The sequence below is a fragment of the Neofelis nebulosa genome, chromosome 1 (assembly GCF_028018385.1).
Source record: "Neofelis nebulosa isolate mNeoNeb1 chromosome 1, mNeoNeb1.pri, whole genome shotgun sequence".
Classification (NCBI taxonomy): Eukaryota; Metazoa; Chordata; class Mammalia; order Carnivora; family Felidae; genus Neofelis; species Neofelis nebulosa.
Genome location: NC_080782.1, coordinates 21,428,097 through 21,572,275, shown reverse-complemented (window position 1 = coordinate 21,572,275; position 144,179 = coordinate 21,428,097). Strand labels below are relative to the sequence as shown.

General features: G+C 34.5%; 1 long non-coding RNA gene across 1 annotated transcript; it reads right to left on the bottom strand.

Annotated features, from left to right (window-relative positions):
- Window positions 1–23,673: 23,673 nt before the first annotated feature.
- Window positions 23,674–137,933, bottom strand: LOC131504269 (uncharacterized). The gene is made up of 4 exons (XR_009257894.1): window positions 137,785–137,933; window positions 73,300–73,372; window positions 41,153–41,255; window positions 23,674–24,148 (listed from the first exon to the last, which is right to left on the bottom strand). It is a non-coding gene; the product is annotated as an uncharacterized LOC131504269 (long non-coding RNA).
- Window positions 137,934–144,179: the final 6,246 nt, after the last annotated feature.

Here is a 144,179-nt window from a genome sequence, read left to right as displayed (position 1 = left end):
TTCTTCAGAATTACCCTAGTAAATAGCTGAAGGTCGCTCTGTGAAAAAATCTTGTTGTTGTTTTATTTGCTAGTTTCTTTATTACATTTAAGTGGTATTAAGTTGTCCTTCTTCAAGAAAACAGTTCTTCTATTCAAACAACAGCCTCTGGATCTCTGACCAAAGTTCTCATAATGTCATACTAGATCTGGTGTACTTATGACCCCTTCAATATGGACTACTGCCTCCCTGGCCAACTCTCCTCCAGCCACACTATGCCCAGTAGCTTATTGAGGGAGCCCAGGCAAACTTCTATCTAAAGACAATTATATATTTCTTCTCCCTTGAATTTTTTCCCAAAGGTGTGCACATGCCTCTTATTTTTGTCCATTCAGGACTCAAATGTTATCTTCAAATAAAGCCAACTCTAATCATTCTACATAAAACTGAAAACTTATCTCCACACCAACAATCCTTGATCCTCATTACCTCGTTTATTAATTTCCATAGCATGTATCACCTACTTATATATTATTAACTGACTTATTAGGTTTAATTTTATGTACTCATTCACTATTCTACAAATTCCATGAAAGAAGATGTCTTTGTTTCTTTTGTCTATGTCTATACACCAAATTCACTGATACAATAATACACAACACTGTATCCCAAGCACTGCTAAAAAGAGCTTGGAACAAATAGATGCTCAATATATAGTCGTTAAATCAAATATTTGTATTTTATTGAACTTTTGTAGTGGTTTAGTCTACTGTTTTAATTAATTTGTGCTTTTAAGTCAGAATTTCCATCGTCTATTTTATCATGACTACAGCTGGGTGTTTTCTTCACTCAAAACAGATGTTATTTTACCTGATTGGTTGTTGTAATAATCTAAATACATAAAACCTAACATAACATCTTTATTGCAAACACACAGTCATTTGTTTTCCTGAAATTTAAATACTTTTAAGGATATAAGATACTGGATATTTGGTATTTCAAGTAGGTAAGGGAATTTTTTGGATAATATAACTATAAACAGAAAGGGTCAAATTTCGAGCCCAGAAATTTTGCATCAAAATGGTCTGTATTTGTTATCTGTAAATACCAAGTGCATGAATCAGAAATCTGGGTCCTTCCAATTGTACAATATTCACAGATATATGGAAGCTATTTTTATTTTACATGAAGGTTTCCGTTTATATGATCCATAAGGTACTCCCCAATCCTAGATCACTTTTCAGTACATCAATGCATCTATGATGATGTTTCGCATAAAATTCTTTTCCCACCTCCAAGGTGATGACAGTAATCTTGGGTTTAGAGACATCCCATAATACCCACAGACATTATTCCTGACTTAGTGATAAGAAGGCAAAAAATTCTACTGAACATTCCAAGCTCATTTCAAATGCCATCTCCCTCACTAGAACAACTGAATTTTTGAGCTCTTTGAAGGTGAGACTTATTCGTTCGTGTAATTGTGTACTCATAACAAACAATTGGTATATATTTGTTTCATGATTTAATAAGGCATTCTTGAATTTCTGTCATAAGTAATTTTTATGGCCCACCTACTGCCACAGAAATATTCTGGTAACAAAGGGAAAAACTTGATTCTCTTTTATATATATATATATATTAGATTAAGACTTGTCTTTTTCTCCTCTTTATCCCAATCACTTTGATAAAAAAAAAATAATTGTGTCAATGCTTCCTATGTCTTTAAAATCATTTCTTTGTGTAAACACTGTGGATATTGAATACACACACAAGTGCAAACACAAATATGCTTCCTATTACCAATGTCTACTTCATCCTAGTTAAGCTCCTCTTAAAAGCTAATGGGTCTAATAGGCTGGGTGGTCTAACCCTAAAGTTAAGCTTTTGTTTCATAATGTTGCCTCTCTGCCTACATTTTTTTTCCTGTAGGATACCACCCATAAAATTTTTAGGATGAGAACACAGAAATCTATGTGATTAACTCATAGAAAACCTTGATTCTCTCATTTTCCCTCCACCCAAGGAAATCTATTTGCTTCCGCATTTTCAAAGGCAGGGCATGACAGAAAACTTCATAGTTGTTCTACAAGATTTCTGTAAAACAATAAGAAGATTAAAAAAAAAACCCTGAAAACTATTTGCTTAAGCATTACTTATGATAAGAAAAATACTCAGAACTATACGAACACACATTTTTAAAGTAACTTAGAAGAACTAATGTTCAAAGCAGGTTTTTATACCCTTCCATGTATCTATTTCTAAACCACTAATACCTAATCCACCTGGAAAGGTATGCTCCATGAGGTTCCAATTCTTTAAGACCACAAGAATGTCAACAAACTTTGCATGGTAGAATACTGTCACTTATTATCTATGTGAACTTGAATAAGTTAGTTGATGTCTTTAAATTCTGGTTCCCTTAATTTCCTAAGAGGAGACTAATAATTGCCTAGTCTGCTTGGATATAGTTATTATTAAATAAATTTTCTGAAACATTTGAAACAGAAAAAAATCATAGCCAATTTATTTAAATAATATTAAAATATTTCATACAGTATTAAATTAAAATAGACAAACTGAATGCTCCCTATGTGTTTGGGTCCCTTTACATCAGCATCAGCATCAGCATCAGCATCAGCATCAGGCGTGATAAATTAGTAATGACTATGTCTCTGAAATTAGATCACACTAACAAGAAAATATCTGAATGTGTCATATGTCAAATAATGCAGTCCAAAGCTTTGTCTCATTCTTAAATGTTATTTCCAATAGGAAATCCAATTTTTGAAATGATTCATAGGAGACCATATAGTTTCAAAGACACATTCTCTACCTCTGTCTCCATTGAGAGAGAATGACAGGGAAATTTGAGTGTGTTTTTCTCTGGGTTTGGAGAGGTTATCTTTCAGGTTGATTTTAGGTTCTGTAACATGTTGATAACAGCCTGTCTGAGTTGATGTGTCTACATTGATTTTCCTTTGGGTGAGCCACACACATATTGTGTGAAGTGAGGTCCTTCGAGCACCTTACTGCACTTTTGAACAAATTACTGTTATTTTGGAAAAGAAAAATGAGTCGTAAGACTTCTATCACCAATACCCTGAAAACATTGCCACTTTTTAAAATTTTGGCTTTGATTAGGTACTTTTACAATGAATATCCAGAAATTTCAGAGTTAAATGTTGACATATTTAGATTCTTTAATATTCTATATATGTGGGTTTTTCAGTGGAAGAACGAATGTTCTACAAACATAAAGAGAAAGTAAAAATTATTATCAGCCTTTAAGATGAACGAAAAACTTGAATTTAAAATATTCCTTACTAGTAGAACATAAATTTTGAAATATGAGGACAAAATATATTCTTACCTATTTGGTATACCTGGTTTTATTTTTACTGTTGATTTCCCCTAAAAAAACTAAGTGAGAGGAGGGATAGTTATCGACATCTACTTAGAAACAAAGAAAAGCCCTGTAAACCCTGGTCACAAGGTGCAGGTACCATTGTTCAACAATCAAGAAAACTAAAAGGAAATAGTAGGGATAGAAATGCCTACACCATTGAGGCCCATAATTTGGAGCTTGTAAGAACAGGCTTCTCAGAACACACAAAGAGTCAAAGCTTTTGTTCGAAAAGAGCTAAAGCACTCAATCTTTTCCTGCGGCCAGCACTTTCTCTGTACGGTGTAAGAGTACATAACATTTTAGAATCATTAAGGCAAAGGAAATGTGAAAACGTCCTTTTGGAATTCTAGGAAAGTATTCTTCCTGCACTATAAAATCACCTATTCATTATCATTCAAGGACTATATTTAGATTTCACACATAATCTTCCTGGGGATGTTAAACTGAAAAGCATTTTTGTAATATCATGTGAGTTCATTAACATCAGAGAAATCTGTGCTGATATATTTTATTTTCCTTTTTTCCATCTATCTCTTCAGTAATATTCTTTCTCCTATGACTTACTTACAACTGGAGCTATGGGACTTTGTGATTTTTTTTTTGGTAATTCTCTAATATACCTGTAAATTGTGATTATCGACACCACAATTATGATTTTTAAGATAAACTCTGCACTGTGCCTATGGACTTTGAAATAACATTTCCACCTGAAAAAGCATTTTGTCTAAGTTAACATACAGCTGATATTTGTTTTTTATTGATATTCTCAAGCTTTCATTTACTTAAGGTAAGCTATTCAAGAGTATCTTCTTTTGAATTCTGCTTGTGCCCTTATTTAAAGTACTAAGCTTAGTACTTTAAAGTACTAAGCTTAGTTATCAGTGTATTTTCATTAAAGATCATGAAGAGTGGGAAAAAAAGGTCAAGTGAAGGAAAAAAAAATAACAAAAAAGAAAATTAACAAAATTTTCCTAAGTGAAGCCCACTTTTTTACCCTTTTATTAATATTTTTCTATAAACTCTGTATCTTATTTGATATTACAAATGCAATAATTATTTACACTATCTTCATAATTAAAATATTACCATAAAGTTTCCATATTTTTATTTGTTAATAATTAATTTTACAAACTACCATTTTTATCTAACTCTAAGAAACCTTTTTTAAAAATTTAGCTTATTTATTCAATTAGTGATTGCTGACATGTTATAAAATACTGGTAACAAAGGGAATAAACAAAAGGAGACCTTCAACCTTCAGGAGTATCCAAGCACAGTACATCCCAAACATACATATACTTTAAAAAAAATCATCTTTGAAGATGAAAGAAAAACAAATCTAGACAATCAGGAAAAACAAATTCAGAAGAACTAATAAACCAAAACAGTTTCTCTCAGCCAATTAAACACAGAAAGTAAAACAAAAGGATGTTTATGCTAGTTACACCATTATTGATAAGAACAGATATAATTTATTAAACACCTAGTGTATCAGAGTTCTGGGGACTTAGATCAGTTCAAAGTTCTTTGGATATAGTTCACTTTTAATAGATAGTATGTTAGATGTCACCTATGAAACTAAAACAAACATATAATTTCCAACTTGATGCTAACAAAAATATAACTGGTAATACAGATCACAATCTACCACAATAAACTCTAGTACACAATAGTCAAATGCTCTATGAGCATATAAGTGGTCATTTAGCCCATACATAAGGTGTCAGATGAGGTCTGAAGGGTAAGTATCAGGTAAAGTGAGTTTATGGTGTTGCCAGGGATAGAGACAAAAACCAAAAGTTTCCAGATAAAGGAAAACACATAAATGGAAAGTACTATGAAGGGTTTGAGATTTTGCTCCATTTGCAAGCTAACAAATTAGCCTACTATGGTATAAATGCTACAAAGAAGGGCACACAACTCCTGGATCAGACGAAAAGAACCCTGCTACAGCAGAGCAAACAGCATGAGCCCCATGGTCATGTTCTTTCATATTACCTCCTGAAGTCCATGGTTGGGGTGGGGGTGGGGGGGACAGAGGGATGTTGCTCACACAAGGGGTTTGCATGGCAGCTGAGGAACCCAAGCTTAGGACACTTCAGTCTTTTACTAGGGGATACATACCATCTACCCAACCTTTGCCTCAGAGACATATCATCTTGATCGTACTGGACAGCAAATAGAATCACCCAGTCCTGGAGGTAGACACTGCGGCTTCCCAGGCTATTCTCTACACAATCTTGAGAAGTTAGTCTTACACAAAATGTTGGGAGCACCTCTGTTTGCAAGACGTGCACAAGAAGAAGACTATGTTTTGGTATAGTTTATATAAATATCAGAAATGTTTTTCCTTTTCCTGGGAGATTGATATACTTTATCCATGAATATAGCTGAATGTATCACTTTGGATGAAGGCCTGGAAAAAGTACTTTGATTTTGTCCCAAATTCTTCCACCACTAAGATCCGTTGATATTTTGGATCCCTCCTGAGATATGTTTTTATGATTTACCTTTTTGCAGAAAATCATCTCTTTCAATGAGATTAAAATTAACTTGCATAAGAATTTGTAAAGTGCTTTTATAGTACTTTTAATTTCCTCTTTCAGGGAGTATAATTCCCCTTTCATGTCTAATTTTGAGTGTTTGTACCTATTCTTGTTTTCCCCTTAGGCTCTGGATTTTTTTTTTTTTATAAACAGCTTTTGAAGTTTTAAAGCCATTATAATCTTCCTTATTTTTTATTTTGCAAACAATGATTTTTGATTTGATTTTTTATAATTTCATCACTTTGCTCACTGTGTGATTTAGATGCCCCCAAAATTTATTTAACTATTGACTATTGGTGATCCTTTCTGTTTCCTGTATCCATAAATGCTCCCATTGTGGTGTGTGTGTGTGTGTGTGTGTGTGTGTGTGTGTGTGTGTGTGTAATTTACCTCTCCTGCTGCCATTTTATTTTTCCTTTACAAGCAACTTTCATGAAACAGGGGTCTATACACTTAGTGTCTACTTCTCCTAAGCTGTCTTTTAGTGTTCAAATATTTGCCTCTTAATATGACTTCTGTCTATATTAGTCCCCTGCACTTAGTGAAAACTCCTCCTATTTATACTATTTGTCACTTCTTATTCGGATCATCTTTCTTTACTTGGCATCTGAATGTTGGATTTTATTGAGGTTCAGCTGTGAAACATTTCCACTTGATGTCCTAAGAAACCTCAGGACATTCCAAGTCCAAATTCCAACTGCAAATTTCCATCATTCCATCACTCCATCATTCCAACTCCAAATTTACTTCCTCTTCTGTATATTCTATCTAAAAAGATACCAACAAACATCCATCAAGTTTCCAAGTTATAAACATAGGAGTTAATATTATTTAATTCAACTTGCAATCCCCACTATATTCTGTCAATATTATTTACTAATTCTGTCAATTTTAGATAGATTTTAAACAAGATTTCTATATCTTAATCACTTAGAAGATTAAGATTAAGATTAAGATTCACTTAATCTTCTAAGTGAATTTATTGTAATTCTTTCCTTATCTTTCTATTTTCATACATTTCATGTATCCTTACATTCAACAAAGTATGTAAGGAACAAAAAGACTGGACTTGATCTCTTCTATCCTGGTTTCCAATGGTTGGTAAACTGACACCTCTTCCACATGGACACCATTCATACATCTTTTTTTTTTAATGGGTTTCTAGTTGTAGGTCTATACATATTGCTGAGGCAGCCAAATCTCTAAGTCAGTGGTTCTCAAACTTTAGAGGGTATCAGAATCACCGGGTGAGCCTGCTAACACATAGATTACTAGTCTCTACCACAATATTCCTGCTTTAGTTGGTTGGGGGAGTGAGTATTAATTTGTATTTCTAAAAAGGCCCCAGATGATGCAGGGACACTCTTTGAGAAACACTGGTATAAATCATATAAACAAAAATTTTAGACCTGTAGGAAGGTATTATATTTTCCAAACCTTTCATTTTGGTATGAAAGGCATGCTGACATTCGTTAGGATTTTTTCAGCTTTGTCATTGTTACAGCTCTCATCTAATATTCTCAACCTAAGGCTCCAATCACCTAATGGGACAGGAAGCACATGAAGGGTGTCTAATTCCCTAGAACTTCAGAGAAAATAACGAAACATTCTTTTCATTTTAGACTCTCTAAAATGCATTACTAGACTCTATTGGTCAGCCTAATACTACCCAACTCATTTTTTCTAAAACATATACATGCACATTCACACACAAACACACACACACACACACACACACACACACACACACACACACACACACAGAGTCACAAACTTTAATGCAATGTTGGCAGGATAGAAAGATCAGAATTGTAGTCTTTTTTGTACCCAAACTAATAATTCAAAGTGGAATAATAAAATATAATCAACTGAATTGCATGCACAGATGGAGAAATATGAGATCATATAACTAGAGGGCCAAATAAAAACAACAACAAGCCATAAGATGCTATATTTAAACCATAGATAATAAATATTCAGTCATAAACTGTTCAAGATATGAACAAAGATTGTCAGATTGATAAAAAATAAGCCTATATACATGTAGCTTAAAATATTTCTTTTATATAAGAATCCAAAAAGTTTGAGATAAAAAATGATGTGAAAAGAAATACCATGTAAACACTAATAAAATTTGTGTAGTTACATCAATACTTGACAGACAGAAAATAATACCATTAAAAAGGAGGCCATTTCAGAAACATAATTGAGATTTATAATCCTGGAAGATTAATTGTACAAACTTGTTTGCCCCTAATAGCATATCCTTAAAATATATGAAGCAAAGGCTGATGGAGTTATAACAATAGACAAATGCATAATCATGATAAAGTTTCACAGACATCTTAGAAATTAATGGTATAGGCAGATAGGAAGGATAGTGGATATTTTGCCAACATATGCAACAAATCAAGATATATTCCACTAAAACCCATCGACTGAACAATACTCATTCAAGTGGAACAATAACTAAATTGGCCACCTGCAGGGGATAAAGCAAATCTCAATAGTTTTCAAAGAAATGAAGTTCGAGTTAATAAGATCTCTATTCATAATAAGATTATATTAGAACAATAATATAAGTAGAAAATAAAAATATATTCCAAAATTAAAGCATTTCTTTCAAATCATACATGGTTCAAAGATGACATAATAAAAATTAGAAATAAATGCATAAAGGGCACCTGGGTGGCTCAGTAGGTTGATTTCAGCTCAGGTCATGATCCCAGGGTCAAGGGATCGAGTCCATATGAGGGTCTGCACTGAGCATAGAGCCTGCTTGGAACTCACTCTCTCTCTCTCTCTCTCTCTCTCTCTCTCTCTTTCTCTCTCTCTCTCTCTCCCCTTCTGCTTCTCCCCTGCTCATGCATGCGCTCTATCTCTCTCTCTCTCTAAAAGTAAAATACATAAAAAAGAAATGCATAGGGTAGATCTACTTTTAATTTTTTGAGGAACCTCCACACTGTTCTCCAGAGCGGCTGCACCAGTTTGCATTCCCACCAACAGTGCAAGAGGGTTCCCGTTTCTCCACATCCTCTACAGCATCTATAGGGAGCCAAACCATAATAGACTCTTAAAAACTGAGAATAAACTGAGGGTTGATGGGGGGTGGGAGGGAGGGGAGGGTGGATGATGCGCATTGAGGAGGGGACCTGTTGGGATGAGCACTGGGTGTTGTTGGAAACCAATTTGACAATAAATTTCATATTAAAAAAAAAACAGTGCGGTCTTACAGCATGTAAAAAAATGCATAAAATTGAAAAAAGAACAGTATCAGGAAAAAAAGAAAAATAATATTTTCTTTAGGGAATAAAAAAATAAAAATAACAAATTGTTAATTAAACAGATTAACATTTAAAGTAATTAACAAGTGGCACCAAGGATCAATGTCATAAATTAAGAGAACAGCTCTTACATATTTTTAACATTGAAAATAAAATGAGTTCAGTTTGACAAACATTGGGAAATATATTTGAAAAAAATAGTTGGAATGAAACATTTTCTGGAAAAATGAAATTTTTTAAACAGATCAAAAAAAAGAAAATTTAAATTGCTTATCTATTAAGTAAATTGAAATCTTCTCCGCAAAGAAATTGACAGCTCAGTGGTTTCAGTGGTAGATTCTAAACATTTAAGAAAAAGAAATACTGTCTTATAAAAATTCTTGGAGATTAGAAAATGAGAAAACACTCTTCATCACAAATTATAAGGTCATCTTGACATAAATGTTACAGGCCTTTTCTACTCTGAGGCATTGAAACAAAAATCATTAACAAAACATTGACGAAGTGAATCAAGCATGTTCAAAGATAATACACCACCATCTAGCTGTAGAGGAATTGATATTGATTAATCAGTTAATATCCACCATGATAACACAAGGAGATAAATCACATGACTATCTCAAGAGATATACAAAAAGTAACTTACAAAAATCAAGTCTACTTATCATAAGTTTTTTCAAGCAAATGAGAAATATAAGTTACTTTATTTCCTTTAAGTTTATTTATTTATTTTGAGAGAGAAAGAGCACAAGCAGGGGAGGGGCAGAGGCACTGACAGTACAGAGGTGGGTCTAGAACCTACCTACCTACAAACCATGAACTGAGAGATCATGACCTACACCCAAATCAAGAGTTGGATTCTTAACCGACTGAGCCATCCAGGCACCCCAAAATATAAGGGTATTTTAATATGATAACCCATGGCAAACTATATTTAATGTTAAAATAATGAATTTTTTTCTCTTTGATAGAGGAAAAATATGTTACCTATAATGATTTATGTTCAGCACTGTTGTGGATATTCCACCTGTCTCAATAAAGCAAGAAAAACAATTAAATGTTTTAAGAATTTGAAAGGAACAACATAATTATTTTCACAGATTATAATATTTACTTAGAAAACGTAAAAGATTCTTACTGATTTTAATAAATTTTCAGCTCTTTAGCAATGATGCCAGATGAAAAGTTTCTATCAGTAAGCCATGCATGTAAATGTGTTGTATATATATACATATTAATGTGTGTATACATATTATACTCCATATAGTAAATATAGCATACATATAATAAACATGTAATTATTCTATCTAAGAAAAATTATAAGTGCTCTATCACACTGTGGGCTCATTTTTGAAATTAGATCCAGTAATATTTTTTTTTACAAATTGTTGCAAAACAATTCTGTTTTTTCCAAATTCAACTCAGCAGGTCTTTCTTAGCCCTCAAAATATCACAAGTAAGTTATTACCTTCTTAGCAAAGTCAAAACATCATAGCAATAATAGGTGTCAGGTAACATGAAGACAATTAATGTTGAGGGGCTTTAACCAGGAACTAGGACATACGAAAAATGTACATGTTCATTATATTGACAAGGTATTAAAAGCTAAGTTAGTTCAAAGTAATCATTTAAAGTGATTATCAACTCACATATGTCAAAGTACCATTATAGGTAAATTCTGATATGAGCTACAACTCATAAGAATAGGTATGTGAATATCATTAGGCCCGCTATTTTAAAAAAAGTCAAATATACAGGTCAACTGAACTCTAAATGGTAAGATTGTTCAAGAGCATGTTACTTTAACCTGTTAACTTTGCAAGTTAGTGCAGAAAATGGATCAATGAAAACATAAAACAGTGGAGGAGGGCAAGACTAGCTTCTGGGATTTTGGCCAAAATTTAGGCCAATTTTAGGCAAGATGTGGGATGTGGGTTAGTTTATCAAGAAAGATATAGGGAGAGCCAGGCTATGCGGGAAAACAGGCAGTGTCACGTCCAAGAACATAGATCTTGCATCAAAGTTTATGTTGAACATGAAAGATCCAAAATTTCTTTGAATATGTATAAAGCCAATCATCAAAGATAGATTCCTATACTTTGATATTTTGCCAAAGGCAAAATAATAATCACATACTGAATAGCCTAATATCAGTTTAAACAAATACAACATTACGAGTGTATCTAAAAGTTCCTTGAATTTACTTTTAAAAACTGGAGACACACTGGAAACATTTATTGAATATTAACATACAATTGAATATTAAAATACAACTGCACTTACTAAAAACATCCAGTCTGGAATAGAACTATCTGGTCTGAATGACCAAATGACTCCAATGACTAATGTTAGTGCCTATGGCACAGTTTTCCTATTTGTAGAATGGAGATAAGAATAGTCCTACCTCCTAGAGAGGTAAAAGGAACTAAAGAACTTAATAAATGAAAGCACGAAGAACAATGCCTGGAGCAGAGTCAATGATCCTCAAGTGTTAGACAGAACTTCCCAATGTCAAAAGAAATTGCAATGAATGTACTCATTTTTCACTGATATGGGAAAGCTGGATACTATTTCATTATCTGTCAAATTAAAGATATACAATTAATCTATTTACTGTTTTTGGCAATAAAATGTTTTTTTTATTTTTAATTTATTTTTGAATGTACATGTTTTATTTCCAATTATTGTAAAAACATCAAAGTAAATGGTGTCTGTGCTGAAGTTAGAAAAAACAAATTATCACCTCGCAATATTCACGTTAGAATGTACATTATTTAAATCAATCAATTTGGATTCAAAACAATACAGGCAATGTAAGGTAATACAAAACATTAATTCATCTATAAAAAATCTACTTTTTAGTAATTGTAAACTTTCTTAAATAGTTTAATTCTGAACATTGCAATGCACAATATGGACATCTTTTATTCAATGTAACTAATGTGTGTGTGTGCGTGCGCGCGCACATGCTTCAGTAAAAATATTAACACTGTCTCAGTCGGTTAAGCATTTGAATCTGGGTTTACACTCAGGTCAGAATCTCACAGTTTGTGAGTGTGAGCCCCGCTTGGGACTCTGTGCTCACAGCATGGAGCCTGCTTGGGATTCCCCCCCCCTCTCTCTCTCCCTCTCTCACTCCATTTCTCTGCATGACCACACCCCCAACGCTTGCACGCACGCTTGCTCTCTCTCAAAAATAAATAAACATTTAAAAAAATATTAACACTGATATGGAAATACTCTTCACTAGCACGATTTTTAAAATTTGCCTTTATTAGTTGAATCTTCAGTTTTATACCGCTACAATAACACAAGAGTAAGATTAAAAGATTTCACATCACTCTAACTGTAAATAAAAATATTCAGATATTGTGTATAAATATATATGAAAAGATATGCAAACACATCCAAAGTTATTAAATATACAATTATGAAAGTGACAAATATTCAGTATAATAAACTTGAAGGCAAATAGAAAGAAACATTTGGAAAAAATAGTTGTAATCTTACTATCCAAAGATGATTTATATTAAAATTTCATTTATCTTTCTATTTAATGAAATATATACAACATATATATCTATATCTATATCTATCTATAATTATCTGAAACAAAATATTATTAGTGCTGAGACTGAAACTGAGAAATTGTGTGTGTGTGTGTGTGTGTGTGTGTGTGTGTGTGTGAGTTTATTTACCTTACCCAAATTAAGTTGGATTTGTTAGTCATGTTGGACTATAAGGATTAAGAAAACATTCAGTATGCTAGTCCTGGGAATTCTGAACTCAGTTCCCTTCTTCATGCTCTCCTTTCTGCTAACTATACTTCTAAGGCTCCCATACAAGCCCTACTGAATATCAGTCTATTAAAATAATATTTATAATATACACATATAAGTACTACATAATATACATTTATAATATTACATAAATACACACACACACACACACACACCTCTAACCCTAAACATAAAGTTGTAATACTAGAGAAAGAATAGACTAATCATAATGGAAATTTTATTTTTCTACCATCATATTTTCTTAATGACCTCAAATGTGAGTTCATGAACCTTATTATTCTTAAGCTACAGTTTTTCTAAATATTGTTTATTTATCTTTTAAGATATTTGGGTAATAACTTTAGTTTCATTCAATTTCCATTCGTCATCATTTTTATTTCAGCCATATAAATTGGTATAGGTGTCACTCATAAGAAAATTATTAAAATATAATAATGCATGTACGACAATCACTATTTTAATGCTTTTATTTTTGTAGTTGTGCTAACATGCACTTATGTATGGACTGTTGAATTTTGGAGAAAGGCACACAGGCTTGATGAGTAGGAGCAGAAAGCCCGTCAGTTCTTAAATACACACGTGCACACACACACACACACACACACACACACACACACACACACAATTCAAAAAACCTTCCTTTTCTAGAGGCCTTGAGCCAAAAACAATGCATTTCTTTAGTCAAATATAACAATTGTTACCTATTACATAATCTCACTTGATTTCTTCTTCTCAAAACAGAATTTAAAACTCTCTTCTTATAAAAACACTGAATGATGACTTGTTTCATTGTTAAAGAGACCTCTAAAATAGCAATTGCTTTAAAGAAATTAATAGCACTTATATTTTAATTGTTATTATGCCCAGAATCAGATTTGATTAAGGGATAACGGACTTATCATTGATCATCCAAACCATAGCAGATTTTGAGATTTATTAAATCATTTGAATTGTTAACAGTTACTAACACTGTAAATAACACACATCCAAGTGACTATTTAATCACTGAAATTCCCACAATAAGCAAAACACTGCCACTCAATGCAAAGATGCTTTAATGAAGATAAAGCCATCTTTCAAAATTTTTATTGGGCACATTTGTTTTTAATCAGAATTATCATTATGTATCTTTAATAGTGACTTATTTTTCATTATCTCAATGATGTCATCACCCTATAATTGGGATTACAGATAAAGCTTTTTCATGATCATGAAGGACTCAGTGAACTCCTACTCTCAGTTCAATTATTGCGACAATTTTAAACCCATGTACAAGCTAATTATAAGACAGCATGAATAGCCAGAATGAATATAAATAATATCAATGGTTCATGTTCTCACAGCAGGATTCTGTTAAACACTTACTATAAATAACCAATTTTTTTAAGTGTTACACTGGGAAAATGTGCTTATAAAATGATTTCCTGTATTATAATATTGCAAGCCAACCATTCTACATTTCTATACCATTCTGCTACATATTTTCTTCTGAATTAAAGTTTTCTCCATCTATTGTTGCAACACTGAAGTTTATGGATTTCGTGTGTATTGTGCTATAAATTCAGAGTATCTGGGTAACTACACTTAGAGTAGCCATCAAATAGGTACCCTCATTATGGATTGGATGATATAAAAATACATATTTAGAAGCTTTAACATCTAAAATGACTTCACCATAATTACAGAATTAAAATTCTAAATTATTGGGCACCTGGCTGGCTCAATCAGCTAAGCCTCCAACTTTTGATTTCAGCTCAGGTCATGATCTCACAGTTTGTGTGTTCAAGCCCCATGTCGGGCTCTGTGCTAACAGCTGGAGCCTGCTTGAGATTCTCTCTCCCCCTCTCTCTCTGTCTTTACCCCACTTGTGAGTGTGAATTCTTTCTCTCTCTCTCTCTCAAAATAAACACTAAAAAAATAAAATAAAATGCTAAATTACAGCAACATGATGCTGCAGAAAAAAGATGACTGTGAGCAAGAAATGTAGACTCATTTGCTGACCAGCTATATAATAAAGGGCAAACCACTTTATTATTTTGGTTTCTATTTTTCATTTTCTGCACAATGAAAGAGTTGAGCTAAATTATATTAATAGTTAAAACTACATAGCATCAAAGATTTTTGCTTACAAATTAACAACATATCAATGAAGCAAATGAAGATAAATAGTAAGATACATAAAAAAAAACAGTAAATTCAAAGATCAATTTCCCAGAGAAATTTTTTTGCAAAATAATTTAATGCATTAAAACTTAAAAGAAATTCTAACATTAACTCCAGAGAAGTAAATACACAAGAAAAGGATTTCTTTCTAAAACAATATTTGAAATGTATATTATAATGAAAGGGAAATATTAATTTAGAATTTATATACTATAAAGATGCTTGTAAAATCCATAGGCAAATAAATTAAATAATCAACTGTCCTTCTTTTCTACTTTTGGCATTTAGGAAAGATAATTTCATGTCTCAATCATATTTTTATCTTGCTAAAGCTGATTACTTTATAGTATTTATAGATAGTCTAAATACTTGGGGTTGAGTATATTGACATTACAATAAAATTTTGGAAATAAATCCAAGATTATTTCAATATGAGCAATGATGTGGAGAGATTGAATTTCAACATTAAAAATCATTTTAACTCAATAAAGAAAAGAGGACAGAGAGATTTTGTTTACTAAGCTTGTCTCCTGAATAATATTTATTGCTTACTAGATGAAAGGAACTGCAACCCAACAGTCATGCTCCCAGTCCAGGGATGTTTACACATGCAAAGATGTAGGAATCATAATACCCATGAACTTCCTGTTGTTACCTAATGGTTAGTGTGGAGCCTGGGGGGCTGGTGTTTTACTTAGTGTTCTCCAGCTTCAACTCTTACCAGTCTCTGAAATACTTCTGTCACAAAAAGTCTACTCCCTACTAGTCTTGTGATGGGGCAGGTGAGGTTTCTTGGCTCTCCTCTTCCTCCTCCTCCTCCTCCTCCTCCTCCTCCTCCTCCTCCTCCTCCCCCCCCCTCCTCCTCCTCCTCCCCCATCCTTCTTCTTCTCCTCCTCCTCCTCCTTCTTCTTCTTCTCTTCAGTTTATTTTGAGAGAGAGAGAGAGAGAGAGAGAGAGAGAGAAGGGGAGGGGCAAAGAGAGAGGGAGAGAGACAGAATCCCAGCGAGCTCTGTGTTGTCAGTGCAGAGCCTGATGCGGCGTTCAATCTCAGGAACCATGAGATCATGACCTGAGCTGAAACCAAGAGTTGGATGCTTAAATGACTGAGCCACCAAGGAGCCCCTGGGATCTTCTGCTCCAACTCCGTTTTAGTTTCCTATGTTGATATAACACATTATACTAAGCTTAGTGCCCCCCAAACATTGCACATTTTTTTATTGCAATTCTGGAGTTTCAGAGTCTAAACTTCATATTGCTGAGCTGAAGTAAGGGGTCAGTGGGGCCGGCTCTTTCTGGAGTCTTTAGGGAAGAATTCATTTGCTTGTATTTGCTAGCATTTGGAGACCTCTGCATTCCTTGGCTTGTAGGCCCTTCCTTGGTTCTACTTCCATCAAAATATCACCTGTCCTACTTCAACCCTCCTGTCTCCCTCCTCCAGACTTTTGTCATTTCATTGGACTCAACTGGGATAATCCAGAATAATCTTGCCATCAAAAGGTCTCTTTTGCCAGTAAGATATTCACAGGTTCCTGGAATTAGGATGTGGATACCTTTGTGGGGCTATTATACAGCTTACCACAAACCTCAATCTTAGATCCCCTGAACTTGGGCAGTGGACCATGTCTTCCACATCTTCCTCTCAAGCAACTGCCTGTTTTCTGTGATGGCTTCTGGGCAGGAGAGAGTTTTTTGTTCCTTCCTGGTATTAAAAGATTTCGCCTTTGAATTGGGGCAGAATCTGGAGCCCGAGGATTGTGTACCCACCTCTCTCATTGTAAGCCTCTCCCATGAGCAGTGCCTGAGTCCTGGGGGAAGGCATATTTTCTGTATCTCTCATATATTTTTGTTTTTGTCCCTCTCCCTGAAGCAGAGAATTTTTTATGGCCAAAGGCTAGTAAGGGTTTGCTGCCCCTTCCCCGTCAGTTTAAGGTTTTTGATTCAAAATGAAGGGTATAGGGAAAGCAGCTGTCATCTGTTCCATTCTTGTAGCTCCTCACTACAAGGAAGCATCTGTAAGGCAGAGGTGGTGCTTTGGGAGTGGATTTTGTCCTGGTCCACATTTTTTAAATCTTGGCATTATTGACACATGGAGCCAGATAATTCTTTGTTGTAGTGGGCAATCCTGTGCATTTTAGGATGTTTAACAAAGTCCCTGATCTCTACCCACTAGATGCCAGTAGTACTCTATATTACTTTTCTATTACTGCATAACAAATCATGATAAATGTTGGAGCTTAAACTAATACATAAGTTTACTGTCTCAGTTTCTGTGGGTCAGAAATCTAGGTATGCTTAGCTGCTCTGCTCAGAGTCTCAGAAGGAAGCAGTCAAGATGTTGGCTGGTGCTCAGGATTCTCTTCCAAGCTCACATAGCTATTGACAGATTTAGTCCCTTACAGTTTGTGAGACCCTCAGGTTTCAGAGACCACCTACAGTTCCCACCTACGTGGCCCCATTGATATGCTGTTTACATCACAGAGGCTTGCTTCTTTAAAGCCAGCAAGGTAGAGAAAAAGACCTTCACTCCATGGATAATATTCAGTCTTATGGGATGAAACACAATCAGGGGAGTGACATCAGATCACCTTTGCCATAGTTTTTGTTTGAAACTAGTCAAAGGTCCCACCCACACTCAAGGGGGAGTGCGAAGTGATTACACAAGGGTGTGCCCTCACACCCCACAACAGTTGTGATAACTAAAGATGTGTTCAGACATTGCCCAATGTCCCTTGAAGGGCACAATTCCCCTGAATTGAGAATCCTTGCCCTAAATTGATCACATTTGACCTTTTGGACTTTATTTAAACATTAGCTGTTTTTGCCTTAACTGATTTTATTCTCCCTCTCACTCTCTGCCAAAGATGAAGCAGTCTGTATGTTCTAACTCTCCTCTGAGTAATTTGTCCCTTTGGGATTTAGTTTACTTGATTTTCTTGTGACTTCATTTGGCTGAAGTTCAATGTAATTTATGATATTGTAGATTATCTGGATTTTCTTATTGGTTAGAAAGGAGCAATAATTCACAGTGGCTTTCTATATCCTATAGAGTAGGAGTGAAACTTCCTCAAAGTATGAAGTTTTTATATTTTATCACATAAAAGTTAAAAAATCCAGTCTATTTCTTTGGATACTGGGAATATCCATTATTTTGTTTCGACAGTTACCAATAACTAATAGGATTTACTGTGCTAGGCAGCAGGGGTTAAGCATAAGAAAAAGCTTCTTCCCTAAAGTAACTAATGATATGAGACTTTGTGATCATGGTTTCGTGTAATATATTCAGAAGGGTAACATAATATGGAAGGTTACTTTTCCCTAGGCTTTCTATAGAAGTATGAAAATTGAATTGTAATTTTCCTGTGTCCCTGTTGATAAACACTGTTTTACATTTTAAAACTTTATAATTCAGAAATATCATTTTAATTAAGGATATGGTCTTATTTTCATGGAAGATAGGGCATTTAAATATATAGTGAAAAATATTATTAATCCATATAATATTTTTACTGTAATAACTTTTTATAAATACTCTGACTTTTTTCTCAGAAAATATAACATGTTTTATCATTTCTTTGAAACAGCAAATCTTTTTATGTTTTTCAGGCAGGTGAACATATAGTTTTAGATCAAGGCAAATATTTATCAATATGTGTATCTAAGAAGTTTCTAAGATTTCTCTAGGTATTCGAGATGTCCATGCATACTAGTGAACTTATTTCAAAAACATTGAAACAACAGCTCAAAGATTAGAAACTGCTATGTACTTACTCATCTTATTGTGTAAATTAGAATTACTAAAATGGTATTAGAATAAATCTTCTGAAACTGCCTTTTTTTTGTTGGTCAAAAAAGTAAAATATTCAACTTAACAAACAGAATTAAAAAGTGGTATTTTTTTCATAATATTGATATCATTTAAGGCATATTTGGAAAAGTTAAAACGATTTGGAGCTTATGGCATTATAAATATTAAAATTTCATTTTTCTGCAGCATCCCACTATTTTTTTTAATATTTGCTCTGATAGAGTTTCTTTCTTTCTTTATTTTTTTATTATATATTGCTTTGGAACCTGTATGTCTACAATCACAGATCTGGGGCAATTTCAGGAAAAGGAGACATAGCAGAGACACACAACACATAGGATATGAACATAAATACAACTGAACAAGGAACTTCCATGATACTGATTAGCAGACACTTACTTCATTGTTTTAGAATACATATCTTACTTTATTTTATTATTTTGTGATATTCCTGAGACTTTTTCTAATGCCTTTGATTTATTTTTATTGCTTTTCATTTGTAATAATTGAAACATATCAATTGCTCATTAAATTATCCAAGTAGTTCACACTTACTGTACTAACTGTAGAATATGAGCATGATAGAATATAATTTTGTCCCTTTCTTTGTTTCTCTCTTTATCACTATCCTCTTTCTTTCCTTGGAGCTCAAATGAAAAAGCCCATTTGTTAGTGTCTCTCCTAAGGCAACAACTTTCAGTTTCAAACTGATGTTATCTGTGCAACTGCCTTTTTCCTCCAGAACATACTGAATTAGTTTCAAATTGTCTGAAAACCTCTTGTTGTCTGTTGCTATAATTGAACTTCCCAGAACCCATTGCACATTTTTATTCTTCCTAGTGGGAACTAACCCTTGGGATTTGTTCTCCTTGAGCCTTAATATGTTTGTAGTGGTTTTTCCCTACAGTGGTTTAAATCTTGAGTAACCTAGATTTATGGAAGAGTTAACATAATTGTCACTCTCCTTATGGTATTTGTTTTTTACTGCACTGGGAATCAAATAATACAAAACTGATCATTTTGTTTAGTTATATGGGTATTTACAGACTCCAAAACAACAATAAAGTCAGTAATAATATAAAATTTAATGTTACTCTCAATTCAGAATATTAACCTTAAATACTCAAAGTATTTTCATTTTCCTGTTATATTTTTAAGCATACCTATCTTCTACTGTACTAAAAAACTACTTCAAGTCTTTTCATCTGTTATGGTGAGTAACAGATGAAATTTACTGCCCATAATTAAGGAGTAACTCAAATTTTATCCAACTGTATAAATTCCTTGGTATGTTTTTATGAAATTAAGATTTCTTCTCAGATTCCCTCAAATGTAATTTTTAGAGAAATTTGCTTGTTGGCCTCTTTTTATTTATTTTATTTTATTTTTAAAAAAACTTTTTTTAATGTTTATTTATTTTTGAGACAGAGAGAGACAGAGCATGAACGGGGGAGGGTTAGAGACAGAGGGAAACACAGAATCTGAAACAGGTTCCAGGCTCTGAGCTGTCAGCACAGAGCCCGATGCGGGGCTCGAACTCACGGAGCACGAGATCATGACCTGAGCCGAAGTCAGACGCTTAACTGACTGAGCCACCCAGGCGCCCCAGTTGGCCTCTTTTTAAAGACATCACCATTGGGCATTTCAGAGGTTAATTAGTAATAATAACTAAATCACATTCTGAGGAAGGAGGATGCAAAATGGGAGGAGCACGATGAGAGACTGCATGCATCTAGATCAACCACTGAAGATACGGTCATGTTGAGGGCATTTGCCACCTATGAAATGGTGATTAATCAGAAAGTATAGATGTGTTATGAAGTCCCTCCAAGTTTTTCTCTCCAAGGAGAAAAGATGTTTGATCATGGTGACTATACCACACAGAGCTTTCACAACAACGTCAGGTAGGCAAAAGGAAAGAAAAAAGCAACCTTGAACTTGCTGCTATGATGAACGCTGCTCAATCTACAGCTCTTCGGGCTCTCCATTAACATAGTACCGCAGCCACTCAGGCACCGAAGCTAGTCCAGTATGAATATGTATCATGTTACCATGTACTCTGTGCTGAGGAGAAGAGAATTTGCCAAGTAAAAACAACACTGAGCTTCTCATGGTTGAAAAAGATCTGCATACACGACATGCTCAGAAGTGTTCCAAACACAGCAGCACTGACAGGGCCTGAGACAGGCATCTGTTTAGGAAAGTCACACAATCAGTGATTTTCTCAGCTGGAGGTTTGACCTGATTGACCAAATTCCTTTCAAATCTCCCTAACCTTCTGACAGAGAAAAGAGAAAGAGAAACAAGTTAAAAGTGGTAGCAGTCCTCCATAAGCAAATGAATTCCATATTGATTTCAATGTATAATCAAACCCATTCCACCTGTCAAGAGAGAGGACACCCAAGCAGAGTGTCAAAATGAGAGACTGTATCTTAGTCTGCCATTAATTAATGGCTTAAGGACAAACCCTCAAGTTTAATGCCTAAGATATTATGTTTACCACTTCATCATTTTCCATGTAAGACATTTTTGCTTCTATATATTTGGAACCAAGATATCCTAAGCAATACCCACACCTCAAATATAAGTGCGTCAATACGTATCTGTATCAATATATCTGTGTCTGAAGAGTGTTGATATAATCATATTTACTTAAAAAGCCCAAACTAAAGCTCTGATTGAAGATGTTCTGTTAATTCTGCAATAAGCTTCCTCCACTGATGAGAATTCTAATAGAATGTGTACCTCTTGCAATTGCTAACTTGAAAGTTGTCATCAAGTATACTTTATGGTTCTGTCTTTTCGCATAAGCTATTGCATTCTTTCAAGCAACAGGAAGTTTTATCTGCCCCAGTATACAGTTTCAACAAACTTCCAGCTGTAACATACTCTCTTCTATCCCAAGTGTTTTCAGATTTCGTTATGCTCTTTGTGTGTGGTGGGGTGGGACAAGGGGGTGGGGAGTGGAGAGGTGATTTGTTTTTTTTTTAAATAAGAAATTAAAAGGGAAAAAAACTAGTTCTGTAGAATGAAGGAACATGTTCATAATAATATTCAAATATTTTAGTTAAATTAAGTATATGTAGGAAATCCATAAGTAAGCTATTTTACACAAAATGTCTATGTTCTTAGTGAGTGTATGCTTTGTTGTGAAAAACAAGAAGGTAATCAGATTAGAAGGTTAAAGGACATGCTTTGTATTGAAGATCTCAATGCCAAGGCTAAGGGCAAAAACAAAACATATTTCTTTGACTAATGCAATATGGATTAGCAACCTCTTCATATGGCCAAGCTACACAAACTTATAGTTTAACTCATGTCTCCTTGAATCATAAGGTCATAGAATCATAAGGTGCCCATATATTGAGTGTTATATAACATGCTATTATAGTTGCACCTAATATTCTATGAATAGAATATGTATATATAATCCATGTTTGTATAGACTCTAAACAAATGCTTTTATTCCTCTCAGAAAATCCTGATATTTAGTCATAATTCATAGAACTCACCCCACACCTTTTGTAATTGGCATTATGAGTTTACAAACATACTATATATTCTTTATAAAGAAGTTGCCCAAAATAGTTTCTAATTTTGGACCTAAATTATCTCTGTGAGGTTAATATTAGTAACTACTTGGTGATTAAGATTACACTCTGAGAAATATCAAAACTAAAATTTGAGTCAAAGGAACTTCCCAGAAGATATGTTTCCAAGCTTCAATAAGTCTCATTAATCCATTTTCATAAATATGTTCTTATTCAAAGCTACATCAGCACATAGTGAAAAAGGAAAATCTTTTTGACCCTCACTTACACTTCTTAATAACGCTCAGTAATAACTGGTGTTTGGAGACTATAAAGATGCAGTGATCAGCAACACACTTGGTACCATATCATTGAGCCTATAAATCATATCTGGAAATTGGAAAACACTTACTACCACACATTTGTGGTATTATGTTTTTAGGACAGCTTCACAGAAAAATTGTGGGGAAGGTACAGATATTTCCTATATATCTCCTGGTCTACACATGTATAGATGACCTCATTACCAATAATACTGAACAGAGCAATACATCTATTACAATTAATGAACCTACATCGACATAATATAACCAAAGTTGATAATTTACATTAATGTTCACTCTTGATATTGTACATTTTATGAATTTGGTCAAATATATAATGACATATATCCATCATTATAGCTTCATAAAGAGATTTTCACTGTCCTAAAAATCCTCTGTGTTTCCCCTACTCATCCCTCTCCCTTGCCCCAACCCAACACTGGTAATTTTGCCTTTTCCAGAATGTCATATAGTTGGAATCAAATATATGTAGTCTTTCCAGCTTGGATTATTTCACTCAGTAACAGGCATTCAAAATTCTTCCATGTCTTTTTTAGGGCTTGAAAGCCCATTTCTTTTTGGTGCTGAATAATATTCCATTGTCTGAATATACTACTATTGCTTATCTGTTCACCTACTAAAGGTCATCTTGGTTGCTTCTGATTTGGAGCAATTATGAGAAAAGCTACTATAAACATCCAAGCGCAGTTTTTATTTGGATATAAGTTCTCAACCCCATTGGGTAAATACCAAGGAATGCAACTGCTATATCATATGGTAAGAGTATGTTTAGTTTTATAAGAAATTTACCAAAATATTTTCTAAAGTGCCTGCACCATTTTGCATCCCCACCAGTAATAAGAGTTCCTGTTGCTTCACACTCTCACTAGTATTTGGTGTCAGTGTTCCAGATTTGGGGCATTCTAACAGGTGGACAGGGGTAGCTCACCGCTTTGCTTTTTCCTGATGACACGTGAAGTACAACATCACCTGAATATCTTCCTTGTTGCAGTGTCTGTTAAGGTCTCTGGTCCATATTTTGATAAGGTTGATTTCTTATTGTTGGGTTTTAAGGGTTCCTTGCATATTTTGGATAACAGTCCTTGATCTGATGTGTCTTTTGTCAATATATTCTGTGGTTTTTTTTTTCTAATTTTATTGGCATCCTCTTTTACAGAATAGACACTTAAGAATTTTGTGAAGTCCACCTTATCAATTATTTCTGTCGTGTATCATTTCTTTGCTGTTATATGTAATAAGGCAATCACCATTCTCAAAGTCATCTGGGTTTTCTCCTATGTCATGCAATCTGCAAACAAAAACAATTTAATTTCTTCCTCATCAATCTGTATAGCTTTTATTTATTTTTATTGTTTTACTGCATTAATTAGAACTTCTAGAGTACAATGTTGAAAGGAGAGGTGAGAGGAATATTCTTGCTTTGTTCACGATCACAGAGAGAAAGCTTCTAGTTTCTCATCATTAAGCATGATGTTAGTTGTAGATTTTTTTGTAGATATTCTTTTTCATGTTGAAGAATTTCCCTCCATTCTTTGCAATATTATGTTTATTAACAGAAACTTAAAATTGAAGAAATAAAATACAGTTAAATAAAACATAGAAATAAAAATGGTTTACATGCAACACAACTATAAAAAGTGGCACATGCACATACATTTATTTCACACAGATCGAACTTATGTAGTAGGCACTGATATTTTACTTGTTTTGACAGGAAAAATGAAAGTGTGAGAGATAAAAAATTTGCTCACAGTATAAAGCAAATAAGTTACTAAATCATTAATAGAATCCAACCCTTTTGGCAAAGATTCAATTAGCTGTTCTTTCTATGACTGTAAAGTCTCTTCTTAGAATGAATGCAATCTTACCAGACACCTTGGAATTCATTATTTGTCTTATTTGCCTCTATCCAAGATTATATCTACTATCCCAAAGTTTATGATTGAATGTTGACTCTTCTGATTTATGGTATGGGCATATTGTGATAACTAGTGGTTTTTTTTTATTTTGAAATTACTAAAACTCAAAGTTTCATTTTTGGAAACCTTAGTGAGAAATAAAGTCGTTCTGTCCATGTAAGCAGTTTTGTGGAAAAATGCTCACTCATTCATCATTCACTCAAAACATATTTTGTATGCCTTGTGTTTTCCAGACAGTATACTCAGTGGCTGGGGATACAAACATGACAAGAATGAGTTCCTGATTCAAGGAAAGTATTATGCTCTATATAATTATATCAATATGCATAGAACTATGTAACTACGCATGCCAGTGGATATGGTACAGATAACGTTAGAAAAATATACAGGCATATTGGGATCACAGGATAGCTGATATGCAAGGATTCCAACAAGTATCAGAGATGTCAGAAGTTCTATATAATTGAAGTGAGACTTGCAGGAAAAACATAAATGTGCCTCACAGAGAAGGACAGGAATTCCACTTGGTACAAGCAATGTATACATTAAAGGGAATCTTCTGTTCTGAGAACTACTTACAGTCTTTATCTTGATTCAACAAAATTGTTCAGAATAGAGTAATTGAAAATAATATTTTGCAGCTAATGGATATAACATCCTACTCAAGTACCCATGTTTCCCAAAAGTATGCTCCTCTACAGTAGGATGATGATAGGTATTGCATGCAGACCAATATCCCTTGTTCAAGTAAGTTTGGACTAAACTTTAAACAAATTCACTTAATAAGACCCTCTCATATTAGCATATATTTTGAATCTCAAAGAGGAAGTGTCTCTCATACTTAGCCACACATTTAATTTTTACAAAACAGTGGAGTGAATAACACATTCATATCCATAGCTACCCTCTCAGCCTTCCACGCACACAACACTCATGTTTATTCATACTCAGGCACAGTCACACTCACTGGACAAGAATCACCACTCTCTCCATCACACACACACACACACACACACACAAAGATTATTTCTTCTTTCTGTCCCTCTCCACCTGCTCTCTTTTTCTCCCTCTCAGTTTTACACCCACAAAACATGGATAAATATCTAAAACCCACATTTTGAAACTCCTCTCACAAAACTAATAATTTGTATTTAATTTTTTTCAATGTTTACTTTTGAGAGAGAGAGAGAGAGAGACAGAACACGAGCAGAGAAGGGGCAGAGAGAGGAAGACACAGATTCCGAAGCAGGCTCCAAGCTCTGAGCTGTCAGCACAGCACCCAATGTGGGGTTTGAACCCACAACCTGTGAGATCATGACCTGAATCTAAGTCAGACGCCCAACCGACTGAGCCACCCAGGCACCCGTAATAATTTGTATTTTAGAAAAATATTTGGAGATAACATTTCCAAGTTATTATGTAATCTATAAACATATTAATTTGATAATACTTGAAATTAGTAAAATATATATCATGCCATTTAGAAACACAGATCAATTTTTAATGTTTATTTTTATATTTAATTATATAGTCTAATACTGTCGAAATATTCATGCATACTAATTTTTATTTTCATTCAAAAATATTAAGTTGACTTTAATCTTAAGGCTTTCCTAATACGAGATATTTTTACTCTGCAGATATTTCTTCAGTCTATCACTTAGGAAGGTAAAACACTCCATACATATAAATATAAATATAAATGTATACATATATATGTATGTATATATATGTATATATATATATATTTCTGCTCAACAACAAAGTAAGTAAAATAAAGCTTTTAAACAATACGTTTTAAAGTTTGGCTGACTATAAACTGGTAATATATTCCATTTTGCTCTTTTAGAATTTAAGTTGCTGCAAAACTGCATAAATCTTCCTCTATTTTATTTTCCACTATAAAAGAACCACTTGCTATAACTGAAAATTGCTTGTGCTGTAGAATACAGTAAAATATTAAATATTTTATAAGTTCTTTAATGTTGAAAATAAGAAATGTATTAATTTATAAACCTGAAATACTTTAGAATCGTTATGACATATTTTACACTTATATTTAAATAACATTTATTTACATTTTCTACTTATAAAAACAATATATGCTAGTCATGGAGGAACTGCAATCCAGAGAAATATATAATATAATAAAAGCCAACTATATTACTATCTTCCAGGGATATTTACTACTGAAGTTTTGATATTTATTATTAGTTATTTTTCTAGGCCTACATATACATATACACATGCACACACTTTAAATCCTATTTACTTACTATACACATATTTTTCTATAATACCTTATGTCACATAATATATATGGTGAACATTTCCTCAGGTTATTAAATGTTTTCTTTTTTCTAAAATACAGTTTCAGTATAATTTTTTCTGCCAATTTCAAAGGTCTGCAAGCAATGTTAAAAATGCTAAAACTTCTGGGGCGCCTGTGTGGCTTAGTCGGTTAAGCGTCTGACTTTGGCTCAGGTCATAATCTCATAGTTCGTGGGTTCAAGCCACATATTGGGCTTTGTGCTGACAGTGCAGAGCCTGTAGCCTGCTTCAGATTCTGTATCTCCCTCTCTCTCTGCCATTCCCCCACTCCCATTCTGTGTCTCTCTCTCTAAAAAAAATAAGTCAACATTCAAAATAATGCTAAAACTTCTGTTCTTGACAGAACAGCTATATTTTAACAGATCAAGTTTGTTTCTAGGATTAACCCTGCAATATGCTGTTATGCAGAATATGGGGTTGGCTGTTAAATGTTAAAATAAAATCCATCATCAAATGTTAAAATAAAAGAATTAGCTTGGGAATGTATGGAAAGGAGGAACACTTAAGGATTTTAGGGGGAACATTCCACCGTTCTTTTTATCCTCATTTTAGCTGCTCTCAGAAAGTAGTTTATCTAATAAATTAAAAACCAAAATATGCTTAGGACTATGGAAAGTATGTTTAATGGAAAGTATACTTATATATGTATGTATGTATATATATGTATACACATACATATATAAGTATACTTTCTATTAACTTAAGCCTGGTCCTTCTCTTTTTCATCTTTTCTATTTTTCCTTTCCTATAATTGGGTGACTAATTCAGGGTAGAAATGCTCTCTGTACCTGGGAGATTCAGATTCAAAGGGGAGTACTTAGAAGGGCACATTATTAGGCCTCCTGGCCTAAACTCTGTTCTCTAAATGATCTTTTACCAGGTGGATGTAGAATGATTATTTGTCCCTTAATTTGCCAATATAAAATGAAGAAGTTCCTAACCCTTGGTGACAATTCTTTGGACACAGTCATCTTCATGAACATAGATAGAGAAAAATATTCACCAAGAGCCTATCCCAAATTTATAATGACCGACTCTTAGATACCTTGAGACAAAGAAAAACAAAAAGAATTACTAAGAATTAGTAAGAATTACTCTTAGATGTCTATAGGGAAGACATCCATAAAATAAAAACATAATAAATATTATATAATCACTTTCACAATACAGAGAAAGTCATTGTATAAAATCCATTTGGACATGCTGAAAGTGTCCCTCTGGGCAATTTCCATGTTCCATCTCTGTCATTATTTTCAGAATTATATTAGATATAATTGATGCATGAACTAGCCATATCATCTGTTAACTTAGAAAAATTTCCCTAGTGGTATTTCTTTAATATCATATCAAATCTATTCTTGTTGTTAAAGTTTGTCTCATGAGAATTTTAGAAAATATCCATGAAATTATCTGATGCTACCAGGCTTTTCCAGGTGCATTTCCCATGGATTTTACAACCTGATCATTGCCAGTATTTTCTTTTCAAACTGGGATACCATTCATCTATTAAGATATCTGAATTCCTCTATAGATTTGTTTTGCTGTTTCGTAAGATGCCCTTTAAGTAAGGTCTTTTGTTAAAGCAGCCTCTTCTGCATGATGATCTGGTCAAAGTGAAAAATTTCATATGTTTTTAAGAACTGATGTGATACCTATATATTTATATATATGTATATATATGTGATACCTATAGTATATAAATATAAATGACATACAAATCATTTTATATAATCTGAAGATGATCTGCTTACTTTATCTCAGCAAGCAATGGTGCTGAGGCAAGAATATATTTTAGCTCTTGGATAAAGAGATAGATTATGATAAGCAAGGGGTCCTTGAGGAGTCCTTGAGGAATTCATATTTACTTATTGGTTAATTTTCCAGATATTCACAATGTATAGATATGAATATCAAGGTCAATTTGAATTTGTGGGGACACAAAAAATCTGAACCTCTGTTAATAGTCTTCCTTCAGGACGTTTTATCTGGCAGCTCCATTTTTAAACTATTAAACCTACCTAAACTATTAAACCGTTATTTGTGTCAGAAAGAATAAAGGAGTATCTTTCAATAATGGTCTTGAATACAGTTAGGGATATATGAAAAACTTAACACTGACAAACCTCTTCACTCCACCAGTGGTTTCAGCATTTCAGGAGATCTGATACTGACATTATAATGGTAGGATAGAATAGCAACCATGTCAATCAGAAAGCTGCATTTTGCGCATCTATTTTTATGGAAAATTTCCTTTGGGAATTTAGAGGAAGTATACAAAATTCTTAGGGGCTAAGACTAAGATCTCCTACAGAGTGACTTATTTTACAGATTTTTAAACATCTGTCTTCCTGTTTCTTAATAGTGAACATTAGGTTTGTCAATGACCTTTCTTCTTGTAATCTCTACAGGTGTCTGCTTGTAATCTCTATAGGTGTCCATATCCAGAGATTTCTAATTCTTAGAGGACAGGAGATAAATCAATCCAGCATTCTTTCAGAGAACAGTAGGTAATTTTATTTAAAATGTCAAATTTCTTTCAATGTTGATACTTTTGTTTTACCTTTTAGTGTTTATTAAAAATTGAGCTACTTGATGAAGATCTTCTCACTTAGCAATTACCTATTCTAACAGAATTTTCCAACTGAGTCTCCTTTTCAGAACTGAGTACATTTACGAAAAAGAGAACAAAGTTTCCTTACTTTGGATACTGGGTATACCCTACAGTACTGCTTGAAATATTCCTGAATTCTCTTTTTTGAAATTTCCTCTTAATTAATCTTTCCCCTCTCCCCCAATTTTAATTCTTTTCCAATCTATCCTTAAGGAAGACTCCCAAAACTGTTCACAATGATCATTTACTGTTTCAGTAGTTTGTTTTTTTATTTGTTTTATTTATTTATTTTTGCCTTTTCTAAAGGTCAAAAACTATTTGTTTAAAAACCCTAAAGTAACAAAATAAAGGCAGCTCAGTTAAATAAATTCAGATCTGAGATTACTATTGAAACATTTATTGGGCAGTAAAAAAACTGAATTTGGGCCAAGGTGTCGAGTGCAAGTCCAACGTTCCTACAGAATGCTTCCAAGTGAAAGTCTTCAAAGTAATCTTGATAGAAACTTCAATTATTGAAGAAAGAGGTTACCATTCAGTATCGGAAACAAAAACCTGAGTTTATTAATTGCCAATGAAGGAATATATGTTTTAAAATACTGTCTATCTGAAAAAAAAAAGTCTTTTTTGTCTTACATATGGGTGATAAGAAGTGTACAGGTTAAGTACTTCCTTTCAGAAGAGTGGGGCTTCTCACTGACTGATACTCAGTTATCACAATTACTCATGGAAATTTTTTACTGATTATGATAGAGTTAGTCTCAACGGTTGAAAGTTGCTATTGTTTCAAGTTTTTATGTAAATTCTAGTTGACATTTAGTGTAATATTGGTTTCAGGAGTAGAATTTAGTGATTCCTCACTTATATGCAACACTCAGTGCTCATCTCAACAAATGCCCTCCTTAATACACACACTCATTTAGCCCATCCCCAGCCCACTTCCCTTCCAGCAACCTTCAGTCTGTTCTCTATAGTTCACAGTCTCTTATTGTTTGCTTCCCTTTCTCTTTATCTCCCCTTTCCCCTGTTCATCTGTATTGTTTGTTAAATTCCACATGAGTGAAATCATATGGTATTTGACTTCGTTTAGCATAATACCCTCTAGCTTCACCCACGTAATTGCAAATGGCAAGTATTCCTTCTTTTGATGGTTGAGTAATATTCCATTGTGTGTGTGTGTGTGTGTGTGTGTGTGTGTGTGTGTGTGTATATCCATTAATCAGTCATAGGACATTTGGCCTCTTTACATAATTTGGCTATTGTTGACAGCGTCACTATAAGCATTGGGGTGCATGTGCTGCTTTGAATTAGTATTTTTGTATCCTTTGGGTAAATATTTGGTAATGCAATTACTGTATCATGGGGTAGTTCTATTTTTAACTTTTTGAGAAAATCTCCATACAGTTTTCCAGAGTGGCTGCCCCAGTTTGCATTCCTACCAAAAGTGTTAAGAGGGTCCCCCTTTCTCTGCATCCTCACCAATATCTGTTGTTTCCTGTGTTGTTAATTTTAGCCCTTCTAACAGGTGTGAGGTGATACCTCATTGTAGTTTTGATTTGTATTTCTCTGATGATGAGCGATGTTGGGCATCTTTTTATGTGTCTGTTCGCCATCTGTATGTCTTCTTTGGAAAAATGTGTATTCATGTCTTCTTCCTATTTCTTAACTGAATTCTTTGTTTTTTTTTTTTTTGGGGGGGTGTTGAGCTTGATAAGTTCTTTATATATTTTGGAAAGTAACCCTTTATCTGATATATCATTGGACAATATCTTCTCCCATTTTGATGATTGCCTTTTAGTTTTGCTGATTATTCTCTTCACTGTGTAGGAAAAATCTATCCTTTCCTTTTAAGAATATGTAAGAACATCTATGAGTTCTAAGACCATAAAGTAAATCAGAGATAGCAGTAAACTGGTCAATTACAAATAACCACAGAATTATTTTGATTATTGTAATTTATCATGATTTGTCTCTTTAAAAGAGTTAAATAACATATAGCAATAGTGATTAAGTCCTTCAATTTTTCACATGGATGTTAGGGGTAAGTGACTAAAGACCCCTAACAGAGGGTCCAGTGAAAAACAGACTTGATATTTGTGTGTGTGTGTGCACATGCATACTCCTATTCTGAATACTGTTAAGACCAGTGTGATTTATATTATATTACATAATGTCTTACCACAGACTGCTTTGATTATCTCTGCCTAGGAATTTGTAGCATACCCTGCTTAGTCATATTTTAACTATGAGGAAATTAAAACACTGTCCTTATTCAGTCTATCCCTACTTAAGAAAACAGTTGGTAATTCACTCTACCATTAAGACACAGCTCACTCTAGGTTCTCTGCCTCGGTAAAATGAACCATACACATAGGCCAAAAAAAGTGGCAAAACCATGGCTTCTCAATTTTCTCATATTCCAGAATGTGTGGAAGTTCTGATGGCTCTGCTTTCAAATACTGTTCATAACATCCATCATTGCCACACCCCCTTGCCTGGTCCACTGGACCAGTTTCCTGCTTCTCAATATCTACTTGCTTCCTAAACCACATTCTGTTCTTATTTAACATCCACTTATTTTTTTTATTTATTTTTTAATTTTTTTTTAATTTACATCCAAATTAGTTAGCATATAGTGCAACGATGATTCAAGGAGTAGATTCCTTAATGCCCCTTACCCATTTAGCCCATTCCCCCTCCCACAATGCCTCCAGTAATCCTCTGTTCTCCATATTTAGGAGTCTCTTATGTTTTGTCCGTCTCCCTGTTTTTATATTATTTTTGTTTCCCTTCCCTTATGTTCATCTGTTTTGTCCCTTAAAGTCCTCATATGAGTGAACTCATATGATTTTTGTCTTTCAATGACTGACTAATTTCACTTAGCATAATACCCTCCAGCTTCATCCACATAGTTGCAAATGGCAAGATTTCATTCTTTTTGATTGCTGAGTAATACTCCACCGTAAATATATACCACATCTTCTTTATCCATTCATCCATTGATGGAAATTTGGGTTCTTTCCATACTTTGGCTATTTTTGAGAGTGCTGCTATAAACATGGGGGTGCATGTGTCCCTTCGAAACAGCACATCTCTGTCCCGTGGATAAATGCCTAGTAGTGCAATTGCTGGGTCATAGGGTAGTTCTATTTTTAGTTTTTTTAGGAACCTCCATACTGTTTTCCAGAGTGGCTGCACCAGCTTGCATTCCCACCAACAATGTAAAAGAGATCCTCTTTCTCTGCATCCTTGCCAACATCTGTTGTTGCCTGAGTTGTTAATGGTAGCCATTCTGAAAGGGGTGAGGTGATATCTCAGTGTGGTTTTGATTTGTATTTCCCTGATGAGTGATGTTGAGCATTTTTTCATATGTCAGTTGGCCATCTGGATGTCTTCTTTGGAGAAGTGTCTATTCATGTCTTTTGCCCATTTCTTCACTGGATTTTTTTTTTTTTTTTGAGTGTTGAGTTTGATAAGTTCTTTATAGATTTTGAATACTAACCCTTTATCTGATATGTCATTTGCAATTATCTTCCCCCATTCTGTTGGTTGCCTTCTAGTTTTGCTGTTTGTTTCCTTCACTGTGCAGAAGCTTTTTATTTTGATGAGGTCCCAGTAGTTCATTTTTGCTTTTGTATCCCTTCCTCTGGAGACGTGTTGAGTAAGAAGTTTCTGCAGCCAAGATCAAAGAGGTTTTTGCCTGCTTTCTCCACAAGTATTTTTATGGCTTCCTGTCTTACATTGAGGTCTTTCATCCATTTTGAGTTTATTTTTGTGTATGGTGTAAGAAAGTGGTCCAGGTTCATTCTTCTGCATATCACTGTCCAGTTTTCCCAGCACCACTTGCTGAAGAGACTGTCTTTATTCCATTGGATATTCTTTCCTGCTTTGTCACAGATTAGTTAGCCATATGTTTGTGGGTCCATTTCTGGGTCTCTATTCTGTTCCATTGATCTAAGTGTCTGTTCTTGTGCCAGTACCATACTGTCTTGATGATTACAGCTCTGTAGTATAGTTTGAAGTCTGGGATTGTTATGCCTCCAGCTTTGGTTTTCTTTTTCAAGATTGCTTTGGCTATTCGGGGTCTTTTCTGGTTCCATACAATTTTAGGATTATTTGTTCTAGCTCTGTGAAGAATGCTGGTGTTATTTTGATAGAGATTGCATTGAATATGTAGATTGCTTTGGGTAGTATCAACATTTTAATAATATTTGTTCTTACTATCCAGTAGCATGGAATCTTTTTCCATTTTTTTTTGTGTTTTCTTCAATTTTTTTCATAAGCTTTCTATAATTTTCAGCATATAGGTTTTTCACCTCTTTGGTTAGATTTATTCCTAGGTATTTATTTTGTGTGTGTGTGTGTGTGTGTGTGTGTGTGTGCACAACTGTAAATGGGATCGATTCCTTGGGATTTATTCCTAGGTATTTTATGTTTTGTGTGTGTGTGTGTGCAACTGTAAGTGGGATGGGTTCCTTTCTGTCACTTCATTGTTGGTGTATTGGAATGCAACCAATTTCTGTGCATTCATTTTATATCCTGCAACTTTGCTGAATTCATGGATCAATTTTAGCATTTTTTTGGACCTTTTGGAATTTCCATATACAGTATCATATCATCTGTGAAGAGTGAAAGTTTGACCTGCTCCTGGCCGATCTGGATGCCTTTTATTTCTTTGTGTGGTCTGATGCAGAGGCAAAGACTTCCAATACTATGTTGAATAACAGTGGTGAGAGTGGACCTCCCTGTCTTGTTCCTGACCTTAAGGGGAAAGCTCTCAGTTTTTCCCCATTGAGGATGATATTAGCATTGGTTTATTCATATATGGCTTTTATGAAATTGAGGTATGATCCCTACTTTCTCGAGGGTTTTTATCAAGAAAGGATGCTGTATTTTGTCAAATGTTTTCTATGCATCTATTGAGAGGATCGTATAGTTCTTGTCCTTTCTTTTATTGATGTGATAAATTACATTGATTGTTTTGTGGATATTGAACCAGGCCTGCATCCTAGGTATAAATCCCACTTGGTCGTGGTGAATAATTTTTGTAATGTGTTGTTGGGTGCGGTTGGCTAATATCTTGTTGAGGATTTTTGCATCCATGTTCATCAGGGAAACTTGTCTATAATTCTCCTTTTTAGTGTGGTCTCTGTCTGGTTTTGGAATCAAGGTAATGCTGGCTTCAGAGAAAGAGTTTGGAAGTTTTCCTTCCATTTCTATTTTTTTTTGAACAGCTTCAAGAAAATAGGTGTTAACTCTTCCTTAAATATTTGGTAGAAAACCTCTGGAAAGCCATTTGGCCCTGGACTCTTACTTTTTGGCAGATTTTTTAAATTACTAATTTGATTTCCTTACTGGTTATGGGTCTGTTCAAAATTTCTATTTCTTCCTATTTAAGTTTTGATAGTTTATGTTTCTAGGAATTTGTTCATTTCTTCCAGATTGCCCTTTTTATTGGCATATAATTGCTCATAATATTCTCTTATTATTGTTTTATTTCTGCTGTGTTGGTTGTGATCTCTCCTCTTTCATTCTTGATTTTATTTATTTGGGTCCTTTCCTTTTTCTTTTTGATCAAACTGGCTAATGGTTTATCAATTTTGTTAATTCTTTCAAAGAACCAGATTCTGGTTTCATTGATCTGTTCTGTTTTTTGGAGGGGTTTTGATAGCATTAATTTCTGCTCTAATCTTTATTATTTCCTGCCTTCTTCTAGTTTGGGGTTTTATTTGTGTTCTTTTTCCAGCTCCTTAAGGTGTAAGGTTAGGTTGTGTATCTGAGATCTTTCTTTCTTCTTTAGAAAGGCCTGGATTGCTATATACTTTCCTTTTATGACCACCTTTGCTGTGTCCCAGAGGTTTTGGGTTGTGGTGCTATCATTTTCATTCACTTCCATATACTTTTTAACTTCTTCTTTAACTGCTTGGTAGCCCATTCATTCTTTAGTAGGATGTTCTTCAGTCTCCAAGTATTTGTTACCTTTCCAAATTTTTTCTTGTGGTTGATTTCGAGTTTCATAGTGTTGTGGTCTGAAAATATGCATGGTATGATCTCGATCTTTTTGTACTTACTTAGGGCTGATTTGTGTCCCAGTATATGGTCTATTCTGGAAAATGATCCATGTGCACTGGAGAAGAATGCATATTCTGCTGCTTTAGGATGAAATGTTCTGAATATATCTATTAAGTCCACCTGGTCCAATGTACCATTCAAAGCCAGTTTCCTTGTTGATTTTTTGATTAGATGATATGTGTACTGCTGTGAGTGGGGTGTTGAAGTCTCCTACTATTATGGTATTACTATTGATGAGTTTCTTTATGGTTGTGATTAACTGATTTATATATTTGGGTGCTATCACATTTGGTGCATAAATGTTTACATTTGTTAGGTCTTCTTGGTGGATAGACCCCTTAATTATGATATGATGCCCTTCTTTATCTCTTGATACAGTCTTTATTTTAAAGTCTAGATTTTCTGATATAAGTATGCCTACTGCGGCTTTCTTTTGTTGAGCATTAGAATGATAGATGGTTCCCCATCCCTTTATTTTCTATCGGAAGCTGTCTTTAGGTCTAAAGTGGGTCTCTTGTATACAGCATATAGATGGATCTTGTTTTCTTATCCATTCTGTTACCCTATGTCTTTTGATTGGAGCATTTAGTCCATTGATGTTTAGAGTGAGTACTGAAAGATATGAATTTATTGCCATTATGTTGCTTGTAGAGTTGAAGCTTCTAGTGGTGTTCTCTAGTCATTTCTAGTCTTTGTTGCTTTTGGTATTGATTGATTGGTTGTTTGATTGATTGATTGATTTAATCTTTTCTCCCCTCAGAGAGTTCCCCTTAAAATTTCTTGCAGTGGTTTATTGGTCACAAACTCTTTTAATTTTTGTTTGTCTGGGAAACTTTTTATCTCTCCCTCTATTTTGAATGACAGCCTTACTGGATAAAGAATTCTTGGCTGCATATTTTTCTGATTCAGCACACTGAATATATCCCGCCACTCCTTTCTGGCCTGCCAAGTTTCTGGGGATAGGTCTGCTACAAACCTGATCTGTCTTCTCTTGTAGGTTAGGGACTTTTTTTTCCCTTGCTGCTTTCATGAGTCTCTCCTTGCCTGAGTATTTTGCGAATTTGACTATGATATGCCTTGCTAATGGTCGGTTTTTGTTGAGTCTAATGGGGGTCCTCTGTGCTTCCTGGATTTTGATATCTGTCTTTCCCCAGGTTAGGAAAGTTTTCCGCTATGATTTGCTCACATAACCCTTCTACCCCTATTTCTCTCTCTTCTTCTTCTGTGACCCTTATGATTCTGATGTTGTTCTTTTTTAATGAGTCACTCATTTCTCTAATTCTTAAATCGTGCTCTTTTGCCTTAACCTCCCTCTTTTTTTCTGATTCGTTATTCTCTATAAGTTTGTCTTCTATATCGCTGATTCTCTGTTCTGCCTCACCCATCCTTCCTGCTGCAGCATTCATCCATGATTGCAGCTCAGTTATAGCATTTTTTTTTCATCCTGACTAGTTTTTACTTTTTTTTTAATCTCTGCAGAAAGGGATTCTAATCTATTTTTGACTCCAGCTAGTATTCTTATTGTCGTGATTCTAAGTTCTGGTTCAGACATCTTGCTTGTATCTGTGTTGGTTAAATAACTGGCTGTCGTTTCTTCATGCTCTTTCTTTTGGGGTGAATTCCTGCTGAATTCTGTGGTTCAGGTTGTGCAGATTGTTGTGTTAATCCTCCAATCAGTTTTCTAGGTGTGTAGAATAGTTTAGTGTTGGTCTGGCTGTATTTCATGGACGTGGGATGGGACACAAAAAAACTTCCATGCTGTTCCCCATCCATTTATTTTTTAATATAATCTTATTTTGACACTCTCTCAGCCAAATCTCCAATGATTCCTTAGCTCTCCCACTTAGAATTCAATTAAAAACAACTCTGACTAATGGCAACTTTTCCATCCTCATATCCTGATACTCCCTCATTCAACTCCTTGTACACACCATGTAAACTGTCAACACAAAGCCTTTACACTTGTCATTTTCTATGAAATATGTATCTCAATATATCTATGTAGCTTATTTATTTTATTCATGTCTGTTTTAGACCCACCAATATAAAAGAGTCACCCCTGTATAGTCTATTCCTTCATCTGGCTTTTCTTTTTAACCTGATGTATTTTATATTTATTTGCTTATTATTTCTATGTCTCATTGAAGAAGTTTCTCCCTGTTTATTTTTGTATCCCCATGGCTAGTAAAAATCTGACATGTAGTAACTCTTTAATAATGCATCATGTGGGGGTGCCTAGGTGGCTCAGTCGGTTGAGCGTCAGACTTTGGCTCAAGTCATGATCTCACAGCTCATGATTTTGAGCCCCGCATCAGGCTCTGTGCTGACACCTCAGAGCCTGGACCCTGCTTTGGATTCTGTGTCTCCCTCTTTCTCTGCCCCTCCCCTTCTCTGTCTCTGTTAGATCTCTCTTTCTCTCTCTTAAAAATAAACATTTTTTAAAACTGAACAAATAGGGGTGCCTGGGTGGCTCCGTCAGTTAAACATCTGACTTCAGCTCAGGTCATGATCTTGCGGTTTGTGAGTTCCAGCCTCGCGTCAGGCTCCGTGTTGACAGCTCAGAGCCTGGAGCCTGTTTCGGATTCTGTGTCTCTATCTCTCTCAGTCCCTCCCCAACTCATCCCTATCTCTGTGTGTGTGTTTCTCTCTCTCTCTCTCAAAAAACAAATATTAAAAAATTTTTTTAACTGAAGAAATAATGCATAATGTGAACTAAAATAAGTATTGATCATTAAATAGCTTTTCCTAGGTCTTCCAGTGGAAGATAGTATAGAGTTTAAATATGCGTTGTCCCTTCTTTCTGCCCTAACACCCATTAAATAGAACGCACACTCACTATTTCAAAGGGTTTGTGTCGAGCACACAAATTAAGCTGAATCATGGAAATGAACCAAGAAGGGCCTTAATGAACTGATGTAAAATCCATTCTGAACAACAGTGTGCTAATAGAGATTTTTCTATCCATCTGCTTGCTTCATGTAGCTCTCTTCTCTTAATATATAACCAACCAACAAGCAAAATAGAGCTTGAAATTCCTTAACATATTCTCCTAATGAAGAATTTTTCAAACTGTGGTGTAATGCTAACCACTGGTGACTGATCATGGTAAACTCCTCCTTCAACCATGAGAGCAGATTTAGTCCCACAATAATCACTTAACTTATTTTTCCTCAGCTAAGGAACTACATGCAAATGAAGAACAGATTAAGATATAAATGTAAAAAGTTGGCATTTTTGTTTGGTTTTTAGTTCATAACATTTATATTAATCCTATATCTTTACTTCTCAATTTTTTTAGGAAAACACCAAATATTTAGGTTGTTTTGTTAATAAAAAACAAATAGGGATCCTTTGTGGATGCAAAATGTGTCTTTTGCCATTACTCTTTTCAAGGAGTAAAGTCTTGAAAGATTTCACTAAAAAAAGACTTTTTGGGTGGTGCCTGGGTGGCTCAGTCAGTTAAGCCTCGTGACTTTTGATTTAGGCTCAGGTCATGATCTCACGGTTCATGAGTTCGAGCCCTGTGTGGGGCTCCATGCTGTCAGTGCAGAGCTTGCTTGGGATTCTCTCTCTCTGCCCCTTCCCTGTGCTCGCTCTCTCTCTCTCTCTCTCTCTCAAATAAATAAAATAAACTAAAAAAAAAAATTTTTGGCATGCAGAAACTTTAACACACATTCCCATATCTGTTAATACTCTTTACTCACTGCTAGATAATTGTTATTTCTGTTCAATCTATTATTAATATAAATACCCAGCAGCCTAAAAATTATTCAAACTAGCCTCACAACAAAATCCCTTTAAAAATTAAAATAAAGAAGTGAATAACAATTCAGTTGACTTCAACAGGATTATAATTGTTTTCTTTTTGCCCAACAGTACAGTTCCAAGTGTATCTAGTCATTTTTCCCTTCTATAAGTGCCTAGACATACTTCCATTTCAAAGATAATTATATTCTTTTGGATAGTAAGCTTTTGTCTGATATCTGCAAAATTTGCAAAAATTTTCTTCCATTCTGTAGGTTGCCTTTTAATTTTGTTGTTTCTTTTCTGTGCATGATCTTTAAAATTTGATGTTGTCACACTGTTGATTTTTGCTTTTGTTGTTTGTGCTTTTGGTGTCATAGTCAAAAAATTACTGCCCAGATCAACACTGAGGACTTTCTTCCCTACATTGTCTTCTAGAAATTTTACAGTATCAGGCCTTATGTTTGTCTTTGATTCATTTTGAGCTCATTTTTGTGAGTGTTGTAAGACAGGGTCTAATGTCACTGTTCTGCACGTTTATCTAGTTTTTCCAATATCATTAATGCAAACTGATTTACCTCCTATGGAAAATGATGTGGAGATTCTCAAAAAGTTAAACGTAGATCTACCATATGATCCAGCAAACCATGTCTGGGTATATACCCAAAGAAAATTAAATCAGAATCCCAAAGAGATACATGCACTCCCGTGTTTACTGCAGTATTATTCACAATAGCCAAGATACAGAAACAAACTAAGTGTTCCTCCACAGATGAATGGATAAAGAACATATATGTATACATACACATACACACATATATATACACATACACACACACACACACACACACACACACCCAATGGAATACTGTTTAGCCATAAGAAAAGGGGAAATTCTATCATTCGCAACAGTATGGACAGACCTTGGCACTTTATGCTAATTAAGATAAGTCAACAGAGAAGACATGTACTGTATGATGTCACTTATATGTGAAATTTAAAAAAGCTCAAGTCATAAAAACAGAATAAAATGGTGATTACGAGGCAATGGCAGTTAGGGGAGAGGACAGATATCACTGAAAAGCACAAACTTACAATGAATAATAAATAAGCCTTAGAGGTCCTTTACATAGCACAGTGAATACTGACAACAATATTATAATCAACAAACTTGCTAAGAGACTACAACTTAGTTATTCCAATGACCAAGAAAATGATTGTTATTAAATATAATAAAGGTGTTAATTATCGCCACAATGACACATTATATAGCACATAATGTAAAAAAATTAACATGTTGTACATCTTAAATTTATACAATGTTATATGTCAAATATATTTCAAATTAAAAAGATAAATTAAACAGATGATATGAAAGTATTTGTTTTAAAGTGTGGACCACAAGGAGAATATTTGTGTTTGTGAATAGATGGAATAATCTCCAATTAAATCATGATGGTAACTTATGAAAGGATTGTTAATCAATATAAATGTCAGGCAGCAGTTACCCATAATGCCTTGTTCAAACAATTGGCAACTTTTTCAGTCTCTCTGGTAGTATAGCCTATGATGGTTTTCATGTTCCCTGCTGTGTTTCATACAAGCACATGAGCATTACCAGTGGTGTGCCTGAGATGGCCCAAAAAGGGCTAAGAAAAAGGTGATGGTGTGAATCTCCTCATGACTCCATTTTCAGTGATGTCGTAATAGCTTGAAATCCACTGTGAAGAGATTATATAAATTGTGTAAATTGGCAAACATTACAAATCAGAGTTTTTGTTTATGTTTTTTTGTGAGAGTATATAGTTCTCTAGTTCACTACTACCAGTGGTAAATCAAAAAATATATATTGAATAAACATCTGAGTTTATTTATTGTGCAATATCTATTATTAAAATAGTGTATATTCAAAGTCTTTTGGACTTTAATAGAGCCCATAAAAATACGGATGGTTTTGGAAGTAATTTGCGGTGACCAATACATTTCATGTATTCTAAATGGTACCTATTCTAAATTTCACATTTCTATGTATATAATAACTCAGTGTATCACAATTCCATAAACTTCATGAATAAGTTATTTAAGCCATTTATTCTTCAGTATTACTAAAACTAAAATGAATTTGCAATGTTTGGAAATCCATTCGTACCTTGTGGAATGCTCATTTTGCATCTTGCAAATGCACTTCACAGGAAGTGCAAGTCTAGGTTAACAACAAGATATCCCCAGTGCAATTTTTATTATTTACTAGGTGGGTTTTAAAATATGACATGAAACACATGCAGTATATTTTAAGACCTTTTTTGAAATTGAGAAGATTTTTTTCTCCTGAGAAAACAAACCTGCCTACCTACATTTTAATATTTTTAATATTAACATACTAGAAAATTTTTGAAATACTATCACAGGCAAATATTACTAATGGGTCTCAATTATTTCATACCACAGTCAGAACCAAAGTAATTAATCTTCTTTTAGGGTAGTAAAATACTCTCTAGCATCTAGTAGTTATAATGGATAACCCTATTCTTGGAATATGAGAACAAATTATACGACATCCTAATCTAATATGAAGAAGAAAATTTTTATATTTTCAGTGTTGTGAATATGTGAAATAGAATTCTTAAATGTTTAGATAACATGTCTTTTTAGATTCATCTATCAGGAATAAATAAAAGACTGACGTATTTCCAATTCCAATCTGAATTTCCAAAGTCCTTCATTCTAATAATGCCTTAGTGAGCATGTTATTGTTGAATATGTATACTGCACACCTGAAATTAATATAGCTCTATTTAAACATACTGCAATTAAAAAAAAAAAAAGTAAAGTAATGCATTACTGAATGACTGTTAAAAGTGTGAACTTAGACTCTGTTTCTTACTTCCTCTGTGATTTCAACGGAGTTAAAGTTCTGCATCCTCAGTGCCCTCAATAGTAACATGAGAATAATATAGTAGAAAACTGATAAGAAGATTAAATGATAAAATGATTAAATGATAAAATACATATAAGATTACATATAAGATATTTAGAACGATACCTGGCACATTAATGAGTAGCCACTAGATAAGCTTTTAATTTTTTTTCTTCCCATTCCTCACTTACTTTTACTTATTTATTCTTTCAAGACATATGCTGAAGTGACGGCTATGTGATAATCCATGTCATGAAAATTGGTATTGAGAAAAAATTTAATGAAGGCTTAGAAGTATTTGCATTGTTAGAAGTAAGAAGAAATCCAACTGAGCATTATTAAGCAGCAAAATTGCATCCAAACATTTTAGTGTGAGTACTTTGTGCCATTAAGTCCTTTATCCTTTGTAGCTGCTATTTTTGTTTGTTTGTTTGTTTGTTTGTTTGTTTGTTTGTTTTTTCATTTTGAAACACATACCCAGACACAGAGATTGGAACTGTTCCTCTCTGTCCCTCTTCAATGGGTTTATAAGTCAATATTCCTAAAGAGATCTCCTACTATTAAAACTAATAATGACAAATATTCTGTAAGAAGAATAACTTCAGGAAACTTGCTACAAACATGCTTCAAGTTTTTTTCAAAAACCACTGTCAAATGAAATATGATTTGTTTAGGTTTTAGTTAATTGTCACTTTTTTTCTCTATATTAAATTTGTAAGAATAAACTATAAGTAACTGCAGCTTTCAAAATGAGGAGTAGCTTAGCTTATCCTTGACCCACATGAAAAATAGAAAAAAAAAATCAGCAGCACTGTATTACTTTAAGGTATCCATAATTTTAATTCCATTTTTGATTCCCTTTGATATAGAGCATTATGTGACTGAGACATGCAGTGAGAAATGTAAGGGTATAAAGAAAGAACAGGAAGTAAAAATTAGAATCATGAGGATAAAATTGATGATGGTAATCAGCTCACTGAAAATTATCTAAAGAAACAAATTTCACCCTCCATTAGCTTAGTACACACAGAGAGAGGAGATACAGGATGCTGATTTCATTCTCCTTTAGAGGCTATATTCCAGTAACAATATTTGTGAGTTTACAGGACTTTCATGCAATGACACATTCTACCCACTAACTTTTGTAAAGAGCTCAATAACAAGAAATTCAGACTATCCAGTTATAATAATAAACATGATTAGTAAGATTAGTAAGAATGAAGAAGGGTCAGAGATGTCTGCCTTACCTCTGCCAAGCCATCCTGTTGATCAAATATTGAGAGGAATGTATTATGATTAAATCACATTTGATTAATTCTGTGTTGTTTAATAATTAAACCATATGGTATTATATCCACGTGAGTTTGATATTTGAAGATTATTTAAATAAAATATGAATATTTTTAAGGAAATTAGTGGAAACTTTACTTGTTAAATGTTTTATTATTTGGATATTCACAACATTGTCACTATAACATTTGAGGTTCGACAGCATAGCTGACACATGAACACTATTACTATATCACATTGTTCAGGAAGGCTATAAGGATTCTTTTAGTAAATATAATGATTTAGCCCCAACATTTTATTTAAATGTTGAAAGTTTAAAAACATTTTACGAATAAGAAGCAATAATTTTCACTCCTATGGAAGTCTATTAATTCATTACACTTATTTCCATTAAACATATATTTCGAATTAAAATGTCATTATTAAATTAATCCAGGCTTACAACTGAAGAGTCTGTATATAGCATTACTGCATGGCTATTCCTAGAGCTAACTGAGAATGTTAGGAATGTCCAGTGAACATTGAAGCTTTTGGTTAAGAAAAGCAAATCAGAAATATATTGCCATAATCATTATTATATACATGCATGCATATATATATATATATATATATACATATTTATGTCTTCCTGTGAAAAATAAAAGCTATAGAATACAGAATATAATTGATTCTTGAAAACACTAAGGCAAGGAACATTGACTATGCCCATGTTCTCTAAACAATACTGATTCAAAGAAAAGTAATGCATTTAAGGTGATTTTCACCAAAGAAGGATAGATTTCACAAGGCTTACAATAATACTCTTCAGTGTGAAATAAATCTTTTCTTTACTTGAAAGAAAACACCTGGAGGTTCAAATTCTAGATTTGTTACATTTGAGTTTTTCTAAAACTATTTTGACTTTTGAGATTCTGGCTAAATATTTTGCACTTGTCTTCTTATGTGAGTGCCTTCTAACTGACAACTAAGAACCTGCCTGGTCTGTGAAAATAGAAATATCTCTACCATATCTTCGCAGGTTTTTCATTGAGATGATCATATAATTATGTCCATTAGTATAAATATCTCAAATGCTTAGAATCTTGTTCCATTTTCCAGCTATTAGCAAACTAACTTAGAGAGGAAACTGTTTAACAATAGTTTTCGTGTTTGTTTTTCTCTTTTCTTTTATTATTATTTTTTTCTTTCCTTCTCTTTTATTTTGGTGTTAAACAGTTGAAACTTAGAACCTACCTACACAGTCTTCCGTGCATCTGGGAATTTGTTATATACTCATATCAGTCCTATCACAGAACTACTTAATTTTGAAAGTTGAGAATTTCTGTCTTATAAAGTTATACTGGAGAAGGGAAAGACATAATTCTATGAAAATCACACTTTTAACTAAGATAATGTTCTACAAGGTAAACAGATGTTAATTACATTAGATTTTGATTGTATATGACTTTATAGATCAGATTTTTATCTGTTCTAAAACTTAATTTAAAATATGTATATTTTAACTAATAAAATATAGAAAATAAATTCTTTCATAATTTATACCAAAATTCCATTCTGAGTTTTCTGGTAAAATTGGTAGTAAAAATTCTTCATTTTAGGAAGTCTGGGAACTACTCATTTAAGTAAACTACTTACTTAAGTTTTACATAAAACTTCCTAGTTTCAAAAGGAAGAAATTACAGGCCATTCATTTTCATGAGAAAATATTTAATATATTTTAGGTTTTAATTTATTTTCTCAGCAGGCACAATTATTATGTTACCAAGACATCAAGAATGCATTTAAAATTGCATAAAAACATTATAGGAAAATAAAAAATTAGAAAATATAACTATTTAATAATCTACTATGAGAGTAACAATAATAAAATTTGGTTTCACCTTCTATTATAGGACCTTAACATTCAAGTAAATTGGGAAATTCAGTTTTGTGTCTTTAGTAACAATAAATTTAAATATTTATCCATCAGTGATTATTATTATGAGTAATCCTAAAACAGATGTGAACTAAAGTTTTTCTAGACCAAGGTACAAATTACAGATGAAACACCATTCTCATCAACTCTTTTTAAATAGGGAAAATGAGGGCTCAGATGGTTAAGTGCTGACTTCAGCTCAGGTCATGATCTCATGGTTTGCGGGTTTGAATTTCAGCTGGCAGCTTGGAGCCTGCTTCATATTCTGTGTCCCCCTCTCTCTGCTCCTTCCCATCCCTCCAACCCCCATCGCCCCTCCACCCTGCCATGGTCTGTCTCTCTCAAAAATAAACATTTTTTTAATAGGGAAAGTGAAACCATACCAAGAAGTTCCGAAAATTTTGACACTTTATTTCTGAATAATAATTCCAGGCTCAGTTACTTAAATATTATCATGCCACCATTAGTTTATTTTTCTCAGTGTATGGATATAAGATTTTTCTTATTTTCAATTTTCTAAATGTTTATTTATTTTAAGAGAGAGAGACAGCAAGCACAGGGGAGGGGCAGAGAGAGAATCCCAAGCAGGCATCAAGCTGTCAGCACAGAGCCTGATCTGAGCCAAAATCAAGAGTCAGACACTCTTGACTCTTGACCTACTGAACCACCCAGGCAGCCCTATTCTTTCTAATTTTGAAAATGGCTCATCAGGCTAAATATTTTCCTTTTTACATATTCAATCATGATAGCAATTGGATTTTGGAACTGTGTGAATTAAATTTTGAAAGACATATAAGGAGGTTCTTTTAATGATACTAATAACTCATCACTTAAGTAAAACCCAATGTGACTCTTTTCTTTATTTAAACGTGACCCTTTTAAAAATGATTCTCTCCCTCACCTCAAATTCATTTGCTTTCCATACATTTTCAGATGCTTTCAAAGATATTAGGTACAAAAAACAGATATTATACAATTGGATGGTATACAGATGGTATACAACTGGATTCCTATTCATGTGAATGCAGTAAAGAATTCATATCCTACTGTTGCTGCATTCAGAGATAGGTGTTAGAAGCCTTGTATTTGGAGTTCTGAGCCTTGGAGTTTTGTAGCTCCATGATCTTATAAAAAAGTTAATCTTTTACAGAGGCGCACAAGTGGTTCAGTAGGTTGAGCATCTGACTCTTGATTTCAGCTCAGGTCATGATCCCAGGGTCATGAGATTGAGCCCCATGTTGGACTCCACGCTGAGCGTGGAGCCTGCTTAAGATTCTCTCTCTTTCCCTCTTCCCCCCCTCCCTTGCTTGTTCATACTCTCTCTCTAAAATAACAACAACAAAAAAAAATCACTCTTACACAAGTCATATGGAGGGATAAAAATGCTAATATTTGTAAGTGCTTTTGTAACCTATAAAAATTCTATATATAAGTTAGTATCTATATATACTAAAAGGTCTCATTTCCTCATCTAAAAATGAAGTGCTTTCAATGATATTTAATAAGTATATTTATTCATAAAAGCTTTTAAAGTATAATAAAAAATGACACACTAAAATTACAGCCAAAAGACTCATATTATCTTACATGATTGATTTGATATTTTTATAAACATAACATCTTGAAGCGGTTCCAAATAATTAATACTTTTACTATAAATAAAAGAAGACTGACTGAAAATTACAAGTGGCAGACAAGATTATTATGATTGTGATGATTATTTCATTGTATGAAATTTTTAGAAGGAATACATTTAAACTAAATATGATTTGTCTTCATGTTGCCAGGATTATAAGAAGTTTAGTAGACTCCTTGATATTACCTAACATCTCTGAATACTATCTTCTGCTTTCTTCACTATAATTTGGGGATGACAATGTTTGATTAGTTTTCCTAAAATGAAGCTGTGAGAATGAAATCAGATAATGTGTCTATGTTCAATTTTTATTCAAGGGTAGGGAATCATTCCTTTCACTCTTCTCATTTTAAATGATCAGAAGTAACATTTGGGATGCCTAGTGATTCCCTTGGATAACCAGAGGTTGATTGATTTTTAGGAGATTCTTAAAGTTTCTTTTTTTTCCATAATGAATCAGTTCTCCCATTTTTTTTTTGCATTTAAATATCCAGTTTTAGCTTCATTAACTACTTCATACATTTTCCTTGACTTGCTATTTTTTAACTGGTTGAGTTAAATACTTCCATTTATTATTTTTTTAATTTTTTTATATTTTATTACACTTAAATACTGGATGCTCTTTATTTTGTCTGATTTAGACTTTAGCAATACCCTACATATTTTAATCAGTTAGAGTTTCAATTTTGTAAACTTACAGTTATTTTTCTCTTATTCATTCACTTTTAAGATATTAGTTTTCAAATTCAGAAATCATTGGATGAGTTGGAAAAAGCATTTGTGGGTAAATACAAGGTTGGGATGATATTTTTGTTATTACTTTCCAATCTCATGTTCAGAAAACATAGCTTGTACAAGTTCCACTTTATGGGGCCCATTGTAATGTTCTATTTTCCCAAATATAAAAATCATTTTTGTGTTGGTTTCATGGGCATGAGAAAACATGCACTTAAATCAGTGTACTTTCAACTTCTGACAGCAATCCACAGTAAGAAAGACATTTTATATTAAAATTTATAGCACAATCACACACACACAGATGCATATGCAGTAAATGTGGAGCAAGACTTTGATGATAATCTCACAGCTTATTCTATTTTGTTCTATTCCATTTTATTTATTTTTTTAATATCTGGTTGTGACATCAGTATACTTTTTTGATCCAGGGTTTGAGAAATACTGTTCAAAATATGCTAGGATTTGCTTATATAAAAAATCTGGGGCACCTGGGTGGCTCAGTCAGTTAAGCATCCAACTGTTGGTTTATGCTCGGGTCATGATCTCATGGTTCATGGGTTCGAGGCCCTTATTGGACTCTGCGCTAACAGTGTGGAGCCTGCTTGGGATACTCTCTCTCTCCCTCTCTCTCTGCCTCTCCCCTGTGCACTTGCCCTCTCTCTCTTTCTCAAAATAAATAAACTTTTTTAAAAATTCTGTTTTTCCCTATGTTCATAGAATATTACAAAGATATATTGATTCCCAGTGTATCAAACAGTCCCTGTATTATCAGCTAATTTTTTTGTACTCAAAAGCAACATTTGTGGCTCAGACCACATGTTTTAAAGATAGTTTGATTTTGTGAGAACTTAGGAACTATCACTTTATTAGATATTTTTAATCACAAATTAATCCTTAAAGCCAAATGGATCTTAGACATCCCCTTATACCTTCTCGACCCTATCAATAAGCTCTCTCTTTGCAAATCTACTTAAAGGAAACTACATGTTAATGAAGTTTATCAGCCTGTGGAATTAATTTGCACACTCTTCTACTATTTAAAGCTGTCAATCTTTTTCCTCCAACATTTTATTTTTAGGCCCTGCCAATCATTACTCAGTAAACTTGTATTCTACTTGATAGTTGAAAATATACTGATAATTACATATGAATGAAAGAATAATGGATGGGAAGAAAATCTATTTAAGTATTTTATTATAGTATATTAAACAGATAAAGATAAGGCAGAAAATAGTGTATCAATTTAACCTAATACACCAAACATGTATATAGTTGTTTGTAAATCATAACAATTTACAAGTAGTTTTATAAAACCTCATGTCTCACTCTAAACTTTAAAAAAGAAACTTTGCATTTCAAATCCTTTACAACTTTCATTATTTATTTACATATTACTGCACAATAACTTTTAAAAAGAGTATTTTGACAAAATCTCACTCACTTCTAAACCAAGAGTGTGTGAGTTATCTATTGTTGTGTATCTTACTGCCCCCAGCTTCACAGTCCTGTGAGTCACACATGCTGGCTACTCTGTGCTCAACTCAAAGATACTTCTCCTTGCCTTGGCCTAATACCCAGTGAAGTTGCCTTCTTCTGGTGGTATATCATGTAAGATGGACTCAGTCACATGTCTAGTATTTAGTGGTGACTTTTTTTCTAGATTTATTACCATATAATCAACATAAAACATTGCATAAGTTTAAATTATACAGCACACTGATTTGATACACTTATGTATTGCAAAATGACTGACACAATGAATTAGCAATGTCATCATGTCACATAATTACCATTTGTGTGTGTGTGTGTGTGTGTGTGTGGTGAGAACATTTAAGATTAACTTTCTTAACAACTTTCATGTATACAATACATTAGTGTTAGCTATAATCCCAAAGCTGCGCATTAGATCCCCAGAACGTATTCATCTTTTAACTGGAAGTTTGTACTCTTTGATCAACATCTCCCCATCCCCACCCTACCCCAGTTCCTGGTAGCCATCATTCTATTCTCTGTTTCTACGAGTTTGGCTTTTTTCAGTTCTACATATAAGTGATTTCATATAATATTTGTCTTTCTCTGACATTTCACTTAGCATAATGCCTTTAAGTGCATCTATGTTGTCACTAATGGAAGGATTACCTTATTTCTCATAACTGAATAATAGTCCATTATAAAGATATATGCTTTCACTAAGCCTCTTACTGCACACGGTCTCTCATCCTCACAGAAACTATATGGGACTTATTTTCATAGCCCTCTCAGGAGCCATGGAACAAGTGGATGAGAGCCAAAGAGGCAGGATCTCTTAAGGATTATTTTCAAAAGTACTATACCATCAATCCTGTGGCATTCTGCTGAAAAAATAAATCATAAGGTAAGCTAAGATTCAAGGTAGTAGAGAAATAAGTCTTATTTGTAGAAAGCAAGAACATCAAAGTCATATTCAAAGGGTATACATAGAAGGGTAATATGAATTTATGGACATTTGTGTAATGTGCCACATACATATCTCACACTTTAATAATATCAGGATACCCTTTAAATAGGAAGTAAAATTCTTATTTCCTCATACTAACATGATTTTTTAAAAATCACTAAATTATATATTCATTCACATAACCTGTTCTTAAAATCCTATTTTAATTTTCATTCAAAAATCAATTTATATATTATATAAAATTAAATTAACTTATTTTTTAAATTTTTTTAATCCACATAGTTTAAATTTTTTTAACCTTCATTCATTTTTGAGAGACAGGGTGTGAGCAGGGGAGGGTCAGAGAGAGAGGGAGACACAGGATCTGAAGCAGGTTCCATGCTCTTAGCTGTCAGCACAGAGCCTGATGTGAGGTTCAAACCCATGACCTGAGCCGAAGTCGGAATCCAACTGACTGAGCTACCAGGCACTCCAAAATTAAACTTGTTAAATCTATTTATATTTATATATTTCCATATTATAAATTGTAGTTTCTTGCTTAGCTCAATTCTCTAATCTGGGCTTAATAGAAAGAAAAAATACCAGGGCACATGGACAGCTCAGTCAGTTGAGGGTTTGACTCTTGATTTTAGCTCAGGACATGACACCAGGGTTGTGGGATCAAGTCCCACACTGGGCTCTGTCCTGAGCATGGAGCCTGCTTAAGATTCTCTCTCTCCCTCTGTCCCTCTCCCCTGCTCTTACTCTCTCTCTCTCTCAAAAAATATATATGCATTTGCATTTTCTATATTTACTTGATTATTTTATTTTACTTTGAGGGTAGTGAACAATAACATTAATCAACATTATCATTGCAAAATAATAAATATGTCCATTATTGAAGCTATACCATGCTCATGAATTAGAGTACTGAATATTATCAAAATGTCCATACTACACAAAGTGATCTACAGATTCAATGCAATCCCTATTAAAATACCAATAGTATTATTCACAGATCTAGAAAATATAATTCTAAAATTTTCATGGAACCACAAAAGATCCTGAATAGCCAACTGACCTTGAGAAAGAAGAATAGAGCTACTGATATCACAATCCCAGATTTCAAGATGTACTACAAAGCTATAGTAATCAAAACAGTGTGGTACTGGCACGAAAATAGACATATAGGTCTAGGGAACAGGATAGAGAGCCCAAAAATAAACCCACATTTACACAGTCAATTAATCTATGGCAAAGGAGGCAAGAATATAAAATGGGTAAAAGAGTCTTCAATAAATGGTGTTGGGAAAACTGGACAGGTGCATGCAAAAGAATGAAAATGGACCACTTTCTTATACCACCCACAAAAATAAACTCAAAATGGATTAAACACCTAAATGTGAGACCTGAAACCAGAAATCACCTTAAAGAAATATTGGCAGTAATCTCTTTGACATTGGCCTTAGTAACATTTTTCTAGATATATCTCCTGAGGCAAAGAAAACAACAAAAAAAATTAACTATTAACCAAAATAAAAAGCTTTTGCATAGTGAAAGAAATCATCAACAAAATGAAAGGCAACCTATTAAATGGAAGATATCTTTAAAGATAACTAATAAAGGGTTAATAGCCATAATATATAAAGAAGTTATAAAGTCAACACCAGAAAATAAAAAATAAAAAAAAAAATAAATAATAATAATCTGATTAAAAATGCACAGAAGACCTAAATAGACATTTTTTTAAAGAACACATACAAATGGCCAACAGGCACATGAAAAGATGCTCTTCATCACTAATAATCAGGGAAATGCAAATCAAAACCCCAATACTGGGTCACCTGTATGGCTCAGTTGATTCAGTATCTGACTCTTGATTTCAGCTTAGGTCATGGTCCCAGGGTCGTGTGATCAAGCCCCACATAAGGCTCTGTGATGGGCATAGAGACTGCTTGGGATTCTATCTCTTCCTTTGCCTTTCTCTCCCACTCACATGCTCTCTTGCTCTCTCTCTCCTCTCTCTCTAATAAAAAATAAATAAATAAATAATTTTAAAAGAAAACCACAATATCAACTTACACCTGTTAGAATGGATAAAGTCAAAAACTCAAGAAAATAACAAATGTTGGAGAGGATGTGGAGAAAGGGAAACTTCATGCACTATTGATGGGAAAGTAAATTGGTGCAACCAATGAAGAAAACAGTATGGAATTTCCTCAAAAAAATTAATGATAGAAATACCATACAATGCAGTAATCCCACTAGTAGGTATTTTCCAAAAGAAAATAAAATCACTAATTTTAAAAGACATGCATCCCTATGTTTATTACAGCATTCTTTACAATAGCCAAGATATGGAAGCAACCTAAGTGTCCATCAATAGATGAATGGATAAAGGTGTGTGTGTGTATGTGTGTGTGTGTTTGTGTGTATGTGTGTGTGTGTATGTGCATGTGTTGTATTACATACTAGAATTTTACTCAGCCATAAAATATAATGAGATCTTGCCATTTGCAACAACATAGATGGATCTAGAGGGTATAAAGCTACGTGAAGTCAGAGAAAGAAAAATGCCACGTGATTTCACTTACATGTGAAACCTAAAAAACAAAACAAGTGATCAAATCAGAAAGAAAATCATAAATACAAGGAAGAAACTGGTGGTTGCCAGAGGGGAGAGGGTTGCGGCGGATGCGTGAAATACGTAAAAAGAATTAATAGGCACAAACTTCCAGCTACAAAATAAGTCACCAGCATGAAAAATATAGCATAGTCAGTAGTATTGTAATAATGCTACATGGTGAAAGCTGGTGACTACATTTATCATGGTAAGCACTGAATAATGTACAGAATTGGTCAATTGCTGTATTGTACACCTGACACTAATATAATATATGTCAACTATACTTCAAAAAAATTTTTAACAATAAGTTAATACAACCATGTGTTTGCTAAGTTTTGAACAGGCAATCTATTTAATATCCAGAATGTTGTATTAAAGAAAAAAAATATTTATCCATGAGCATTTCTTCATGAAAATGTAATGAGTATATTATTTTGGCCTAAGGCATGTGCTACCCGTTCTTCTTACAGTATCTTTATTTTTGGTAAAACATTTTTCTATCCCTGGTTCAGGTGATTCAAGCTGATCTGATTCTATCATTTTATTCCAGCATTGGGCATAGTATCTACATGTTCCCATTAAATGAATTCTTCCATCTGGGAATGGAGATCATGGTTTAGGCATGGTCTGGTAAATCAGCTTGGCCAAATTAGAGTCAGACTACTGATTTTGAATGGAAATACTGGCATCAAACTATTTTCCTTTTTCTGGCAAAACATGTAGCAATCTTTTCTACAATGTGGGCTTAGTTTTACCCCAATACTGAAGCCAACACACCTGAAAGCAAAGCTAAAGGATATAAAACACAATGTCTTGATGACATTTACTGCTTCCATAATCTAACATGTTGGCCATCAGAGCTACCTCTGGAACTTTTTGATTCATGAACCACTAAGCTTCCACTTTTGCTTAAGTCACTTACTACTGGTTTTCTATCACAAGCCAGGTAAATAGTACCAACCACAAAAATTTATCAAGACTCTTTTTTTTAAGCTTATTTATTTTGAGAGAGAGCACACACACAAGCAGGGGAGGGAAGAGAAAGGAAGAGAGAGAGAGAGAGAAGAGAGAGAGAGAGAATGCCAAGCAGGCTCTGCACCGTCAGCTCAGAGCCCAATGAGGAACTCAAACTCACGAGCCATGGGATCATGACCTGAGCTGAAACCGAGAGTCAGATGCTTAACCAACTAGGCCACCCAGGTGCCCTTATTTATCAAGACTCTTGTATGAATATAATATTACAAGTGGGTATGTGCAAATAGGGAATCAGGGTAATAAGTCTGTCGACTTTGTGCAGATGGTATACTCAGGTCATTTTTTTTTGGATGGCCATTGTGTAATAAGCCTATTGTATCACTGCCTTTTCCTATTTGGAATACTATAAAACCTCTGTTCCTAGTGCATGATATCATGTAATTACTTGGCATGGAAGGATCCTTTACATATTATTCATTATTTCAATGAAAGTATATTTTCTTCACACTTGTGTTTTCATTGCGACAAAACAAAATTTCAATAATCACTTCATAGGATTAAAATGCAAATACTTTTCAGTCAGATTTATCAGGGTAAAGACACAGCAGAATTCAGTATTACTACCGGTCAATTTCAGTTAATGTTAGTGTCAAAACATGGGTAGCAAGTAGGCATGTCTACAAATACATCAAATTGTGTGGCAGAGAACAGTTATAAGCTTTATAATAAGTTTTGAAAGTTATTGAAACACTACCGAAACATTTAAACACTTTTAGTTATTCATTTTTATTTAACCATTTCTCAATAATTATTTGAAAAAAATCTAACATTTTTAAATATAAATATACATAAATTGTTCTATTCATAAATGACTTTTTTTTTAATTATAGTTTCAGCTTGCTAGTCTCAATGAAATTTGTTTTGTTGTTTTTAGTAATACTGGCAACTGTTCTAAAGAGGTTTATGTCTCATCTATTTAAAACATAATTTCTCGGGGTGCCTGGGTGGCTCAGTCGGTTGAGCCTCTGACTTCAGCTCAGGTCATGATCTCACGGTTCATGAGTTCAAGCCCCACTTTGGGCTCTGTGCCAACAGCTCAGAGCCTAGAGCCTGTTTCTGATTCTGTGTCTCTCTCTCTGACCCTCCCCTGCTCACGCTCTGTCTCTCTCATGCAAAAATAAATAATGAAACATTTTTTAAAAGTTTTAATGTAATTTCTTTTTAAGTTTTTTTTAAAAATTTATTTATTATTTCTTTTTGGGAAAGACTAAATGTGAGCAGGGGAGGGACCGAGAGAGAGGGAGAATCCCAAGCAGGCTCCACGCTGCCAGTGCAGAGCCCCACATGGGGTTCGGACTCACAAACTGTGAGATCAAGACCTGGCCCAAAATAAAGAGTCAGACACTTGATGACTGAGCCACCCAGGCACCCCTAAAATGTAATTTCTACACACATGGCCTCCAACTTAGTATCAACATCTCTTAAAGAGTCTGTAGCTTTCATTCCCATTGTAAACAGTACACACTACCTCAGGAAACTAGTATATCTCTGTCTGTGAACCAAAAGAAAATAACTCTCTCTCAACACAATAATAAATGTCTCATTGCCTTTCCCTAGCATAATATAGCCAAATATTGTCTAGGAAATTTTGTAAAAATCATGTTAAGTATGAGGGGGGAAAAAAAAGAAGATGAACACGATGTGTTGGTTACAAAAGAAAAGGAGGCAATAGAAGGAAGATGAAAATGGAAGAAAAATTTTAAAAGAAAAAAGTAAAATTAGCATGGAATGCAAAGTTTCCAGTTATACATAAGAAATCTAACATGAATAGTACAGATTTAGAATAGCCTGACTTCCTTAATAGTGTCAGGCCATTTTTTTCAAATTACGTTGTACATTTTTTGTTTATTTTGTTGTTGTTGTTGTTTTATTTCCCCACTTTCGGGATGTCAGTAATAAGCATATGAGACATATACATTCAATAGGATCACCATGAGCCCAAAGCAATTGTCCACATTAAGCATATCTTAATTAATTTAAGTTTATGAAAATTAAATCTAAAAAAAAAAAAGTCCTTCAAGAGTCAAGTAAAGTTTCCTAATTTGTTTTAAGTAGAAAAAAATCTAGGCTATCAAATTTTCTATAAAAACAATGAAACCAAATAAAACTTAGCAATATCCACAAGATATTTAGTGGGAAAAAGTGGAAAATGAGAATTTTTAAACACAGTCTATATTCAAATATAAATTCAATAATTAAAAAAAACATTCCAAGGGGCGCCTGGGTGGCGCAGTCGGTTAAGCGTCCGACTTCAGCCAGGTCACGATCTCGCGGTCCGTGAGTTCGAGCCCCGCGTCAGGCTCTGGGCTGATGGCTCGGAGCCTGGAGCCTGTTTCCGATTCTGTGTCTCCCTCTCTCTCTGCCCCTCCCCCGTTCATGCTCTGTCTCTCTCTGTCCCAAAAAAATAAATAAATAAATAAAAAATGTTGAAAAAAAAAAATTAAAAAAAAAAAAAAAAAAAAAAAACATTCCAAGAAATATTGTTCCCGTGACCTTTTTGAGGAAACATTTTCAAGATTATCTATCTCCCAATAAACATAATGTGTGAAGCTGTACCAAAACACCAGACATAAGTATTGATACATCTAATTGCAGAGCTAAGATGAAAACCAATGTGGTGTAAGAGTGACAAAATACAGTGTGTGTGGGAGGGGGAGTGAGTGGGTGTGTGTGGGTGTGTTTTAGCCAATACCAAAATGATGCAAGGAAAAAAAAAAGAAGAGAAATAGAAGGAAGACCATAAAATAAGCTTGCTTGTTGCTTTATTATAATAGTTGGAAGCCATAAACAATCATGTAAATACGGCAAATGAAGTAGGTGATAAGTATATTTAAAAGTATGAAGGTGACATGAACATTGGCAGTTACTTTTCCAAAGAAGGCATCCAGATGGCTAACAGACCCATGGAAAGATGCTCCACATCACTCATCATCAGGAAGATACAAATCAAAACCACAATGAGATACCATCTCACACCCGTTAGAATGGCTAAAACTAACAACTCAGGAAACAACAGATGTTGGCGAGGATGCGGAGAAAGGGGAACGCTTTGCTGGTGGGAATACAAACTGTGGCAGCATTTCTGGACATCCGTACAGAGGTTCCTCAAAAAATTAAAAATAGAGCTACCCTATGGCCCAGCAATTGCACTACTAGGTATTTATCCAAAGGATACAAAGATGCTGATTTGAAGGGGCACATAACCCCCGTATTTATAGCAGCATTATCAACCATAGCCAAATTATGGAAAAAGCCCAAATGTCCATTGACTCATGAATGGATACAGAAGATATGGTGTGTGTATACACACACACATATACATATACAGAATGGAATATTACTCAGCCATCAAAAAGAATGAAATCTTTCCATTTGCAACAATGTGGATGGAACTAGAAAGTATTATGCTGAGAGAAATATGTCAGTCAGAGAAAGATATATATCATATGACTTCACTCATATGTGGAATTTAAGAAATAAAACATGAACATAGGAGAAAGTTGGGAAAAACAAGATTAAAACAGAGAAGAAAACAAACCATAAGAGACTCTTAAATAAAGAGAACAAACTGAGGGTTGCTGGAGGGGTATTGGGTGGGGGGATGGGCTAAATGGCTGATGGGCATCAAGGAGGGCACTTGCCAGGATGACTACTGGGTGATGTATGTAAGTGATGAATCACTAAATTCTACTCCTAAAACCATTATTACACTATATGTTAACTCAAATTCTACTCCTAAAATCATTATTACACTATATGTTAACACACTTGGATTTAATTAAAAAATATATTAAATAATATTTTTCAAAATATGAAAGTAAATACAAAGAAAAATAAGAGTTTTGATTAAAAGTGAATTGTGAAAGACAATGGGAGAGAATAAAAAAAAGTTAATAGAAAACAAACCATATAAATATAATATATGTCAGGATATATACTGAAGGATATGTATACAAATTAAAATCAGCAAAGGCAAAAGGTCCTTGGGGCTTAGGGAGAAATCAGTCATCGGAATTCAGTTGTCCTTGCCCTATGGAGTCATGCATATAGCACTTAATTCAGCAATGACACAGCACTGGTAATCAGGGATGCTCACCTGAGGCATAGTGGCTAGGGTTTTTGTTGGGGTTAGTCATGTGGGCATGGGGCTCCCACATGACTGAAATCAACTACTCCGAGTACAGATCTCTCCTGTCCAGATGTCTGATAGAGCACAGCGCAAGACCACAAGTGAACAAAACCAAACATTCATCAATATCATCATTATTGCAAGTTGTCTGGCATAGCCAAATGGCCTAAACACATAGGTATACAGACACACTTCAAAGATTCTTATCAGGAAGAATGTTCCAAAGTTTATAGAGTATCTCTCAGAAGGGTGAAGAGTATGTTTTTGTTTGTTTCAGTTTGTTTTGTTTTTTTTTTTTTTTGGATGTGAAGTATTTGTGCATCCCAAGCTTCCACTGAATTAACTGCAAATATATATCTATAGATACGCATATATATCACTATATATCTATACACATACATAATATGTGACTACACATGACCATATATAACTATATGTAGTAGCTATACTCTATAGTATACAGTATTTAGCAGAGTACGGATACTATATATAGTGGTATTTTATTATATGTACATTGTTTTATATATTTAGGTGGCTGTTTATGGAAATAAAACATAACATTACTATAAAACAAAAATCAAAATAACTGTCATTCAATTATATATAGGTTTTAAATTCATTATAAGGAAAACAAAGGTGCCTTTTTTGTATTATATAATTTTTAAAAACAAGAAAATTAGTACTAATATTATGCAGCCATAAAAAAGAATGAGGTCTTACCATTTGCAACAACATGGATAGATGGAGGGTATTATGCTAAGTGAAATAAGTCAGTCAGAGAAAGGCAAATACCATACGATTTCACTCATATGAAGAATCTAAAACTAAAAAAAAATGAATAAATAAACAATTTGCAGAATCAGACCTAAACATACAGAGAACAAACTGATGGTTGCCAGAGAGGAAGGAGTGAGGTGTGGGCAAAATGGGATATATAGACACCCAGTTATGGAATTAATAAGTCCTGGGAATAAAAGGCACACCATAGGGAATATGGCCAAAAATATTGTAATAGCATTGTATGGTGACACACAGTATTTACATTGTGGTGAGCATAACATATAGAGAAGACGAATCATTATGTTGTATGTCTGAAACTAATGCAAATTTGTGTTACCTATATTGAAATAAAAAAATACATATAAAAACAAAAAAAACAAGTAATATCAAAACTAAATAGGGGCGCCTGGGTGGCGCAGTCGGTTAAGCGTCCGACTTCAGCCAGGTCACGATCTCGCGGTCCGTGAGTTCGAGCCCCGCGTCAGGCTCTGGGCCGATGGCTCGGAGCCTGGAGCCTGTTTCCGATTCTGTGTCTTCCTCTCTCTCTGCCCCTCCCCCGTTCATGCTCTGTCTCTCTCTGTCCCAAAAATAAATAAAAAATGTTGAAAAAAAAAAAAATTTAAAAAAAAACAAAAAAACAAAAAAACAAAAAAAAAAAAACTAAATACAGTGTGGTACCCTGGGTTGGGTCCCATGACTGAAAGAGAACACTAATAGAAAACCTGATGAAATCCAAATAAAACCCACAATTCAGTTATTAGTAATGTAACAATGTTGTTTTGACAAATGGACTATGATAATGTGAGACAGTAACGATGGAAACTTGATGAAGACTATGAGGGAATTTTCTGTAATTTCTTTTTTTTAATTTTTTTTTACATTTATTTTTGAGAAACAGTGAGACAAAGCATGAGCGGGGGAGGCGCAGAGAGAGAAGGAGACACAGAACTGAAGCAGGCTCCAGGCTCTGAGCACGCGGTCAGCACAGAGCCCGATGTGGGGCTCCAATCCACGAACTGTGAGATCATGACCTGAGCCAAAGTCGGACACTCAACCGATTTAGCCACTCAGGCGCCCCAAGTAATTTTTTTGTAACTTTCCTGTTAAATCTAAAATTATTCCAAAATTTAAAAAAAGACAATTAGCACTAATAAAAATTTAAAAGTTATGTATTTTTAAAATATGCAGATAAAAAAAGGATAATCTGATAACCTAACCCTAACCCCTAACCCTTATCTTTTTAAAGATAAGAATAATCACCAAACAACTACCAAAAAAAACAAAATAATGAAAATTTACTTCTCTATATATATTTTTAAATTGTAAAAAATGGTTAAATTTCTAGAAAAATATGTCTGTATAGTCAAAAAAAAATCTCAAAACAAGCTCATTTACAATGACGGAGAATTTTTCGTAGAACTAACTAACCCTCAGATGGGCCCAAGTTTAGATGCTTTCTCCCTGGTAAATTCAAAGAAACCTTTAAAGATATGACAATTCCACTTTCAACAATAGCCAAATTATGGAAAAGAGCCTAAACATCCATCAACTGATGAATGGATAAAGAAATTGTGGTTTATATACACAATGGAATACTACATGGCAATGAGAAAGAACGAAATATGGCCTTTTGTAGCAACATGGATGGAACTGGAGAGTGTTATGCTAAGTGAAATAAGTCATACAGAGAAAGACAGATACCATATATTTTCACTCTTATGTGGATCCTGAGAAACAACAGAAGTCCATGGGGGAGGGGAAGAAAAAGAAAAGAAGTTAGAGAGGGAGGGAGCCAAAGCATAAGAGACTCTTAAAAACTGAAAACAAAATGAGGGTTGATGGGGGTTGGGAGGAAGGGTAGGGTGGGTGATGGGTATTGAGGAGGGCACCTTTTGGGATGAGCACTGGGTGTTGTATGGAATCCAATTTGACAATAAATTTCATATTAAAAAAATAAAAATAAAAATATGACAATTCTTATACTGTATTAGTTGTTCCAAAACAGAAAAAGAAGGAAAACTTTTTTTTTTAATTTTTTTTATTTTTTTTTAAACGTTTATTTATTTTTGAGACAGAGAGAGACAGAGCATGAACGGGGGAGGGTCACAGAGAGAGGGAGACACAGAATCTGAAACAGGCTCCAGGCTCTGAGCTGTCAGCACAGACCCCGACGCGGGGCTCGAACTCACAGACTGCGAGATCATGACCTGAGCCGAAGTCGGATGCCTAACCGACCAAGCCACCCAGGCACCCCAAAGAAGGAAAACTTTAAAACTAGTTTGAATTACATAACATTTTTATTAAACCCTAACAAAGATTACCCCACTGAAATACTGCATACCGACCTCAACTATTGATACAAATGCAAAATTCTTAATCTATTAGCAAACAGAATTTAGCAGACTGGTCAAACATGACCAAACTAGTTTGTACCAGAAATGTAAAAAAAGTTCCATGATGGAAAATAAATAATAATCACTCATCATATTAATAAACCTAATGAAAACCATATTTTCTTCACAAATGATGAAAAAGCATTTGACAAAATTCAACACGTGTGCCAGATAAAGATTCGCAAATCAACAGGAACCATCTTAATGAGATGATACACATCTCAGCCCGAAAGTCAACATCACACACAACAGAGAAACAATAAAACACCTGAGACACATCCTCTAAAGCCAAAACCAAAACAATAGTAGGAACTAACTACTGTGCTGGTTATTTATCAGCAATTAGAAATATCAGTTTAGAAATTAGAAATGTAACAATTGGGAAGAACAGGGAAACTGTGGCTAATCACCACTGATACAATTGTATAATGGAATGATTTTCAGAATCAAGTGAAATTACTATAAATAAGAGAATATAAGCAAGTAGTCAAGTATAAAATGAATTTATGGAACACTGCTCCCATTTTCTGTGTGTGTCAGATAAAAGATTCTACTTATTTATAATCATATGTATATACGTTAGCATATATATGTGTACATACATGTCAGGTAAAATATGTAATACAAGAAAAGTTCCATTTCACTATTAATATTCAAAAAGAATTCCATTAAAATGATATTTAATTAGAGTGGTGTTTTAAGCCGTGTTTTAGCACTATGCCCCATTTTCTTGACTTATGAATCTAATTAAAAAGTCAAGATTACTTGAGTTACTGATGCAATTTGGTTGTGGTGTCTGTCTCTGGGTGAGCAATCGTCACTCTAAGAATGTTTTCTAAGTTCTCACCCTCTCTCTTCCCACCCCCTCTTGTGACACATCTGCCTCAGAAATAGCAAAAAGGAACAAAGCTTGAATTTGAAAAACAGCAGGAAGAGAGGCTCATTTGTTGTTGTACAAAGATTTATGTCAAGCAAACAAAAAGGATGCTAACCTCCTCTGGTGGACAGTAACGCCCCCATCTAAATGTTACCATGGTTGGTCTTACACTTTGAAAACTCTCACAGTCAGAATATTCACCACAGAATGGCAATCTGACAACTGGGTGTGTTTCATGCCATTTATCTATAGAAAAGGCTAAAAATTGCCCCAAGCAGCCTCTGATAAACAGTACCTCTTCCTGCTAATATTTCCATTATCTGGTCTATTGTTCGACGAAAATATTTTTCCAAGAGATCAATACTATTTGTATTTTTTTTGTATTTAGAAAGTTCTACAAAAATTAAAATATAATTCATGTAGTGATTATGCAGAAATAATCCATGTAGCCTATCAGTCATCTTAATTTAAAAGTAGTGGCAGTTTCATTCTTAGAGCTTTGGACAGAGCATATGACAATGACACTTGAAACTGTGAAGAATGCAGCCATGTCTTCTGAATCCCGGAAGCAGGACTCTTGGTAACTTTTGTCAATGTATGTAATAAATCAACATTATTATCAATGTGATTCAATATTAAAATAAGTTACAGCATAGAGGATAAAATCATCAATTTTGAATCCAAGCTGCCTGGGTTTGAATCCTGAATACTCAACATATGACTGTGTGACCCCAGGCAAATTTACTTCACTTTCTTCACTCAGTTCCTCTGTCTGTGGAATGGGGATAATAGTAGTTAACTCTCCACAACAATGGATGTGAGAATTCAAGGATATAAATACGCTTCTGATTGCTTCAGATTTATCACCTAATCAGTGCTCTTAAGTGTCAGGTGTTTTTATTACCAGAATTAGTGTTACTATTATCCTCTTATCGGATGTAGTACATAATAAATTGATTAGCCACAGAGCACTAGAAAACAATAACGTTGCTTGGTTCTTTTAAGTTCAGTTTTGTCCATTTCTTGACATTAAACTAACACTTCAAAGCAGTCAATAAATTTTAAATTCTACAATTCCTCAAATAACCATCCTAATTGCCCTTCTAATTTGCCAGTCATAAGCTATTCCAATCCTCCATACACTTGGTTTAAAAAACAAAAGGCATCGTAGCTATCAACTTCAAGGTCAAAGTAGAAGACTGAGCACATTTGAATATATACCTACTTACTGCTCAAAGTACTTTAACATGGTTGGTGTATATTGAAAAAATACTTCAAAATACATTCCCAAATACAAAAGTAACAGAGAGAAATCTCCAGAACAAAATGAAGACAAAATCTGTAACACTGAATGTAGGAGAAATAAAATTACAAAATGGATGCTTGTGCAGACCTCAAAGCAGACATTAGAAGCTGTGGTTTGAAAGCCACTGTTAGATAGGAGCTAGGGCCAATGCCTCAGAGTTCTATTGAGAGCCCACTCTGGGCTCCCTGTTGCAAATCAAGGAAGGATTATGCACAATAGGAACCAAACTAACTCTTTCAACCTTAGCCATGTTTGCAGGGGGGAAAATGTCATCTATTCCTCACCATGCTGATCTAATGTAATAATTGATTCAAGGCAGGAGAATATTTTAAGATCAGGACAAATTAGCACATACACACACACACACACACACACACACACACACACACACACAGAGGCTAAATATAAGCCACTGCTCCAAGGGATGTGCCAGTCACCTCCCAGGAAAGGTAATATCCAGGAAAGATAAACTTAGCCAAAAACACGGACACACACACGCACAGGGAGAAAGTTGAAAAAAACATAAAAAGCAGTCACTCCCAAGAATGTAAGAATTCATACCTACTGTATGAAAGATTAAAGGGCAGTCTTAAAATAACTCAATTTAAATATATTTAATATTTAAAAGAATAATATCCTTCATATTACCCACCGAACACAAATAAGGTATTATTAATAAAAGCCACATGTTTAAAATAATCAAGATAATATATATCACAATGATACTAATAATGGTTAAAGTATACTGAATGCTTAACACATTCCTCTTTTTCTAAGGCCTTTATATGCTATCTTTCATTTAATTGGTACAAAGCCATTGTTACTAGTCACATATTTACAAATGATGAAATGGAATCAAAAATTATATATGGCAAATATAACTGGGAGTGTTTGAGAACATATTTAAATGCAAAATTTTTAAAATTCATTTTACATCAATCATCTACAAGAATTAAGAGCAAAAAACGCCGTATTCTGTGAAGCTGCTTTTGTAGTAAGCCAACTTGGTAAAATTCAAGTGATCTGTCTTGATGCTGGAGGACTGTAGAGAACAGTCACCATGTCCCTTACCCTTCCTGCACATCCATGTTTCAGCTGAGTGTCTGACATAAATTGGGATTGGCTCTCACTGTGGGGAAAAACGTCCTTTCAGACCAACTCTTTAGAGAAAATTCATGAGCTCTGGAAGATGATTCTGTGATATATACATACACATACATACATACATACATACATATACATACACACAGAGATATAGTGTTTATTAATTTAACATTTCAAGAAATACATGCAGAATGATTCAGGCTGTAAATATCAGTATACATATTCCAGTGGCAAAGAAGAATCTGGATTTTAAATAAATGTATTCATTTTTTTCTTTTGTAGCTTTTCTATTTTATTTTTATTTCTAATTTTTTAAACATTTATTATTGACAGACAGAGAGAGACAGAACATGAGCATGGGAGGGGCAGAGAGAGGAAGACACACAGAATATGAAGCAGGCTCCTGGCTCTGAGCTGTTAGCACAGAGCCTGATGCAGGGCTCAAACTCAAAAGCCACGAGATCAAGACCCGAGCTGAAGTCGGATGCTTAACTGACTCAGACACCTAGGCACCCTTGTAGCTTTTTTATTTTAAAGTAAGGTGACAGCTTTCACCATTCATGATGCAGATGTACTTCAGGAGAGACCATAAGCAATCTTATCAACTGCATTACTCTGGAATGACACAATACACCTCAAGATTCCTAGCAGAAGACATTCTTTTTCATTTACTGCAAATAATATATTAAAGCCATTTTTGTCATTTCCACAAATAATCAATGTTATTTTAGATAAATATAAAACTGTAATTTCTGATCTATTCATTTCTTTTCACCTCACCTACATTTACAGTAAATCATGTACTAGTTTCAAAAAGGACCAGATGAAGTTTGTTTACAGCAGTTACTCCCCAAATGTTGATTCTTTATTTCCCCCTCTTTGACACTCTCATTTTAGGGTCCCGGTGTCCCCTTACCACTTCCCTACCCTCTCAACCTTTTTTTCCATTTCCCTTCCCCCATTATTTCCTCACAAAATACTGCTTTAGCCGACAGTGTGCATACACTTTCCTTTCCAAGGCGTGTTATTCATTATGTTAAGGTGGAAACTAATTCATGGTCACATATTAACGGTTATTGGATAGCTGGTCAGCCCTTCTTTCAATTAATGTGTGAATCTAACAGGCATTTCCTAGGTGTCTTTTTCAACTGTACACCTTAGCCAACAACCCTTTCAGTTTGAGGCAGGAGTTATTTGAGCCATGAAACATGTGAAAAATAATGTTTAAATGCTATGGCTAGATAATGAGCCAGCTACTTTGGGGAAACCACCAAACACACCCAAGCCAGCTTTTTTTTTTTTTTTTCATCTAAATAGTAGTTGGCTCCTCCATTAGAGAAAAATTCAAGTGATAGAGCTCACCTTTTCCCGTGGCCCAGTACATGGTGATGGCCAGAACAGCCCCACACAATGCAATGAAAATAGGTGTGTGCTACCTATGTATATAGGTAACAAGTTGATTTTTTAATAACCCACTCTGCTAATTCTGAATTCAGAACCATAACTTCTACTGGAGTTAGGACACTATCCTTCTCCAATCTAAGCCATTTATTTTCACTATCTTGTAATTGCTTGCCTATTTCTCTATAAACTCTGCGAAGGAAAGCTGACTTTTTACCCTGTCTGCCATGACACCAGGCACATGATTTGCAGTGCACGTGTTAGTTAGTACTATGGATGGAGAGGGGTCGCTTTAAGATCTCTCTCTCTACATTTTCCCTGCTCACGTAAACCCAGTATTCATTACGAGTTTAAGTAGTCTAGAGTGTTTAAAAATCATTCACAGTTTGAGTCTGGAAACAGGCCCATTCCTACCACCTTCTTTGTTTTATTTGAAAATTTAGAACTTGTCAAAATTGCAAAGTCAGCTGGAAGTAAATGTCCCTGAACTAATGCTACTGTATCAGCATGTACACAACAGTCATGAACGGGTTTGTTTGGACTACGATATCCTTAAACCAGACATTAGTCCTTAAAGTCACATTTTCATGGTGATAAACCAAATTTTCTGTAACATCCCATTCAGAATCATCTGTATGTTCACAGAGGTGTAATGATCAAGTCCTCAGACAACAGAAGCTATACGTCCAGTTACAACAAAATCAGGGATTTGCTTAGCTTTATAGAACAGTTAGAATCAGGAAGCCACTGCTTCTGTTAACACAGAAAATCCTCATTCCGGTGAAAAGTAACATTGGGTAGAGAATATATTTGAAATAGAGAAAATTCCCTGAGGTAACATGGCAGGTGAACTACAGGAATAATGAGCTTTGAGCAGGAAAACTTAGGCTCATTTGTAAGAAATAAATGACCAAAAAAAATATTATGAATTAGAAAAGCATAATCTGAAACAGCAGCTAGATATTTAAATTATTAAATACCATTTTAAATAGGGGTGATTTAAAAATATATGCATGAAGTCTGATGAATTCAGCTTTGACGTATGTAAATACAAGATGAATTAAAATGTGCTTTGAAAAAAAGAACAAATCATGTTGATTTAAAATATTGACTGTAAAAAATAAAAATAAATAAAAACTAACAAACTGATTACACGGTCACCTGGGTGGCTCATTTGGTTGAGCGTCTGACTTTGGCTCACATCATGATTTCATGGTTCGTGAGTTTGAGCCCCACATCGGGCTCATTGATGTCAGCACAGAGCCTGCTTTGGATCCTCTGTCCCCATCTCTCTCTGCCCCTCACCTGCTCATTCCTTCTCTCTCTCTCTCTCTCTCTAATAAACATTAAAAAGCTAAAAAAAAATAAAAAGTGATTTTATATTGTTTGTCTCATGGTATTACATGTATTACATGATATAAAACTTCATATGAAGTGCAAGGTTGGAAATATTTAAAATAACAAAAAATCCTATGGTGAATAGATAAAACATGCAAACATATTTGGATAATGCATATAGATTTATTCTGTTTTTCACAGGTAAGAAACACCTAATCTGGACACAATAAACTGTCTTCGAATGTATCATATAAAAAATACTGAGAAGTTTTATTCAAGAAAATATAACACCAAAGACTTTATCAACTTAAAAAAAAAACAGCATAGGTCTTGTAATATTAGAACAAATGGAATATCACTAAAGAAAAAAAAAGAAAGAATTTACAAATAAAAATTGAATTTGTGCCACACAGAAAAATATATTCTTAAATCAAAATGCATATTATAAACAATTTTTATAAAGATAGGTCGTCTGTAATATGGGTGCTTAAAATGGGATTTTCCAACAAAAAGACCTCAAAGACACTATAGACCCTTTGAACTTCTTACGAATATTTTCCTATTCTTCCTCTCAATTTTTTTTCTCTCTTAGAATATAGTTGAATTGAAAGGAAAAATAGGCTCAACAAAAACTTGGAGCTATTATCCCAAGACTATTTACTTTCCAATTTTTATCATTTTACCTTTCACTGGATAATTCAACACACTTTGTTGATAAAAGAACAGAGATCAACAGAATTTGAAATGAATTAAAGATATGTTTATTTTAAATCTTGATATTTTGCATTATAATTATGAGTTGAATCAAAATCTCATCCAGATATGAAGTTTTAAAAAAGTGATGGGAAATAATTCTGTGACCTTGGTGACCTAATTTGCCTTCAACTAATTAATTCATTCCTTGTTGTAAAATTTTAAATATCAATTATCAAGAAGAGAAGGTTTTGAAGTGTATTTGGCAAAATTCCAAATATAAGACAAAGAAGCCATTTGAGAACTGTTGGCTTTTGCCTTGTTTGAATAAAACATTTAAATCCTAAGCCAACCATAAATAGCAAAAATAGGCAAATGTCCAAATATTAGAATTTGTTATGCACTTTTTAAAGGCTTCTACCACTTACTCTACATTCTTTCACAGGTCATTATATTCATTATCTCATATAACCTTCAAAAACACTTGATATAGTAGTTACCTATTTTTTTTTTTTATTTTTACAAACAAGGTAACCAATACTCAGAGGAGTAAAGCCTTACCCAGGTGGATAGCACTGTATTTGACTCTTATATTGAATTCACTTGACACTTCAAAATGAAAGATAACTTGGAATATTAAAAAGTTAATAAAGATTAAAATGATCTCAATTTTCTTTATAGATCTTTAAAACATTAAGTGGATTTCTTCTGTTTTGCAACTTCTCTTCTAAAGTACAATGAACATCATTATTTCAGATTTATGCTTTTCATGGAGAAATTGGACTTCAATCGATAATCATCCATCTGATTTAAGGACGATCTATCAAAATCATCCATCTGATTTAAGGAAGATCTATCATTTAAAATGTAGACAAATACATGAATCATTCCAGGAGATCTGTTATTTGTTAACTTTTTTGAGCAGCTGAGTTCAAATGTGTTTGGAAACAAAACTCAGAAGAAAAATATACTAATATTATATTTGCTCTTTCAGTACTAGTTTTAGATAAAGTAGAAAATAATTTTTAATTGTGGGTTTTGTTATATCCCCTGATATTTTAATATTTGCTAGAACTTTAATGTCAATAAATACAAATAAAATCATGCAATTATAGCTAATTTTAATATTGATTCATAAAATATTAGATGAAATAGATACTAAATCTGTGTTGCTAGGGGCACCTGGGTGGCTAAGTCAGTTAAGTGTCTGACTTCTGCTCAGGTCATGATCTCATGATTCATGAGTTCAAGCCTCACATCGGGCTCTGCGTTGACAGCGAGGAGCCTGCTTGTGATCATCTGTCTCCCTCTCTCTTTGTTCCTCCACCTCCTCTCTCTCTCAAAAATAAATAAACAAAAAAATATCTTTTACCAATAAGACAACAACTTATTCTAGGTTCTTAAGAGTCCTTATTTTAGAATTTTTCCTCTTGAAATAAAAAAAAAATGTAGAATGGGAGTAAAAGTGTCTTATTTCTTCCGAACAAAAATTTTATACATTGATTTGTATAGGATTCAGACTTAATAAAAACATTTTGTATTTGTATACATGTATATTATCTCCATGCTACCATTTTAGACTGATTTTTTTCATTTGTAACTTCCCATGGTGATATAGTCCTAGATGCATTAAGACTCTATTACAGAATTTAGTAGTCACTACCTGCATTCTAAAATTGTATGATTATTCACAACTCTTTATGTGTTTGCTATTTGTTTGGTAAATTTTGGGCAATTCGTTACCTAAAGGGATGCATTTAGTTTTGCTAAGTCAAAGAATTCTGTTAATTAAATACCTTACACTAAAAAAATTATATTTGTATAGCTGCCTTTGACTTTTCTGAAAGAAATGGGCAATGTTAGAATGGCAAATGGAAAAATTAAGTCAAAATGCAGAATGATGGATTATAGCTTAGATGCTTGACTTATCTTGCTGTTATTACAACCATTCAATTAGAGTACTTGCCTCTTTGATCTAAGTACAATGCCAAATTCAGCCTTTCAAAATATGAAGGGTTGAGACCCACTTCTGTAATTAAAAATTTTCTTGAGGTTTTGCTTTTCACTTGTATTGTTCTCTGTGAGCGGATTTGGATTTTTAATTAGATTATAGTAAAGCCAAAAAATATGGCAACTATGTTTAGTGAAACGATTTCTGGACTCTGTTCCTCAGTGTTAATTGTAGCACTATATTTCTCTAGGTCTCTCAGTACTTCTGGACAACCATCTTTAAAGCTTTGATGTACTCACTTCTGAAGTCTGGCACCTAGACTTTCCTACAACCGCCCTTGAACTCCGGGAATCATTTGTTCACAAGAACAGAGGTTCCGAAGTACCTGAGAGTCTAGTCCACATTCTCAGTCTCCAACGACTGACTACTGCTGGAGCAGAAAAGCCCAGCTCTCTTGTCTGGAGTTGGGCCAAATTCTGAGGATAAATTACACCACAGTGTTCTGCTGCTGCATGACCACACTGAAACTGGGACCTTGCCTAAAGTCACATGTGTCATTCGTATCTTTCTCTCTTGACCTGTTTCTCCCACTATCCTATATGTTGTTCTTTTTCTTTTTCTTTTTCTTTTTGGAAGCAAATTCTTTACAAACCCGTTGCACAAGAATCATCATCTAAGTTTTTTCTGGGGAACCCAACTTACAACAATAATAATAAGTTTTTACTTTATTTCTTCCAAAGGTCAAGCACATTAATATGGATTGAGTGATAAATATGCACTATAACTTCTAGTATGGAGACTACATTAGTGTTATTAGGTCAGGCTGAGGGTGACAGCAAACATAAAATAACAGTGAATTAAAAAAGATCAAAGTTTCTCTCTCACATATGTATGGGCAGCTTGGGGTCAGCATGAATTTTTCTTGAACGCCAGGGACCAATTCTCCCTCTATTTTCTATCTTGTTTGAAAGACTTAGACATTTCAGTTAAATGTGTTGATTGTGTTTTACAAACTTCCAGAAGGTACATTAGAATGGAGAAAGAATTCCTTTCAGTTTAAAGGCACTTTTCAATAGTTTAGAAGACCACCTTGGGACTGAGATTATCATAAGGACAAACCTAGTGGCAAAGAAGGATGAGAAATGTACTTTACTTTGGGTGGTCATATGCCTAGTAAATTTTAACAGGGTGCTTTAAATGGAAATAATGGGACAATGAATATTAGGGAAGAAAGAAAAAAACGGACTTCATCTTTTTTCTTAAGTATCGAATTTACCATACAGGAATGTTTTAGACATTACAAAAATGTCAATTAAAAGTATTTCAAAGACTTCTTTATAACCAGTTAACTGCACTTTTGTTATTTTAGTTGAAGAAAGAAGCCAAAAATATAAAAGTACAATAAATTTGAGGCAAATCTAAAAGGCATAAAAGTCTGTGAAATGGCTGCAGGTGACTTTTAAAGCTACTCAGTGTATTCTGGCATCCAACTCATTATCCCAAAAGTCTGCTTGAATGCAAGACTTCCTCTCCAGTAAAGATTCATTCTTGTTATATGACTCTAAAGAACTGTTTCAGCTCCTTAAATAGGCAGAAATGCTGGTCTCCTTTGTGTTGTGATTTTGCAGAAAGATTCACATGAATAAATATTTTGAAACCATCAACTCAGGTATCTAACATTCAGCAAGTCTGTTCAGAAATATGTTTACTGAGAAAATTACCATTTTACATACAAAAAGACTCTGTATCTAGAAAAAAATATTTCATTGGGATGACAAATGTTCAGTTTCAGTCTGACCTCCAAGAGTCTCAGAAACCCTAACACTAATTCTTTCATTAGGTTTGCAGAGAAATTTACCTAATTAATGCAGTCTATTTAATAAAAATATGGTTTAAAATAAGTTTCACTTGGCTTTTTAAGAGCTTTAAACTCCATGAAGACAAGGGTTATGGGATCTTTTATATTCACATTTTATCACCAGGACTTAAAATAGTGCCTTGCCTGAAGTAGAAATGTGATGTTTGTTGACTTAAGTATTAATACAGAAATGTGTTAATGGATAAGGAGTACACACTAGTATTTTAGATTATTCAGCGATCCAAAGTAAGAGAAGGAGTATCTCATTACACTAGCTAGGGAATTCCAGTGGTGAGAAATCCAAACTGTGAGCTTAGGTTTACTTCCTCTGCAAATGTTAAATCATTTTCTTTTTGACCCAAATAGTAAAGGAAACTTGAAAATTAGAACATACATCTTCTTGTTTGTCTTTGTTTATTTATTTTGAGAGAGAGAGAGAGAGAAGGAGAGGGAGGGGCAGAGAGAGAGGGAGAGAGAATCCCAAGCAATGCAAAGTCCTCACTATCAGTGCAAAGTCCAAAACAAGGCTTGATCTCAGGAACCATGAGATCATGACCTGATCCAAAATCAAGAATCAGATGCTTAACTGACTGAGCCACCAAGGCACCCTGAGAGCATGTATTTTCTAAAATCCATGATACTCATGCTTAGTGTCTGTTATCTGTGTGCCACTCCAAATTATAAAAAACATGGAGATTGACACCATAACTGTATTAATGTATTCATAGTGTTATAGACATTTTCATGACACAATGGAGGGTTTAGCAACTATTTTTTTTTGATGAATAAATAAAAGTTAAATTAATGAAAGGCATAAGAAAGCTAAAAGAACTGGAAGGTTTACTGAGAGTATAAAGAAATACATGTTCAGTCATTAGAGATTACACTCTCGAAAGTATTCTAGATTCAGAATATAGACGTTACTTCAGCTTCCTGGTGAGACTCAACTTGAGTCTTCCAGGCAACACTCCCAGATCTACAAATAGTATACGTAGTCAGATTTCAGAGGTAGAATGGTAAAGGGCACTGAATGGTCTGTGGATTAAGTCCCATGATAGAGTTAGAATCCAATCAAGATTTATCTGGAGAGAGAAGATTCAAATAAGCTATGACTGGAAAATGAAAAACAGAATTGAATACAGCCAGTAAGAGTCCAAACCACTGGGAGAAAAGACCTAGAAGAAGGGCCCTCCAATGTATACAGCATGAAATACAATCACTCAAACTCTGCAATATCTTCACATATGTTTGCATACCTCCAAAATGTGTTACGTTTGTAGTGTTGTCTGTAGTTTCTAAGAGATGGCAGTATGCGCTTGTCCATGCTTATAAATAGCAAGATTGGGAGGGGGGGTCTCTCACCTTTATCACTGAACCCAGTATTCACTCTTCAACAAGCTCTCTGATCTTATTCTCTGATAGAATGCCAATGTTGCTTTAGAGAAAGATAAAAAATAATCAGCCTTTCATTAGGGATACTAACTAAAAAAAAAAAAAAAAAAAAAAAAAAGGATTCAAGTTGGGAATTTATAAATTCCCAGTAGAAATATGGATGCAAAAGTCTGTTCGTGCGTAAAAAAAATCAGCCATGGCTTTACAGTATTGTTATATATCTAATGGTTGTCCTTTGTGTGAAATAAGTACAATACGAATAATTCAAATGTACTAATTATGTAGTAATCACCCATTATGTGCCTGGACCACTTACTTGCTTTCAATATAGGCAGACCTTCACTTATCAGGTGCCGGTTATTTGACCTAATTAGTATGCTTATGCATATTTAGCTTGTTCTTTTGTTTACCTAAAAGATAAGTAAAACATTTATAGGATGACTATAAATTTAAAAAAATAATGAATCTAACATATGTTGCTTTTTAAATACTTGGAGAATCATGAAACATATATTTTCTAGTAGTTTTAGAGTGATCTTAAATTTTCAGTTGAACAATAGAAGATGGATTAGAATTCTTTGAAAACAATCTCGTTTTATTGTAACCAGTGCAAGAAAAAGAGAAAATAAAATAATCCAGGCCATTAGTCTTGTCCTTAATTTTTGTAATTTGGCAAGAGCCAATTATGACTGTATTATTTGACAATATTTTATTATCACAAATAATTTGGAAAGCAAATTACCAAATATGAGAAAATTGTGCAATTGTTGCTATTTTCATTAAAACCTGTGATATACTATTCTGACAATTCAATATCAAGGAAAGTAACTTTTACCTCCACAATTATTTTGTTCAGAGGTTTTCACCATATTGAAGGAAGTATAGCCAACTACTATATCCACAATATATGGTTTGCTTCAATGATGTTACGGCTCTTTAATGAACATAATTTGAATTGATTTTAAGTATGAATTTCAAAGATACTCTTATATTTGGATTATTTTTTATAGAAGACAAAATAACCTAAGATGAATACAAATGTGATCAGAGATGTATAATGGCCACTCAATCATAGTCACCCATGGTGAGAAGAAATTTCATGGAGTGAGAATCAAAAGGCATTGCTTGTCTTCCCCTTAAAATGAAAATCTACTGGCCAGAATGAGAATGGGTTGCTCACAGGCATGCCTTAATTCACTGAATAATGACTATGCTTTTATGGCAGAAATTCAAGTCAGATGAGGGCCTGAAAGAGTACTCAGTGGGAAGTAACCGTACTTCCCTGGAGATGATGAACTTTGGAACTGAGGTAAGTTGAGGAAAAATGGAAATCAGGCATCCTACTGTATCTGTAGCAAGCATTCACACTGATAATGTAATAGATATTGATGCCTGCCCACAGAGATGAATGGTGAAAGAAGAAAAGAGACATTTTTCAGCTCTTCTTGATTCCATATTATTCTTCTCATGAGTACTGCTTGAAAGCTAATGAAATGATTCAAGAACACCATTACCTCTGGAATGTATCTAATTGGATAAATTGCAGCAGGTCATGGTCCCCGCTGATGGACAGGTAGGTACAGTTATGTCATATGTTTGTTTAAGGAAGCCTTAAAATGTTCAGTGAATTTTGTTATTTTTGAAAGACTATGATAATAATGCTTTTATCCTTATTTCTTTAGACATGTATTGGTATTTCAAGCACTATATCCAAAACCTATCATATTCTATTATCAGTGAAAAACTATAAAGTAACACCTACCTTAAAATAAGGAAAGAAAATAAAGCCTTTGTATTCTCTATAATGTTTATCTGGTGGAGTTGTTCTTCAGAAAACAAAACTTTAATAACCTAATTTTGGTTTAGTTTCTACAGAATAATTTTCTTTATGCTATCTACTGGTAAGTATATTACACCACCGTATGAAAAAAATAACTGGACAGGTGCTCTATGTTATTTTAATATCTAACAAAAATTATACTTGTGGTTAAATTTTTAATGTCAAAATATAAGGGTTTTCCAATACAAATCCAGTCAAAATATATGATGTGATGGAAGAAAATGGGCAATTTCTATAATAATAATAGGAAAAATATTCTAGATTTTCATGATCTTACTCCTGTTGAATTCTACATCATTTTCTATAAGGTCAAATTCTATGTCATTTTCTGATTGATTTGCAAGATATCTTATCATTTTGGATTTGGTACTGTTAAAGTAACTATAAAAAAGAGGGTGAATGATGATTTTACTTCAATTTCAAATAGGACACAATTGTTTTCACTTCTCAACATTATAACTGTAAAATATTATATTATGTATAGTATTTATACTATGAATATGATATTCTACAATTATTTTAAATCAAAATTTAGTAATCTGAAACTTGTGAAAGTGATTTCATGTTTTGATATTAGTGAAAAAGTGAATTATTCTATATATGGACAGTATCCTATTTAAATGAAACACAAGTATATATGTGCAATTAACATGCATGGATGTTCAGAAACCTCTGACAGAATTCATGCTTGTGTGTGTACAAACACACACACAGATAAGAAAGGTAGCAATATGCCAAATCTCACAAATAATGCCTTCTAATCAAATTACATTATAACCATATTACTGATATAAATTATATATTTGGTATTTTATTTTATTTTACACTAGTAAGTTGTTTAGAATAGGACTAAAGTTTTAGCTCTGAGAGAATTAAACAAAAGGAAATTGACCTGTGAGTCATTCAATCTTATGAGAAGAGTGCTGGATTGTCTTGTTCAAGTTACTTTTACCTGGGGAACAAGTGGACCCAAAGCCAGAATATCCCCGACAGCCAGGAGGCTACAGAGATACCTGATAAAGGGAAGATATAAATTTTTCCCCACTGCACACCTATAGTATTGATGGTGATTGTCATTCATTGGGAATGTGGGGGACTAAGAAAGTTCTATCTCCATCTGGGAGCATTTTATTCTATCTTCTGCTACATGTAGCTCAATACATACAAATATGCTTCCATATCCTCTTTCATAATGGATGCCTACTTATATTTTAATTATATTGGATGCCATTTTTCCATCAATACTATAACAGACCCACCTTGAAGGTGACTTTGATGTATATTTTATGATCTGGAATTATGATTAACATAATCCATATAAAGTTTATCAACCATAATATTCTTAAAATATATTCCATAGAAAAGAAATAAAATAAAAACACAGATTATTTTCTGTTACTTCTGTTCTATATTTTGCCAAAGGACTGATAAATATTCCATATATATATATATATATATATATATATATATATATAAATTGATGAGTAAGTTAGCATATAAGAAAAGGAAAATTCAGTGTTCCAAACAACTAATAAAAGAGTTTGTTATTTTTATCAATAAAATGCAATGTATAGGTATTTTTAAATTTCTAGAAATCCCAAATGATATACTAAAAAACCTAAAGTTTTCCAGAATGGAGTTTCCTCAAAAAACTAAAAATAGAACTACCCTACAACTCAGCAATTGTACTACTAAGTATTTATACAAGGGATACAAGTATGCTGTTTTGAAGGGACACATGCACTCCCATGTTTATAGCAGCACTATCAACAATAGCCAAAGTATGGAAAGAGCCCAAATGTCCATCGATGAACACACACACACAATGGACGATTTCTCGGCACACACAATGGAGGATTACTCAGCACTCAAAAAGAATGAAATCTTGCCATTTGCAACCACGTGAATGGAACTAGAGGGTATTATGCTAAGTGAAATTAGGCAGTCATTGAAAGACAAAAATCATATGACTTCACTCATATGAGGACTTCCAGAGACAAAACAGATGAACATAAGGGAAGGGAAACAAAAATAATATAAAAACAGGGAGGGGGACAAAATATAAGAAACTCATAAATATGGAGAACAAACTGAGGGTTACTGGAGGGGTTGTGGGAGGGGGGATGGGCTGAATGGATAAGGGGCGTTCAGGAATCTACTCCCAAAATCATTGTTGCAGTATATGCTAACTAATTTGCATGCAAATTTAAAAAAATTAAAAGTTAACCAAAAAAACCCTAAAGTTTTCTAGCTTTATAAATACAAAAAAAGAAAATGTGTCTTTTCCTCAGCTTGATTATGTGCTCTTGTACAGGGTTACAATAATTGAATCTAATTCTGGCATTGTAACAACAAGAGTCAACTTAACAGGCTATTTATTTATTTTTATTTTATAAACCTTTGTAAACATTTACTCAGTTCAAACTTTTCAATGAACTAGATTAATAATCTATTACCAATAATAACATTTATATGAAAGTATAAATCACCTACGTTGCCAATAAAATAATGTAAGCAAATATAACAGGTATGCAGTTGTTCTAATAGACGGTATGTCTTTGGATATGAGTTTATATAATACTATAATTAAAATACATGATAAATACCTGATAAATACATAATAAAATACAGATATAAAAATACATTAATTGCCATTCCAGGAGCATTTCCTATGCATATTCTAAGACCAGTAGTGCAAAGGAGCATTACCACAAGGCCTGTCCTTAGGCTTTATTTAAAAACAAAATAGTAAAAACAAAAAAAAATTAAAATAATTTCATAATAAACTCACATTCTATGACAAGTTTTCAATATATTCCTACAAATTCTGTCTTTTAGGCTCACAACTTAGCTTTGACTCTATGATATATCATAGAATCGTCTCTCTGTAGAGGCCTAACACACTTTAGTATTCCTTAATTTCTTATAGTAGCATAGATTATAATTGTGCTTAAACATGTACAGTATGCAGCTAAATTCCATCAACCTAGGGTCACAAAGATCGCAACCTCAATTTTATTGTGATTGTTTTACCAATCCTTTCCTTGACCCTATCCTTGTACCTATAACTGAATAATTGTGGTTGATCTGAATAAACAAAATAGACTTAAACTAATCTTCCTTTTCCCATGGTTAAAAAACCACAAAGAGACATCAAATGTCATTGTCTACACTATGCTTTCTGAGGAAAGAAAGCATTTAATTCAACTAGAACACTATATCCAGAGATTCTGATTAAGATTTTATTACACTTTAAAATGACGAGAGTCAGCTTTTAAGGAAATTTCTTTTATTCTGCAGATTGTCCAAGCCCTTATTTACATAAAGCTACAATTTACAGATTTGGCAAGTATAAAATTCTGCATGCACTCATCAGCAGACATTAGTACTTAGAATTTAAAGCCACAAATTTTTTGATGATAACCAAACTTGGTACTTTTGAGTTTCATCATATAATTACATAAATATAATGTGTTATTATCTTAAAAAGAAACTCCAACAAAACATGTGTATTGTATTAAGTTATTCATAATTCCTCGGGTAGCACTCACTACAGCCAATATTCTATGTGGATGCTGAATAATTTAACAATGGAATTGACCTTTTCCGAGGAAGAACCACCTTTACAATTTAACCTGTCTCTAAAAAGTTAAGGTTTCATGTTTTAAAAGTGTGGACTATGTATTAGGGTAGAAAATGATATGCTATAGTGACAGGCAATGTAAAGATGTCTATAGCAGGAGCTCTGTTCTCAAAGCACCCTGGGATCCAGGCTGACAAGGATTCTACCACCTTGTCATAACAACATCTGGACCACGTGGGATGCCTCACTTGCTGCAACAGGGAAAGACAAAGGGAGAACCAAATGTTTCCTTTTCCCTATGTCCTCTTCAAGTGAGCTACATCATTATCATTCAGAGCTCACTGGCCAATATAAGAAATATGACTTTGCCAAAGTACAAGGAAGACAAAAAAATGTAGTGAAAAAAAAAGAATATTTGGTGAGTACTCTCACTGCAATAATTTGTACAGCCCAAAAAGAAAAGGGGGAAATAAAAAAGAAGTCACAATTTATAATACAGATGTTCCTACGCTAAAAGGTAAAATGATTTGAAATATAATAAAGGGCTTCAAATATGCATAATTATACTTTGTATTTACATGTCTGTATCCTGATTTGACTAATAGTAAGTGCTTAACTAAACTGATTTCATAATAGATATTAACCCTTTCACATAATATTCCAGATGATTTTCTCAAGATCCCTGTGGCAGAAATTTAAGAAATTATCTGTTCTGTGATTGAGAAGGTTCTCCTGAAAGAGAACTAAAAGCAATTTTCCCAAAAATTCTCCTTAACCCCCACAACACTCAACTTTCTGTAATGAAAAATAGGATTATAAATCATCTTCCACTCAATTTACCATGAATAAAATTGGAATTTTACAAATTTACAAATAAATGTACAAATTTTATCCAATAATAAATTACAACTGCCTCCAGTAAAGATAAGAAACGAAGCCAATATGAGCTCTTGAAATTGTGAAATACATGTTTGTGTTAAATAAATCAGCTAAACCCTTATGGATGGGCAGTAGGCGAGGTAAGCTGCAGAAATGGAGATGAAAAAGGGTGGAAGAATATGTTGATATAGAAAGTCTCTAAAACAGCTTTTACAAATTAAAATTTGTAACCATTCCTTAAGGAAAAAAAACTACAAGGCTACAAAAATACTACAACTCTGGAACTTTAATAATAAAATGATGCAGGAAAAGCAAGCAAACATTCACATTTTGCCACTAGGAATAGAAATTGTTAAAATGTTCATTTGGAATTAATTACATCATGGTTATCAAAATTCCTACATGGCATATTGCACTAGTCCTAATAACGCATGCACATTTGTAGAAAAAATTGTGAAGATGTTCAACATTGCATTGATTTTTTTTAATGTCTTTATTTATTTTTGAGACAGAGAGAGACAGAGCATGAGCAGGGGAGGGGCAGAGAGAGAGGGAGACACAGAATCTGAAGCAGGCTCCAGGCTCTGAGCTGTCGCACAGAGCCCGACGCGGGGCTTGAACTCATGGACTGTGAGATCATGACCTGAGTGAAGTCGGATGCTTAACCAAGTGAGCCACCCAGGCGCCCCATCATTGATTTTCTATCAAATGTCATGAAGGGGTTCAGGACAGCACTCCCTCTCCCCAGAATATGCCACTGTGACATGTGAGTTATTTTGATCTGAAGACGCTTAAGGATTCTGGGTGCTCAAGACAAATTTTTGTCCCTCCCATAACCACACAGAAGTACAGAATTTGGGAAGGGGGGGCGTCCCAGAATAAGAGTTATTAACAGAGATAGATATTTTCTGAATGACCCATCTGTAATGGCAGGACAAACATCTAACTGCCAAACACCTGCTCTTCTCATCTCCCTGTGAAGTTGCATTCCTTTCCCTGCAGTCCCAGACTCCTATCCCCTTCTCCTTAGTTGAGGAAGACATATATATCTCATTTTGCCTGTCTTTGGAATTTCTAAGTCTGTGTGGATTCCCCAGTGAATATGCTATGGGATGTGATTCTCTGCTGTTGAACTGCCTCATGTCAATTTGATTCTTAGTCCAGCCATAAAGACCTTTGAGGGGATAAGATTATTCCTCCCCAGCAGTCACAAACAACTTTAAAAAAGAATAAAATAATGAGGCATTATTTTATGAAATACTACCAAGTTGTTAAAGAAAGTTGCATATAAGTAACTTTATGTGGAAATATCCCTGGCAAGGAAGACTCACAAAGGCATAGGGTTAAGTACTTGGTAACAATACTATCACAGCTAATTTTATTGGGTTCTTTCTCCATATGGAGTATTATTATATCCACCCCAAGTATATTACACTTACATCATCACAATGACTATGCAGTGTAGATAAAATTATAACCCTTCTTTTACAGATGAGAAAACTAAGTCACTGAGACATCTTTCTGGGTCTTGCTTAAGGTTGCAGAACTAGTGAACGGTTAACCTGAAAACCAATCAAGGCAGCCCGCTCCCAGCCTGTGTTATTCACATTAAGAGATTATCTCCGGGGCGGGGGGGGGGGGGGGGGGGGGGGGGAAGAAAGGAAGGAAGGAAGGAAGGAAGGAAGAAAGAAAAGAAAAGAAAAGAAAAGAAAAGAAAAGAAAAGAAAAGAAAAGAAAAGAAAAGAAAAGAAAAGAAAAAGAAAAGAAAAGAGGAGACACTTAAAGAGAAAAAAAATCCTATTTATATGGGAAAAAAAATGCCTGTAGCTATACACTTGCACAAATGTTTTAAAAAGAAAAAGAGGGATGCCTGGGTGACTCAGTTGGTTGGTCGTCCAACTTTGGTCCAGGTCATGATCTCACGGTTTGTGAGTTCGTGCCCCACATCGGACTCTGTCCTGACAGCTCGGAGCCTGGAGCCTGTTTCAGATTCTGTGTCTCCCTCTCTCTCTGCTCCTTCCCTGCTCTCTCTCGTTCGCTCTCTCTCAAAATAAATAAACATTTTTAAAAATTTAAAGAAAAAGAATGGGAAGATAAACATCAAAATTCCACCTGATGAACCAAAATATAGGCTTCGTAATAGCTGCTGCTGTATCTATTTTATATGCTTTCTTTTCTAGCAACAGTGCCTTGTTAAGCCTTAGATAAATGCTTGTTGCTGGTTAATGAGTCATGGGCTAATATATACACAGTACTTAACTTTCTGTAAAGGAATGTATTGGGAAATGTGAAGGAAAGCATGGTGGCATGCTTTACTTCTTTTATGTTTTGATATTATTTGAATTCCTGAAAATGAGACTATATTATTACTTATATAATTTTATGCTATATTAACAGATTTGGAAAACTATCTCTAATGACAAGCAAGTTAGAGTTTCTTAAATATTTTAAGTTCATGCCTTTTAGTGGGTAAGATTTTCAGACCATCTTTAGTATTAAAAGAAACACAAAACTTAACAGGCTCTGTTTTGTATTAAGGACATGGTTTATTTAATTTAATAAGCAGTTAAACCTGAATGACTTAATATATTAGCTTAGATGTTTGACATATGTCTCTATTTCCTTTGAAAATTTAGAATACCCTGGGCACCTTTTAAGTTCACTGAGGCTTGGGGGGGGGGGCTGGTAAAAAGTAACTTTAATGCATTTGGGAACCACAGTGTTATAACGATATTTAAATTCCTTAAATAAATATTTTAAATGTACATTTCTATCGTCATGTTCACGGGCACAAGCTTGCATGCAAATTTATTTCCTTAGAACATCATGCCTGCTTATGTTTTGCATTTATTTCTCTTGTAATTATTTATTTGTAATTTTAATCTCAAATATGTTTTGGGGGATGTTTTGTTTGTTTGTTGAAGAAAGTAATGTAGTATTTTTTACAAAAACAGCTACAGGAAGAGGTGGAAGGGGCCTATCATCATGTTTCCCTCATGGAGGGGAAAATGGTGCCTAGAATAAACAGGGCCATGTGGGCAGGGGACGTCCGTGGAAAGTTCTGGGCTTCAGAGTAGCTAATCGTAATGTTCAGGGATATGACAGATTTGCAGAGAATGAGTGCCAGATGGAAGGATACAGGCACTAAGGCCAGGAAGATGGCTATAGCTAGGATGGCCAGTGCAATGCGGAGTCCTAAGGGGCCTCTGAGGGAGTCTTTGATGCAGTTGCTGTAGACCCAGAAGAGCAGAAGCAGGAGACAGTAGGGGGGGTGGGGGCAGGAGGCCAGAGACCCCAGCCGCAAAGTAGCAGAGGGATGGGGCCGAGGATTACAATAAGGCCAGGGAGGAGCCATTCAGGGTGACGGTGCCATACAGGGGACAGCAGCCACTGAAGGAACCTTGGGTCCAGGTCAGCATCGCAGCTGCCATGGCCCCACGCAGGAAGGAGGTTTTGAAGAGTAAGAACTTGAAACGCTGCATAATGCAAAGCGTAATGGTGAGCAGAGTATTTTTTCTAGAATATGATGGGTATCATAAAAATTTTAGACTCAAAACAAAGTTATATTTATATTTTAAAATTCTTAAATTGTTTAACTTAGATTTGTTAAGTAATTAACTTAAAATTGAATAATTAACAGAATTAGATATTTTTGCTGTTAATAATGTTAATATCAATGCTCAAAATGTATTTTTTTAAGTTTTAATGGTAACGATTTTGTAAGGGATATGATCCCTTCTCAACCTGAATAGTAACTGGCTATTTTATGATAAGTTTCTTCTGTTTTTAGGAAAATAGGTTCAATGTATAGTTCTTTAGAATGTGGCTTATTGTTTTCATGACATATTTATTTCTATATCAATACTTATAATGTTAACATGTCAAAATGAAGTATGAGCTTGATAGCATCTATAATAGCTTCTTGAATAGTGACTCTTATAAAAATAAAGACACAGATGAAGGCTATTTCACATTTCATTATTTTAAAAATGTATTTTGTTTTCCTTATAATGTGTCATATTTTTACAATGTGGAAAAGCCATAAGCCTGCCACCACATAAGACTTCCCCAAAAATTAAACAGTGACTATAGTTAATGATGACATTGACACAAAATAGCATTTTGAAAGCCTTGTGAGTTTTTCTATTAGTGAACATTCTATATCAAAGGACAAAGTTCAGTCCATAACTGATGCATAACTTAATAGGAGTATATCCACAAATGAGTTAAATTCTCTGTAACTACTCCCTGAGACATTAAATAAAGACAGTATCATCTTCCTCACAAAGTCAATATCATGGGGTCAACTGAGGTAAACCTTATCACTAATGTCTGGCACAAGAAAGTCATTAAGTTAATAAGCACATATTTTTAAAAAAAAAAATAATGTTTATTTTTGAGAGAGAGAGAGAGAGAGACAGAGCATGAGTAAGGAAGGGGCAGAGAGAGGGAGACACAGAATCTGTAGCAGGCTCCAGGCTCTGAGCTGTCAGCACAGAGCCCATCACCAGGCTTGAACTCACAAGCCCTGAGATCATGACCTGAGCCAAAGCTGGACGCCTAACCAACTGAGCCACCCAGGTGCCCCAATAAGTACATAATTTTTAAAAAGTTTAAGTAATATAATACCATTTTATAAAGTTGCAATTTATTCTTATTTCTGAGAAATTAAGTTGTTCATCTGTCATTCGGCCTAACTGGCTGACATTTCACCAATATTTACTGAGGAAAATATTTACCCATAATTTTCAACTGTGTCAGTCAACGTAGTAAGCACTGGAGATATATAACTGAGCAAGACAAAGAAGGCTTTGCCTACCATGGAGCTTCTTTTTCCAGTATGAGTCTGAAAGTCAGGGATATAGAAAATGAATTACACACAAAATAAATGTGATACTTCAGAGAATGATCAATATGGTGATAAATTAGCATGAGAAAACTGGTGACTGGGAAGTTACCTTAAATAGAATGATCAGGGTAATGAGGTAACATCTGAACTTAGGGCTTAATGATGAGAAAGAACCAGTCACATACACATCCTAGGGAAATACATGCCCATTCAGAGGAAACAGCAGAAACAAAGACTGAGAGATGGGAAGAAAGCAGACATAACCAGAAGGAAGAAGAATGCTAATGTAGCTACAACACGGTAAGGAAGGTTACAGAGATGTTACTGCAGGAGGAGGCAGGTATCAGATTTTTAAACCATGACAGGAAGGTTGGATTTGTTCAAATTCCAGTAGCAAGCCTTTGGGTAATTTTAATCAGGTGGTTGACATGATTGAATCTATTTAAAACAGCAATCCAAATCCAACTAATTGTTAGGCTCTTGTACTAATCTAAGTAGGAGAAAATGGATGTATAATAAATAGAATTAGTGGAGACAGAGGGGACTAAGCTCATTTGGGAAATATTTTGGAGATAGAACCAAGAAACTGAATTTTCTGAAGGCAGTACATGAACAGATACATCCAGGGTAATTTTATGCTGTAACAGAATGCTGATTTTATAACACGAAAATGGATCAACAGATCCATTTCATCAGAAAGGAAGCGGAAGAGAGAAGTTCAAGTATCCTACTTCATGCATGTAAAATACGGGTAACTATTACATTTCCAAAAGAAGATTCTAAGTAACCTGGAAATATGGACATATAAGTATGTAACTCCTAGGAGATATCAAGATTGTTTCTCTCAATCTGCAAATCACCAGAATATAGGATATTTCAAAGCCTTAAGGATGGATGGCATTATAGAAAAAAAAAAAAAAAAAAAAAAAAGCCCAGCTGACGCCCTAAAGCAGTCTAGTATTTTGAGGCCTAGAAGGAAAGCCTCAGTTGTAGTTGGGGAATAAAGCAAATAATCAAGATATTCTATTGTCATTGATGCCTGGGATTGGAAGTTTTTCAAGAAATTGAGGATGGAATGCAGTCAAATCCTGCTAAGCAGCAAATTAGGATGAAAACATGGGATTAATATTGTGTAAGATTTCAGTGCTGGTGCCCTTAGTAAGAACTCTTTCACTGGCATGTTGAGAAAGACAGCTATAGTAGAGCTAACCAAAGAAAGAAGAAGAATGAAAAATAAGACAAGTCATATACAATATTTGTCATATTAATCATATTGTCTTGGGGGAAAAATGCACATTATATAAGGTTGTGGTACTTCAACTTATTTTTAAGGTAAAAATTTAGTTGATAATATAAAGTAAGAATTACACCTATTCTGCTCATGAACATACAGAATAGCAAAGTTTTGTTCCTTTTTCCAGGATTAATTAATTTTCATATTCCTTACAGTTCTACTCACTTAAATCCCCATGTTTATATTTACCAAGGGGAAATTTAATTCTGAACAAGCTTATATTTGCATCATTTAAATAGTGCCAAATAAAAATATAATTTAAACCATTTTTTTAAAATAAAAGAATTCCAATTCATTATCAAGAAAAGTTAGGTTTATTGACTGATAATGTGTTGTCAAGACTCAGTTCTTGATAATTTGGTTATACTACTGTAAGACAATCCTTTTGGTAATTAAAAATTCATGTATTTGAGTGTGTGTACAGGGACAGAGAGGGAGAGTGACACACACAGAAAGAGAGAGAAACAAAGAGAAGAGAGAGTGAGCTTTGATAAACAAATTTTTAAAATGATTATACGTATTGATTATGTAAAAACATTAATATTTAAATACATTTTAAAGAAGAATCATTTTACTTATCTTTCCATACTAATAATAAGCCAATTTTTAAATGTAAGTGATACAATTATTAACAAGTTTTAGATTGCTCAGTAGAGTTCCGAAGATAAATATTAATGAACACGCTATATTGTGTCATATGCTGATTGATTCTGGAGTGTTGTAGATAATTTTATATATCATATTTTAAAAAGGATAAGCTTAAATTACAAATTAATACTAAATATAAAGGAATATAAAATATTTCTTAGAGAGAGACTAACAATATTCATATTCAATGACTCAGTGAAGGCACATGAAAGTTAAAAACATCGATACCCTCTTCAAATATTTAGAGGGTCTTACAGAGGAAATTTGGCTTGCATTATTCAAAATGGTCCAATGCATACTCAAAAAGGTATGGTTGCTCCTTCAAATTTTCCACTGCTAATTGTATATGAAGCCAGATGGCAGTAAAGCAGCATCCAATCATGGAAATTCCACAGTAAATTCTTAAATTTTTGAGAGTGAACTACTTAGAAAATAGAATATTCTTTATTTGTGTTATAGACCTCTTAGCATCACATTTTGTATTACTGCACTGAAAAGATCCTCTTACTACCATATGGTAATAACTGGGTAAAATTAATGAAGTAAAATCAAAACCCCCAAATGCCACACTATTGTCCTTCCTGGAGATTTCGTGATGACTTGATCAAATTAGAGCCCTTTCATAGTGATTCAGTATTAGAGAAGAGGAAGGAGGTTATGTGACATTATCAAACCTGAACTATATTTAAATTTTCACCTGCCATAAAACTTTAGGCTTAAGCATCTATGAAGAATTCAAACTTTCTGTGAAAGGAAAGAGAATTTAATATTTCCTATCCCCAAAACATCTGCCCACACAGAAACATTTGGAGAAAACAAAGAATCAAAACTTGATTCAAAACAAAATTTTCTGAAGTTAAAAAATTTAACTATATCATTGAAAAAGGAGACTCTAACACCAGGTAAAAAGATAAATGGCCAAATTTGTTTTAAACATTGACAGATGAATAATCAAATACTTTAATATTGTAAGTTCTTATACATAATACTTGTATGGAAAAGGTAAAATTAAGAAATTAAAATCTGGAATTTACTGTATGAATCATAGCTATCATTAATTTAACTTTATATAATTCCATTACATCTTTATAAATATAATAGTATTTTTTTTAACTTTTTTTTCAACGTTTTTTATTTATTTTTGGGACAGAGAGAGACAGAGCATGAACGGGGGAGGGGCAGAGAGAGAGGGAGACACAGAATCGGAAACAGGCTCCAGGCTCCGAGCCATCAGCCCAGAGCCTGACGCGGGGCTCGAACTCACGGACCGCGAGATCGTGACCTGGCTGAAGTCGGACGCTTAACTGACTGCGCCACCCAGGCGCCCCAATATAATAGTATTTTTAAGCCTGGAGCCTGCATCGAATGCTGTGTGTGTGTCTCTCTCTCTCTGCCCCTCCCCTGCTCACACTCTCTCTCTCTCTCAAAAAAAAAAAAAATTAAAAAAAAACATTAAAAAACTTATTAAAATGCATGTTACATAAATTATGCAAAATATATATAAAAGATAATATATATGTAAGACACCGATAGACTAAGACTAATATGTACATTTTAAGTATATATGTATATATATATGTGCATATATATACACACACACATAAATCTTAAATATATATTCTTCATATACTAGATCTTCTGGCTTACATAGAATATAATTCAATTTTCAAAATATGTTTACATTAAAGATTGTCATAACAATCTATTTGTGCAAAGTATATTTATTTTTACTATAATAGAAAACAACAGTATATACTGTTTTAAAAAGACATGATTAAAGTGTAATATGTGGATTGCATAAATTTTACAATATAACAATATTTAAGCTGCCCATCTGGGCAGGTATTTTCTGTTTTCTAACACAATACCATCATCTCTCATCTGGACCCTTTAAATACACTCCTAAATGATCTCCTCATTGCCATTAAACTTGTCACCTCTGCTCCCTTCTCCAAATGACAGTAAGAGTGATATTTTTAAAAAGCAAATTTATTCTTGTTGCTCTCTCGCTTAATACCACTCTATTCCTATTAAATGTAGAATGAATTTCAACATGCCTAGCAGAAAGTATCTTGCTTCATCTCAACTTAATTTCATGGAACTCTGCCTCATTCATTAATCTCTAGCTGCTTTCTTTGATCCCTTTTTCTGATGGTCTTTGTTGCTGCAGGGACTTTGCACATCCTCTCTCTACATTATGAATGATCATTCAATCCTTTTCCTGCACCTCACAGCCTCAGATTTAGTATCACTTGTTATTTCAAATGAGCCTAGTTCCACTTTTTGGTGCGTCCATATTTACTGTAGTTTTAACTTCATTTTTGGAAAACAAAAATATTGTGTCCCCCGCACTGAATAGAAAATTAAATGAGTTATGGAAAAAAATCTTACACACTGCTTTATCACTAAAGGCTGGCGTATCATGTGACATAAAGTAGGTACTTAATACATTTTGGTGACTGAAAATAAATTTCAAGTAGTCTCAGTGATCTGTTATATATAGTTGTGTTATAGATTTGGGGTAAAAAATTTAAATTGGTAGGCTCAAAAAGTAAAAGCTAATACAACATTTATATAGGCAGATTGTACACAAATAGTTTAATCTTTGATGTAGTATAAGCAGACATTTAGTTTATTTGCTCCCTTAAGAATACGGTATTTTCCAACTACCTAATCATTTAAAAGAACTTGTTTAGGGACACCTGGGTGGCTCAGTTAGTTGAGTCTCCAAATCTGGATTTTGGCTCAGGTCATGATCTCACAGTTTGTGTGTGAGTTTGAGCCCCACGTTGGGCTCTGTGCTAAAAGTGCAGAGACTGCCTGGGATTTTCTCTTCTTCTTTCTCTCCCCCTCCCACCCCAAATAAATACACTCTTTAAAAAAATAAAGGAACTTGTTTAAAAATCAGAGTTCTCTCATGATATTGAAAGACCCATGCACTCCTGTGTTTAATGTAGTATTATTCACAATCGCCAAGATACAGAAACAACTTCAAGTATCCATCAGTGGGTTAGTGGATAAAGATGTGCTGTACACACACACACACACACACACACACACACACACACACACAATGCAATATTATTCATCCATGAGGGGAAAAAAAAAGAATCTTGCCATTTGTGACAATGTGGATGGACCGGGGGGCATTATGTTAAGTGAGATAAGTGAGACAGAGAAAGACAATTACTGTATGTTCTCACTGATACGTGAAATCTAATTCAAGCAGAGCAGAACTCATAGAAACAGGGTAGAATGGTGGTTATTAGGGGCTGGGGAGTGGAGGAATTGGGAGGCTGTCGTTTAAGGATACGAACTTGCAAACAATAGATAATGAAGTCCTGAGGATCTAATGCAAAGCATAGTGATTATAGATAATAATACTATATTATAACCTTCAAAGTTGCTAACAGACTAGATCTTAATTGTTCCCACGACAGAAATCAACATGGGGGCACCTGGGTGGCTCAGTCATTTAAGCCTCTGACTCTTGATTTTGGCTCAGGTCATGATCTCAGGATTCCTGGCATTGAGCCCCACACTGGGATCCCCGATGCCAACACAGAGTCTGCTTGGAATTCTCTCTTACGCTCTCTCTCTCTCTGCCCCATTCCTCCACTCCCTGTGCACATGTGTGCACATGCTCTGTCTCTCAAAAAAGCTTTTTAAAAAATCAACATGACGTATACCTTAAATTTATATAATGGTATGTGTCAATTATATCTCAATTTTTAAATATTTTTTAATGTTGATTTATTTTTGATCGAGACAGAGCATGAGTGGGAGGGGCAGAGAGAGGAGAGACAGAATCCAAAGCAGGCTCCAGGCTATGAGCGAGCACCATGTCCAACATGGGGCTCGAAACCACGAACTGTGAGATGAGGACCTGAGCCGATGTCAGACACTTAACCAACTGACCAACCCACGTGCCCCAATATATCTCATTTTTTAAAAAATCAGGGTTTCCTGGGGCGCCTGGGTGGCGCAGTCGGTTAAGCGTCCGACTTCAGCCAGGTCACGATCTCGCGGTCCGTGAGTTCGAGCCCCGCGTCAGGCTCTGGGCTGATGGCTCGGAGCCTGGAGCCTGCTTCCGATTCTGTGTCTCCCTCTCTCTCTGCCCCTCCCCCGTTCATGCTCTGTCTCTCTCTGTCCCAAAAATAAATAAAAAACGTTGAAAAAAAATTAAAAAAAAAATCAGGGTTTCCTTTATTTGTTGCTTATTTGTTGCTTATTTGTTTAGTCTTTTGTTTTTATTTTTCCTTTTTATAATCTCTTAGTATTTTAACACTCAAAATGATAAACTACAATTCTCAAAGCCTGAAAAGCATTTGGACAAGCATCAGTATGTTTTATTCTAGATTGCTCTAATATTAGTGCAAAGAATTACAGTGAGTATGTAATGAAAATTGCTTAGAAGGAACAAATTGAATTAAATCTGTATTTGCTTTTTAAATATTATGAGGTTAACTAAATTTTAAATTTTGCCATCTATGTACCATAGCAGAGAAAGTAGCATAAAAAAGAGCCAGAAAATAATTATCTAGGTCAATTTCTTTAATGATACAATTTATCAGGCTTACGAAAACGTTACCCTGTAGGAAAAAGTAGAGTTGACACACCAATATTTCACTGGCATTATAGTCTTTGGAAAATTGCGTAGTTTAAAAGTAAGATATTTTGGTTATGGTTGATTAAACTATTTAAACAATCTCTGCTAGTGTATGTGGCTTGTCTTTAGATAATCTAAAATAAACACATAAAACAAACAAAATATATTTTTATCCTGTGATTCATTGCTGTGTATATTTTCATTATTTGAAATGCACAACATTGTGGTTTTTAAGCTAATTCTATTCTGGATTGAAAGTACTTTGCATAGAACTGACTCAGTCACTATCACACTCTTGCAGTAGATTGATTCACATATACAAAGGAGAAGCTTTGGCCTTTTTACTGTTTTGACTGTATTTTGGGATTAAATTATTTATTACACATTTTAATGCAAATTCATTTGAACTATGGAGTTGATTCTAAACATTATGAAAGGTTTACATGAGGGTACTGTACTTACCCTCATCAATCCCAGCATTATGCTGAATAACGCAATGTTTATAATTACTATTTTAAATCCTTTGATGGAAATTGTTTCTACGCTTATTAATTCAAATAAATATGTCAAATAATAACCAGAATTGCCAATTCCAAACATTCTACCTTCTTCATCCTAGGGACTTCATTAATATAAAGGACAAGCCATAGATCAGATTTGCCATCATGCTCACTTTTATGCACTTTTCTTTGGAGAGCTTTTTGGTTGTTGTTTATTACAATCACACACGGTTCCTCCTAATTTATAGATCCAAGAACTGGGAACATTAATCTCTTATGATTTTTGTAACCTCAAATACAAGTTTAATTTACTGAATGCAGAAATGCAAAAAAATCTTATGGAGTTAATGTGGCTTTTTTTCATTGCATCTTATGTTAGACTCTAATCCACGTTCCTGCAGATTTTATAGTTATTTACCTATATTTCTGGAGGCAAGCAACACAAAATGCCTTTGTACAGGATGAGTCACTCCAAGGAATGTGACTAGAGACAGCATATTAGTACTGCTTGACAAAGCAACTTATTATTTAAGCACAGAAAAGGACAAGAAATTGTATTTGAGTGAAAGGGAAAGGAGAGGCAGAAGAGGAAAAACATCAGTGCAAACTATAACAACCAGAAAATTGGATGAAAAGAAACAAGTCAAAGTTCTAGGAGGAATACCAATACGAGTACAGCCGGCCGCACTACTTATCAACTGCACACAGGCCAAGCTCCTCGAGGAAATCCAATTTGTTTAGAGGAAGTGACCAAAGAGATAGAGCTAGGCAAATGATCCGAAGTGCCCTGTAACAAAACATACCAGAGAAGCTGCTTTCCATAGTTTGAAATCTTTCCCACTAGGCTTTGTCATTATTAAGAAACCACCCACTTTAAAATGGCACAAAGAATCCCTAATTCGGACAGAGTTACTATTATATATCATATTTTTAAACATTATGTAATGGAAAAAGGTGCTGACAACTGAACTAGTAAATTCACATTTTTCGCAAGTACTGAACCCTTTAAAACCTGAAGCAGTTTATTCTGAAATATTTTAAATATACCCTTGAATGTTTCAAAACCTCCAACTCTAATTAGGAAAAATAAAAATCAAACAGTATGGCAACACGTATTTCAGATGAAGATTCAAAAGTTAAAAAATAGGGGCACCTGGGTGGCTCAGTCGGTTAAGCAGCCGACTTCGGCTCAGGTCATGATCTCGCGGTCCGTGAGTTCGAGCCCCGCGTCAGGCTCTGGGCTGACAGCTCAGAGCCTGGAGCCTGCTTCACATGCTGTGTCTCCCTCTCTCTGACCCTGCCCCGTTCATGCTCTGTCTCTCTCTGTCTCAAAAATGAATAAATGTTAAAAAAAAAAATTAAAAAAAAAAAAGTTAAAAAATAGGCTATATGGACCAGAGGATAGCATTACTTTAAAAGACAAGAGACACTGATGGAAATTGGGTAGTATGTCAATAATCTATAAAGGAATTATAGATTCCTTTACAGGGGCAGGGACATTATCCCTCTCATCTTGAACCTAAAAAAAAAAATGATGTACACCAACTAAAATAAGAAAAATGCAGGCTTAAAGAAAGAAAATAGTTTACATCAAGGAGGTAATTTACACAGTATAATAATCTCTAAAATTGGCCACAGAATCATGAAATCACCAAATTTCAAGAAAATAATGTCTACAGATAGGATTCTGGGTTAGTTACAACCATTGGAATTTGATTAAAAAAAAAAACTGGTTTGTAGGTCTTGGATAAGGTCTTCTCTCTACTTTTATCAGTTTGGAAATGAAACAAGAGAAGTTGTGCTGTGGAATCATGCAAACCAAAATGACTTTCCTTTACTACAGGTTTCTTTCAATTCTAATTTACTTTGTTAACAATTTCTATATTTTCTGTATAAGTGCCTGAATGGTGCCTATTGCCCATGCCCAGTAGAAATTAATTGCATCACAGTTGCTTAAAAGTACTACAGCATCAAAATTCTTAAAAGCATTTGCAGCCTTAATGTTGTGCAAAATGCTCTATTAGCTACAACTAAATTTAAGCTTATGTTGTCTTTATGCTGAAATGGAGCAGTTTCTGAGCTTGATGAAAAAACGCATTACGTATCCTCAAAGTATCATTTTCTCTTGTGTGTGAATTAATATTCTGACAATAAAATTGTTTTCACGGCAATTATATAATTTTTCATGGTTTCTTTTGTCTGTATTGTTTCCACTCATTTCAAAGGTAGGAGTGTGCAAAACCATTAAATTTCTCGTCATATAATAGAAATTTATAATTTCTAATGGAATGTATTCCCAAAATACTTGAGGTGGTTAAGGGATAAAATAGGTAGGAGTTCGTTTTTATGGAGTCTGAGGTGTTCAAAAATACTTAGAAATAATTGACTTTATACGCATGTATCCCAACTACTTGTGTTTATTTGATGCCTATTATATGCCAAGCACTATTTGAAGATCTTGAAATGCATCTCCTCACAAGACAGACAGTTTCTCTCCCCCAGAAAGCCTGCATTCTTCTGAGAAGGGACAAAAAAGCAAACAAAATGAATGAATCACTGAATAACCATTTGGAAAATATGAGTCTGTTATTCATATTCTGCAAATAATTAAGATAGGGTAAGAGATGAATGACGGGGGCACCTGGGTGGTTCAGTCGGTGGAGCTTCTGACTCTTAACTGCAGCTCAAGTCACGATCTCAGGGTTGGTAAGATGGAGCCCCACCATCAGGCTCTGCCCTGAGAAGCGGGAGCCTCCTTGGGATTCTCTCTCTCCCTTTCTCTCTGCTCCTGTTTGCTTGCACTCTCTCTCTCTCTCAAAATAAGTGAATAAACTTAAAAAAAAGAGGTGAATGATAAAGGTAAATGGTTTGACATGGGAGAGTTTTCTAACAAAGCCATAAGTATACTAAGATGAATAATAAAGAAGTGGTCATATAAAGTACTGGATAGAACGTCATTTCAAGAACAAATTAATATCATTTTTGAAGCAGATATGCCAACTTGTCACCAGATATCAGTTCTGTCTGTCTTCATAGAACTCCTTATGGTATATTTTTTCTCTGAGTAAGATTTACACCTCATTTCCTTTTTTCCTGAGGCATGCATATGGGTCTAAATTTGTACCAAATATATGTGTAACTACAAGTGGCATGCAGCTGATGCCAGAAAACCTCCTTATAGATAACCAGCTTGTGCCCTTTGACACGTCTTTGTCCCTTCCAACATTTTGTTTTGCCAAAAAGAAGAAATGGCTGAAATTAAATTTTAACTGTCATGTTGTACCGTACAGTTGAGAGTCTATACATCCATGGTGAAGCATTTAGTGGAAGAAGTTTGATTCCTTCACCATGAGGACCATGAGAATATCATGAAACATAAAGCATCACGTCAGTGATGAACTGATCAACAAAAAGGTGTTGCAGGAAAAAGAGGGGCCATGGTTAATTCAGCTTTTTCCTCAGACAACTAAAGAAATTCCTAGTTTATTCGTTCATATAGGATTGTTCAACTATAATAACACAGAAAATAACTTAGATAACTCTGTCCTGTAAAGAGTAAAGAAAAAAAAAAAAACCTTAAATGTGTATTCTTTATACTTTACAAAAATATCAAAGATTTTGTGCTTCTGGACGAATCAAATGAGAATATGTTATTTGACCTGCCTTCTTATATGAAAAAACACCTGCAGGTCCCCAAATACATAGTATTACTGCTATATTTTGAATAGAAGAGAGGGGTGCCTGGGTGGCTCAGCCGGTTAAGCGCCTGACTCTTTCTTGATTTCAGCTCAGGTCATGATCTAATAGTTCATGAGTTTGAGCCCTGCATTGGGCTCTGCACTGTCAGTGTGGAGCCTGTTTGGGATTCACTCTCTCTCCCTCTTTCACTGCCCCTTCCCCACCTTCTTTCTCTCTCTGCCTCAAAATAAATAAATAAACTTAAATTTTGTTGAATAAAAGAAAGATAACCTTATGAATAGAAGGTTACCTGACTTGAAAATCTAATCTGATGACTACCTTGAAATGAGGCTGGTCGGGTATGGGGGTAGGTGGTATTGATTAAATATTAAGTGGGAGGAAACCGACATTTATTGGGCACTTAAAATGTTTCAGGAACATTAACATATTTTAATATATATCAAGTGTATTCTGAGATGCAGACATTGTTTAACCTATTTGTAGCCAAAATTAGTCAATCTAAGGTAATTTCAATAAATTTTCTAAAGTAATAGCATAGGAGAGCCAGGAAAATAATTGGAACTGATTTACCATCTATCTATTCAATATTAACCACAAAATGATAGTGACTCAGTTCTTTTTTTTTTAAACAATCCAACTACTCTCAGTAATAAATCATGACAGTAAAGACTAGCGAGTGGAGAATATCTATGGACATTAAGGAATTATAATTGCATATTTGTCACTCTTACCTGTAATATCAATTATCTACCCCTGAAAGAATGTTTTAATGTATTCACTATTTAATTTCAGCAATCCCAATTTCCTTATCTATAAACTTTAGAAGATGATAGAACTAATGTAGGAGTAAATGAAATAATAAATATGTATCAGAATTTGACAAGTAGTTTTATTAACCACTATTTTAATTTTATATAATAAACTTAATTAAGATGATATACTATTTTAGTTAAACTTACAAGAACATAGCCATAAAATCATCAGAAATCAGATAATTTTTTTCCATTACTAAAATCACTAACTTAATCATATATTGCACATATTTATGCAAAAAAAAGTTTCACTAGCTGTAGCTATGTCAAATGTGTATATTGCAGTGTTAAACACAAACCAAAAATCTTCAATTTTTTCCTAGTGCCCAAAGAGAAAGACAGCCTCCGTATGTCTTTCTTTCAGCATTTTCTTAGAGAAACAGTATTTTTAAACTGTATCTCTGAGATACATTTAAATATTTTTAGAAGCTGAAAGAGTCTTTTGCCACTTATGAATTCTACGGTGTCTTTCTTGGGGATCTTCGAGAAGTCTATTCTAAATGTGAACATCAAGTAGAGTGGCACTCCAATGGAAGGTTAGCCTAGGCACTTGATTCCAAGTAGTAACTTCTGCTTGTTGCAAAGACATATGAAGTATTATAGTTCCTTTGAATAAAAAATGGCATGTATGTAATTGATTGTGTCTGTCTGGCTATCTAATAGGGTGAGATTTCTTTTGGTCTTCAGAATCTCTTCAGCAAATCACCTGTGCTGCACATTACAGTCTGGCTTAATGCTTATTCAGTGATAAAGATTATTTTGTTCTTTTATTTTGGGGTAGGTTTATTGGGTTGGCAGCGTATTTTATTTTTAATTATATTTCTTCAACAATTTGACAATGAGGATGGAACTGGTCGGACAGTTTCCCAACTTGGGCGGGCCAGCTGAGGGTCTTTTGGCATTATAACAAATCAGGTAAGAGACCTCAAATTATAAAAAGTCTCCCTTTTGGCTCTGTGCTTTTTGAAATAGGAACCAGACAAAACACACTCTCCAAAATCAAGATTTTATGGTCAAGTAAGTATTGGGAATATAGGTTCCTAAAACCAGTGAAGACCGGCATTAGTTTTGATGGTAGAAAAACATATTAAGCCAGAAATGCCTCTTTCTCAAAAATGGGAATATATTTCTGTCACATTTGCAATAGGTAAACACACATGAATCTAGTTTTGCAGCATCCTGAGGGTGGTGCCTCTGATTTGGATGAAATAAGGTATTTATGGGAGTCCTTAGATGGAATTTGTCTAAAATAAATAGACTGCAGGTATCTGTGTGATGTGTATCATTCCAAGAGCAAAGTGAAAAATTAGATAGCCAGGAGAAAATCTTGAGAAAAATAGAAAGGTGAGAATTAAAATCATTTTTGTCTTTATAGAACTCTCCTCCTTTTCCTACTGTCCCCACTCTCTTTCATCCTGCTGCATCTGTTACTTCTGTACATTCCTCAGATCAACTTCTAAGAAGGAAGAATGACCTTTTAGATGAATGTGTTCTTGTTTTTTTTTTTTTGTTTGTTTTTTGTTTTTGTTCTGTATTGTTTTGTTTTTGTTTTTGTTTTTTTTTTTTCATTTCTGGAGCTCCCTGCAAAGGGGGATGGGTGCACAATATCTTTACCTGGTAATGAATTACTTGCTTAGTTGGGGACATAAATTTATGAATCTCACGCCCTAGCTCTGAGTTCATTTCATATATTAGCCCAATTTCATCTACAAAAATCCTTTGCGACATCAATGCATCACATATCGATGAAGCAGAAATAAAAGATGTGATCAGAGAATAAGTGAGAACTTGGATAAAATACTGTGCCCCTACATGAAGGCGATCAGCTGGACAGTAGTTACACTAGACACTTGGAAAAAGGTAAACAGAACTATTAAGTAGAAAAATACTAACACCGAGAAAAACTCAACACCATAAATTCTACATTGTTTTCACCTTAATAGGAAGGAAATCAGCCCTTCCTATTCCAATTGCCAATGGAGCTGATGCCATTGAGAGGCTCCCCAGGCCTCCTAGGTAATTCACCTGCTTTATTCACCTGATAATATTACTAAAGTTTTTTTTTTCTTCTTCCCCTGTGCTCTCATGACAACTATTCACACTCAAGTTAGTGAAAAGGTGGTAGGATAGCAAAGACAGACTATTACTCAAATATTAGCAGCAGCTGCTCAGTTTAAGGACAACAGAGACAAGTAGAAATAAAAACAAACAAAAACACAGCATTAACTGCTGAGTTAGAACTATTTATTCAATATAATCCTTAGCCCGATATCCTCTGAAGGCAGAAAAAGAAGAAACAAACACCGTATATCATTATTGCAAGAGGCCAGGACACTGGAAGATGGATAGTAGAAAGAGACTCTGGCAAATGCAGAAATGGCAAGAACAAATATTCAGGAAATCCCAGAAGGATAAAACTCTCAGCCAGAAAATAATTGTCAAATGGCTTAGGTTGATGGATTGAGGGATTCTCAGGGGTAGGAAATGGTGAAATATGTTTCAATATTTTTTTATGCTACCCTATCCTTGCCTTTTCTGGTAAGTATTGGGGTTATTTGTTTCATAAAAATTTTTTGCCTTTGGCATGATGATAAATCAAAATTAGTTGGTATTTTGAATCAGGTTTCTACTTTTTTTTTCCTTTGTTACTTTTCCTTTTTTTTTTTTTCCTGTAGTTTTCATAGAAATAGTTTCCTCTAACAGAGGAACATGCATTCTTTCTCCTGATTAATCCATAAACCAATTGGGGAGATATTTGCTATACAAAGACCTCCATCCATATTCTGTACTCCAGAAGGAATGCTTAAGGAGTTCCCTGGGGCTTAGGGAGGAAGGCATCTAACGTGGTTATTTTGTTCTTTCTGAAAGAAACATGGTATGGTATAGAGTGTCAATCTCACACTATGTTGGGAAAAATGTCCTATATGAAAGGAAATCAATATTACTTTGGGCCCTGAAGAATAATGATATTGGTTTAATTTGATATATAAAACTATTAAAAATAGCTAAGTAAAATGATTAGCCATGGCCATGTATAAAATAATATCCTTTCTCAAGTGTTCAATTGGAAACAGCAAAATAGTTATAAAATAACTAGAAAACAAGAAGTAAAAATGGAAGTTACTCTGTAATTCTCTCACACTTCCAGGGAAGAAGGAAGGTAAATTTGATTAAGATTGTCACCATTTCACTACTATATGGATTTTTTCAAGATCTTAGTAAATAAATGTGTCGTTCTAGTAACTACTGTAGTTCCTAACCTTGTAACTATTCTGATTTTGGTACCATCATCTGTAAACTTTTTCTCTGTAGTTGATCTATATTCAGCTTTCTATTTTTGCCTATTCCTCTAGTGGATGTCTCACAATGTTTTTTTGTTTTGTTTTGTTTTTTTAAGTTAGTTAACAAATAGTGTAATAACGGTTTCAGGAGTAGAATTTAGTGATTCATATTACTTATATTTAATACCCAGTGCCTATCCCAACAAGTGCCCTCCTTATTGCCTATTACCCATTTAGCCCAACCCCCAACTAATACCCCTCAGTTTGTTCTCTGTATTTAAGACTCTCTTATGGTTTGTCTCCCTCTTTTTATCTTATTTTTCCATCTCTTCCCCTGTGTTCATCTGTTTTGTTTCTTAAATTCCACATGAGTGAAATCTTACATTTGTCTTTCTCTGACTGACTTATTTCACTTAGCATAATACACTCTAGTTCCATCCACGTTGCTGCAAATGGCAAGATTTTTTTTTTTTATTTTTGATCACCAATATCCCATTGTGTATATATACCACATCTTCTTTATCCACTCATCAATCGATGGACATTTGGGCTCTTTCCATTATTTGGTTATTGTTGATAACGTTGCTGTAAACATTGGGGTGCATGTGCCCCTTTGAAACAGCATTTTTGTATCTTTTGAATAAATACCAGTAGTGCAATTGCTGAGTCATAGGGTAGCTCTATTTTAAAATTTTTTGAGGAGCCTCCATACTGTTCTCCAGAGTAGCTATACCAGCTTGCATTCACAGCAACAGTGCAAAAGAGTTCCTCCTTTTCGTTTCCTCACCAACATCTGCTGTTTCTTGAGTTGTTAATTTTAGCCATTCTGACAGGTTTGAGGTGGTATCTCATTGTGGTTTTGATTTGTAGTTCCCTGATAATGAGTGTATTTAGGCATTTTTTCATGTGCCTGTTAGCCATCTGGTGGTCTTCTTTGGAAAGTGTCTGTTCATATCTTCTCCCCATTTCTTCACCGGATAATTTTTTTGGGGTGTTGAGTTTAATAAATTCCTTACAGATTTTTGGATACTAACCCTTCATTAGATATGTCATTTGCAAATATCTTCTCCCATTCTGTCGGTTGACTTTTCATTTTGCTGATTGTTTCCTTAGCTGTATTGAACCTTTTATTTTTATAAAGAATGTTTTTAAGTGTAGCTATTTTGAGAGAGAGACACTGAGCATGGAGAAGGCAGAGAGAGAGGGAGAGAGAGAACCCCAAGCATGTTCCACACTCAAGCACAGGGCTCGAACCCACAAATTATAAGATCATGACCTGAGCTAAAAGCAAGAGTTGGACACTTAACCAACTGAGCCACCTAGGTTCTCCTGTGCCGAACCTTTTTATCTTGACGAGGTCCCAGTTCATTTTTGCTTTTGTTTCCCTTGCCTCCAGAGACATTCCTAGTAAGAAGTTTCTGCAGTGGAAGTCAATGAGGTTGCTGCCTGTGTTCTCCTCTAGGATTTTGATGGTTTCCTGTCTTACATTTAGGTCTTTCACCCATTTTGAGTTTATTTTTGAGTATGGTGTAAGAAAGTGATCTACATTCATTCTTTTGCATGTAGCTTCCAGATGCCCCAACACCATTTTCTGAATAGACTGTCTTTTTTCATTGGATATTCTTTCCTGCTTTGTCAAAGATTAGTTGCCCATATGTTTGTGGGTCCATTTCTTGGTTTCCTATTCTGTTCTGCTGATCTATGTGTCTGCCTTTGTGCCAGAACCATACTGTCTTGATGATTACAGCTTTGTAATATAGGTTAAAGTCTGGAATTGTGATGCCTCCACTTTTGGTTTTCTTTTTTGACGTTATTTTAGCTATTTAGGGTCTTTTCTAGCTCCATAAAAATTTTAGAATTGTCTGTTCTAGCTCTATGAAGAATGCTGGTATTATTTTGATAGGGATTGCCCTGAATGTATGGATTGCTTTGAACAGTATTCACATTTTAACAATATCTTCTCTTCGAATCCAGGAGCATGGAATATTTTTCCATTTCTTTGTGTCTTCTTCAATTTCGTTCATAAGCTTTCTATGGTTTGCAGCATAGAGATCTTTTACCTCTTCAGTTATAGTTATTACTATGTATTTTATGGGTTTTGGTACAATTGTAAATGGGATTGATTCCTTGATTTCTCTTTCCACTGCTTCATTTTTAGTGTATAGAAGTGCAGCTGATTGTATATTGATTTTATATCGTGAGAATTTGCTGGATTCCTATCTCAGTTCTAGCAGCTTTTTGGTGATGTCTTTCAAATTTTCTACATAGGATCATGCTGTCTGCAAAGAGTAAAAGTTTGACTTCTTCCTTGCCAATTTGAATGCCTTTTATTTCTTTTAGTTGTGTGATTGATGAGGTAAGGATTTCCAGTACTATGCTGAACAGCAGTGGTGAGACTGGACATCCCAGTTGTGTTTGTGACCTTAGGGGGAATGCTTTCATTTTTTTCCCATTGAGGATGATATTATCCGTGGGTTTTTGTATATGGCCTTTATGATATTGAGGTATATTCCTTCTATCCCTACTTTCTTGAAGGTTTTTATCAAGAAAGAATACAGTATTTTGTCAAATGTTTTCTATGCATCTATTGAGAGGATCATGTGGTTCTTATCATTTCTTTTATTAATATGATGTATCACATTGATTGATTTGCAGATATTGAACCAGCCCTGCACCCCAGGACTAAATCCCACTTTATTGTAGCAAATAATTCTTTTAATGCATTGTTGGATCCAGTTTGCTAGTATCTTGTTGAGAATTTTTATATCCATGTTCATCAGAGAGATTGGTCTGTAATTCTCCTTTTTATAGGGGTCTTTGCCTGGTTTTGGAATCAAGGTAATGCTGGCCTTGTAGAAGGAGTTTGGAAGTCTTCCTTCCTTTTTTTTTTATTTTTTTATTTTTATTATTATTATTATTATTTTTTTTGGTAACAGCTTCAAAAGAATAGGTATTAATTCTTCTTTAAATGTTTGGTAGGAATTCCCCCTGGAAAGCTACCTGGTTCTGGACTCTTGATTGTTGGGAAATTTTGATTACTGATTCAATTTCTTTACTGGTTATGAGTCTTTTCAATTTTCTATTTCTTCCTGTTCAGTTTTGGTAGTTTGTGTGTTTCTAGGAATTTATCCATTTCTTCCAGATTTCCCAATGTGTTGGTATATAATTGGTTATAATATTCTCTTATTATTGTTTGCATTTTTGTGGTGGTGGTTATGATCTCTCCTCTTTCACTCGTGATTTTATTTGGGTCCTTTTTGTTTTTGATAAATCTGGTTAGGTGTTTATCAATTTTATTAATTTTTTCAAAGAATCAGCTCCTACTTTTGTTGATCTCTTCTGGGGTTTTTTTGTTTTGTTTTTTTGATTTTCAGATCATTGGTTTCTTTATTATTTCCCTTCTTCTGCTGGTTTTGGGCTTTATTTGGTATTCTGTTTACAGCTCCCTTAAGTGTAAGATTAGGTTGTGTATTTGAGACATTTCTTCCTTCTTTAAGAAGGTCTGGATTGCTATATACTTTCCTCTTATGACCCCTTTGCTACATCCCAAAGGTTTAGACTTTCGTGTTTTCATTTTCATTGGCTTCCATGTACTTTTTTAATCTCCTCTTTAATTTCCTGGTTAACCCATTCATTATTGTGTAGGATATTCTTTAATCTCCAAGTATTTGTGGCCTTTCCAAATTTTTTCATATGGTTGATTTCAAGTTTCATATGCATGGTATGATATTTATCTTTTTGTACTTGTTGAGGTCTGATTTGTGAACCAGTATGTGATCTATTCTGGACAATGTTCCGTGTGCACTTGAGAAAAATGTGTATTCTGCTGCTTTAGGATGAAATGTTCTGCAAGTATTTAACAAATCCATCTGGTCCAGTGTGTGGATGATTCAAAGTCTTACTGGTTTTTGTTTAGGAAGGAGTTCAGTATTTATGGCACAGTATTCCACAAGATTTCAGTACTCTTCTTATTTTATCTAGTCCTTTATAAGGAGACTTATAGAAATTTGTCCCACAAGAGGGATCCATGACTTATTTACTATGTAGATGATCTGTTGATACCCTGAGAAATGAAATAATAATGCAAAACATATACTTCAAATTTGGCTACAATTTCTTGCTTCACAGGGGCATAAGGCCTCACTAGACATTACAATATTGCCAAAGTGAAGTAAAATATTTATGACATCTGTTAAAGGCAGCAAGTATTACAATCCAGGAGTCAGCTAATTAACACAGTCAATGTTATAATCTACGAGCTTGCAAATGTGATAGCCTAATTTAAAAAAAAGCAATTAAACAAAAACCCAAATATACAATTTGGGGACTAGTAGGATATCATAGACAGTGGATCCCAGCTTTTGCAGAAGCAGCAAAACCACTGACACAGTAACTACAAGGTAATTCTCCAGATCCTAGGATAGTTCCTAGGAACTGCAGAGATTTTGAACAACTTAAACTTGCTATTGTCTTTCTCTTAGCTTAGAAATTCAAGATTCTGAAAAACCTTTTTTTTTTTTCATCATGAAAATAAAGGTGCTGCTAGTGAAATTTTAACTCAAATTTGGATGTGGACTAGAGATTAATGGTATATTTCTTCCTTCTTCTGAAAGAGGTGACACTGGGAATGCCTGGATGCCCCAAGCAGTCCAACAAACCACACTTATTGTAAAGAGCTCTAGCCCTACCCATGGGTTACTGGAAAGCTGCTACCTTACAAGTGCACAGGACCCAGCATTTGTCAGTGCACTATCAGACTAGCTATGAATGAGCATTATTTTCCCTTTTTTTTTGTTTATTTTTGAGAGAGAGAGACTGAGAGAGCACGTGTGCATGTATGGGAGGGAGAAAAGAGGAGAGAATCCCAAGAAGGCTCCGTGCTGTCAGCGCAGAGTCTGATGCCAACATGGGGCTCCATTTCATGAAATGTGAGATCATGACCTGAGCCAAGATCAAGTCAGTTGCTTCACCAAATAAAATACCCATTTGCCCCAAGCATTATTTTCTAATACTGATATCTACTTAGGAGAAACAGTTCCCTAAAGCTTGCTGCATTTTTCATTGTTGTTTTGTTTGGTGTTTTAACCAGATGCTGATCAAATAGAGGATCATGACTGTACCATGCTAATAGAAGGCACTAGTCCCTCACTGGATCTATCTGATGTATCTGTATTTGGAACAGGAATATGGCAGTATTTACTTATGAGTCACATCCTTGGGACAACAATTGCCAACTTAAGTTATCCAACGCTGTGGTTATTTCCCTTGAAATACTGAAAGCTTGCATTTTGTCTGAAATTAAGTAGGTACAAGTAGCTGAATTTATGGCAGTTATAGGAACTAAAATTGTTGGTTTACGATTTAAAGATTATTATACAGACATACACAGTGAGTTTATGTGTGTTTGGGAGTGTTTGGTGTCTGTCATGCAACAGGGAACATTTAGAAAAAATAGGGGATTCTTGACTTTGATGAGAACTAAAATGTCGCGCAGAAAATTCATCACTGATTTGTGAGAGGCTTTATAACTAACTGCCTGCTTAGGTATCAGTAATGCAATGTAGAGCTCATATAGGGCAGAAAAACATTTCTAAAGGCAATAATTTTGCTGACAAACTTAAAAAACAGAAAAACTTCAAAATATGGCAGACTCCAAACTTAGAAACCCCGCTTTTAACACAATAAAAATTTTCATTTATGTAAAAAAAAGTCACAAAAGGAAATGAACAAATGGACTTACAGAAAGAGGATAAAAATAATTCAATGAGTAATAGGAATTATCTGATGAAATAATTTCTACACCACAGTCTTTATTTGCTTGGTTAAAATTGTTGTGTTGCCTATACAAGCATCTGAGTACCTAGGCTCTTAGTGTACCTACCAAAAAGATAAAAGTATTCAAAACATATTAAGAAACATTCTACATGTCAGAATTTTTTATAGTCCACTCCTAAGGTATTTTCAGGAAGTTGTCCATCAACTTTAGAAGTTACCTGGTGATAGCTGCATTTCACAGAATCACTGCCTGTACAAAGGAGGAAATATGGCTTAATTATGGAATACACAAAACTCCTACTTTGGGGTATCAGAGCATAGTGAATCAAATTGGAGGATTATTCCTACTGTAATCTAGAAATTTATGAAAGTTTTACAGATTCTTATTAGTTATTTTCATATTTCCTGATCTTCAGTTCTTTGGACAAATGGAATGGATGACCCAAACTCAAAAACAACAACTACAAGTACAAAAAACCCAATTTAACAAAATGGCCTAGAGATTTACTATTAGTTTTATTAAGAACTACAGTAATCCTGCTTGCAGGGATGGTGCCTCTTCTTTTGGGCTTATGTTTGACAGGCCTATAAATTTGGGTCTGAGAATCTGTCCTGTGCTAAGTTTAATTGAATCTTCTTATAATCATTTTCATATTTAAAAACTGTATCTCTCTTCCTAAGAAACCAGAGGCAAAGTCAAAAGGACCTGGATGGACCCACATGAAGAAATCTGTCACCTTTATCTATCAAGGGATTTCATCTACGTAACAGTATTCCAGAGGAAAGATGGGCTCTCCCCATGCTGAGAGGGAGCCTTTCAGGTGCTGCTGACCAGTCAGAAAGCTACAAAGTGACATGAATATCCAGCAAGAATAATGCAACCCATGAGACGCCAGCATAGAAGGAGGACGGAACTGTGGCCTCCACAAGCACTTGAGAACTAAGTCTTCCCCAGTAACTGATACTGGTATTGAACTCAAACGAAAGGAGGTATTCCAGAGAACTTGCTACTATTCTCATATTTACTTTGCTTTCCTACTTCAGTGATGGCTTCTTCAATTACTTTAAGGATTTTTTACTAGAAGATAAACATTAAACCTATTGCACTATTTTCCCCCATAGTCCCAGTAATGATTCCTATGCATATAAAAGGGAACAACTAGAGTACTGAGCCTACGACCACATCAAGAAATACAGAAAGATGTTGAAGAAAAGAAAAATTTCTCATTAGAAGACAAACAATTCAGCATTTATGGACAGAAGCTGCAAAGGACAGATCCAATGTCAGTTAACAATGAGGAGGTTCTCTCCAGGAAGAGTACAAGTAGATAAACAAAGGTAGATGTCTATTATTCACAGAGACCTAACTGACATCAATATAGCTATACATTTTGACCAATGTGAAAATTGGCCCATATGTTGTATTTGTCTTAATGACTTAAAATAATTAAAGCTATGTAAATTAACACTGGAACTACAATCGATATTCGGTGAGTGCCTCATAATAAGACTTTGAAACTGAATAATGGCAATGAGTGTCACTGTGTTTCACATCTGAGAAAAATTATTTGGGGAAAACTGAGTACTTACTGACGCACCTAGATTAGTGTGTAAATATAAAGTAACTTATGTGATTAACAAAAGCTCAAGAGAAATGCAGTGGGCTTTATAAGAAAAACGCTTAGATAAAAATTTAGAGTATCAAGCTCCAGGGTCAAGCATAAAGACATCATGACAGTTTGTGTAATTAATGTATGATAAAGAAAAATTTTATTGCACTGCTAATCAACAATCTGCTTTAACCATTCATTATCAATATATTTAAGGGTAATTCCCCCAAGGCAAATATTGTACTTAATTTTTATTTTTCATTTTTTAAGTTTATTTATTTATTTTGAGAGAGACAGAGATGGCATGAGCATGGGAGGGGCAGAGAGAAGGGGAGACAGAGAATCCCCAGCAGGTTCCACACTATCAGTGCAGAGCCCAACATGGGGAACTGTGAGATCATGACCTAAGCCAAAACTAGCAATCAGATACTTAACTGACTGAGCCACCCAGATGCCCTGTACTTAATTTTAAAAATTTTGGGGGTGACTGGATGACTCAGTCGGTTGAGCGTCTGACTTCAGCTCAGGTCACGATTTTGTGGTTCATGAGTTCAAGCCCCACATCGGATTCTGTGCTGACAGCTCAGAGCCTGGAACCTGCTTCAGATTCTGTGTCTCCCTCTCTCCCTGCCCCTTCCCTGCTCATGCTCAGTCTCTCTCTCTCAAAAATAAAATAAACATTACAAAATTTTAAAAAATACATTAGAATTCATCCTGTTGTAATTCCAATAATTGTTTTGCTTTGCACTCTATTGGAGACTTACTAGCTATTTATATAGTCAGATTTTTCTTTAATTACCCAGAGAAAACAAGAAGTAGTAATGATGATAATGACAAGAATTGTAGTGTTACTATCAAATAGAAACAAATGGCAGACACATCAGAAAGGTAAATACTAATCTAAAAATAATAAATTTCAGATTCCCCCAATCCCAAAAGAGAAAGACAACCTATCTTTTCTTTTAGCCTCCCCACTCCAAAAAAAAAAAAAAAAAAAAAAAAAGCAAAGAGAAAGAAAAGCACAGAAAAAGAAAACACTTGTGTTTGCAAATCACTTCTCTATATCTTTGAGAGATGTGTTTATTTTTTTAAATATATATAAATGAGGCTCTTGCCAGTTTTACATTCCAGGGCTTATCTTTTTTGAACATCTTAGAATATGAATATCAAAGAGGATGGCAACCTGTAATCTACTCTCCGTGGGAGTTTAGCTGAGGCACTTGGTTCTAAGTTACAATTTTTGTTTGTCAAAAAGATACAAGAAATAAATGCAGTTATAAAAATAAAATCATTTCCTAAAATTGATATTAATAAATAAGGGCAAACATGCATTTTAGAACAGACATTATTTAAAAGAATAAAATTGATGGCCTAATATTTCCCTTCTTAACATACCTACCTTCATTATTCATCATTGGACTCATCTCCATTTTTGGGTTTTCCATGTACCCACAAATAATGATGAAGTATTTATAGCACCTTTATTTCTGATCTTGGTAAACTATATCATCACAATGTCTTTGTGTGAATACATTTACTTTGTACACTTGAAAAATTTCTATTAAAAAATCTACATCAATGATACGATTTTTATGTTCTTTTCCTAATGTTCTCAAATATTTTGTGAAAAGAATAACTTGGGAAGAATCTTACCATTAGATAATTTCTCAGAACTCCAACTTCTAAAAACATGGCTTCAAATGATTCAAGATGCCTGCAGTAGTACTGTTTTTTTTGTTGCTGTTTTGGTTTTGTTGGCTCACATTTTAGTGCATCCCTACAGTTTAATATATAATATTGTACTGTGTTAATATATAAATACAATATAGCATAGCTATTGGGGAAAAAAACAGGTGAATACTTAATTCCTGAACATATTTTAAATTTTTATATTATTTAAGAGTAAATTTTCTACATCTACTTCTAAATATTCCCAACAGAAAATAAGTTCACAACTGTGTCCTAAAGAAGTAATTACCCCTCAAATTAGTGTGTCCGTAGCATCTAGTATGTACCTATAAAGTTCACCTTTTCTTTTGATAAAACTACATAGCTAACTTCAGAAGATCTTAATTTTTATGCCGCTTGATGTGGAAAATTCCCTAGGATTCATGGTCTGAGTTACCACTGAGTAGATGTTATCAATATTTCTCTTGAAGAATATAATGGATCCAATAAAGTAAGAGGAGAAGTTGCCACAATGAGGCTATGAAAGAATGAATAGTTCGTTAGTACAGTGACTCTTTCCTTTCATCTGCATCTTTTGGAATTAGCATACAGTACAGGACTTGTGTGCTGTCATTTGTGAAAGGGTTGGATATAGGAGTTTCTTGAGATGATGTACTTGGATATTCTTGAAAGTGCTTACTTAGCAGTTTTAGGTAACTGGTTACACATAGTTGATACAACAAACACTTGGATCTGCTAACATTTGATTAGTCAAAGGGACTGATTTCCTTTAGAAACTGTAAAACAGGTCATTAAATTGGCTTAGTCAAGATTTACAACATTAAATTATCATTTTAATTGTATTAATAGGACTCTTTGTTGCTAAGCAATAAAAAGCTTATATGTCCTCTTAACCAGAAATAGTTAATGTACAGAGGAGACAAAGATGGTACATATTTTACACTAAGAAATCCAGTGATACAGATTTATATCAATTTGAAAAAAATTTAGAATGTGCTACAGCATTCATCACACTACAGGTAAGGAGATTTTACTTTAAGTTGAAACTTCTGAATAGTTTCACACAGTTCATTCTAACCCCAGTATAGCCTAAATAATAAAGGTAGGTATAACTTCAAAAAGATAGACTGTACAATGCTGGAAATAAAAATAAATAAATAAATAAACATGATGTATTTTATAACCTGTGCCACTCTCCACTCTGCGGTAGTGGCAAACTTTTGGATATGAGAATCTGGAGATAAAGGTAAATAGGACCACTTTGTATCAGAGAATTTTAGGAAACCCCCTCCATCATCATTTCTGTCATACCATGGGTTCTAGGATATGAATAGAGAGTTCCTGCATCCGAGCTTTATGTTGAGTCTCACATTTACATAGCTGCTGAATTCATATTTCCACTCACATCTGTCAAGACATTCAGTGATTCCAGTTACTCTCTATGGTGTGATACTGAAAATGAAGGGCTGGGATGAGAAGAAGCAAACAGGGAGATACTTCAGGTAGTGATACAGTAAGTGATATGCCTAGGAGTAAGAAAGGACATAGAAATCATTATGATAAAAGTAGTGGGATGCCTGGGCGGCTCAATTTTTTAAGCATCTGACTCTTGATTTCAGCTCAGGTCATGATCTCATGGTTCTGTGTGACTGAATCCCGCATTAGGTTCTGCACTGGCAGTATGGAGCCTGCTTGTAATTCTCTCTCTCTCTTTTCTCTGCCCCTCCACGCTCCCTCTCTCTCTTTCTCAAAAATAAATAAAACCTTTAAAAAAACTTTTAAAAAAGAGTAAGGGCTGCAACAGACTTATGTTTAGAGTTCTATGAGACCACATATGGGAGAGAAATATATTCTCTCTTGCAGTCAGAGAGCCTGAGCGAAGGGATCCAAGCATATAATCTTAAAGACAACATTTAATGAACATTATATACAGTTAGAAAATGAAAATATCTTTAGGGAGTTCGACCTCCTGGTCACAGTAAAGGAGAAATGGAAGAAGTTAGGGTGTCAAGATCACCCTGGAAAAAACTGTCAGGCAAAAAGGTGTCATTAAAGTTTGGGTGCTCAGATGGGCATTTGACATTGCTTACTGTAAAGAAGAAGATTTCTTGGGGCCCCTGGGTGGCGCAGTCGGTTAAGCGTCCGACTTCAGCCAGGTCACGATCTCGCGGTCTGTGAGTTCGAGCCCCGCGTCAGGCTCTGGGCTGATGGCTCGGAGCCTGGAGCCTGTTTCCGATTCTGTGTCTCCCTCTCTCTTTGCCCCTCCCCTGCTCATGCTGTCTCAAAAAAAAAAAAAAAAAAAAAAAAAAAGTTAAAAAAAAAAAAAAAGATTTCTTGAATGTGTGTGTGTGTGTGTGTGTGTGTGTGTACACCCAGTGAATGATGTAGTAAATAACACAAAATCATTTATTTTTTTAATTAAGAATTATTTCTGTGCTCATGGTATATTCTCCAGAGTATATCTCACACTAGGAAACAAATCAGGCCTCAACAATTACAAAAAGATTGAGATCATACCACTCATCTGACCACAACACTATGAAACTTGAAGTCAAGCACAAGAAAAAAATTGGAAAGATCACAAATACATGGAGATTAAATGCTACTAGGCAATGAATGGGTCAACTATGAAATCAAAGAAGAAACTAAAATAAATAAATAAATAAATAAATAAATACATGCATACATACATACATACATGAAAATGAAAACATAATAGTCTAAAACCTTTGGAATACAGCAAAAGCAGTTATAACAGGGAAGTATATAGCAATATAAGTCAACCTCAAGAAGCAAGAAAAATCTCAAATAAAAAATATAACCTTATACCTAAGGGAGCTAGAAAAAAAAATGAAGCCTAAAGCCAGCTGAAGGAAGGAAATAATAGTGATTAGAACACACAAATGATATAGAAACTAAAAAACAAAAAATAATAGAACAGATCAATGAACCAGGAGCTGATTCTTTGAAAAAAGTTAATGAAATTGATAAAATCAGATTTACCAAAAGAAAAGAGAAAGGACCCAAATAAAATCACAAATGAGAGAGCAGAAATAACAACCAATACCACAGAAATACAAGCAATCAAGAGAATATTATGAAAAACCATATACCAACAAATGGGACAACCTGGAAGAAATGGATAAATTCTGAAAAACATATAAACCACCAAACCTGAAACAGGAAGAGATAGAAATTTTGAACAGACTGACAACCAGCAAAGAAACTGAAATAGTAATCAAAAATTAAGTCCAGGACTCAATGGCTTCCAAGGGGAATTCTACCAAATATTTAAAGAAGAGTCAATAGATATACTTTTCAAACTATTCGAAAAACAGAAAAAGGAGGGAAAACTTCTAAATTAATTCTATGAATCCAGCATTACACTGATACTGAAACCAGATAAATACTACACTAAAAAAGAAAGCTATGGGGCAACATCCCCAATGAACATGGATGCAAAACTTCTCAACAAAATACGAACAAACTGAATCCAACAATACATTAAAAGAATTGTTCACCATGATCAAGTGGGATTTATTCCTGGGTTGCCAGGGTAGCTCAATATTCACAAATTAATCAGCATTATATACCACATTAATAAAAATAAGAATTATATGATCAATTCAATAGATGCAGAAAAAGCATCTGACAAAGTAGAACATCTATTTATGGTAACTCAACAAAGCAGGGTTAGAGGGAACATACCTCAACATAATTAAACGCCATATACATTAAAACCACAGCTAATATCATCCTCAATGGGGAAAAACAGAGCTTTAGCTCTATAGCCAAGAACAAGACAGGGATGTCCACTCTCACCATGGAATTGGAAGTCTGAGCCACAGCAATCGGACAACAAAAAGATATAAAAAGTATCCAAATCAACAAGGAAGAACTCAAACTTTCACTATTTGTAGGTACAGGATACTCATAAGGAAACCCAAGAGACTCCACCAAAAAACATTGCTAGAACTGATACACAAATTCAGGAAAGTCACAGTATACAAAATCAACATACAGAAATCTGTTGCATTTTTATACACCAATAATGAAGTTATGGAAAGAGAAATCAAGGAATAAATCCCATTTACAATTGCACCAAAAAACATAAGATACTGAGGAATGAACCTAACCAAAGAGGTGAAAGATCTGTACTCTGAAAACTGTAGAACACTTATGAAAGAAATTGAAGAGCACATAAAGAAAAGGGAAAGCTTTCCATATTCATGGATTGGAAGAACAAACATTGTTTGTCTATACTACCCAAAGCAATCTATACATTTAATGCAATTCCTATCAAAATACCACCAGCATTTTTCACAGATCTAGAACAAACAATCCTAAAATTTGTATGGAACAACAAAAGACCTTGAATAGCCAAAGCAAATTTCAATAAGAAAAGCAAAGCTGGAGGCATCCCAATTCTAGACTTCAAGTTATACTACAAAACTGTAGTAATCAAGACAGTATATACTGGCACAAACACAGACACATAGATCAATAGAATAGAATAGAAAATCCAGAAACGAACCCACAACTGTATGGTACACTAATCTGAGACAAAGCAAGAAAGTTGGGAAAACTGGACAGCAACATGCGGAAGAATGAAACTGGACCATTTTCTTATACCATAAACAAAAAGAAATTCACATTGAAGGGAAGACCCAAATGCAAGACAGGTAACCATTAAAATCCTGGAGGAGAACACAGGCAGTAACCTCTTTGACACCGGACATAGCAACTTCTTTCTAGATGAGTCTCCTGAGGCAAGGGAAACAAAAGCAAAAATAAACTATTGGGGCTTCCCATCAAAATAAAAATCTCTGTACAATGAAGGAAATAATTAACAAAACTGAAAGGGAACCTATGGAATAGGAGAAGATTATTTGCGGATGACATATCTGATATAAGGGTTAGTATCCAAAATACAGAATTTATGTTCCTCATGTTCAAAAAAGTTTAAAACAGAACTACCTTACCATCTAGCAATTGCCCTACTAGCTATTTACCTAGCATGGAAGGATGTAAACAATAATGCAGTCACAGGCCTCAACTGATCCTGTGGGGATCTCTGAAGCTGAGCTGACCCTTCATAGTGACCCAAAGTTGGAGCAAGAGTACTGAGCTCCGGGGCACCTGGGGGGCATAGTCAGTTAAGCGTCTGGCTTCTGCTCAGGTCATGATCTCAGGGCTCATGAGTTTGAGCCCTGAATCTGGTTCTGTGCTGATAGCTCAGAGCCTGGAGCCTGCTTTGGATTCTGTGTCTCCCCTTCTCTCTCTTTCCCTTCCCCATTCATGTTATGTCTCTCTCTCAACAATAAACATTAAATATATATCTATATCTATAGATCTATAGAACAGATATAGATATATAGATATATCTATATCTAGATAGATAGATAGATAGATAGATAGATAGATAGATAGATATAAAAGAGTACTGAGAAGCTGTATTTGTCAGTGAGGGCTGCCATAAAAAAAACCACAGACTGAACAGTTTAACAACACAGATTTGTTTCCTCAAATTTCTGGAGGCTTAACTTAAATCAAGATGTTGGAAGGTTTGGTTTTTCTTGAGGCCTCTCTTTGTTGCAGAGGGCCCCACCTGTATCCTCACATGACCCTTTCTGCATGCATGCACATCCCTGATATTGCTCTCATAAAAACACCAGTTCTGTTGGATTAGGGCACCATCCTAATGATCTCATTTAACCTTCATTACCCTTTTATAAGCTTTATCTCCAAATAGTTACATTGGGGATTAGGGCTTTAACATGAAATTTGAGGGTACATAATTCTGTCCCTAACAACTGTTTTAACCCTGTATCATTCCATCACCACATGTGAGTTGACCCGGGAAGTGGGCAATTCCTTGGTTTGGGTGACGTTCCTCAGCTCAACTAGTTATTCTCTCAATATCTAAATCTATAAATGAAATGAACATGCTTAGAAGTTGGCAGAAACATTACACTGATTCTTTGATCTGTAAATATTTATCATAGTAGGAAAGTCCAAATTGAAGAACTGAAAACCAGTTCCTCTCCACCAAAGTAATAAATCAAAAAACCAAACCATTTTTCAGAAAAAAAAAATGGTAGATCAAATAATTTTAGAGATACAAGAATAGGATCATCCCTTGAGAAGACAGCCACTTACTTGTAAGGTGATAACGTGTCAATGCTGCATTCTGATCAGAAGAGACCCATATTACAGATATTGGTTTGCCTTTTCTGCAGAGAATACTTCAGCCAGTGGTACTTCCCAAGGGATCATAGAGTATCTAATCCCAGGGAGCGTACCTTGTAACAGACCCACCTCTTACAATAATATAGCAATAAGCACAATCAGAAGATGCAGGGATTGTAACACTCACTCCCTCTGCAGAAACTTCTGGCCTATTAGAACACTGAAAGTCTTGAGATAGAATTAGGTGACATTTTGATGTTGACACCACTGACATAACATACGACATAATGGAGAATATACTTTTTTTTTTTTTTTTTTTTTTTATTTTTGGGACAGAGAGAGACAGAGCATGAACGGGGGAGGGGCAGAGAGAGAGGGAGACACAGAATCGGAAACAGGCTCCAGGCTCCGAGCCATCAGCCCAGAGCCTGACGCGGGGCTCGAACTCACGCACCGCGAGATCGTGACCTGGCTGAAGTCGGACGCTCAACCGACTGCGCCACCCAGGCGCCCCCCATGGAGAATATACTTTTAACCAAGAGTCAGCATATGTGTTCTGGCTTTGGTAGGTTAAATACATGACTCTAGGAACTGAGGGGTGGAAGCAAGCCCTATTCTCCATTACTGCCAATGACACATTTGAAAATGTCTGATTCCTAATTCCTACAAATGTAGATTTCTTACAAGAGCCTGGGTTCCAGAAAGGCTTATTTCCACCAAGATACATTTTAAGAGTTTAACTAAATTTAATGGTGTTGCTTTGCCTTGTCAAGTTGATTTCTAATGTGAGTCCAGCAAAGGCAAAGAAAACCATTCCCCTATTAGCAAGAGTAACTGAATCTGATTATCATGAGAAAGGGGAGTAGTTGTAAATTAATAGAGACAGTCATAAATAGATTTGGGATTCCACTGGATACACTTGTGTATCTCTTGGTACTTCTATTTACAATATTTAAAATAAATAGCCATAAGACCATCAGGAGAAGGTCCTGGATCACCCCTCCAAGAAAACCTCTTCAACCAGAGAAATATACCTGAGGGGGCAGGTGGGGTGAACTTGAATGAATGATACAGAAGTAATATATAATTTTGATCCCAAATTCCACTGTGGCAGAGCATACCAGATTGTCTCCCTAACTCATCTCTCATAAGTTTCTTCTGCAAGTGGTGACTTAAAATAACCTGGGTGAAGCTCTGCCCAAATGGAGTAGTTAATGTGAAGAGTAAATGAATATGAGCAACACCAAGGGTAAATGCCTGAGTGGTCATGTCCAGATCCCTTTACAAGGCTGAGGCACCTATCCAAGAACTGTTGCAAGTACTGGATGCTGATGGCACGTAACTGCAGAATTTCTCCCTTTTCAAGAATAAATAACTCTAAATAACAGCTATCTTGCCTGGAAGATTATTCACCACCATGCAGCCAGTATTCAATGAATGAACAGATGACATACTGTCATGAAAGTACAAAAGACCTACAATAAAAATTAATAAGTATGCAAGTATGTAAAATCCATAGAAATTGGGAAATATTAAGTACTCTATTACTTCTGTTACATCAACATTATCAGTGAACATGGAAAGGCAACATATATTAGGGAAAAAACCAAACATATCAACCCCAATTTTTCTCACTTCAGGTGACAGAGTGATTGGGTTCCTAGATGGCTTTCCATACACAGCCCTCACCCAACACACACACACCTTTTTGTTTTGCCTAAAAGTATTTACAAATAAATCAATTTTATTTTTTAATATTGAATTATTTAAAATATACTATATTGATCAGAGAATACTAATTATAACTAATGTAATGGATCACATTTAAAGTTTTTTCCTGTCATTTAGGTTTACTGCATATATTAAAAGCAGATGGGCTGAAGCCAAAATATATTATAAAAATGGAAATCAAGTTTATGTATTAATGGAGATTTTATACACTCAGAAAAATACTATTAGTATTAGAATTGAAGAAATAATGAACTGTGTTCTCTAGAGTTTTAGGAAGAAAATGAGATTTAAGGGTCAAATAGTCTTTAGTTTCCTCTTGAGAAAGTTTTATATCTTTCAATTTCATATAGTGTAAATATAAAGCTTAGAATTTAGAAAAAAACAATATTTTTAAGCTACTATCATAAAAAATTAAATTAAAAGAAACATTGGATTAGAATATTTTTGAATAAGGGAAATAATTGAGTTTATATAATTATTTTGTGAGATTATAAATGTAAAATTATTCACATATAAGTGATGAAATTACAATTTTAATCTTCATATAAAATTTGGAAATGTAGAATTTATTCTGACATATAACAAGGAATACTGATTTTTTTAAGCTTTCACAAAATAACTATGCAAATAGTAATTGGCATAAAATGAAAAAAAATTTTAACATATTAGCTTATTCCATATGCACACACACAGAAATTAAGACACTTTGTATTTTCAGATCCTTGGATCATCTTCCTGATAGGTTAAATCTATGCCTGTATTTGAAATATATTAAGTAAACTAAAAAATATGTTCAAATAATTCTCATTAAATCTGTAACCTGGAGAATCTTTGAAATATATATTCACCATAACCAGACATAAATTTATTTAAAATAAATGTTAAGTGTTATTAGAAACAGTCCATTAAACTAAGAGTTTAAAAAGAGGAAGGAAGTTGGAAGACACAGGACACTTCTACTAAACACCAAGACCATATGAATGTTCATTCATCCTTCAAATATTTGTTGAACTGTTACAACAGTACATTGATAAAAGTGATTAAAATTTGAAATACTCATTCACAGGTTATTTAATAGCCACTGTCCCAACCCTCCCATGAGTGTTCGTCCATGCCTCAGGGCCCCAAACTCCCCATAATTAAAGGCTCAAATCCAGATAAAAACAGGTAGTATCTGGGACACTATTTCAACACTATGAATTTTATCTACAGTGAATACCCAACACTAGTACACTGGTTTTAAATATTTTGTGTGGTATTGTGGATTTGTATTGGGACAACTCAGCTAGGTTGGGACTAAATTTCCCAGATCTCTCTTTCCTGCTTAGTATGCCGTTATTGTGAAACGCAGATATTTTCTTTGTGATATTGAAGATGGATGTGAAGCAGCAGACTCATTCTTTTTATAGTCAAAGAGTTAGTGCAGAAATTATTTATGCATAATTGGGCAATCGCTGTTGATATGAGGCAGCAAGCAGACCCAAAACATCCCTAGTTCCTGATAGATTTCTTCCTTACAGGTGTCCAACTCCTGGACAATCATCAGATGTACGATTTGCTTCATGATAAATGGCATTATCCTCTCCTGTGGAACCCTGTCATTGAAGGTGAAGACATCCAGGTATTTAGAGACTGAGGACGGTTCCAGGTCTTCTTGTGTGTACGAGCACACGCACCTGGTTTTACCGCTTTCCTTGCTTTTCCTGCTTCCTGTTTATCTTTCCTTACTGAAGGCCCTACAAACTTTAGAATCTAGTTCCAGATATGGGAGCAGCCATCTCAATCTTTTTAACTATCCCCTCTGCTGTCTATAATAAGTGCTTTTATCCATACTCTCTAGTGAGTTCTTCTCTAACTTTCTGATACACAATTTTGTACAGGGAGTGTTTCCAGTAGAACAAAACCTTAGAAAGAGATCATTTGGTACACTTCATCTGCAATGATTTCTCTTATAGGAGTATATTTCAAGGCATTAATGACAGTATTTCCAGTGATAAAGACAGTGCTAGTAGTTCACGATATATGAAAAAACATGTAAAGTGCCAAAACAATGACGTGTCACTTGTAGATACCTATAATCAAGTGTCTATGAAGATTATTAGGTGATAAATTATTTGCTGCCATAAATAATATAGTGGAAATAAAGAATATAATTGAGTTAGACGACTGCTTCCAAATATACAAGAAAACTCAGAGTAAAAAGATGAGCTCATGACTTTAACTACTGAGGTCTTGCTTATAAATGCTCTAAAAGAAACTCGTAGCTGCAAGGTTAAGAATTCTGAAAACAAAGCCCCAGATCTAATCCTGCTTATGACTGAATTATGACAAAAGAAATTCCAGAATTTTGAGTGTCACTTTTTGTAGGAATAGGACTTCGAAAATCAGAATGCATCTATAGATAAATTTGAATAAAACCAAGGAACTTAAATTCTACATTTTTCTAATCCTCCTTCACTTGTGGAAACATCTCATTATACCCTCAATGAGATTAATCTTCCCTTGCCTGAAAAAAATATATGACAACTTCCTCTGAAATAACTGCTTTTCAAAATACTGATGATCCTCTCCAAGACGTACATTTATATTACTTTTCTATTGTTTCTGTGCACAAATTACACCAAACGTTGACAAGTCTACATTTCCTTCCAGAAGCTTTAAGGGAGAATCTGTTCATCTTTTCCACCTTCTAGAGGTTGCTCATATTCCTTGCCTCAGGGCCCTTTTCTCCATTTTCAGAGACAGCAGTGTGGTGTCTTTCAGTCTCAGATTCTGTTTTCATCATCACATCTCCTTATCTGATTGTAGCCTTTCTATTTTCCTGTTAGGCCCATCCACATAATCCAAGATACAATTCCATCTTAATTCCCTTAACTTAATCATTTTAAAGTCCCTTCTGCCATATCAGATAACACATTCACAGATTCTGGGGATTAGGACATGAACACCCTAGGGTAGTGATTTGGCTTATTATACTACTTCAGTTCTCATTGATCCCATATTTATCATCAGACTTGAGTTAAAAAGAACTTTCAGGATGAATGACAAAGTATAACCTCATTAGGAGATGAGGTATATCAAAGATATAATTGCATGATTTTGCCACATGGTATCAAAAGAAACCTAGGGAACATGTGTGGGGATGTATTTTAAGATTGGGGGATCATGATATAGGAAAGAAAATAAGCTGGACTGTCGCAGATTTTGAGTCTGGAGTTCTCTCTTGTCCAGCAAGAGAATAGATGCAGAATTGAATACGAGAGAGGCTAATGTCCAGGAAAGCGACAAGAGCCCTGAGTAAGGGTCTCGCTCTGTATTTATTAGGATCAGAAGGCTTACATATCTGATGAACGTGCAGAAAGAGAAAATAAAACAGTGATCATTAACTCGTGCATGTGAGAGAAAGGGATTTTCAAAGCTATGCAATGTTAGCAGTTAGGGTCAAAAATCAAAGTCCCAGTGCGGAGCAGAAAGCTGTTTACTGCAGACACCAGGCACTGTGTCTGTTTATCTTAATTTTTCTAGGGGTTACCTCAGGGTTAACAAGACATTTTTATCACTAATTAGCTCTGGGCACTTTCACCCTGCTGTGGCAGCTTTCTGCCTCTACCTGTTCATCTACCTGTTCTCGGACAATTTTGTCCTGTGGAAGCAGCTTTCTCTTCTTTGCTTTGTTCTATGCTGGGCTTTTTCACCCTGTGGCGGCTTTCTGCCCTAAGCCTTAACCCATTGGTGCAAGCTCAGAGAATTCTTGAACTTCTTCCCCATACTGGATCACATTGAGTTTATTAATATGAGCTCACTCAATAGAGATTTACAACTAGCTACAATTATGTGACTGAATTTAGAATTCAATAATGAAATAGGCATGAGTATTTCCTACTTGTTATGAAGTAAATAATTTGTCTATATATTAATCTTAATTCTCTCCTTTCCTGTCACATTCTAATTCTAATTGAAGAAGATATTCTACTCAACTAGAAGTGGTGGGGGGGAACTCACTGAAGATGGGTAAAAAACAAAAGTGCTCTCCATCCTATTTGGAGAGAAGGTTGCTGTGTTCTTAGCTCTATGAACAGATATTTTGTTAGGGAGAATGATTTTGTGAATATATTTATTTGCAATACATATTAAATCTGACTGAAAGTAGTATGCACAGATACCAAGTTGATAATGTTTGATTGTGGTAGTTTTTGAATAGCATCAACCTAATTAAGCCAGAACTCCATTTCCTGGCATTCTCTTCTTTGCATTGTTTCAAATTATCGTGGGCCATAAGAGATATCTTATGAGATTTGAAAGACAAAAGGGAAATAGTCATTTTTTTCAAAGGCCATGGGGGTTCTCTCCATTTTTTTAATACCAGAAGACTAAGATTATCATTTAAAAGGCGGGGGGATATAGAGAAAACATTCATTTAGGAAGACAGCCTAAGAGGTATGAGGTACTTAGCACTGCCTAGAGAAAGTAGAGACTTGCAAAGATGAGGCAGGTTACTATGTGGTAGCATGATAAAGTCTTCATCAGATGTAAAAGGGAAAAATTCTAAAGCACTTGAAAAGAAGAATGGGTAGAATAATATAGCTACATTAAAGAAAAATAGAAATTCTGGAATTAGGACTGGAATTATTAAACTTTCTGTGCTTGATTCCAGATTTTGTTGAGGTTTTCTAAACTACAGAAATATAATCCATCTTTACAGAGTCAATCTCCATTTCGAACTTCAAACATTATAACCTACTCAGAATATTTCTCATTTACCAACAGATATTAATCTTCAGGATTCAGAATTGAGAAAACAGAATTCTCTGGAATTCAATAAAATTCTAGAACCAGGAATCATTCTTGAACTATATCTAATATGTTTGATACTTGTTACTCATAATTACAGATATCTACACATTACTTAAAGCATAAGAAATATTAAGTTTATTATTATATTCAATGGACTGCAGCCCATAATGAGCCCATAATGAGCACTGATGCACTGAGAAATGCCAGCAAATATTATTGGGTAGTATTCAAATAAACATGACCTTTAAATTACCTTGTAAACTGCTGAAGTTAGAGCACAACTGCTCCCAAAACAGGTTATACTTTGGAACATCACTCGTAAGATTTGTATAATGTGTACCGTGTATATAGGCATATTAATATACATATTTCCTTTGAAAAGTGATTCACCTTTGTACAATAGCTGGGTCCACAAACAAACACTCATAACATGGTGACAACTACAAGCAGGACTCATTGATTAGACCATGACCACTTCTTTCCCGTCTGGTCTTGCTCTGAGTCTCAGAAATGATCAAGGGTCCTGATTTTGATTTGGTATCGGTGGATACCTGTGAATCAGTAATATCTCTGTTGATTGTCAAAAATCTAATTATCATAAGAGAATTACATTTCCCATGTTCCTAAACAATTTTCCTCAGACTATAAGATTCAGAGAAAAACATACATTTCCAAAGACTGCCAAGAAAGAGTTCTCACAAGGAGAGCATTCTACTGGACTTGTTGGGGTCTTTACATCAGTTCCCCCAGATGAAGGAAGAAACACTGGCCCCCTTCTACCTAAATGCAAGACAAAAAGGAAGAGAACTATCTTTCAATCCTCTCTTTTATTTGCCTGCACTGAAGCTTATAGGCATTCTGCCCTTCTTCTTTCTCCTCAACTCTACTTTGTAGTTTCCTGATGTCTCTAGCTCGAGCAAACAAAATATAACTTATCTAAACTTTCTCTATGGGTGGAGAATATTTGGTAATCCAAACTATTTTTTTTTATCCAAACTAAATCCAATTGTACTTTGTCTTTTCACAAAGTAAAGATTTAAATAAACAGGTAATGAGATCCTTATTTATACATATACAGACTTTTTTAGTAAAGCCATTTAATCTTGCTGTAAAATATAGGTTGTTTTTGGTAGGAATATCAGCTGAAAAAAGTATATGTGAAATTATTTCATACACTGTAAATTAATATATATCCCATTTAGAAGGCACAAAGAAAGGAAAACACACAAACGCAGTCCCTTTTTTTCTAGAAAAACAGAGCAAAGAGAATTATTCTGTGGATTTTCAGAAGAGGTAAAATATACAAAAGGACCTATTCTTGTTGTAGAGATGGGAGGGGTGAAATAATTTAATTTTATATACATTGCATTTGAGATAGTTGGGTGGCATACAAGAAGGCATGAGTTATATTAGCTAGAAATGTGGAGTCAAATTTAAAATGAAGATTCAAGAAACATAAGCACTTTGAAGCAAGAGAGAAATGTCTCATGTATCAGTAAATGCAAAATAAAGATACAACTAAAGGAAACACAGAGTGTGACAGTGAGATTTAGAAAAACTAAAGAATACATTAATACAGAAGATGGCATAGTATTAGCTGGGATAAAAACTGAGCATCAAATATTGAAGAAAAGTTAAAGGGGATGAAAACTGAGGAAATAAGTACAGGAGATACTGTAGGATAAGTTAAAAACAGACGCCAGGTTACTAAGTGTTAAGAAAAGAGCACACTGGAGCTTTAAAGACATTCACTATGGAGGAACTAAGTGGACTCCAAATGCCCACTAAATCTTTCAGATACATCTTATTAGTCACTAATTCTTAGTGTGGCAGTTGGGAAAAACAGACATGTAATTACATTTGGTAAATGATCATACCATTCATCCTTCTATAATTAAATTCTTATTACTAAAATTATTGATATGAACAAAGAAAAATAAGTGAATATTTATTTCTAAATGACCTTTCCTAGAAATCAACTGAAAATTCTGTTCATAATTTTTGTCAGTAAAAAATATCTTCTCTATTAAGAACCAATAAATGCATGACAAACTCATAACAATTCTCTTAAAGAGAAATCAATCATAAAAAAAATACTTCTAAAACCCAACATCAACCTATCATCACCTTCATGTTTTTCTTTCTCCAAGAAAAAAAATCTAAGCAATGGATTTATCTTACTGTATCTCAACGTAAAAATTTCTGCAAGGAAAAATAAAACATATGAGGATTGCCTTGATTCTCAAAAAGCACATGAGAATTGCCTTGATTCTCAAAATCTGCAAAAGGCTAAAAAAAAACCAAGAAAAAGCATTGTTAGCTTCTTTCTTTTAAGAATAATCACAAACTATCAGCTATAGTATATGTAAAATGTTTTTACTTTTAATAGGAAAATAATAGAAAATTTTATTTGTTTTTAGTGATATGAACTCATAAAATAATCTGGGACTGGATAAATAATGATAAAATAATAAATTGAAGCTATTTTCCCATGTGGCCACTCAAATCAATGAGAATCGAGGCCTCTCAGCACCTCCATGACTCACTGCTACAGGATGCAACACTATTCAAAAAGCTCAGCCATGCATGTACCAAGCACTGCTCTCGGCAGGAAAGACATTCTTTTAGAACTAGGGACTCAGCAGGATTGTGAGATATAAACTCTATAACAGACACAATTGCTACAAACATTTCTTTCTTGTCTCTGTAAAACAATATTCATTCTACATTTTATAGTGAAGTATTTATCATATATACAATGTGCATATATATGATATATATACACACTTGTGGTGTATGATATACATATACATACAAAACATGTTCATTTACATATGTAGTTCATCATGACAATATATATACTGAAGCAGACACTATTCTCCAATGGAACAAGTTAGATGCATAATATTCAGTTAACATATCGCCTTTTGTTACTATTCCGTAATAATTGGAATTTATAAGCCCCTTCATGGACTCAAACAATCAATCAGTCTATCAATAGGACCCATATATATTGAACACTATAAATTGAGCTCCATGCTAAGGACTCTAGGATTTAAAGAGTAATTGAAGTATGTCTTGTTTTAAACCTGTAGGTGCTCAAAATTTAGTGGGGTAGAGGACAAGTATGTTAATAATTAATATCTAACAATATAGCTTTATATTAGAGTATTATAAAGACCTAAATTTTAACACTTCTGAAAATTCACAAAATGATTTAATTCCTCTTCTTACTCCAGGGAAAAAATAAATTTCTGGTATTTTCTAGTAACGAAACCTCAGGAAAACATTGACTTTTGAAGCCTCAGATTCTTTATCTATGAACAGAACTAATTAAATTTATTTTTAATTTTATTAAAATTAAATTAATTTTATATTAATTAAATTAATTTTTTTAAATATTTTATATTAATTTATAAATTTATACTAATATAAATTATAATAATTTATATAATAAATTATTTATAATTATAATAAATATAATAATATATTATAATATATTAATAAAATTAAATTTATATTTAAAAACAGAGTATAATAACTGTGACATTTATACCACAGAAAAATGGTCATTGGGCCACTGGTCAGGTATTCTTACAATAGCCCTTTGCAGAGGCACTAATAATAATGTCACCATTTTCAAAGTTAAGAAGAGAGAGAGATAAATAGATCATCTACTACTCTGATCTTATAATGTTCAGTGCTTTATTTACATTTGTTTATGTTTCTATTCATTTACTTTTATCTGAATAATATCCTAACATTCTTCCCATTTTTTGCATTTCTTAATCAAAGTGTTTCATGGATTAATACAGAAGATGAAGGAACAAGATACTCCCTTTCACTGCCCCTAGAAAATGCAAAGAAGGGAGTATGAGCTAAGCTTGGCCACCAATTTGATGCTTCTACATATAACCTCAATTCTCCAAGGCAATGCTATAAAACAATGAGATAACTGAATGTTGGTTATGGCTCATATATAGCAACTGGAACCCTCATTCATTAATGGGAATGTAAAATGACACAATCACTTTAGAAATCAGTTTCTTGCAAAACTAGACACATCCTTACTATACCAATCCAGCAACTGTCCTCCTTGGTATTTGCCAAAATGTGCGGCAAAGTAAGGTCCACAAAAAAACCTAAACACAGGTATTTATAGCATTTTTATTCATAATTGTCAAAACCTGGAAGAAGCCAAGATGCCCTTTAGTAGGTTAATGGATAAACAGTCTTACATCCAGACAATGAGATGTTATTCAGTGCTAAAAAGAAATGAACAATCAAGTCATGAAAAGACATGGGAGAATCTTAAATGCATGCTTTTAAGTAAAATAACCCAGTTTAAAAAGGCTACATACTGCCTGATTCCAACTGAATGATGTTCTGGAAAAGGAAAAACTATGGAGATAGAAAATACAATTTTACTATTCATTCAATCCCCCCTCCCACCCCTCAATTTCCCTAATGAGTATGAGGTGGCAGATCATTATCATTTGGATAAATTTGCATTTATAATAATTAATGTTAAGTATCTTTTTATATGCTACTGTCCATTTGCATATCACCCTTGGAAAATGTCTATTCAAGTCTTTTGCACATTTTTTCTAATTAGGTTTTGCTTTTTGCTGCTAAGTTGCATAGGGGTATTTTTGCATGTACTAGATATTAACCCCTCGTCAGATTTAAGACTTGCAAACCTCTCTCATTTAATGGGTTCCCCTTTTACTCTGTTAATAGTGTCTTTGAGGCACAAAAGTTTTAATTTTCATATAATCCAATATATTTATTGTTCTTTTCTTACCTGTGCTTTTGGTGTCATATTCAAGGAATCACTGTCAAGTCCAATGGCATCAGAATTTTCCCATATGTTTTCTTCTAAGAGTTTAGATCTTATACTTAAGTCTTTGATTTTGTCTGTGTGTGGGGGGGCGCCATAAAGGTCAAACTCTATTATTTTTCATGTGGATATTCAGTTTTCCCAACACCACTGACATGGGGAAGCCAGAGAGAATAGGACCCATTCCCTCTTTCCTTTCTTTCCTTCCTTCCTTCCCTTACTTATTCCCAGTCATCAGTTACCTTATTTAGTTGTTTGAGATATCAGTTTGTAAACTATTTTTTTTTATGTTTATACTTAGAAAAAGTCCAATAATACAAAAGAATTTGTTCCAGGGTATCAGAAAAAATATATATATAAATTATGTTTCTACCATTAATTAGCTTTGAGGCCTTAAGAAAGTAAAACATGTTCTCTAAACCTCAACTCCATAATCTGTCACATTCTATTTGTCAGGTTAGCCTGGTATAACTTTTATAAATATTTCAGAGGATTAGGAGAGAACTAATACATAAAACTAAAAAAGGTTTTACTTTTGATATTGACTAGAAAGTGTCTTAAAATTATGTAATTCAAAAATTAGGATAATTTTCCTCCATATTGACATAAAAATATAAATTTAAATTCCCAGTCAGGTAAAAAAAAAGTTTTAAAAGTAATCTCCAGGAAAGCTAATTGTATTTAATATACATTTTTATGTATGAGTATGTATCTTGAGGAAATCGCAATACATACTAAATAGCTACTTGTTTCACTTCATAGGTTCAATCAACAGATAAAATCTGTTGTTTTACCTTTGCCACTGGATCCTTCTATAACATGTGTACAAGTTTGAGTGGGATAAGATGACACTTGATCGAATATTAAAGATTCTAAACTCCATGGTCAAGAGCAATTTCATTCTAGGAAGTCAATGTGTCAACTTTCTAATGAAATGCATTCTTAAAAAAAAAAAAAGCATATTTACTAGGCAAATTTGGGACCAAACTAATGGAATCAAAATGGAGTTGGCATTAAGATTTATTTGAGAACACAGTATAAAAGAGCAGACCGAAAAGAATCCCTAAACCAATATGAAAAGGAAAATGAAAAGGAAAAGGAAAAGGAAAATGTTCATCATTTGTTTATTACTCTGTGAATCAAAGGAATGAGTGGTTCACATTACACTGCAGAAAAGATGAGTCTCAATATGAACTAAAAGATGGGACACAGAAAATGTCACTGGTCATCTAAATACGGTGATAGAGACAGGTTATGAACTATCTTTCATATATACCCTTTTACAATGTTCCTTAGTAATGAATGACATAAACCTATCTCCCAACATTTTTTAGCAGAAGAGATAAACAGCTCATTTTTAGAAGTAAAGCCACAGTGAATATAGGTATAGGTATATTTGTATTAAATATTTAATCATTGAATTTACTTTACAAAAGAACATTGGTAAATTTATTTCTTTACTTGGGGGGGAGGAGATTACATCTGTATTACATATATTAAAATAATCTCCTCCCCCGCCAAGTAAAGATGTATTAAACAGCATAGCATATAACTGAACATTTAAACATTTTTCTACCAGAGGTTACTGTTCATTATCGTTATCAATTCTATGACTAAATATAACTAAGACAATGACATGAATAAATGCATAACAATGTATTAATTATAAATATTTCACATCAGTTCCAACATATCTAACATGCTAAAAGCCTGCTTCTAAATTTCTTTCATGCATTTTACATCACTTAAATATTAATATGCAATCAGGTAAGACTTTCTTTAAAATGGAGTCTACTTGAAAATACAGGGAAAACTGATTATTATAAAGATTTTGGTAATTTAAGGGATTAAACACATACCTGAACATCAAAGGGAACAGCTGCTTTGAAAACAGAAATATCAGCTTGAATCATTTAATGACAGTAAATATATTAAAAAGAATCAAATATATTTCATTTTCTGTTCCTTTTGCTTATTAGAAATTGTAGGTTATGCTCCCTGTCATGTCTTTAAGGAAGCTACTATAATGCGTTGTTTAAAAATTGTTTTAAATGTGCATTTATTTTTGAGAGAGACAGAGGGACAGTGAGACAAAGCGCAAGCAGAGGAGGGGCAGAGAAGGAGACACAGAATCTGAAGCAGGCTCCAGGCTCCCAGCTGTCAGCACAGTGTCTGACATGAGGCTCAAACTCAAGCGAGATCATGACCTGAGCCGAAGTCAGCCTCTCACCCAACTGAGCCACTCAGGAGCCCTTATCGTGTTGCTTTAAATTTCAGTGTGTGAAGGGAAATCCTGCTCTAAAATTGTCAGTCTGTGTTTTTAATCAGCCTATGTGCTAAAACAATAAACTGGATTACTTTCCTTCTGCATAGTACTCAGATACTATATCAATTCGGGTGTCAAAATATGTATCATTCAGGGATCATCCAGGGGAACAAAACCATTAGGTGATATATACTATGATTTATTGCAAAGGAAAAAATTGCCTTATGTGATTGTTAGAACTGGCTATGGATGTCTGACATTGTAGGTAATGTCAGGAATGGTAAACTGGGACTCCCTGGCATCAGGTAAAGCTGCAGTCCACAGGCACATTTTTTTTCTCTTTTTCAGAGAAGCCTCAGTTCAATTCTTAAGGCCTTTCAAAGGTGAAATCAGGCCTATCCAGATTATCTAAAATAATATCACTTAAAGTCAACTCACCTCGACTTCATCATCATCTTTATGAAATACCTTCCCAAGCACCACTTAGATTAGTGTTTGAAGAACTGGGGACTCCAGCCTTGCCAAGATGACACATGAAATTGACCATCATAGTCTACCTCTTCTCACACTGGCACCTCATCTCCTTGATCCATAATTAATATCTAAACAAGCATACCAACAACATATGGGATACAAACTACCCCACATACAACTAAACACATGCTCTTTCCTCAGAGAAGGATGCAAAGTCTTTGGCTGATGGATCACTGCTCTGGTGGTGGGGAGGGGTGGTGGTGTGGTGGTGAACCAAACCTTAAGCTGAAGAGTATGGATCTTTAGCAGTTCTGCATAAATTAGATTGCTGAAGTTTGTCACGGACTTTAATCCCAGGACATGGTAAGAGATCCCTAAGGACTCTTCTGTATTCCAGGCATAACTTTCCTCATCTCCACTTTATGGTAATGACACAATTTCCCTTCGATAATCAATGAAAAAAAATCATCCCATTTAGTACAATAACTTTTTTTTAATTTTTAAAAGAATTCTTTTATTGATTTTTGAGACAGAGAGAGACAGAGCATGAGCAGGGGAGGGGCAGAGAAAGGGAGACACAGAATCCAAAGAAGGCTCCAGGCTCTGAGCTGTCAGCACAGAGCCTGACACGGGGCTCGAACTCACGGACTGTGAGATCATGACCTGAGCTAAAGTTGGACACTTAACTGACTGAGCCACCCTGGCGCCATCCCCCACCCCCTTTTTTTTAAAGAACAGGATGGGTCTGTGTGGTTGTAAGTCTGAACTTGTTTTTTAATGTTCATTTATTTTTGACAGAGAGAGCGTAGGAGGGGGAGGGGCTGAGAGAAAGAGGGACAGAGGATCTCAAGGGGGCCTCTGTGCTGAGAGCAGGGAGACCTATGCAGGGTTTGAACTCATGAACTGCGAGATCATAACCTGGGCTGAGGTCGGACATGCAACCAACAGAGCCACCCAGGTGCCCCAATAACATTTTTTATTGACTGTTGAGTTAGAGGCATGAGAAATCCAATAGGCCGGGTGATAGTTAAATTTCAACTTAAGTGGAATCATTATTGTCTCTCATGTAAGAAGCATTTCTCCCTCTGACACTTCTAGACTGACAGAGCCTAACGGAGGAATGACAAGTAAATATTTTGCCAGTGGATCATAAGTGGGGCTTCTTCCATTTCCACATACTGATTCTTGGACCTGCAATTCTTGGCAATGGGAATAACAACACTATATCCCGGAGACTGATGTGGAGCATAGACAGCTTCCTGGAAATCACTTCCCAGTCCTACAAGGCACTGCCACCCAGTTGGTGCTGTGACTGTCTTCAAAGGGTCATTCTATTCTTCTATCTAGTCAAATGCTTCAGGATCACGGGAAACATGATAAGACAGATGAATTCCATGAGCATGAGCCCATTGTCATACTTCATTTATTGCAAAATGACTTATTTGATCAGGAGACATGCTATGCAGGATACCATGAAGGCAGATTAGGCACTGTATAAATCTACAAGTGTATGTTTTTGCATTCAGGGAAGGAAAATACATATCCAGAGTAACTATTCCAGGAACTACAAAGGGGTACCCCTGCTATGATAAAAACACTCCAATGTAAGTAATCAACCACCAGGTAGCTGGTTGACCACCAGCTGGGAATGAGGGTCATACTGGGAATGAAGGTCATATTGTAGTCTTAGTGTTGTTCTTTGCTGCTGGTAGATTAGTCATTCAGCAGTGGCTAGAGCAAGGTTGGACTTGTTCAGAATGAGTCATCCTACACACTTGCTTGTTAAAACCCTCCCTTGCTAGGGTCACACTTTGGTGACAATTCACATGGCACACACTTATCTTCACATTGATTCCTATTCATAAAGAGCTATCCAAATACACCCTCCCCAGAGCTTCTTGATACCAATCTCCCACTAATGTGTCTTCCCAGTCCCTGGCCATCCAGCCAAACCACGGGTCACAATCCATACAGACCACTTCTTCCGACTACTTATCCTTCCAGGCTAAATGAACAGCCAGGTTTACCATTTGAAGTTTTGCTTACTGAGAGGATTTTATCTCTGTCCTTCAGAGCTATCCTAGAAAGGAGCCATGGTGCTCCAGTTGTCTACTTTGGGTGGTGCCTGTATGTTTTGCAGAAGCATTTATAAGCCAGGCTAAAGCTTTCCCTTTCTCAGTCCACTAGTTATAATGGAATCCCCATGAGTTCACAGATAAAGATTAGGAGAAATAAAGTAATGTAGGAGTGAGGGCCATAAAAATGTGTGTCCCTATCTTATTCTTAAGCTGACCATGAAAGCAAGAGGCTGATCTCATATCACTTTTATTTGATAATGGAGTGCTGCTGGGAACACTCAACATTATGGTTGAGTCAAATGACACCCAGTTGGTAATGAGCAGCTAAAGTTTGGTGAGTAATGGCCCATGAGTAAGCCTTCAGCCCTTACTAAGTTCCAGTAGCAAGCCCAGGCTGTTTTTCAAAAGGAGAGTAGTTACCCATATAGGTTAGTAGAGTAGCAAGCCCAAGCTGTTTCTCAAAAGGAGAAACGCTCTTAGCGCTCCTAAGAGTCAGCACAGTGATTCACCTACAGGGACCTTCCAAGGGTTCCGAACAGTATGACTATCTCTCATTGGTAGTTTAAATAGCCCTGGATCCGGTGGATCATGAGGCTCAAGTGGGAAAGTATCTTATACAACATTCTAGACCTGTTGTGAAGCCTTCTCTTGTTTGGAGTCCTAATTAGAAATAGAAGTTTGGGGGCTTCTTGGACCAAATTAACACCAAAATGAGAAATATGTTGCCTCTAAAACTCAAATAATCCCACTAGACATTGTACCTTGTTTTGTCTAGAAGCAGACAGATGTGACAATTTATCTTTTACCTTAGAAAGTATATTCATACCACTGGAGCATTAGAAATTCCCCTGAGGTATAAGGCTCTTCTGTTTTTAGATTATCTAACCTCTGACATGCAAATTTCCTACCGATATGTCTAGTATAGTTGTTATTCTTGCACCTGAGGTATAATCAGCATAAGTTCATCAATGTAATGAATCAATGTGATATCCTATGGAAGGGAAAGATGATCGAGTTCTCTGAAGACTAAATTATGCCATGAAGCCATGGAGTTGATATACCTGTGAGGTAGTACAGTGAAGGAGGATTACTGGCCGTGCCAAGTGAAAGAAATGAACAAACAATGGTAACACTGACAAAAACATTTGACTGATTATAGATGCATACCAGGTACCAAGGTATCTGCTGATGTGATAAAGCGATAAAACTTCATCTGAAATAGCAGTTGCAACTGGAGTCACCAACCAATTAATTTTAGGAGTATGGTCATTGTCCACATCTACTTTCTTCACAAGCCAAACAGGCAACTGAATGGCATACGGAGGGAGTCCCAACCCCTGCATCTTCTAAGTCCTCAGTGGTGCCTCTAACCTCTGCAATCACTCCAGGAATGTCACCTTGCCTTTGGTTTAATATTTCTGTCAGTTGAGGTGTTATAGTGGCTCCTATTTGGTCTTTTGTAATATAAAAGTCCTCACTCCACAGGTCAGGGTACCAATGTGGATATTTTGATAGTTGCTGAATATGTTTTTCTCCCCAATTATACATTTTAGAACTGGAAAAATAAAGACAGAATGGGTTCAGAGTTCCACTGGGCCCACTGTGAGACAGACTTAAGTTAAAATTCCATTGATCACCTAACTTCCAAAAATCATTACAGGGACTCATGGGCTCCAACAGATGTTTTGATTTCTAGGAATTATTACCAGTTCACAGCCAATGTCTAGCAATCTCAGAGGATTATGATTATTTCTCTCTCCCTATTGCACAGTCACACTAACTTTGTATAGTGCCTATGGAAAAGTCAGAGATACATTAGCAGTACTAATTGAGAGTTTAGCAGGGTTCTTGTTCAAGGGGACCCAGAATCTTTTTCCTTCAAAGGGTTCTATATCTTGTAAATTGCCTCCAGTTTGAGAACTAATGTAAGAGCCATGACTCTGTTTAGGCAATTAAAATAAGAATTCTGCTCATTCAATCCTGAACTCCTTTGCTTACACAGATCAAATAAATATTTGATAGACTGTCCTATTTCTCTTCTGGGGATATTATGATTAACTAGTCAATGCATTGCCTCAGTTGTCCATTATGGTAAACACACCTTCCTTGTCTTTGGTGATTAAATGTCACCAGTTTGTCCTTTTGCTCCAGGATCCAATTACATCCAGTGAATTTAGGGATTCTAGTTCAAGGGTAGCAATTCTTACTGTAACTTCTGACCTACAAAGAAGAGTGAAACCCCTGAGCTCCTCAAGTATGGTGGGGCTTCCCTCACAGTGTGGTGAAAGGTATGTCCTCTGGATCTCACTGGGGTAGATGAAAAATTCTTATAAGGTAATTACACTCTAATAATCCAACCTCCCTAAGCTTTGCTATTTTTCTCCTATATAGGCTAGGAAATTTCTGGTATTTCAATCTACTTATTTTGGGTCCATGTTTCAGGAAACCACGCAAACGGACGGCTTACAGCCTTTTCTAAATCTTCAAGCTAAAACATTGAATCTGGAATCTGTTTAGTGGGCACAAATCAATAAGTTCATCTTGACCCAAGTTTATATTCCTTCTACTATGATCCGAAACCCTTTTGATCATTTTCCATACATATTCCTCAGATTTCTTTTAGGATAAATTAGGGAAAAATATGTAATTCTGTTGGTGTACTGAAGAATTCTCTGTGGGTCAAGCTTTGTTTTTTACCCTTTGTGGCCATATGGGGCATGTTATTGGTCTAGAAACAAGAAAGGTAATGGAGGTAGGACATAAAGAGGATTAGCAGTTCCATGCATGGCAACTAATTCAGTGGAGACCACTTATTTACGCAAAGAAGTGCTAAACTTCATAGTCAGCTATTTCTTTTTTTTTTAAGTGTTTATTTATTTTTGAGAGACAGAGAGCACAAGTGGGTGAATGGCAGAGAAAGGGAAAGACACAGAATCTGAAGCAGACTCCAAGCTCTCAGTGGTCAGTGCAGAGCCCCACGCAGTGCTGGAACCCACGAACTGTGAGATTGTGACCTGAGCTGAAGTTGGACCCTTGACCGACTGACCACCCAGATGCCCCTAGAAGAGTTATTTCTACAGGCAAAGAAGAGTTGGTAGAATCTAAGTGTCAAAGTCCCTAGATTTATCAACATCTATCTATATGTTCCCATTCCAATTTTCAGGATGCCATTTTTACACCTCCCCCATACATGTCATAGCTTTAACAGAAATTTTACTAATTTGGAAACTCAATTTGAGTTGTAATTTAACCACTCACAAAAAATGACTTTCAGAAAGTTTGGCCCTGAGTCTCCAGGGCATAGACTTTATTTGGGAGCAGATATAGAAGACTTAAGATCATTTATGTGGAACTTAAACTGGTAATCTGAAGCTGTGAGATTGTCCCATCCTTTCCTCATTTTTTTTTTTTACAGCTCAGTTATGAGCAACTAGCCAATCCCATAAGCTTTTAGTTTGAATGTTCTAAGTATATATTTAGTGAACAGAATCTCAACAACTATATGGATATTTTTAAAGAATATACAATGAGGGATACTGGGTGACTAAGTTGGTTAAGCACCCATGTCTTGACCATGAGATCAAGCCCCATGTCAGGCTTAGTGCTGACAGTATGGAGCCTACTGGGATTCTCTTTCTCCCTTTTTCTCTCTGCCCCTTTCCCTCACTCATGTGCACAGGAGCACACACTCTCTCAGAATAAATAGATAAACATTAAAAAAATAATATATGATGTATTTTTCTCATGGATATTGCCATATCATGTTGTGAAACACCAGTGCTCTCTTCACTCTTGAAACTAAAGTCTTTAGTGGCTTTGTATGTAATCTGACTAAAGAACAAATTTTAGAAGACACAGAACCAATCCAAAAATCACATTCTTAAAATTCTTTTCTCTAGAACCACTTTTGGTAACAAAGTCAGTATCAGAGAATGTTCAGAGAAAGAGAACTAGCGAAAGATATATATTAAGGGAATCCTATAAATACCTGGTTAACACAATTGTGTGTCCTAGCTATACAAGTATGAAGTCCCTAGGGCAAGGCATATAAAAAGGCTAGCTAGAATTCTTAGGTTTGAACTAAAGCTGCTATCAAGAGGCAGAAGTTATGCCTCTTCAGATAAGTCTCAGCTCTGCTAACAAGGCCTTTCAACTGATTGAATCAGGTCCACATTATCAAGGATTAAGTTTCCTTTAAAGTCAGCTAATATGATTTAGTCACATCTACAAAGTACCTTAACACATTATAATACCAAACACATATTTGTGTTTGATTGAAAAACTGAAAACTATAGTTTAGTTATACTGACACAAAAGGTGACCAAAACTATTACATTTTAGTATTTCTTTCTAGAAAATGTAATAAATATTAAACATAAACTAGAGAAGAGAATTTATCTACTTGGCATACTTACCTCTTTCTTCTATTTTTGAAACATTCTTTGGGTACTTACAACTTTAAGAGTTAGAATACACTATTGTATCAGACCTGTCTTGTGTATCACCTGAAATTCTCTTAGCCCACATTTGATCTTAACTATGCTACGGTAACTAATGCAGATAGACATTGGCAGAGCCTTGCTTCAATGCCATCATGTGATTTTAGATTTCTATGCCACACCTTCTGTAACACTGTGGAATCTGAATTTATAGCAACACACTGGGTTCTTGAACATTTAAAAATACAACGTTATAAGGAAATTGTGCTCCATACTAGGACCCCTGACCAATGAGGAAAATGAACCAATAGAGATATGCTTCCCTCTATCTGTAATGTTAATACTTTTTAGGTATTCTCATACAACTCCCCAAATGATCTCAGCAGAATCATGCCCCAGTTAACTAAAGAAGAAATGAGGTCAATAGCTTTTTTATTTATTTTATTTCTCTATTTTCTTACTCTTCCCCAGTTTACTTGTCTTCTTCCTCGGATCATTTTTTGCATTAAAATATATGCACTCAAGTTCTATGTCAAGCTCTGTGTTGTTGGAGAAATCAAAACTAATGCACCTGGTACCAAGGGTGGCCCTAGAAAGACCTTCAGAATGGAATTTTAGAATATGGCTTCTCTCTCTCTCTCTCTCTCTCTCTCTCTCTCTCTCTCTCTCTCTCTCTCTTAAAGTGACGATAAGGACTCAATTGTTGCTAGTATGTACAGTGATAAAACCTTTGGACTATAGGCGAATTATTGATATTTTCTCATGAGGGACAACATGGAACATGGATGTATGTGGGAGCAGTGGCATCTGAATGGAATCTAGCTGTAATGAGGCTAGGAGAAATAATGAAACTACAGCTCAAGTGCAGCACATGGTGATTTCATACATACAGCTGATGGTTATTTCCCACACTGAACTGCATAATTGAGATAGAAATAGCAGCAGGCAAAACACTCACACTGGTTCTGTGACCTGTGGAGTTTTGGCCATTATTTTAGAAAGAGCCAAGTCTGAAAATACCTGCCCCACACCACTTGTAACTAAAACACAGAATTCTTAATAATATATGAATCAAGAAAATCCATAAAATAAGTAAGAAAAAAAGACAGTAATAGATTTCAAAACATGTACCTGGACCTAAAAGCTCAGACGGAAGTTGATAGTTAAATCTCTATATAAGAAAAGTGATGTCAGAAGTTATATGATTTATTCTTCACATCGAGACTTTATGGGAAAGCCAAATCAAACTAAAACAAAATGTATTAGGAACAAAATAATAAAAGGCAACACAAAATTAATGGACTGGTATCATTACAATGGAGAAAATCAACAAAGGAAAATGTTTTTTTAATGATAACATCCCAGGAAAGATTAATAAAGAAATAAGTGAGAAAATACAAATCATATAGTCACATAGCAGGATAAAATGCTATATTCTAGAGAACAGAGATGCATTAAAAAATAACTTGGTATGAAAGGAGAGCTTTACCCTAATACATATAAAATTGGATTAAATAAAAAACAAATTCCTCAATAGCATAACTAAATAAGACTGAAGATTATAGATTTAGTCTGATTCACACTAATTAATCTATTGTTAAAGATCATCCCAACCCCAAAACAACCTGCACAAATTTATAGCTTCATTGGCAAAACACGTGAAACATTTAATGAATAACAAATTTACATTAATTCTTAATAGGAATAGAGAAAACATTTCCTGATCTTTTACGAGGCCAGGGTAACCAACCTCAGTACAAAACCCTAATGAGGACAATACAAGAAGGGAATGTTATTTCCTGAACATAGATGCACACATGTAAAACATATATGAAAATCAAATCCAATAATATATAAAAAGATAAATCAAAGCCAAATTATTTTCATACCAGACATATCTATGTAGAACAATATTAAAACTCGATCAATGTAACAGTGATAGAAGCAGAAAAATCTTAAGCCAACATATCATCCAGATACATTAATAGTAAAGATGGTGAAGAACCAAAGACAACAAATTTTAAAAGGAGCCACAGTAAAGCTACTCATACAAAAGAAACCCAAATATCTGACTGTTCAGTGGAAACAATGGTGGTCAAAAGGCAGGGTCACGGTGAGTAAAGAACCAAACAAGAATCTTAAAAATGATGAAACTATCTTTCAAACATTGAAAGCAACGGGATTCTAGTTTCAACACTGACATGAAAAAGCTTGGAAGTCTTCAATTCCACCCTTACCACAAGAAAGATTTCCAAACTAAGAATCAATAAATTTTCTTGGATCCATCAGAGAAAAGAGATCACAGATCAAACTGACACTTTGAAATCTGGGGAGACTGGCAAATTCACAACATCACAGAGAAAGCTTACCTGGAGTCGAAGTTCCTGGGGTCATAAGCTGGTAGAAACATATAAAAGGTAATTTTGACAAATTGCTGGAGAATGTGTGTGAAACACAGTGAGTGTGAATCTCCTGGAGTTTTTGGTCTTAGGAGAACCCCATTATTTTTGTGGGGTTTACCTCTAAGAACCCCACTAGTTCCTCAAAAATAAAGGTATATTAAAAAGAAACCTCACCTCATATCTCTGGCAGGAAGAGAGGAAAGTAACCATTCTGAAGTATGCTGAGAGTGTTCTCCTTAGCAAATGCCTACTTCCAGTGAAAAAGACATTTCACTTGGTGGAAGGGCATTTCCTTGACTCCAGCTCCTTCTAGCCTTCCTTTTTAACCTGTGGGAACAGAGAGAATAAGGAAACACTTTTAAAGGTTGCAGTCCGGAAACACAGGCTCACTAAGATGCTGAAACCAAATCATTTTCCTCTCCAACTCTTTACCCCTGCATCCAAGGCTCAAGTATGCGAACAGAGGATTACAGCCGAAAGAGCCACAAAGCTCAACCTTTTTTTAAGAGGAAGGCTCACACACACACACACACACACACACACACACACACACACACACACACACACACATAGTACACCTGAAACTAATGTTTACTGTATGTTAACTAACTGGAATTTAAATAAAAATTAAAAAAAATAAATACTCTTTAAATAGGGGGCGGGGGAAGGTGGGCTTAGGGAAAACAAGAGACACCTGAGAAGACAAAAAACAAGAACACCTGAGAATCATGAGGCCTCTTCCATTTAATGCTACAGTAAATCTTAAAAACTGCCCAATGTTAACCCTATGACATAAAATCTCACAGGAAAGGCTTATTTACATCAGTTCCTATTATGCAATGTTATAAGTTGAATTGTATAGCTAAAAAGATATGTTGAATTTCTAACTGTGGTACTTGAGTATGACCTCCTTTGTAAATAGGGTTTTTGTGGGTATAATTACGTCAATCTGAGGTCATACTAGATTATGGTGGGTCAATCCTAATCCAACGCTTGGTATCTTTACAAGAAGAGGAAAAGTTGAACACAGACACACTTGGAGATAATGCCATGTGACAGTGGAGGAAGACACTGGAGAGATGCATCTACAAACCAAAAAATGTCGATGGTTTCTAGTAACAATAAGAAGCTAGAAAAATGCATGGAAGAATAACAACCTTCAGAGAGAGAATGGGACCTTCCAACAACTTTATTTTGGACTTCTAGGTTACTAAACTATGAAAGAATAAATAAATTTCTGTTTAACATCACTCAGATTGTGGTGTTTTGTTAATGGCAGACCTAGAATATTAATAAAGATCTTGGTAATGAGAGTGAGGTGCTGCTGTAAGAAATACTTAAAAATTTTGAAGTAATTTAGAACCAGGTAATGAGTCTCAAAGTGTTTTGAGGTTCATGATAGAAACTTATTCTAAAGTTTGCATGGAAAGGCAAAAGACACTGAACAGTCACCATGACAATGACAAAAAAAACAACAAATTTGGAGGACTGATACTATCTAATATCAAGATTTACTGCAAAACAACAATAACGAAGATGCTGTGGTATTGGCAAAAACAAAACAAAACAAAACAAAACACCAGCTATATGAATGGAAAATAACCATTTTCTAGAGCGCCTACAAATACATTCATACAGATACAGTCTACCAGTTTTTGGCCAAGGCACAAAGACAATTCAATGGAAAAAAAACAGTATATTCATCAAACTGTTAGGAAAAAAACTGGACATGCAAATGCAAAACAGTTAATCTTGACAAGGAATTCACAAATCTCACAAAAATTAACTCAAAATGGATCACAGACCTGAATGCAAAATGCAAAATTAACAAAACTTCTGGAACAAACCATAGGAGAAAACCTAATTGCTCTTAGGTTTCCCAGTGAGTTTTTAGATACATCATGATTTATTTAAAATAAAAAAAAAAAAAAACCTGGACTTTAGTAATTTAAAATCTTTCACTCTGTGAAAAACACTATCAACAGAATGAAAAGCAAACCACACATAGGAGAAAATTTGAAAAAAAGATATCTGATAAGTGATTTGTATCCAAAACATGTAAGGACTTTTAAACTCACCGCAAAAAGAATAAAAGTCTAATTTAAAAAAAAAAATGGGCAAAAGATCCGAACAAAGAACATATACAAACAAAACAGTACTCAAAGTAATTTATCAGTAGGGAATTGCAAAATAAAACAATGAGATGTTGTTGTATATCTATTAGAATATCTGCAATACTAAAAAGAAAACTCAGTAAATCTGACACCACCAAATGCTGGCAAAGATATCAAATGGCATGAACACTCTCTCATTGCTGTGAGAATGCAAAACTGCAGAATCTTTAGCCATTTTAGAAGACAACTCGGCAGTTTCTTATGAAAATAGTCTTACAATGCAATAGGCAATTATGCTTCTAGGTATTTACCCAAGTGAATTGCAAATTTATTTCTACAAAAACAATGCACATAAATGTTTCTAGCATATTCATTCAAAGCAACTAAGATGTCCTTCAACATATAATGGATAAATAAAAATACAGCATATCCATACAGCAGGATATTTTTAATGGTAAGAGGAAATGAGCTATCAACTTATGGAAAGACTTGGAAAAATCTTCTAAGTAAAATAAGCCAGTTTTAAAACGCTACATCCTGTATGTTTCCAATTAAATGTCACTTGGAAAAGGCGAAATTAGTGCAAGAGTAAAAAGTTCAGTGGCTGCCAGTGGTTTGAGGGTTAAAAAGGAAGGTCTCAACAGAAAGCACAGGGATTTTGATGGTGGTGAACTATTATTATTATTTAATGGTGCCTATATGGCATTACGGATACGTCAAACACAGCATAAAGAATGAAACTTAATGGACAAGAATTTTCTAAAAAAAGAATTTAGGAACTTGAAAGATATGAGGAAAAATAGACTTTGGCCAGTGAATCTACCTGTATGACAAATGTCTGAAAAAGAAAAAGGTGCTGATATAACTACTTTTGGAAATGAATGCAGTTTTGAGGACTAAAGACAAAAGAAACTACCCATCAATATGGCATTCTGGTTGCTTCCCATGGAGCAGGGGCTAATATTTCTGATACTACTACACGTGTATGCTGATAACTGAATAATTAGGAGCTCAGTTTCTCTCTGTTATGCTGGGAATTTACAGATAAGCAAGGAGAGATGCTAGAATGATCCATTGGTGGATGATGATTTAGAGTTGCAGACAGTGGTATAAACTCATGTTTAGCAGTGCCAGAGTAGGAAAACCTTAACTGTAATTAATGAATTGCTAAAGATTCAGGGTGGACAAGTCTGAGAGTTAAGAACTCCAGAAGGATCCAGTCATAGGTGGTCACACACTTTTCTGAGATTAATTTCCAAAGGCTCAACCATATTCCCAGGGAAAATATCGGCGAAATGTCGCCTCTTGATTACTAAGGATTTTGAGGTATATCAGAGTACTCTGTTCTTACACAAGCCTGCTCTCAGGAGAAACTAGTTAACCAGAACTCTAAGCTGCTGGCGTATTATCAGAGCCTAATTTACCTTGGAGAAAGGAAATAATTGAGACTAGTCACCTATGGTCTTCCACATAAAAGGGAACCACCTAACTTCAGCCCATGCTAGCCATCCTGTATAACCTAAGGTGGAAGAAAAATTAAAAACACTTATGAAGTTCACAGTCCAGAGGCACAGGCTCACTGAAAAAGTGAGCCCTAATCACAGGACTACAGAATGCTTCCCCTCCCACCATGCCTCACTGCAAATTCCCAAAGGCTTACTTAAAGCAGTTCCTTTTACATGGTGCATCGGGTCTGGTTATCAAGAAAAAAATACAAATATTACTAAAAGGCAAAAAATTCAACTTGAAGACACAGAGCAAGCATCAGAACCAACATGGCAGGATGCTGGGTTATCGGACAGGCTACTTAAAGCAGCTATGATTTATGTGCTAAGGGCTCTAAAAGGGACAGCACTGAAAGAACAGATGGACAATGTAAGCAGAGTGATGGAAATGCTAAAAATAAAAAAAAAGGCACAAAGATATGCTAGAGATCAAAAACATTATAACGGAAATAAAGAATGCCTTCGATAGCTTTTTTTGTTTTTTGTTTTTTGTTTTTTCTTCACTAGACTGAACACAGCTCTGGAAAGAATCTCTGACCTGGAGAATATATCAATAGAATCCTTAAGTACCAAAGAGTAAAGAGAACATAATGAAAAATAAAAACTGAACACAGTATCCAAGGATTGTGTGGCAACAACAAATGTAGCATTTGTACAGTGGGGAGACCAAAAACAGAAGAAAGAGAGAAAAGGAAGAGAAGAAGTATTTTGGAAAAAACAGTGACTGAGAATATCTCCAAACTAATGTCACACACCAAACCACAGATCCACCAAGCTCAGAGAATACCAAACAGGATAAATTCAAAACAAACAAAGAAAAAAAAAAAAACTACACATAGGAGCATCATTTTCAAATTTCAAAATATCAAAGATAAAAAAAAATCCTGAAAGAAAACTAGAGGGGGGAAAAAAGCACCTTACTTACAGAGGAAAAAGAGTTGTATCTATTTCTCCCCAAAACCATGAAAACAAGAAGAGAGTGAAGTGAAATATTTAATGTGCTGAAAGAAAAAGAACTCCAACCCAGAATTCTGCAGTGTGTAAAATTATGCATCTAAAGTAAAGAAAAAGACTATTAGACAAACAAAACTTGAAGGAAATCTTGTCAGTGGACCTGCCTTACAAAAAATGTTAGAAGTTCTTTAGAGAGAAGGAAAATAATAGTTTGGAACTAAGATCTACATGAAGAAAGGGCATCAAAAAATTTAAGTAGAGGTAAAATAAAAACTTTTCATATTCTTTATCTGAATTGATCTAATAGCAGTTGGTTCAAAATATAGCAACATTTGGCCCTCAAAAGAGAAATCTGGGTTGGAAATATATATTGCATATTTTCCAGCATGTATTTTAAATTGTTAAAAATAATACCAACAAAATATTTGTATGTACATATATATATACATACATATACAAACACATGCTTATTTATAAGTGAAATGAATCACAAAAGTAATGAAAGTGATGGGAGGAAGGAATTAGAACGTTTTGTTATTATAAGGTACACTCCGTGTGAAGTAATAGGTGCAATTTAAAAGTGCACTTGGATTAGCTGTAAATGTATACTGAAAATTCTAGCGGAGCCATTAAAGAAAAGTTTAAAAATATATAACTGATATCGTGAAAAAGGAAAGAATATAGCATCATATAAAAACACTCATTCTAAAGCACAATAAATAGAAAAAAGGTGAAATAAAAAACTAGGAAGAAAGAATAATGGCAACAAATAGAAAACAGTAACAAATGTGGTTGATATTAAACTCATCAATACTCACATCAATACTCACTTTTAGTGTCAATGTCTTAATATATCAATTAAAAGAGACTGTCAAAATGAATCAGAAAACATGACCCAATTCTATGTATTTCTACAAGGAACCTACTTTAAATATAAAAACACATAAAGGTTAAAAGTAAATACATGAAGAAAGTATGCCCTACTCATGATAATCAAAAGAAGTAGCAGTGCCTATGCTTTCAGGCAGAGCACACTTCAAGAATGTGATCAGGAATAAAATAGAATAGAATACCTGTAATCCTTCAGTAAAACATTCAATAAAATATCCACTACAGTACTGTTTGTGAATTGTAAGCCCGTAAATTGAACACTTTATGTAAAAACTATTTATATATTTATATATAAAAATATTTATGTATGTGAATGTACATATATATATATTTGTATGTGTAAATTGTACTTTTCTAGAACATGAGTAGTAAAATGAGCACCTTGTTACATCTCATAACAGAAGAAAAGTAGTCTTTTTAATATTCAATTCATATCTTGTGTAGTACCTGATTTTAACTCATCTAATCATGCATTACTTTAAAATTAGTAATTAGGGTTTTTTTTAATAGCAAGAGGACATCTTTTTAAGTTTACTTATTTATTTTGAGAAAGTGAGAGTGAGAGAGCATGAGTAGGTGAGGGGCAGAGAGAAAGGCAGGTAGAGAGGATCCCAAGCAGGCCCCGCACTGTCAGCGCAGAGCCCAATGCAGGGCTCGAACCCACAAACCGTAAGATCAGACCTGAGGTGAAATCAAAACTCCAATGCTTAACCAACTAAGCCACCCAGGCTCCCCATGATTATTTTTTATATTAATTAGTAACTCATAAAAGTAGTTCCTAAAAGTTTACCAGTATTATATAAATTATAAGATGATTTGAGAAAGCAGGTTAGAGCAGAGGGGAAATGAGATTAGGAAAATTAAAAACGCAAAAAATATGCGGAATAAGAAGAAAAGAAAATTAAAGAAAAAAAATAGTTACTTTGTGGAATGAAATTACATTGTGATGCTTTGAAAGTTCTTTTCTATATCAAGTAAAGAAGTAATAGATTCATAATTTCTGAACCTTTACCTTCCAGAGAATCGGAAAGGTTTGTTGTTGTTGTTGTTGTTTTTACAATTTTAAAGGTTAAAATTGTGTTTCTTTCATAAGGGAGACTTGTTT